Source organism: Pelodiscus sinensis, chromosome 3 (assembly GCF_052426305.1).
Source record: "Pelodiscus sinensis isolate ZL-2025 chromosome 3, ASM5242630v1, whole genome shotgun sequence".
In the NCBI taxonomy this organism is placed as follows: Eukaryota; Metazoa; Chordata; order Testudines; family Trionychidae; genus Pelodiscus; species Pelodiscus sinensis.
Genome location: NC_143054.1, coordinates 62,642,521 through 62,774,857, shown reverse-complemented (window position 1 = coordinate 62,774,857; position 132,337 = coordinate 62,642,521). Strand labels below are relative to the sequence as shown.

Here is a 132,337-nt window from a genome sequence, read left to right as displayed (position 1 = left end):
CATGACAACCAGAATTGAAGCGCTGTAGTCCAAGAAATCAGAGTGGCATAGCTCAGATAGGGTGTGTCTAGACAGCGGCGCTATTTTGGATACTTCTGGTATCCTGAAATAGCATTTTCCACATCTTGACAGCACTCCTGTTATTTCGAAATAGCTTTTGAAATAACAGGTGCACTATTCCAATGTCCCTGTAAACCTCATTCCAAATGGATTAAGGGACATTTCAGAATAGAGTTCTATTTTGAAATTAACTTGAAATAAGCTACACTATTTGCATAACTCAAATTGCGTAGCTTATTTTGAGCTAAGAGTACAATGTAGATGTACCCTTGGGCTAGGTCTACACTGGAGGCTTCTTGCGCAAGAACATCTTGCGGATACTCTGCAGAACGTCCGTTCTTGTGCAATAACCCACCAGTGTAGACATAGCCATAGTGTCCTTCATGCTAGAGAGGAGGCAGGATTCCAGTGTAGTAAACACAAAGAGACAGCTCAAAAAGGTACCTAGGCACCTAACTGCCTCCAAGTTTACCGTTTTGCTGTCTCTAGTATTCTTAAAACCATCTCTCTTCTGTTAACTAGTTCAAGGAGTGCCTAAGGGCAGGTCAACAGTACAGCCTAGGTTTATGTAACGTATGTTGCTCAAGGGTGTGAAAAAGCACCCCCCATGATGCAAGTTTAACACTATCCCACCAGCACTGTTAGTAGGTGACGTTCTCCCATCAATATAGCTTCCACTTCTCGCTAAGTAATTATTCCAATGGGAAAGCCCCCACCCATCTGCATAGTGCAGCTACATCAGGGCAACTGCACTGTAGCTGTAGCACTGCCAGAGTAGACCTGCTCTTAGTTTCCACCAGCAGACATTCGCAAAGCCACCACAGAACTGTAATAGAATATTAAGCTGTATTATATGTACTCCTCAGTGTAACTCTGTGTGCAACATACTTTATGTCCACCTACACCAGATATACTTGGGGTGCAAGAAATGATCTGATACTGAAAACACTGGTGTCTCTGTCAACGAAGGCAGCTCTGGAGCAAGTCAATTTCTGTTCCAAGAATCTGAGCTACAAGTTGCAGCCCTACAACTTATCCTGCACAAGAAATACATGACCAAGAGCTCATACCTTCCCACAGCTCACATGCTTCTCCACACCCTTGCTGAAGCTAAAGCCCTGGTGGCCCCTAAACAGGACCTCCAAGCAGGAGGAACACCTCTCTCTCCAACCATACTTGACCCTGTAGGCATTTTCTGAACACACCCACTGCATTGGGCCGACCCAGTTTTGTCTCTCCCCAACACCTATGGTAATATCTGAATAATTATGGCTCCAGAGGGGAGAGCTAGTAGAACGTGAATCTGCTTTCACACCCCACATCTTTATTATCACTTTAGATCATTTTAGTGACTGTTTTATCTATGACTCATACAGTGAAACTGTTCAGAAAGGCTTATTTTCTAAAGTAAATGTACCATACCAGTGAACACAGAGAGAAAAAAGAACGGTTACTTACCTGTAACTGTTGTTCTTCGAGATGTGTTGCTCATGTCCATTCAAAGTAGGTGTGCGCACTGCGTGCACCGCGTCTTCCGGAGCGTTTTCCCTAGCGGTACCCATAGCGCCGGCAGGGCACCCTCTGGAGTGGCGCCGCAATAACGGGGCATAAGTACCCCTGCCGGCGCTGCCCCACCTCAGTTCCTTCTTGCCGGACACTCCGACGAAGGGGAGGTAGAGTGGGAGTCGAATGGACATGTGCAACACATCTCGAAGAACAACAGTTACAGGTAAGTAACCGTTCTTTTCTTCTTCGAGTGGTTGCTCATGTCCATTCGAAGTAGGTGACTACCAAGCTAAACCCACGGAGGAGGGGTCGGAGCAGCCATGCCACCAGAGTCATGAAGTGAGGTGAACAATAAACTGATTTATTTGAACAATTCAACACTGATAAGGTACCATTTAAGAACAAGACAACCAGAAACATATTTACATATTTACATCTCAGACTCGAGGACTACAGAGCCCACCCTTGCATCCTCTCTGGCCTGCTGAGGTAGCGCATAGTGTGTTGCAATTGTGTGAAGGGAAGACCAGGTGGCTGCCCTGCAAATTTCTGTGATCAGTACCTGGGCACCAAAGGCCACCGAGGACGCCTGCGCCCTGGTGGAGTGTGCCTTCACCCTGGGTGGGGTTTTACCAGCCAGGTGATAGCATTCTGTGATGCATTGCACCACCCATCTTGATAGCCTTTGCGTGGAAATAGGCGACCCCTTGACCCTGTCCCCGAATGCAATAAACAACTGTTGTGATTTACGGAACGGCCTGGTCCTATCAACGTAGAATGCCAGTGGCCGCTTGGTGTCCAGGGAGTGCAGAGCCCGCTCCTTAGAGGAGGCGTGGGGCTTTGGGAAAAACACCGGGAGATAAATCTCCTGGGACAGGTGGAATGGTGATACCACCTTTGGAAGGAATGCTGGATGAGGCCATAGCCTTACATTGTTATTGGAAAAGACAAGGTAGGGCGGGTCTATAATTAGCGCCCTTAGTTCGACACCCTTTGAGCCAATGTAATGGCCACGATAAAGGCAACCTTCAGTGAAAGGTGCAGCAGGGAACACGTGGCAGGCGGTTCAAAGGGAGGTAACATAAGCCTGTGGAGGACCACATTAAGGTCTCAGGCGGGAAGTGGGGCCCTCACCGAGGGGTACAGCTTTTCCAGGCCAGTAAGAAACCGTTTAACCACTGGGTTAGAAAAAAGGGAGACTCCTGCCATACCAACATGGAAGGTGGAGAGAGATGCCACATGGACTTTTATAGAGGAGAAAGTTAGGCCACTAGACCGAAGCTGGAAAAGGTAGTCAAGAATAGTTGGGATAGGAGCCGAGGATGGGTGTACTCCTCTCCGGGATGCCCAAGACAAGAAGCGCCGCCACTTGGCAGCATATGACCGTCTAGTAGAGGGTTTCCTGCTACTGAGGAGAACCATCTGAACCTCTTGGGAACATTCCCTTTCAGGTTGGTTCAACCACGGATAAACCATGCCGTTAGATGGAGAGACCGGAGATCTGGGTGAACCATGATCCCCTCACCCCAGGGTTGAGTTAGCAGATCCCGGACTGGAGGGAGTGCTATTGGGTCCTGGACAAGCATGTCCACCAGGATGGGGAACCAGAACCGTCTGGGCCACCTGGGGGCTATGAGAATGATCGAGGACCGAAATGTCCTCACCCTAGTCAATACCCTGGAAATTAGGGGAAATGGGGGAAAGGCATAGAGGATGCCCTCTGGCCACTCGGTCGTCAGGGCATCCCCAGGGAGTATTTCCCCAGTCCCAGCAGGGAACAGTAGTTCCTGCACTTGGCATTGCTTGCCAAGGTGAACAGGTCTAGGCGGGGATAACCCACCTGTGGAAAACCTGGCGGAGAGCAGAGTCCTTGAGGGTCCACTCGTGGGCTCCAAAGGATCTGCTCAGCGTGTCCGCTAGCAGGTTTTTGCACCCCAGGAGGTATTCCGCTTGAGGTGTGATGCCATGTGTGACACAGAAATGCCAAATTTGCAGGGCCTCTTTGCAAAGGGGAGGTGAACGCGTCCCACCCTGCTTGTTGAGGTAAAAGACCGCCGCTGTGTTGTCCATACGAACCAGGATCGAGAAGTGGGCGAGCCTTGGCAGGAAGGCTTCGCAGGCTCGCCTCACTGCCCGCAATTCCCGGACGTTTATGTGTAGGGCTCGCTCGGAGGGGGACCAAAGGCCCTGAGTTCTGTGTCACCCCAGGTGCGCTCCCCAGCCCAGGTCGGACGCATCGGTGACCAGCGTCAGGGAGGGGGGAGGGTACTGAACGGGACCCCACTGCGTACCACAGGTTCCTGGGTCCACCATAGGAGGGAGTCCAGAATTACTTTGGGCACCGTAATTATCGAGTCCCAAAGACCTCTGGACTGGCTGAAGGCCTTCACCAACCACGCCTGCATGGGTCTCATCCGCAACCTGGCATGGCGGACCGTGTACGCACACACCGCCATATGGCCTAGGAGCCCGGAGCAGACCCGAGGGGTCATTATAGGGGACCGAGTTAGCCCCGAGATCAGCTCCACTATGGAGAGGAACCTGCTCTTGGGCAGGAACGCCCTTGCCACCCTCGAATCAAGGAGGCTCCCACAAATTCTATCTGTTGCGAGGGAGTCAGGGATGACTTCTCGATATTTATCAGGAGTCCTAACCTTAGGAAAAAGGCTCTTGTGAGTGCCATGTGAGTTTCTACCTGCCCGTACGAGCGACCTCGGATCAGCCAGTCGTCGAGGTACGGAAACACGTGCACCCCTTGTTTGCGGAGATATGCAGCAACCACTGCCGTGCATTTCATTAATACCCTCGGTGCCGTACATAAACCAAAAGGGAGCACCGTAAACTGAAAATGGTATTGGCCCACCATAAACCTGAGGAACCGCCTGTGGCTGGGTCTGATTGCCACGTGGAAGTACGCGTCCTTGAGGTCGAGAGTCGCGTACCAGTCTCCTAATTGTAGCACTGGGATGATTGATGCCAGGGTCACCATTCTGAACTTGTGTTTTACTACCGCCTTGTTTAGATCTCGGAGGTCCAAGATGGGACGGACCCCTCCCTTCGGTTTCGAGACAACAAAATAACGGGATTAAAAACCCCTTCCTCGCAGCTGCGGAGGAACCTCCTCTATCGCTCCTTTTTCGAGGAGCGCAGACACCTCCTGACAGAGGATGTGTTCATGAGGAATGTCCCTTACTAGAAACGGCAAAGGGGGATTTGAGGGTGGCGGGCCTAGGAAAGGTATAGAGTATCCTGCACTTACAATGTTCAGAACCCAGGCATCTGAAGTTATTAAGGCCCAAGCATGGGCAAAAAGGGATAGCCTGGCCCCAAACAGGAGGCCAGGGCAGGAGATTGGTACGGGACTCTCGACCGAGGCGTCAAAACTGAGGCTTGCCCTGATGGGAAGGACTGTGAGGACCACCATGCTGGGTATCGGTCCTGGGGCGACGACGTCGACCCCTAGCCCCCCGAGGGTGCGCGGCCACCCCGGAACCTCCACCGGAGGCCCGGGGACGGCGCCTCCAGTAATCCCCATGGGGGACCTGGGGCTGTGCCCTTCCCTGCTGCCTATAGGGCAGCTGTCACTGCTGCGGAGCCGGCGTGTGGATGCCCAAGGACTTCAGGGTGGACCTAGTGTCCTTCAGGGTATGGAGCCTAGAGTCGGTGTGCTCCGAGAACAGAGCTTTGCCCTCAAAGGGCAAGTCCGGAATTGTATGCTGCACGTCCGGGGGAATTCCCGAGACGTGGAGCCATGCCCCCCGACGCATAACGACACCAGTCGCCATCGTGTGGGCCGCTGAATCCACAGTGTCCAGAGCCGCCTGGAGAGTGGTTCGCGAGATGACTTTGCCCTCTGAGGCAACAGCCGCGAACTCCTGATGGTCCTCCACAGGGAGTCTGTCTCAGAAGTTTTCGACGGCCTGCCAGGTGTTAAAGGCATATCTACTCAGCATCGCCTGCTGGTTTGCGATGCGGAGTTGTAACGTTCCCGTGGCATAAACCTTACAGCCCAATAGGTCCAGCCTCTTAGGCTCCCTAGCCTTTGGAGAAGGGCCCGGCTGAGGGAGTCTTTCCTTTTGGGCCGCGGCCTGCACAACCAAGGACCCGGGGGTGGGTTGTGAGTACAGGTAATCATGCCCCGAGTTTGGGACATAGTAACGCCTCTCGACCCCTTTTAAGGTAGGGGTCAAGGTTGCCGGCATCTGCCACAGGGCGTTGGTAATCTTTGATACCGTTTTGTTAAGCGGTAAGGCTAATCACGCAGGCGCGTCTTCCGTGAAGATGTCCACCAGTGGATCCGTGTCCTCGATGACAGGTTCCACTGGAACGGCCAAGTTGGAAGCCATGCGGCAGAGGAGGTCTTGGTGCGTGCAGGCATCCATTGACGGCAGACTCAGTGCAGGGTCTGCTAGTGCCTCATCCGGGGACGACAACGACGACAACTCCTGAAGTGGCATAGGAACAGTTGTCGCCAGCTGCGGAGCCGTCTGAGTAGCTTGAGCTCCCGATGGGTCCACCTCCGGTGCCGGCAGTTGCAGTGCTGCTGGATCGGGTTGAGGTGCCCAGAGAGAGGAGGGAGGGGCTCGGGACAGGCACGCCGACGGTCAGGAACGGTGCCCTGACGTCCCCGACCCCAGAGAAGGAGGCAGCTGACTTTGCCACTGATGGTAGGCCCAGAGGGTCCAGAAAGGCCACTGTGGGTGAGGAGGCCACGTTTGTTGAGTGTGGTCCCTCCTATGTCTGGACCTGGATCTATGGGTCGAGGATGCCCTTGAGGAGCCCGAACGGATGGAGGAAGCATCCAAGTCCAAGGAATAATCGGACTCCGGCCAGGGTGGGGCCAATGAAGAAAGCGGGGCAAACCTTGCCATTGACTCGGGCTTACCCGCATGAGTACGTCGTGGCCGCACTATCTGTGGGGCCGGGGGACGCATGCCCTGTGTCGGAAGGCCCGCTGACGGTTGCAACACCGGGGGACCCAGACCCGGTGCCGAGAGTTCAACGGCATCCAGTTGCGGCACCGGGGTGCCCAGGCCCGGTGCCGGTTGAGTCACCAGCAGCTGCGGCACTGGGGTGCCCAGGCCCGGTGCCGGTTGAGTCGCCAGCAGCTGTGGCACCGGGGTGCCCAGGCCCGGTGCCGGTTGAGATGCCAGCAGCTGTGGCACCGAGGTGCTCAGGCTCGGTGCCGGTTGAGACGTTGCCCAAGGCTGCGGCACCGGGGTGCTCAGGCCCGGTGCCGGTTGAGTTGTGGCCGGCGGTTGCGGCACCGGGGTACCCAGGCCCGGTGCCTGGTGAGACCACTGCGTCGATGCCGGTGCAGATGAAGGCATGGAGACGGACGCCGGCTCCTGGGTGACCTCCATGGAGGAGAGAAAAGTCTGAGTGGACGCCACATGGCTACTCAGATATGGTACCAGCACTGCCAGGCGGGGAGCTGGCAAGGGGCTCAACTGTATCTCAGGTCGCGCATGGCTGGAAACTCCCTGAGAGTGACGGCTCGGCAATGAGAGGGGTGCCGAAGTAGCGATTGGTACTGACCCCACATGGGGTGGTCCCGATGCATAACCCACTTTAGCATGCCGACCTGGGCCATGCTTGGGCGAATCCATAGCCAGCCGAGCCTCCGACGATGGTGACCTCGACCCTTCCGAGTCAACCGAGGATGGAGGGGAGGTCGTGAGGCTAATAAGATCCTGCGCTGCCTCGAACGTATCCGGCGTGGACGGGTGGTGTGGAGGTAGGTGACCAGGACTACCTAGGCCTCCTCGGCACCGACGGTGCGGAGGAGACGATACGCGCACTGGAGAGCCCACAGTGCGGTGCCCCACCGACGTTGTCTTCTTTGAAAGGGACCTTCCCCGGGATTTCTTCACTCTCTTAGTCGGAGGAGAGTGTGATCGGTGCCGAGAAGTCGACGCCGACGCGCGGTGCTGGTGAGGGGCGTCCCGCGTGGAAGCCGGTGCGCTGCGCACCGCAGGCTGTTCCGGCGGCACCGGCTGAAGCGCTGTCTCCATGAGGAGAAGTTTCAGGCGGGAAACCCTTTCTTTTCTGGTGCGGGGCTTAAAGGACTTGTAGATGAGCCTCACCCAAGCGCTTAAGACAGCTGTCGTGTGGGTCGCCCCTGGGCATAAACTTCCCGCAGTCAGCGCACATCTTGAAGCCTGGCGGCCCTGGCATTCCTTACCCCCAAGGGGGAAGGAACAAAGCAAAGAACCTAACTATCTAACGGTGAGAACTATTTACAAACGAATGTGAGAACGGGAACCATTAGCTAACTAAGTAGGCTGGGAGATATGGAGACGCTCCAATGACCGTCACTGCGGTAAGAAGGAACTGAGGTGGGGCAGCGCTGGCAGGGGTACTTATGCCCCACTATGGCGGCGCCACTCCAGAGGGCGCCCTGCCGGCGCTACGGGTACCGCTAGGGAAAACGCTCCAGAAGATGCGGTGCACGCGGTGCGCACACCTACTTCGAATGGACATGAGCAACCACTCGAAGAAGAACTATTTTTTTAATAGCAACAGCAAAAGACTCTAAGGCTAGAGCCAAAATCTGCTACAAAGCCTAACTCCTAGCACACTGGCACTCAGTGGGATTCTTAGCCCTGAGATAAATGTCCAGGCTCACCCAGCATTGCCTGGGGAAAGTTAGGCACTTAGGAATGAGATTCATACAGGAAAGTTCAGTGCAGCACCACTTGAGCCAGTAAGAAATGCTTGGGAGAAAGGGGGGGGGGGGGGGGGGAACGGGGTTAGGCCTTGCTTCTCAAGGCTAGTTAATTCCTTATCTCCATTTAGGATTCAGAGAGGTAAATGCTGGAGTTAGGCATCTAACACAGGTCAGCTCTGTCATGGAAACCAGCCAGAGAGACCCAACACCCCACTACAGCCTGGCCGTTAGCGTTCTCTGCTGCGATGTGAGAAACCTGTTTACATATCCCTCCCCTTCCTGATTCGGAGCACGGTCTTGAACACAGTACTCCTGTGTCCTTTATTTATCGTGTGAAAAATTGTCTAGCCATGCAACAGCATCTTCAGTGGCATGATGCAGTTCTTCCAGACCACCACTGAGTCTAGTCTGTGGGTGTTCATTGACAAAGTGTGTCATCATCTGTGTTGTGCTGCAGCTGTACAAAGGCTGTCAGGAAGACCCCAACAGAGACCGGAACTCAAAACCAGGTGGGAAGATTGCGGGGTCTGGTTGTGGATTATAACAGATGTCCATAGCACTCTCCAGAGTGTTTCCATCCTGGCATTGGCAGAGCAGGCCATAATGGGCAATGTGACAGCAAGTGTGCAGCTGTTGGTTTAAAAAGGTCATTGTGGAGCGGCAGGCTTGGGTTGGCATGCATTTTCTCCAGTATTTGCTAGTGGCAATCTCTTGTCTGATATGAGGAGGAGCTATATTGTTCAGAACTGGACACCGTGGGGCTGGTATCGGATACAGGGTGCTGGAGATTATGTGCATAGCAGCATGTAACTATGTATCCACCCGTTTGGGATGAGGACTCCTATGAGAGTGCTGGGGCTACAGAGTCCGTCTCTCACTCATTCTATCTCTTTCTCTGTAGTCTAATGCACAGAAAATTATGTAACTAATTATATATTCACTGCACAGAGAGAAACTTTAGAACCCAGCACTTGGGGTGTTATTACACTGAAGGTGGCAGAGTTAGTGTCAAGCCCTGCTCCAAGTGATAGTAAATGTAGTCAAGAGGAACATCTTCAGCAGGAGAGATGGCATGAGACTTGCCCCCCCCCCCCATATGGCTTGTGGTTAGGGCACTCATGTATGAGACCCCAGGGTTCAAGTCCCTGTTCTGAATCACACAAAGTTGGGAATCAAGCCTGGGATCTCCTACATCCCAGGCAAGTGTGCTAACCTTTGGGCTAGTGCAACAAATGTACCTATAATCTCCCATTGTCTCATCCCCACTGTCTTTGTGCAATTTAGGTGTGCTCTGAGCATGCAAACAAGGCTGGGCCTGCAGACCAGCTACACTGGGATGCAAGCACCTCATATGAGAATTCCACTGTGATTTGGGTATGAACTAGGGCACTGAGCATCTCAGTGGCACTAGAACTTGCTCTGCACATGCCCATCAGCAGGCACTCGGCGTATGTCTATATAGCAAACATTTAGAACAAAAACATACATGCAGCGGCAAGTTACAGAGCCCAGACTGACAGACATAGACTAGTCTCATGCAATGGTGCTAAAAACAGCTGTGTCACCTCCCCCCCTAGGGTTGCCATGTGTCCGGTATTGACCCGGACAGTCCGGTATTTTCATCTCCTGTACGGTATAAAAATTCAGAAAATACTGGACACCTAAAATGTCCAGTATTTTTTGTTTTTTCCCTGCTGGGAGGCGAAAATACCAGACACCTGGCAACCCTACGACACACTCAGCAACTGGGTCCAGCCCCTGGCTTCCTCTCCCTCCTCCCAGCTCCCAGATCCTCTGCTTACTTGGTTCCGCATGGAAGCTGCGTTCTGGCTTGATCAAGAAAAAAAATGGTCACCAGCAAAAAGCATAAAGACTAAGGGGAAGCAATGTCTTCTCTGGGTCTTAGTGCTCAACCTCTCCCCTGTTCCTATCCCTATTCTGACTCTGCACCCACTGAAAGGGCCATGCTGTTTTAGTGCTTTTCTTTCCCCCTCAACAACTTTGGTCTCCCTGTTTTTTTCTCTCCCTCAACAGAATTTATTCCCCCCAGTGGTTTTTTTTGGGGGGGGAGGGGTGTTCAGTATTTTTGGTTAAACCATCTGGAAACCCTCTCTCTCCCCTCTCCCCCAATCCCTTGGCTTTGGAGCTGGAGCCTGAATGGTTATTTTAGCACCATAGTGCAAGCCCAAGTCTGTAGACCCAGGCTCTGAGATTCACTGCTGCAGATTTTTTTGCAGAGTAGACAGAGATTTAAGTGCTGGGGGGGGGGGGGGGGGGAGGGGGGGGAAGGGGGAGAATGGAGGAGTTCAGACACCTGCTTGGTTAGGCACCAGCAGAGCAAGAAATTCATGAATGTCAGTGGCACCTGAATTAAGACTTAGGCATTAACAAAGCATTTAAGCCCTTAAGTCTCTTTGTGCATCTAGCCCCCACTGACTTGCATGTTAACAAAACAGAGCTGCACACAGTCATTGCGTCCCATGTTCGCTGTGGGAAGGGATGAGAACCCTGAAGGTTCTGTCATTTTGACCAGGAGGCATGCTGACAATGCAAAGCAGTGCTTCTCTGCCTTTTTTGGACCAAGACCCACTGGTTTGGTCAGCCCCAAACCGGTAAATAGCTTAACACACAACTATTTTGGCCCCAAAATACTGACAACCCATTACATAGCACAACCATCCACTCCTGCCTGCTGCTTTGCACTCACTGCCTTAGCCCTGTCACAACCCCTGCAATCGCTGTAACCTCCTCACCCCTCACTTGGTGTTCCATGCAGCCTGCCCAGGAGCACAGTACTAGCCTGCAATGAAGTGCAGTTCCAGCACCTCTACATCTGCCCCTTTAGTGCTCCTTGCACTCAGGGAGGTGCTGTGCCTGGCTGCTCTGCGCTGCCCAATCCTGCCAGCCTCTTGAGAAGGGGATTAGGCATGCCACGTTTGGCCTGAGTCCTGCCTGGTGCCCAAGTGAGCCCTACAGTGCTACCACTGAGTCCAGTGGTCCACAGTGTGCACAACCAACCCTGACTCCACTGTGAGGGCCTTGTGTATGAGGCCACGTTGGCACTGCAGGGTACCCATGGGGCTCACCCACTTGCAAAGCACCAGGTGTATGGGCTGCAAACACACCCTACAAGGACCGTTTGCTTCCCAGTTAGCCCAGGACTCCAATATCTGGCACTGCTTCTTCTCCTCCCAGCACTAACTAGCTGCCTCAGGTCAGAATGGAGCTGCTTGGGGGCATCCTCCCCTCTCAGCACTGCTGAACCCAAGGGGATGGAAGTTGCCCAATGGCTTGGAGTGTAACAATATGGCTTTTCTGTAGCCATGTTGGAAGGCCTGTGCTAGGCCTGAACCAAAGCCACCGTCAGTAGCCAGACTGAAGAGCAGAAGCCATTAACTGTAAGACCTGGAGTCACATACTCACATTCCATCTAAATTGTATTAAAAAGTGTCACACCAGGATGTGAGGAGGGGACTTTGTCCTGATAGCTCCCCCACTGTCACCAGCTAAAGAAACAGATCTCAAGATGGGTAAAGAAAACTTAAGTCATACCATTCTGTCTGGCAAGACTGCTTATCAATAGAGAATGTTGTGGAAACTTCATTCTATGATCATTGTCATTACACTTTCCTATTGTTTGACTGTGTGATCTCTGTCTGGTTTGTAACTGTTTCTGTCTGCTGTATAATTAATTTTGCTAGGTGTAAATCAATTAAGGTGGTTGGGTAATTGTGTTATGATTGGTTAGTAAAATTATACTAAAATAATTGGTTAGAGTGTAGCTAAGCAAGACTCAGGTTTAATTATATATACTGGGGTCCAAGAAGGAAGACAAAAAGTAATAGGAAAAAGAAGATCGGAAGTAACAGAAGCAGAAGGAAAGAAGCAAAAGGCTGGAAGAAGACCAAAGGGAAACAAGGAACACCAAGAAGAAGAACTCACCTCCAAGACCCAGCCTAAGATAAGAGCTGCCAGGACTCTCCTGCACAACTGTGATGTGCAACAGCTAAGATCCAGAGAGACTGACCTTGCCTGACCAACAGGGGAAGTCTACCTGCCTTTATCAGGATTGGTGAGCATGACACTGTGTGTTAGCACGTGTATTCTGCTTGTTTGGGAATTGTCAATAAATAGAGGATACGGATATTACTGTGTGAGGCTCTTTCAGTGACTAAAGATCCTGCCAACCCGCAGGAAAAGGCACCCTGAGCCCTAGGAATTGCGTAAGGGTGGGTGTGTAAATTAACAGGGTTACACCTTGAGCCCTAGGAATTGTTAAAGGTGTGTGTCTCTACAGTGTGGAAGGGATAGAGAAATTTGTGTGGGTAACAGGAGATGGTGCTGGTGCTGGGCAGGAGATCCAAGCAGATCCCTCCTTCTGGACTGCACTTGCTTTCCTCAACTGTAGAGCTCCATCTCCTGCTCTCTCACCTGCCTCCCCCACCTTCACTCCTTCGGAGCTATACATGTCCTCTGAGCAGTGCGGTGGGGCTGCTTGTGAAGCAGCTGGGAACCAGCACAGGCCTCCACTTGCATAGCAGCAATACACAAGTGGACCGTTAGTCACTCTTGCATCCCTTCCCAAGGCAGTCAGTTCAGTGAGACCCCACACTTCACAGCACAGTCTTTCCCTTACATTTGATTGGCTAATTGGTGGCACCTGCATGTTCAAATAGCTTTGTTGGCATGTACAGTGTTAACATGCAGTGAAGCACAAGTGGCACCTATTTAAAATAACTATGCAAAATATCTACTTTTAAAGAGTGTTCACAACTCTTCCATACATTCTTGCAACTCACTTCTGGTTCATGACCCCTGAGTTGAGAAATGCTGGTATAGAGAGAACAGCCTGTCTCTGTTCATGTCCAGAGAAAATAAAATTGCACTTAAGGCTAATTTGGGGCCAGACATAATACACGAGCTTCTAACAGCAGAAGGGACAAAAGTGTGATCTAACAGTAATGATGATGTGAGTGGAGATATTTTGTGGTGTGTGGGGGGTCTTTGAATAAGGAAGGCAGTATGAGGATGACATCTGTAAAAATCTATATGTATAAAGACAACATTAAACATGACAGAATGAAAGCTTACCCATCTTTTTCTTTTTCAACTAAAAAAGGAAATAATTTTATCCACATTTAGCCAGGAAAAATATTATGAATTGGGTACACACATCCATAATAAGCTGCTTTCCTTTCAACTGCAGCTGCTTGTCAAAACTGATATCCTGAAATAGCTTAAATTGTTTAATGATTCTCTTTCAGTTCATCCCAGGGGATATGCACAGATGCCAAACTTCTAAATTGTGTGCGACACTCATATGGGGAAAAATTATCAATATGCCAGAGTAAATGGTTTTACAAGTCATTTCATATTGTTTTAAGAGTCAAATTACAGATACTGAAGGGCATAGGGTGGAATTTTGTAACAACTTTCCAACTGTACTTTTTTCTGGCTTTATACATTGAGTCGTTTCAAAGGTAAGAGTCCTCTTTCTACTGTGATGAAGTCTTGTCTTATTAAAAAGGTCTGTAAAGGGCATCCTGCTTAACAGTAAAGATAAAATATTGACTGCTGGCTTTCAATGGCAAATCTCCCATGGACTTCAATGGCAACTAATATTGTATATACCTCTATTATCTAATGTTAAATTTTTACAACAGCAAATACTCTTAATTCTCTACTCTGTTATCCTAGTTTAATGCCAGTGTACAATGCAGCTTACAGCAACGTAAATCTGGTGCTACATAGCAGAGAATCAGACCTTTGGGCCTAGTTCCCATTTGATGGCCCCTTTGATGCTGGTCTGGCAGTATAAAGTAAACATAATTGTAACTGAAATGTGATTAGTAAATTAATTGAAATGTAATTTATATCCACTTTAAGACCTCTTTATATTGCCAGAGTGGCAAAAATGAGCTTAGTGTAAATGAGATTTCAGCCCTTGGTTTCTTAGATCCCCCATAATTTGGAAACCCCCTCATGCCTTTCATATGTTTTGTTGTTTTTTTCTGACTGTTATTTCATTTCAGCTATATATCTTGAAATGAGGAGACTGAAACTGACAGAAACATTTGTTGTATTGGAATTGAAAGTTATTTTTTTTATATTGGTATTTTAGGTTTAGTAATATAGTAATGTAAGGTATAAAATCATATTTAAGATTGTAGTAAATCAAATACTTTAGTAAAGTATATAGCTCCTATATTTCCTTGTTCTAAAGTTTAGGCCTAAGTAAAAAGACTGAGTTTTGACTATTGTGGCTGGGTTAATGTGATTAGAGGAATTCTTCTAATGTTGAAAGCTAAGACCTTAATTGCTTGATTTACAATGCCTCTCTTTGCTGTGCCAAGGCAGATGTTGATGTTGTGCCGCATAACCTTGAAAGCCCTTGTAACATTGTTTATGAATGTGAAAAGGAGGGCATGAATGTGTCGAGATAACTTTGCAAAAAGTTATTGCTCAGGAACAGATGGCCAAAAAGGAAGTTGAGCATGGGCGAAGACTAGACGGCCTGGTGTCAAAAATGCGTACCCCTACACACAAGTTGATTGGATATTGGCAGATTGACGGCTTTAAAGCGAAGTGAGGTCCCTGGAAAGATGATTGATTACAGGATGAGCCTTGGAAAATGTTTTGGGAACACTGACATAAAAAAGATAACGTTCCAGTCACAGAGTGACACAGTGGAATACACTGATTTCAACAGAGAAAAGGATTATAAAAGCAGAGTGCTTTGCTATGGAACTTTGGGTTCATCTTGCCAGCCACCAATTCCAAAGGAGCATCGGATCGATGGACCGACAAAGGCCCTGCTCCCCCCTGTGTTCAATCTAGCTGGCCACTAGATTGATATAGAATCTGGACTGGTAACTATGACATCGTCTGGAGGGACTGTGTATGCATGATGTTTTGTGTATGTGTGATTGAAAAGCATATGCAACTGTTGTATTCTCAATAAACGTGGTCTACTGACTTTTCCCCTATAAAAGATCTCATGTGCTTCGTTTTAAGCATAACACATTCAAATGGAGGAAGTACTGTACCATCAGTTTATATAATGGTATTATAATATGTTACATATTATTCTAAAGAATATTTTGTCCTTTTAATCAAGCTTAATGTATTAGTAGGTTTTGAGGGAGCCTGCATTCATCAGCCAGCATCATTGACCAGTCCATAATGATAATTAAATAATTTTTCTGAGTTTTCACAACTAAGAGTACATCATTATGCCTTGCAATAATTTAAATTGTTTCCTTTTGGCATGCCATGCAACTTTTTTTAATGACCTATGCTGAACGTGAATAGAACACAACAATAGTTAGGAATTAAAAACTTGATCAATAGTCCATGAATCAGTAGCCCATCTTTGACAGTGCCCTGTACTAAACCTTTCAGAGGGAAAGCAGACAATTATGTAATAAAGATACCCATAGAATTTTGTCCTAAGTACATCCTTTAATGTCTTATGCTTTGAAGCATTAGCATTTATATCCTTTTATATATTTTCCCTAAATTCTGGGTGTTCTCATCAATATAAAGATATATTTTTTTATCGTACTAAATTCTTATATTCAATAGAATTGTATGAAATAAATTCCAAAGATTAATTATGCACGGTGCAAAGTTTCCTTTTATCGGTTTTAAATTTGTCGCCTTTCAATTTCATTGCCTGGTGTCATGACTTCGTACTATAAGAAAGCAAATAGAAAAACACCCCATTTGCCTTCTCTCTCCCACTCATTTTGTATATCACTGTTATAGAGTTTTAAGATTGGAAAGACTTCTGTACGTGATCTAGTCCAACCCCCTTCTTAAAGCAGGATCAACCCCAACTAAATAGTTCCGTCAGGACGTTGTCAAATTTGGTCATGTTTCCTGTTACTCATTTCCTCATTAAACTACCCAGGCCACATGTATAGGATAATCATCTGAAGAAAGCTCATGATACCATCTACATTTTTGTTAGTCTCTAAGGTGCTGCAGGACTATTCGTTGTTTTTTAAGTAATTGTTACTGTAATTTGAGTAAATGGTTAGTTCCATAGCCTTTATCTTCCTAAAGAAAAATACTGAAAGTATATTAGCTTTACCCCCTAATTCAGGGGAATCTGTATATCTGAGCTTTTATTTTTATGTACATTTAAAAACTCATGACAAAAACATTTCATTGTGCAGAAAATCTCATTTTAAAAATAGACTATTTATCACTTGTGGCAGTATTCTCACCAGCCAGGATGCTTGAGGAATGAAAACTTTTTAAGCTGTGTATGTTTTATTGTTTTAAGATGATTGAAATGTTAGATTCTTCTGAATATTTTTACTATTCGAATATTTATTATTAGGTACCAAAATCTCTCTCTTGGTGGCAAATCTAAAGGACAGCCACACTAACAAGATTAACTATTTACCCAAATCATTATAAATTCACAAATGTAGCACTCAGAGAATCTGTATTTGGCAGAGATATCTGTCTTGCCTCATATTGAGTTTCAGTATCAATCATATTCTGAATTCAATTGTTTTATGATGCAAGAAGCCACATTTTAATTAATACATCAAGCTTTTCTATCTACATTATAAACTAAAACTTCCTAGAATGCTCAACTACTTTCAACCACACTAAAACTTCAGTAGATCTTTGACCTCACTTACATTTAAGTCAAAGGAGTTACACTAATGAAATCAATGTAAACAAGATGAGAATCAGGTCCATAACATCTTCTAAGCATCTGCAATTTTGCTCATATTAAATCTCTATTCAATCCTCATTGTGACTTAAGCTATATTTTCACTTAGCTTTGAGAGGTAAAAGGCCTACCAAGATACATGTTCGACTTTTGGAGCATTTGTGATGGTATTTTTTATTTTGAACAAAACTGTAGTCAGATTTTCAGGGGTGCAGAGCACCCACAAATAATCCAGTCACTTACCTTAATCACCATCATAAGCTTTCTTTCTCTGTTGCTGAAAGAAAGAAAAATATTTGTATCTGGTTTCTTTGATCCAATAATAAGTTTTCCACAACTTTCACTTTAAAATTCATGTCATTCATTCAAAAATCTTTTCTGTGCTTTTATTTAATTTTCAGTCTCTTTCCCTGTAGCCTCCTGCACTTTTGTCCATCTTCTCTCAGTATGCATCATGTCCTTTGCCATTTATTTTGTTTAACCTTATAGGGACATCACCCACCTCTTTCTTTTTGTATTCATTTATTTGTTGACTCACTTGCTCATCCTTCTCCTCTGACATTTAAGTCCTAGCACACATTGTCTCGGCACTGTTAGGCTCCTGTCAGTCTTCCCCGCCCCCTCTTTTTTGGCTAGCATCAAAAGCTATGTTAGTTAGCATAATGATTTTTATAGCTGTATGAATTTTTCCCACTGTCGTAAACAATCTTGGCTTCAGTTAATCATAGACTCATAGAACTGGAAGGAACCTTAAGAGGTCATCAAGTTCAGTCCCCTTCACTCATGGCAGGACCAAGTGCCATTTAGACCATCCCTGACAGGTGTTTATCTAATCTTCTTTTAAAAATCTCCAGTGATGGAGATTCCACAACCTTGTAGGCAATTTATTCCAGTGTTTACCCACCCTGACATTTAGGAAGTTTCTCCTAATGTCCAACCTAAACCTCCCTTAATGTTCTTGTTCTGGCTGGCATCCTCAAAAGGGTTATAAATACAATGTATTCATGAAGTAAAATAAAAATATAGCCCAATCATGTTTTTCAATTGACCAAGAGGCTTTGAGTGTTAGAATTGTACATCTGTTTCAACATCTATTTCTCACATGGCCATGAAGGTCGTTTAATATTCTCTATGGCCCATGAATATCTGGTAAGTTTTTCTTGCAAATTACATATTCTCTAGAGGCTCATTGGCTCTCTAGCTATTCTTGCTTGCTTTCTTCTAATTTGAGCATTCAAGAGGGTTATGTTTCTATCTACACAAAACTAAATGTGTACTCTGTGTAAACCAACTTTAGATTAAGGAAAATCAGCAAGAATGAACAAAAATAAAGTCGCAATGAAGAACACAAAGTACATGTGTGTCATCCGCAACATTAGCCACAGCCATAGAGTATCCAAAATGGCTATTGAGAATTTAGTCATTTCTTTGATTATAGATAAAGCTATCACCCTGCACATCATTTGTAAACTTTTTATTTAGGATATGTCTACACTTTGAATGGGTGGTCCAATTTCTAGTACAAGACAACATACCCACAGTAGCTGTCATGGAGCTAGTAGGCTAAAAATTAAGTGTTGCTACAGTGGTACAATTGGTGGGAGGAGTTAGCTAACCTGAGTACAAGCCTACTATCTTGGACAGCAATTGAGGTGCTATTACTAAATGCATTATATCACACTATTGTAATATTCTTTGTATATAACATGCCTTATGAGGTATTGTTTAAAAACTAATAACTCACTGGTCAATAATATTATGGTGAAATGTGTGTAAACAAAGGTGAAATTATGGCTGAAATGTTGTTACCAGTCAAGTCTGTGGAGTGGATAAACCTGTTTCACAATGACAAGTTGATGCTGTTACATCCAGCTGTCATCAAAGTGGATGGGAAATCATCTACCCAATGACTGTTCTTTGGCAAAAAAGAGGGACAGGAATAGATCTTTTACTGTTAAATTCATTCCCATTGGGAGATTGGAATAATTGAATCTAACTAGGCATAATCCTCAGAAGAACACATTTAAAAATGACTATAAAAGTGAGGAGCAAAAAATACTCCCAAAGGTCTCTCTCCCTATCTAGTTCTCTGTCACCTAAGATGACAAAGGAACCAATCATTTGAGTTTGTAAGAGATCCTGAACAGAAGTTTGGTCAGCCCTGTGGCTGGTAGTATGTGGTATGGATTTTATCTTGAAACAAGTCAAGTATATGTAATTTTAGCACTAGGAAGTGTTTTATCTTTATTTCTCTTGTAACCATTTCTGACCTTAATGCCTTGTACTCATTTAAGCTCTCTTTGTATTTAAATAAACTTGTTTGGTTTTTTTAACCACACTTCAATTTAAGTAGCAAACTTGTGCAGAACACACGTTCTGGGAAAAATTGAAAATTGGGAATGTGTTCGGGTCACCCTACAGGTAACAGCCAAGGTTGCTGTGGTCTCTGCTGCTGGCAGGCTGTAGCCGTACACAGACTCTCCAAGGCATGACTTGCATTCTGTTTGTGAGGGGTCCAAGTTGGGAGCTACAATAGCTAGGCATTGTGAGGCACACCAGCTTGCAGGGCAACTGGTAACACAACCTCTTGGTGGACTGGATTACACCACAGAATTTGACCAGTGCCTAGCCTCTTCCATTGCAACAGCCATGTTATTTTTAGTGCGCTTGCTCAATCAGTGCTAGTGTAAATACGTCTCCTAGGGTACGTCTACACAGCATGGCTCTTTCGGGATACAAGCCGCCCGTTATTTCAAAATATTTTTCAAAATAACAGCCACACTATTTCAGCATCCCTGTAATCCTCATTCCATGAGGGTTAAAGGATGGCTCGAAATAGTGTGTTATTTTGAAATTTGCATAGTGCAAATTGCATATCTTATTTCAAGTTTAGGGTGCTGTGTAGACGCACCTTTTGAGTTAAGAATTACACTTCCAGGTCAAAGTGTAGACAAACTTTAGTTGGCCTAATTCTGCTCCCCTTGAACTCAATGAGATATTAATATTAATTTCAATAGGCACAGAGTTAGACTAAAGGTGAACACTTTTGCAAATCTACGCTGAGGACCCAGTTCAAAATGCCCTGAACTGAATAGGCATCTTTCCATTGACTTCAGTGGTCTTTGGCTTTTAGACACTTATGCTATTTTTCTGCGGGGGAGCGGGGGAGGTGAGGGGGGGAGGTTCTGCCTGGCATGCAAGGAGGAACCTAAATCACAGGGTCATGTTGTTTGGTTTCTCACTGTACATTGAAATGTATTTACTGATATATTGAAGTCTTTACCAACTTACTATTTAGCATTCAGATCATATAAATCTTTCACCATTTACTTACCACCAAGATCCTTTGTATTTCACAGGATACTGCCACTCAGCTGAAAGGATGACACCTGGCTTATAGCTTCTTTGTTCTTATTTTTTTATTGAGAAAACATATTGGCATTGTTACAGAAATCACCACTGCTTTGAATACAATTATTTCACTGCCAAACGTCTCATTATTATTCAGAAAATTTTTGTTATCACATGCAGTGCTTTTGTCATTGTCATTATTTGGTACTGCTGTTGCATGAAGGGAGAAGGTACAGCATGTGAAATAAAGGTAAAGCTGTATTTACCAGAATTAGCAGAAATGTTCCAACAAAGGCAGTGTTGTTCTAGCTCATTATGAACAAGTTATTTCAAGTCAAAATCTGAATGAGTCATCCGACAACTTGAAAGCTTACACCGAAGGTAATAAAATCATAGAAACATAGAACACAAGAACTGAAAGGGACCTCGAAAGGTCATTGAGTCCAGTCCTCTGCCCTCACGGCAGGACCAAGCACTATCAAAATGGTTTGTTTAACTTTCCCTACTCTGTCCCCCATAACATGAACAGAGGAGGACAGTAAAATAAAATGTACCAAGAGACTACATAGTGGGTTCAAGGGTGTATATATTTCTGCTGCATTTGCACATGCATAAGACTTATTCACATTAATTTCTCGTCACTTCAATAGATTGATTGACTTCCCCATGTTCAGAAAAGAGGTATTTGGGATGTGGGGCATCACTTTCTAAAGCTCGTATTACCTTTTACATAGGCAATAAACACATAGTTGTATATTTAGTGACCACAAATAAGTGGCAACTAGCTCTTCTCCCTCAGAATCTCTTACCTGATGGGACAGTTAGCAAGTGGTAGCAGAGACACAGTGTTAATCTATTAGGAAAATAGCGACAATGAAAGATTAGTCTTGTAATAGCCTTAGTGGTGGCTAAACCTGATTTTTTTCAGGAATGGATTCAGGAGCCATAGAACCATGAGTAAAGGATAGTTAATAAAGCAGAAAATACCATAATGCACTGCAGAAATCTATTGGACAACCACACATTGCATATTGCATGTAGTTCTGGTTGTTCTGTCTCAGAAAAGACATAGTACAATTGGAAAAGGTAGAGAAGAGACACAAAATGAGCAAGCATATAAAACAGTCTCCATATAAGGAGAGCTCAAAAAGACTGAGACTTAAAAAGAGACAATTAAGGAGAGATATGATAGTGGTCTATAAAATCATGATTGATGTGGAGAAAGTGAACAGAGAAAGGTTATTTATCCCCTTCAACAATACAATAATTAGGAGTCAACTGCTAAAATTAACAGGCAGCAGATTTAAAATAAACAAACAAACAAAAGGAAGCACTTCTTCACATAGTCAACTGCCATGGGCTGTTGTGGAGGCTAAAAGCTAAGGAGGTTCAAAGAGAATTAGGTAAGTTCATGGAGGATAGGTCCACGAATGGTTATTAGTTGAAATGGTCAGGGATGCAACCCCAAGCTGCAGGTGTCCCCAAAACCTCTAACTGGGTCTGAAAGATGGGCTGGATCATTCAAAATTGCCCTGTTGTATTCATTTCCTCTGAAGCATTTGGCACTAGTCACTGTTGGAAGTCGGATATTCGGCAAGATGGCCCATTGGTCTGAGTCAGTAGGGCTATTCATATGTTCCAAAGACCTCTTCCAAACTTTTTCCAAAAACATTTTGTTCACACCCCACACAGATGTACATTAAACTTCATCAAATGGCTGGGGCCTGTAGTTTTTAGGTCCAGTATCAAGTTCTATCCTTGCTAGCAGCTGAACATCTGAGTAACTCTGCTATAGCTGATGATTTAAGCAGTAAGTGGCCCAGGAAACACTAATCCTAGGAACCTTATTAAGGAAGTATTCTGCTCTTATCTTCCTCAAGAACAAGAGGCTGAATGAGCGACCTTAAATGTAATATACATGCCATGGCAGGGTGAATGGCAATGCATTCCATCTATCATGCTGTATTTAAATGTAATCTTTTTCCTTCACAGGAAGCTAATGATTGCATTTTCATTGCTGCTGTTAGAATGTCATAACATTTACAAATAGCTGCACTTTTAGCTAGAACATACTCTAAAGCTTATGGTAATGAACAGCAGATTTCTTCAATTACAGTTTGAGACAAGAATGGCCACAATTTCCCTTTGTTTATTATTGAAAATGTGTTACTAAAGTAAGAGGAATTGTGTGTATCACAACAGAGTTCTGAGTCTAATGAATCTGCAAAACATTTAATTTAGAAGTTGTCTACCATTTCAGAGAGCCCCATGATTCAAATTAAGTTTGAACTAATTCAGCATTAATCAATGTGTTGCTATCCACCAGACTTTCTGCTGAATATGATTCACATTACTCAAGACAGCCATTTCTGGGTATTGCCTAAATGTGAGAAAATGCAGGCTTACATCCATTACTTGCTAGAATTTAGTCTAACCTAATTAACGAAACAGTAGGAGACTTGTTACTTCCCAAGTTTATATTTCCTCTGTCCAGGTTCCAGATCTCAGTGTCCATACTCAGCTGGTCTGTACTGTCTCCTTTCTCTCTGGAGAAGACTGCCGACATGATAGCTGAAAGCATGCTGATAAGAAGCAACAAAAAGAATAATTGCCAAAACCGTCTGATTTTCAGAAAATAAATAGGGACATTTGGCTCTGTACCCAAACCAAGCATCATGCTCTACATGAGGCACTGAAGGGGGTCTCTAAAGCAATGGTTTTCAAAACAGCTCATATCTGCAGACAGATTTTCAAAAGTGCCCTGGAAACTTCTGGATATTTAGCGCGTTTGAAAATCTGTATCATCCTGTCCAAAAATGTAGGAGTAATTATCTAATTTAACCTTTCCATAACTTAAATATGTGGCTCTAGCCAAGAATCAGAATAAAAAAGAGAAATGATGCTAAATACAGTAGAAACACGCAGAACTACAAATCAGACATTATGGCACTAGGCACATTGTAATACCTAGGTATCAAGCTGATGTATATTGATTACTACCAAGGTCACTACAAAATTGCATGGTTCAGCACAGTGTTGTTATTGCCAGCTGCTACAGAAAACAACATTTTTCTGTACAGAATATAAACCACTGCTGAAAATGAAAATATTTATATTGTGTCAGTGATATAGCTGTAACTGGGGAATAGAAGTGAAGGGCAATGTAAATGATCTCTCAGAAGGTTTGATCTAGTATGTTAAAGATCTTAACAGAGGCATATTCAAAAGAGCATGGAATAATCGAAACAGATGAGTCAACTTTCCTGAAAGTGTGATTGCATAACAGAATAATCTACACATTTGAGTTTAAGAACTTAGCCACTTCAGAAGAATAACTACAGTCAGACAGAGCACATACTAGATACTCACCTTCTATTGCCAGATCCATTTAACGGAACAGAGTGTTTTTTGATGGGGTGTAATTCAACAATACATCAGGAATTAGCTGTGAGAGAGCTAGAACATGTCCCAGAAATTAAATGACAAGGCAACTACAATGACTAAATATAGATCAATTGCTCCCACCTAAACAAATTTAGTTTGCATTATGACATCAGATCATTTTTGCTTATTATTGTCTTCAAACAACACCTTAAAAATAGCACTCCTTTTGCTCTTCATGGTCAATAAAAGTCCTGCACCTCTTCTAAATAAATGGTCTTGACATAGCCTTGTTGCCCTATTGTGCCTTCGTCTTCCCCAGCTGAGAGTGCTACACTTAACGTGCACCATTATCCTTTCACATACCACTCCTGAAATGGCTACATTTTGGTGGTGAGTACATATGCAGAGCACAGTCCTGAAAGCTGACCCTTGGAGTCAGGTCCTTGAACTAGCACATAACCGAGTTGGAGTCAGAAAAGCCACACAGAGGGATCCATTCTTATGGATCAGGATCAGGTCCATAAGGGATGAGAGTGATTACACATTGCAAATATAAACTAAACTAACAGGTAAAAAGTTGTATTTTTTAAAATGTGAGAAATCTATATAATCAGCAGGCTCCTTTCTTCCATGAAAATGAGGAATCTGAGGGTACACGTTTACACAGCTTATTATTTCGGGATAACTGATGGCATTCCGAAATAACTAATAGTGTGTCTACACAGCGAGCCTATTATTTCAAAATAACTTCAAAATAATGGGCTTCTTATTCCAACTCCTGTAACCCTCATTTCACGAGGAGCAAGGGAAGTTAAAGGAAGATTGTTCTTCCTTCGACTTCCTGCTTTGTAGACAGCACCAAAAGCCAAATTAAGCTATTTTGATTTAAGATATACAATTGACGTAGCTCAAGTTGCGTAGCTTAATTCAGCTTTTGCCCTGCTGTGTAGATGTGCCCTGAGTTGTGAAACTTTGACATCTTTCATTTCCTATAAATATAGCTCTTTTCATTACAGAATCAAATTACTGCGAGAGGCAAGGTAAAATTTGTAATAAGATGATATAATCAAGGCGTTACATTTTTTTTTTACAAACGTGACAAGAATAAGCATAAGAGGTTTCATGGCAAGGATAATTTGGCTCAGTTCCATTCAGCAATTGTTTTACCCAAAGAAAAATTTCTGCTTCTTTCCCATGCTCAATTAAGACTTTTTTTTAGCATTCAGTTTACTCAAATTATGGAAAAACCCACTGACACAATGGGTTGTGGATTAGGCCTCTAATCCATAATGAGGAAAGGTATCTGATATGTGCATGCACAATATACTATTTTATACCGTGTACTTTATTTTTTATAGTTCTTGGGAGGTGCAGAACATGTGTGAACATGTTAAGTACAGAGATCAACACATGGCCAGTTATTTCAATGATGTCTCTTTTTTTAGGCTTGATACCACACCAAAAATGTTTGAAAACACACACACCCTGAATTTATTAATCTTTTATCCCACCTTCAGAAAAGAACAATCTCTTCTCTCTATCCCCAGTGAGAAATTGACTCTTTTTGTAGGTGCAATATCATTTACAAAGGTATGTATGTATATATTAAAAAAAAATGTCATGAATCAAAGCTACCCACAACTGAACTGTACAAAGATATCACTTAGCTCTAGATATCTTGCAAGTTCTTTGCCAGCAAGACCCAAAAGCTGAATTAAGCTAAAGACAACTCACTCTCTAACTTCTGAGTCACAACATTAACACTGAATCTGATATTTTGGGGTCAGCTGGGGAGAATGCTGCAGAGTTCAGCTGTGTTGCCAACTTCTTTTGCCTTCTCTACTTTACTTTGAAAAGCCTGTGGATATTTGGCTATAGAGATTCAAACAGAGTGCTAGCTGTGAAGCATGCATGCTCTCATTTTAGACCTATCTTGGGTCAGGAGCCAGATTCTAATAGTTTTGGCTCCTCCTTTTCTCAAAAGTAGAAGAGAAAATACAGCCTAGCATGAGGTACATAACAGGTAAGACAGAAAAGCATAGCCTGGACTATATAGTTGACAAAGTAAGATCAATATTAGAGCTTCTACCAACCAAATCATTTACAATACTCGAGGACAATGTTAGCATTAGACAGCTTGTCATAGCTGAATGTGCACATCATATCGGGATACTTTTTAATAGAAAATCCATGAATATAACTGAGTCAGTACATGACCTGCAAGTAGCTAATAGATGTTAGAACAACACTAGATTTTCATTGTCCGCTGGGCAATTTCCTACATATTACAATTTCAGTAGAAATATAAAAATCTGCAATCTTTCAAACACAAGGTATGTAATATATGATCAATAATTAGTGTATTTTATATTACAGTTGTCACTGGGATAAAAAATAAAACATTTATTTTCAACAAAATACCATGCATTACTCACGTTCATATTAAGCTGCCAGTGAAAACTGAATCTCTAATATTTGTCAACAGTAACATAAAATGTGCTGTTTCACGAGGAGTAACAGTAGTTCGGACTAGGAAACCTAGTCCGAACTACCTAGTCCGTGCCGCGTGTAGCCGTGTGGCACGGAGTCCGCACTAGCGGACATTTAAAAATGGCGGCGCCCAGCTTTATGCAAATGAAGCCTGGGAAATTCAAATCCCGGGCTTCATTTGCAATTCCGGTTGCCTACATTACCACCCTAGTTCGAACTAGGGTGGTAGTGTAGACATACCCTTTCTGATTTCATGGTGTACAGCTGTGATGGGGTGTCTATCCCCACACCAGCCCAGAAAGGGTTAAAACCATCAGGGAGGTGGAAACTAGTCCTCTGAGTGGCCTAGAACGGCTATGCAGGCCACAACATGAGAGCCATTGCAGGGAGCAACCAATTTGGTCTCAGCAGGGTTCATGTAAAAAGAGCTGCAGGGTGGGATTTCTAGCAGGTAAAAGACACTAGCACCATGGACAGAGCAGTTGCTGACAGGGACAAAGGGAACAAGCGAAAGCAATTTACTGGTTATAGAGGCTGAGTACCACAGGCCCTGAAGTCAGAGTGACAGGGTGCAATCAGTGTATGGGAGGGCATCTGAGGGAAGTGGCTAGATCAGGGGTGTCCAAACTTTTTTCAAAGAGGGCCAGATTTGATGAAGTGAACATGCGTGAGGGCCGACCATTTTGCCTGACATTTTGAACCATTAAAATTAAATGCAAATTAACTATTTTATGCAAAGTTTATTGCAAACGGCATACTTTTCATTTCGTCACATGGATGACAAATCTAAACAGGTGTTAAATCACTCTGCCTTTCATATCTGAAGGCCAGATGAAAAAAAAATCCAGGAAGCTGAAATATGTCAGGAACATTGTAAAGTACATTACATATTATTGGTAATAAAGGTTGTCTGTCAACTTTTAAGTTCAAAAGATATGAACAGGAACATAACACCAAGTATACATGTTGTGTCCAAATATATTTATAACTGATTTAGACCAACTGACATTAACTGAGATTTTACAATGTATTCATTTCAATACATATGGATTCATTGGGGGCCATAAAAGATAGATATTGCCAAATTACCTGTGGGGCCGTATTAAACCGGAACACGGGCCGCAATTGGCCCACGGGCTGGACTTTAGACATGCCAGGGCTAGATAAATGGACTGTGGGATATTGAGCCCCAGAAAGAGAAGAAAAGAGATGGTGATATAGCCAGAAAGATGAGTCATGAAGAAGATGCAACAGTTCCTGGAGAGCCTGCCAGCAAAAGCAGAGAGACAGTGATAGGGTGCAAACTAGAGACAGGAGAGTGTCATCCTTTAGTTAATCCCCAGAGAGACTAGGAGGAGGAGCCAGTGATCATTATGCCAAAACCACTTAGGGTAGGTCTACACTTCTACACTTTAAAAGCTGCAGCAGTGCAGCTGAGCCACTGGAGTGCTTTACTGAAGATGCTACTACATCAATGGGAGATCCCACATTAGTGTTGTTAATCCACCTACACAAGAGGCCAAGGCTACGCCAACAGGAGAAGCTCTCCCATCAGCATAGTAGAGAGAGAGAGAGAGAGAGAGAGAGAGAGAGAGTAAGTAAGTAAGTGTGTGTGTGTGTGTGTGTTCAGTATAACTGCATTTCTCAGGACTCTGAATTTTTCAGACCACTGAGAGATAGTGTAAGTGTATAGTTTAGATCTGGTTTTATTGCTGTAATTATAACGGTTCTTTCTACTTTCTTTCAGACAAACTGGCAGTATAGAGCCTTGGGTGACTGCTGAAATAGCAACTACTTCTTTTGTACTCTGAAGGGCGTGCAGGAAGTTGTTAACCCTCAATAGTTATTTTGAAGATGGTGCAGAAGGCTTCGTTAAGGACAGACATTCCTGCCTATGCGCACATCTCCTTATTTAGTAGCTGTCAGCTTCCAGCAGAAAGTTCTGTTAGAGGTATGAAACTGGCAGCTGTTGAGCACCGCTCAGGTCTAGTGCTGCCCTGTAGGGAGAAGGTAAAGCTGCAGTGGTAACCCAGAGTGACCTGTGGGTTCAATCTCTATTCAGTTTCCTATAATTTTATTGGAGTCAATGGGATTCAGATTCATAAAAAAACCATAAAGGAACAATTTCAAATGGAAGGTATAATATCTTCAGGAGGCATACTATGTCATTGAAACAGAGCGTGTGTGTGAGCTTAACAGCTACAGTATTAAGTGTTTTTATCTTTCTTAATTCACATTTTGACTTTGATAAATAATGTGGATGCTGAAACAACTGGTTATGTAGTACAACTCAATGTTTTACTTAATGTCAATATAATAAGGGTGAGGCTACATGAAAGCAAACAATTTTGAGTCAAGAGTCTCAAATTAATTCCTGTATTATTTTGTGGGTTTAGGTCTGGTGTTAGATTCTATATTTTAAAAAATAACAAAAGTCTAGTTAGCAATGGTAGTCCGGTCAGGGTGCACTGTAATTCCAGTGCTAGAATGGTTTACCTCTGCAGGTTATTAATAAAAAGGAATTTGAAATTATTAATTGTATGTGAGCATAATTGTCTTATGGCAAAGACTGGTACTAGATTCCTAAGAGGAGGAGGAAAGTGAATCCTATTATAATTTTCACTCTTAGTATTTGGAAAGGTTCCTACAGAACATCTGTAGACTTTTACAAGGACAGAAATTCATGGTCTCTGTAAATGGTTTAAGTCACAGAGAGGAACTCTGTTGCAAAGAATCAATAAGCAGATTGATTTACCGCCCCACTGCATAGGTTACAGAATGCAGTCAACAAAAGACTCATGCCAATGTGCTTTCTGTAGCTTTTTATGAAACAAGTAGCCCGAGCGAAGATAAAGGATAAAATGAATTAGCCCAGCTCATTGGCTGGTGCAAATTGGCATAACTCCCTCCTCTGAATTCAATAGCGCTACATGAATGTATACAAGTTAAGGATCTAACCTTTTAAGTTAACACTCCCAGGAAGAGAGATGACAGTTAAAATCCCTCAGAACCATGCAAGTACATTAGCAAATACAACATTTTATTTTTTTTAAATGAGAAGTCCCATGGCACCTTAAAGACTAAGGCTACGTCTACACTGGCCCCTTTTCCGGAAGGGGCATGTAAATTTCATGAGTCGTAGTAGGGAAATGCGCGGGGGATTTAAATATCCCCCGCGGCATTTAAATAAAAATGTCCGCCGCTTTTTTCCAGCTTTTAAAAAAGCCGGAAAAGAGCGTCTACACTGGCCCCGATCCTCTGGAAAAAGCGCCCTTTTCCGGAGGCTCTTATTCCTACTTCAAAGTATTTGAAGGGCGCTTTTTCCGGAGGATCGGGGCCAGTGTAGACGCTCTTTTCCGGCTTTTTTAAAAGCCGGAAAAAAGCGGCGGACATTTTTATTTAAATGCCGCGGGGGATATTTAAATCCCCCGCGCATTTCCCTACTACGACTCATGAAATTTACATGCCCCTTCCGGAAAAGGGGCCAGTGTAGACGAGCCCTAACAGATTTATTTGGGCATAAGATTTCGTGGACAAACACCCACTTTGTCAGAATAATCCAAAGGGTAGGTTTCTTCCCTTACTTCAACAAAATTACCAGTCCTGTGTAGATCCATTGCCACTTCAGAGTCCACTTGTTCAACTTTTGCAGTCGTCATTGCAACCCTGCAACTCAGCAAGTGATCAGATCATTGAGATGTTTCCTCACCCACACTTTTTGATGAATGTCCTCTATTCAGTATTTCAAGACTTAAGATGACAAACTGTCTTTTTTCTTAGCTTTGTTTTGCCTCACCTTCATTTTTTTTTTGTATTTTGACTGCCAGATTCATAGTATCACTTCATTATTGCTAAAAAAGTGACCTAGATTTTTAGGCAGATTAAAAATGTCTAAAAGAGCAGGGGTGTAACTACGGATGGGTCTGGGTAGGCCGTAGCCTAGACCACCCATTTCCTCAATTAGGTTTAACATAAGGGCTGTGTCTAGACTGGCCAGTTTTTCCGGAAAATCAGCCGCTTTTCCAGAAAAACTCGCCAGCTGTCTACACAGGCCTCTTGAATTTCCGCAAAAGCACTGACTATCTCATGTAAGATTGTCAGTGTTCTTGCGGAAATACTATGCTGCTCCCGTTCAGGCAAAAGTCCCTTTTGCGCAAAACTTTTGTGCAAAAGGGCCAGTGTAGACAGCTGAGATTTGTTTTGCGCAAAAAAGCCCTGATCGCGAAAATGGTGATCAGGGCTTTTTTGCGGAAAAGTGTGTCTAGATTGGCCACGGACGCTTTTCTGCAAAAAGTGCTTTTGCGGAAAAGCATCCGTGCCAATCTAGACGCTCTTTTCTGAAAATGCTTTTAACGGAAAACTTTTCCGTTAAAAGCATTTCCGGAAAATCATTCCAGTCTAGACGTAGCCCAGAGGCACAGAAACAAAAAGTGGGCTGCTGAAAGCCAGCCCGTCTCTCCTAAGCACAGGTCTAGACCTGGATGCAGGCCACAGACACAGGAACTAAGGGTTCAGGAAGGTCTGCTGGCGGAATAGCTCAGCCTCCGGGTAAGGTTGGGGGGGGCAGGTCTGGGCCCCCAGAAAGGAGGGGACTTGGATGGAAGGGGCACAGCTGGGGGCCTAGTGCAGGAGCAGACCTGCCATGGTAGGGCTGGAGGCGAAGACTGACAGAGGAGATATGAAGATCTCCATGGCTGTGGAGGACAGCTTCAGCCACCCCAGTGACCCTGCACTGGCTGGCCCACAGAAGTGGGCAGAGATCCACATGCTCCACCTGAAGGCGGGGAGAGGCACAGTTCCATCGGCCACCTGAGCACCGCTCCCACCCCAGACTCCCCATCTCCCAGCTACTCTCCTCCTCACCCGTAGGTGCAGCTGGTCACTAGGTGCAGTGCAACATTACAGAGGCTGGAGGACTCAGGAGGAGGGGCTAGCACAGCCACGTAGCCAACTGCCAGAGAGAAGTGGCCCTTTTCCGCTTCAAAATGCGGCTCGTTCCTGCTGGCTGTGCAGCTTGTGGGCTCACCATCCCCTGGCCGCCCTCCTCCCCTGCAGTGGGCAGCAATGGCCAGCCGCTTTCCCTGCCCCATGCTCCTCTGAAGTTTTCCAGCCCATGTTTGTGCTACGTGCCACCTCCTCCCAGCTCTCCTGAGGCTGCAGCCTGCAGATTACCAGTAACCTCCCTGCTCTCCTGGCCTCTTTGAAGAGGGACTGGCATCCTGTGCAGAGAGTGGGGGTGCTGGACCTAGTGCTTGGCTGCCCAGCCTTGGGGTACCCATGTTATTGGGGGAGCCCTGTGCCAGGGCACTGTATGTTTCATTGTAAAACCACCTCTGAGTATAGACTACCCCTCAGAGTTAGTAGAAGGAATCTTGCAAATGCAGGGGCCCGACTTTCAGAGTTCTCTGAGGAGTGAGGAAGGAAGGTTATTCTGGTCTATAAGCTATATAGCTTCCCCTGCTTGGACTGGTTTGAACTGCCCTCTTCCCCACCCGTTCAAAAAACAGAACTAAATAGGAATCATTAGGTGCTCTTTTATTATAAGTGTTGTGTTTCTTCTACCCTGCTTGGTGAGAGTTGAAATCACTGGGAGCTTAAATCATTTGCAACTGAAGGGGAGATGTCACAGCCAAGAAGTGGATGGCAGCAGTCTCTACACTCAGTCTCTGTGCTTGTGAATGGGGAAGCATTGCTTCTGAGCACCCACGGTGATGTGTGAATTTCCCAGATTACCGGGTGGGGGCTCAAGCCAGTTCTGCGTTGGATAGATGGCGAGGTACCACTAGATATTGAATCTGGCCCTGACTGCTACTGGCTCCAGCCGGCAGAAGGATTACACTTTCCAATATCTTCCAATCTTGCCTAAACTCAGACTTCCCTATCATGCCTTCCTTTTCACTCAACTCTACTTCTAAAATAGCCAGACCCACGCCTTTTAGGTCTTTAGAGGTCCAAATGAATACCTTAAAATTCACTAAGGCTACGTCTAGACTGGCCCCTTCTTCGGAAGAGGCATGCTAATTCCGAACTTTGGAATAGGGAAATCCGCGGGGGATTTAAATATCCCCCGCGGGATTTAAATAAACATGGCCGCCACTTTTTTTCCAGCTTGGGGAAAAGCCGGAAAAGAGCGTCCAGACTGGCGCGATCCTCCGGAATAAAGCCCTATTCCGGAGGATCTCTTATTCCTACTTTGAAGTTTTTTCTGCTTCCACATGGAAACTGTTTCTATAATTCCCTTGTTCTAACTGTACCTTTCCTTTTGTTTCCAGTTCCTAAAAGATTATTATTGGAGAGCCTCCCTTTCAAGTTTAGCAGCCTATGAAATTTATGAGGGTGAGGCTGCTTCCTCTTAGATGTAATCAATGGAATATATTAATCCTTTCTCATCCCAGATCAGTGTGGTGTGTCCCACATCAAGGAACTTAATTTTTTTTATTTTAATTCAATGTGACTGAACTCATCTCTGGACTTCCCGTACATTTTAAAGTTTAGTTAGGCAGTAAATGCACCAGAGGCGGGACCATGCCTTCTGTCTCTAGTATAGCACTTGGTAGACTGTCAGCACTCACTGTAAGCAGAAGACGACCTCACATAGGGACCTACAACAAAAGAAAACTCAATATAGATGAAAGAGAAAGTTTCACAGACATTCCTTCTGCTTTAATATTTAAAATAAAATTGTCTGCAATTTTAACATACCACAGTTCCTTGCACTGTACAAATATACCTTCCTCTGAAGCAGCCACCATTGGTCTCTTCGTAGAGGCAAGATACAGGACAAGATGAGCCATTGTTCAGCATTTATTTGACAATTCTAATGACCCTAAATGAAGTTCTAATCTATGTTGCCACAGCAACTCAGCTTCCAGTTTGTGTGGGATGACAGTAAACTATCTCTATGGGAACCAAACACCTAAGCTTGAGCTTGTTAAAAACTGAATGGTGCAAATAAGAATGGGCAGGGGAGGAGAAATTATATTAAATGTATACAGTGCTCTGGAGGAAAGGACTAGGAGTAGAAGCTCTGGTTAAAGGATGGAGCAGATTTGGACTTCAGCTAGGATACAAAAACATTGATGGCATATAGAGGGGGGCTCTACTAAAATGCTAGTACTCTAGTTTCCAATTATCAACAAGATAGACATGTGTGACGTAGTGGGGGTAACTTGCTAGGGCTGTGGGAGACCTCTGCTGTCTGTAGCACGACCAAGCAGGGCAGGGGTGAGTCATTATGCAAAGGGGGCTCCAAACCTGTCTGACCAGCTACCCCCCAAGGAGAGAATCAAAGGAAGGTGGAATGCCGCCCTGGCTGAGGGGCAGGGCTGGAAGAGAGTTAGTTTCTGTCTGGGAGCATGGAGGAGACAGCCTAGGGAAGGAGCTGGGGAGTGGGTTAGGATTGTAGGGCCCAGCCACCCCCCCATCTCAAAGGGGGTCACTGAGGCCTCTTAGCCGCAGTTCCTGTAACCAGATGACAGATGCTGGGCTGTATCCTGGAGAAACAATAAACTCCCTGGCTGGGTCTAGATTGGCACCCTTTTCCGGAAAAGGGATGCTAATGAGACAAGTCGGAATTGCAATTGCCACGGGGGATTTAAATATCCCCCACGGCATTTGCATGAACATGGCTGCCGCTTTTTTCCAGCTCGGGGCTTTGCCGGAGAAAAGCGCCAGTCTAGATGGGATCTTTCAGAAAATAAAGCCTTTTCCGGAAGATCCCTTATTCCTCTTAAATTCAGGAATAAGGGATCTTCCGGAAAAGGCTTTATTTTCCAAAAGATCCCGTCTAGACTGGCGCTTTTCTCCGGCAAAGCCCCGAGCTGGAAAAAAGCGGCAGCCATGTTCATGCAAATGCCGCGGGGGATATTTAAATCCCCCACGGCATTTGCAATTCCGACTTGTCTCATTAGCATCCCTTTTCCGGAAAAGGGTGCCAATATAGACACAGCCCCTCTATTCTACTGGCTGGTGGAGTCTGTTCGTGCCACTACAGGGGTGCAGGAGACGGGGAAACCCCAACGCGCCGTCACAACATGGAAACTAAACACTGAGGCAGTTTGGTCAAGAATTTAAAGGACAGGTATGGATGGGGGGAGAGGGTAAAACATTTTGTTTTCTATTCTTGGCTCTCCACAGATGTATTGTGTAATCTTAGGCTAATCAAGTGAATTTCTCCATATGTAAAATGGATCTAAATTATTGTTGCCTACTTCACAGAAGTGGTATGAGGCTAAGATTAATTCTGTGTAAAACACTTGGAGATTCTAAGATGGAGAGAAGTATAGAAGTGTCAATTTTATTATTGTTACAGCTAGAATAAACAGCATATGCTTCCAGAAAGCAGCCACAAAGATATGCAAACGAATCCCTTTTTTTCCTGACAATTCTAGATATGCCATTTGTAGAAAATTTGCAGAGAGTATTATCTGCACAAAATCTGTACAAAATATTTTGAGAGATGATGAATATTCATAACATCCACTGATTTCAATGGAAATAAAGGTGTGCATACACACTAAGGGCACTTACGAGATCTGTGTAAAATTTACACATGGAAAGAAGCAAGGCACATGCAAGACTAGTCAGACGTCAACTTACTATGAGGGCTGCAGACTCCCACTACACTTAGAAACACCCCTAAGCCTGCCTCAGCTCATATGTTACTAGTTATCAGTACCTTTTATTCTTAGGGCTCACAAACCTAAGCAGAGATATAGTGGAAGATTTGGAGGTGCACACAGAATTTCGGAAATACATGCTGGCTTCACTCAAGGTAGGAGTGACCACATACCCACTGCCCAAAAATTCATCTGGTGTACAGGCATTTGAGGAGAACTCCCTTCCATGCCAAAGGCGGCAAAATGTGGTAACTAATTCCATAGGCAGGCTCCACCTAATAGTCTGATCTCTCCTTTTCACCCTATGGTGCAATGTGCTAGGCATTCCTGTGAACTGAGCACTATTACTTTCGACCAACTTCAACAGCAGTTGAGGGTGCCCTCCAATTCACAAGGGTGCCCAGCTCTGTCCATGATCAAGTCCCAGGGTTGTGACCCTTGAGATCAGTAATTATACATGACTACTCTTCCTCCTCTCTCTCTCCCTCTGAAAACCACCTACAAACCTCAGTGTATATTGGTGAGAAGCAATTTATAAGAATTTGCAAATTCAAAAAAATATATTTGAGACAGCCAGAAAAAACTCAAGTACTTGAATTCAATCACATCTGGTCCCCAGAGTACATAGGCAGGTGGATAGCCCAAGCAAAGACAAATGCTGTTGAGGTGTGTCTGCTATTTTTTAACCTGCTAGCTCAAGCAGAGCTGGCATGTGTCTACGTGCATTGGGAAGCACATTCCCTCCCAGCTGCAGAGGACATGTCCCAAAGACATTTATGAATGCAATTTCTGAATAACATGGGATAAGGTAAGACAAAAATAATCAGACTATTCACTGTAAATGGACCCCCAAATTAGGTTAGCTACACTAAATTAGTGAACATAGCAACCATATTGAGTCAGACCATCCATCTAGCTCAGAATCCTGTCTTCTGTCAGCATCCAGTTCCATTTGTTTCAGAGGGAATGAAAGAACAAGAGAATTATCAAGTGATCCATCCCTAATTCTCTAGTTCCAGCTTCTGTCAATCAGAGGTTTAGGGACACCTACAATGGGGTTACATTCTTGACCATCCTGACTAGTGGCCATTGATGGACTATCCTTCACGACCTTACTTAATTTTATTTGAACCCACTTATACTTTTGGCCTTCACAGCGTCCCCTGGCAATGAAGTCCACATGTAGCGATGCACTTCCTCGGATTAGTTTTAAACCTGGTGCCTACTCGTTTTACTGGGGGAACCCCCTTATTCTATGAAGGGGTGAATAACACTTTCTTATTCACTTCCTTGACATGATTTATGATTTTTACATGTCTATAATATTCACTCCTCCCATTATCTCTAAGGGTGTCTCTAGACTACAGGATTTTTTCAAAAAAAGTAGCCTTTTTTCGAAAAAACTTCCCCTGCATCTAGACTGCTGCCACGTTCTGTTGACAGTAAATCGAAAGAATGTGGCAGGTTTTTTGACTGTGGAAAACCTCGTTTTATGAGGAATAACGCCTTTTTTCAAAAGTGTTCTTTTGAAAAAAGGCACTATGTAATGCAAACTGTGCTTTTTCAAAAGAGAGCATCCAGACTTCCTGGATGCTCTCTTTCGAAAAAGTGGCTTGCTTTTTTGAAAGTACTGGTTGTAGTCTAGCCACTCTTTTTCAAAAGAGGCTTGCAGTCTAGATAGCCTAAGTGACCAGTCCTAATAATTTCTTTTAATTTCTCCTCATATGGAAGATGTTCCATACACCTATTCCTTTTTGCTATGCTTTTCTGTGCCTTTTCCAATTCTAAGATATCTTTTTTAAGATTGGGGTAACCAGAACTGCACATGGTATTCAAAGATTGGATTTACCATGAATTTTATTGATTTTACTATTTTATTGATGTGCAGAATTAAATCTTATTTCCCCTCAAAATATTTGTTAAACATAGAAAAAAGCAAGCATGCAACATAGATAGATAATAATACATGCCCATCACTCTGTCCCAAAAGGTATTTGCTTCTAACAAGTAAGCACCTGATGCAACCCAGAGGTACTGCTGCTTACGTGCTGCTGCTCATCTAATTTCAGGTCATGCCCAATGAAAAAAAATCAAATCAGCAACAATGATTCATTAGAGCATAATTAAGACGCAAAATGTGGATTTGCTGTCCAAGTGTTATTTGTTCTTTTAACTTTACATTTAAACTCACTGGATTTGTGATGAACCATAAAGATTAGATCTCTGTATCACAAAATCTGAGAATAAAAAAGACTTATTAGTTCAGCTTGTCCTATTATCTGCATTGCAAAGACAAGTATAGTTTTTAAAAAATATTCAAGCAATAGATCTTTCATACTTATCCAGAATCAACACTTCATAGGCGAACAGAGATCAATCATGGTTAGAGAATATTTCTACATATTCAGTCACACTATCCAGTTGTCTGATTTCACCCATTTATTCCTAGTAGTAATTCAATAGACTATCATAAGCATGCTCCCTCCCTCTTTTTTTTGTTTTTGTTTTGTTATTAGTTTACATACAATGTAAAGGTTTATAGTATATTATACAGGAAAATCCCTACTTTTTCAGAAAGACTGATATGGAGAAAACCATTCAGTTCAGCTTAATATCTGTGTGACTTTATAGTTGCCAGCACCCATCTCTAATCTCTCAGACTAGTCTGTCACCATTCAAATACTTTTAGATAAGGAAAACCCTTTCACCCAGACACATTAAAATGTTGGTTTCATATAAACTTTGCCTTTTTATCAACTGTTTGTAGTTTCTTATTTATTTTAATAATGTAATATGTAGGTCTGATTATTTATTCCATACAGAGCAGTGCATGTGTCAATTAGCAATTTTAATTTCTAGAAATTCTCTAAAGCATCTCCATCTTCTATTAATCCTTATTTGCACACACCAATGACACAAATAGGCAAGCAGATGTATAGCTCCATTATAAGAAATAAATATGATAGCTCAAATTTTTCTTCCATACATCATCTCAACAATGCAATAAATTACCCTCTATCTTAATCAAGTATTTCTCCTGGAAACCCTGAAGAAAATTAATCAAAGTCTCATATTCTTATCCAATTCATAATTATTGCATACATCATTGTATCATATGTAAAGGAAATAAAGGGGAAAATACACCATGACTCTATTAGACATAAATACACTCATTTACAATACATTTTGAAGAACTGAACAGTGCAGAGACAAATTCCTTGTCATGTGTGCTTATTATGCTAACAGAAGAGTCATAAGAGATAGCTGTAACAACAGCTCTTTGCTTCTGCAAAAAGACTGACTTAGTAGCTTAATATAGCCCTAATGATATGCAAATGGATAATTAAATGTCTACAGATGAGGATCACTAAGGAAATGGTACAGGTGCGTGATCTCTATAACTTGTGGATGGGCAGCAGTCATTAACTAATGGAATATGTGCAACACTTAACTATAAGGTGCCACAGGACTCCTCGTCACTTAACTATAGATTCCCATCAGCACACACTCCTGAGAAAGGAGATGAAATTTGCTGATTCTATCTATTCAAGAATAGAATGTTAAGTCTTGAGAGACTTACCTAACAATTTGAAAAAATAAGCCAAATTCCCTGGAACATTTAGTAAACCAACAGCAGCCATTTTTCAGTTATGGTGCCCTCTGACTTAAATCAAAGCAGCAAATGCTGACAAATCAAAGGGTCTACAGCGAAGTCTCTTTAAAATGGATAAAGTGGTAATAATCATTATGATTACAAAGAACTAGATAGGCAACACTTAATTTCAGGAGTTGAGTAAGGGTGAGGTGTAATGTTAAGAAAAGATAACTAGAATGACCTCGTTGGTCTTGCAAAAATTTCTTTGTAGAAATATTTTATTGGGAACATCATACTATTTTGTACATGCAATGGACGCTAGCTGCAGTTTGGGGAGTCACGTTTAATTTATAAGTGTGACTCTATACCGTATATTCTTCATAGAGATATGCTTTTATGAATATGGCATAACTAATAAATTTTATATAAGACGGGTCATGTAAGGTATCACTTAGGATAATCATATTAATCAAATCATAACCTATTTGTATACATGTAACATTTCTGTATCTAAAATTATAAATACTATGTACCAATCAAAACTGTGGATTTACACATGGGGAATGTCCACCAGAGAGTAGACAATAAGCCTGGATGGGTTACTGGGAAGTACAATAGGTCTTGAAAGATTCTAATCTCCTTCCTTCTTGAGAAGTTTCCTGCTGCTTTGACACTGCAGTGTCAGAGATCATGGCACTGGATATTGGACACCATCTAAGACTTCTAGTGTATTTTTCATTAAGTGTGTGTGCGGCTGTGTCACACTGGGAAATAAAGGATTCCTGTAATATGCAAATATTATTTAAGGCTGGGGAGTGAATTAATCTTGATTTTTATCCACCCCCTCCCCATCCAAGAAGGAAGAATCCTGGAAAAGGAAGCCTAAAGAAACAAAGGAACTAAGGTGGGGTATTATCTTTGTGGCTGATACATTTGTTTTTTGTTTATTTTAAAATCCAGTTTGTGCAATTCATACCTGGAGCAAGGGGAAGCTGTGCATTTGGGGAGTACAAAAAAAAAAAAAAAAGAGAGCCAGAGAGGAAGGGGACACATTTCATGAGCTTACACAGTAAAGATATATATTTATACATTGCAAGACAATATAACTTACACTGCAAAGGCTGTGACACCAGAGTGCCAGGCAATTCCTCAAGCTGAATCTTCCCACACAGAGCTGAGTGCCTATGTAAGGACAGAGTGAGAAGTCCAGTGTTCTCTAAGATTTTCCAACCATGGAAAGTGAGAGTTTTGGCTTGTGCACTAATATCACGGTCATGTGCGCTGGTTTGGATGTGTGCCACCAGGGCACCCAATTTATTAACACACACAAGTTCCTGGCGGCTGGAGCAGAACCACCCCCACCATGCAGCATGTCCTGTTCCCAGCCGCCAGACCAGACACCACCCCCCGTCACGTGGCAGGTCCCATTCCCAGCCACTGGAGCAGATCCCGCCCCCCACCCTGGCATGTCCTATTCCTGGCCATGGAGCAGACGCTCCCCACCCCCACGGGACAAGTATCACTCCTGCCCCCCTCCCACCACGGGGCACCCCCAGCCACTGGAGCAGGCCTCCCCCACCACCACGCAGCCATGGCAGGTCCCTGCCTCCTGCCCCAGTGGCTCCCTCACCACACTCTCTCAGCCGGTCCTGCCTGTCAGAGCAGCTTCCTGCCACGTGACTGCTGCTGCATGGCTCTCCAGAGGTGGTGGGTGGGGGAAGAATTTTTTGTTCGTGGCCATGCAGGCATACGTTAGCAGCAAGGCTGGCCCACAACATTTTGGCACCTGACGCGGGGAGTTCAAATGATGCCCCCATGCCCTCTCGCTTGGGCCAAAACTTTGAAAGGTCTCAATTCTTTCTTCTTCCCGTTCTACTCCTCTCATGGTACTGCTCTTCCTCCCCCTCCTCCTCTCTCGTTGCAGCTCCTGCTGCTTTCTGTTATTCCTTTTCACCTTTTCTCCTGCCTGCCTGTTCTGTCTCTTGTGCCCTCCTTCCTCCAGCACAGCACTCCACCATCTCTGTGCATCTAGAACAGAGAGAATACATATGCACCAGCAGCAGACACAATTTTCTACACTCTGGTTCCTAATGGCACCCCTCCCACTCTGGCACCTGAGGTGGCTGACTCAGTTCGCCTCATGGTAAGACCAGCCCTGCTTAGCGGAAACTACAGTGAGAAGCCCCATCTGGTGGAATACATGGGCCCAGTGGGCCCCCAGTACATCAAGATGGCACACCAGAAGTGTCCAATGCATCACAATAATAATTTTAGCCACTCTCTATTTTGAGTTCTCTATAAAGTACTGTTATATAGATCAAACAACTGTTGCAAAGTTAATAGCTATTTTTTGCTAACTTATGCCACATTGCTTCTGAATTTTATTACATTTATTTAGCACTGTGTAGAACACCAAAAAACTACCCTGTAAAAATGACAATAAATCTTAACTAGTTCTGCTAAGGTTTGAGGATATCATGGAATATTAATTATTGTATAGGACGAGAGCTCTGTGCCGTCTTGGATGTTAAGATAAAAAAAAGCAACTCTATCAAATAATGGTATGACAAAATGACAAATTCTTGTTGCACATTGTTATAGCTCTTGGGAAACATGCGTGGAGATCAGAATTGTAGAATGCAGAAAACCATGTCACCTGTGTGACAAGTAGGATGACTACCTTTTCAAAAGGCAAAAGTGGGAGATACACAGAAGCCCTGCTCTTCTTTCCTCAAGGCTCCTCCCCCTAGCCAGGATGGTATCTGAAGCCAAGCTGTGGTAAGAACCTTTCAGGGAGCCCAGGTATGCTGTAGGAAACCTGACTAGGGATGTTTAATCAACTAGTTGTTGGAATTTCCATCGACTAGTCAATAAAAGGCAGAGCCCCAGCGAGGTTAGTGCCCAAGGTTGCTTAAATCTTAACACATTTAAAAGGCTTAAGCGCAGTGTGGGGGATGCAGCATAAGTGGGGAATCAGCTGTCTTGGGAGTCCCCCATAGCTCAATGGGTTGAGCACTGACCTGCTAAACCTAGAGTTCTGAGTTCAGCCCTTGAGGGGGGCCATTTAGGGATCTGGGACAAATCTGTCAGGGATGGCAGTTGATCTTGCTGTGAGTGCACGGGACTGGACTCGTTAACCTTTCAAGGTCCCTTCCAGCTCTATGAGACAGGATAGATATAAAAGTTTACTTTCTTTCTTCTGTCTAAAGATAGCAAGATGCTACAGGGAACCTCTGGGAAATATCAGCAAAGGCCAACTCTTTCAAAACTAAGCAATTATACTCATCATTTCACCTCCAGATATTCTTGGCTACCTCTTACTTTGACTTCCAACCCCCACTACGGCTCTGAGTACCAGTTCCCAGTACTTCATCTAGTCATAAGACTTTGCGCCAAAGGTATCTTTGGACAAGTAGAAACAGATCCAAAGATTATCCTTCCAGTTAGAAAGCAGGAGAGGGCAGTTGAGAAATTCAGTCTTTTAGCACATAAGCAAGGACTGCATGCTGATGTAGGCCAGAACCAGCTTTAGAACTTTTAAGTAGGCCTGTGAAATATTTCTTAACTATGCCTCATACACCAACATTTAATGAAACCTTGCCTACTGTTATCCTATCATTGTTCAATAGGCTGGACTAATGTTCTTAGGACATGCTAATGAGAGAATTCAGCATATAAATACCAATAAGAAATGTATTTTAACTTTACCCACAGTATTTCTTTGTTTAGTATATTCTGAAACTTAGATTCCTTCCACCAACAACCTATTTTATGAAATACTGTAATTTTTGAAAAGGAAAAAAAATCTGGCTATATTAAACTCTATAAAGAAAAATACATTATATTTAAAAGAAATATAAGGGGGACTGTGAAGTAATTGACAGCCTTGAAGTGGTCATAGTGGGTCTGAGGGAGGAGCAAACAAGAGAAATTGGCAAGCTTCCAAGAAGAACCATTTGGTGGGTAGCCCGATGTTCTAGCAACTGCTGATTTTTATTTGTTTTTGTAGTTTATGGTGGAGTTATGTAGAGTCCTGGATAGATGCTCTTTTTATTTAAGTAATTCCAAAAACTTTCATACATATGAAACAGCTCGAGACATGAAATTCTGGTGAATACATTTGGAATATCTAAATTGATGAACATTTGAAAAAGCAGATGGTATAGGATTCAAAGGATTATAAAGGAGGCACTGCTGCACATATAAGTAATTCTATCAAGCAATGACCCATTTTTAAAAAGCAACTATATATAAAGAAACAGCAAGATTTAAAATACATGAGCCAAAGAATAAAAAATATATAGATATAGATATATATAAAAACTTCTGATTATGCATTTTTCCATCAGTATAGGAACACCATACCCTCCCCCAAAAAAGCTAGCTACATTGACCTAAGCACTCTTCTGTCAACATAGCAGTGTCTACACTGGGAGAGTGCCAGCATAGCTACATCATGTGACTAGCTTTATCACATCCTCTGGCCAATTGCAGCTATGCTGATAAAACTTTTGCATGTTGAATAGACCTAAATCAAAATTGAAGATCTTTCTAAAAGTTATACTGTAGTTCAAACACTAGCTGTCAAGCTAGATGGAGGAGCTGTTAAGATAGTCAAAGGACCACTGATTATAATTAGAAAACATCAGAAGCATTCTGCTAGTGGCATTGGTCAGAAATGTACAAATTTCCAGTGACAAGATACCAAGATGTTCCAGAAATCCATCTTCTGCTAGGGAACACAGTCATTTCCACTTATAGCCTTTTTGTATCAAGAAAGAGTACTACACAGGGTATGTCTTTTGAAAGAAAGCGTCCACACTGAATGGACGCTATTTCACATTTGTGCTGTGATTACTGTGGATGGAGTGGCCCCCAGGGCACCTGTGCTTTTTCCTGGAGGCCTCTTCTTTCAAAAACTTCCTCTTCATCCACATGTGCCTATTTCTGAAAGAGCTCTTTCGGAAAAGGCATTCTTCCTTGTAGGATGAGGTTTACCTATGTCGGAAAAAAACTAGCATTCTTTCAATTTTCTTTGAAATAACGCAATAGCAGTGTGGATGCAAGTGATTTTTTTTTTTTTTTGGAAAAAAGGCCGTTTAAAAAAAAAAAAAACCTGCAGTCTAGATGCACCCAAACTGACAGCTTATTTTTGTGTGTCTCATACGGTTCAATCTGGGATAGTCAGTTACTGACACATACCAGTTTAGCTTTTGACAAAAGTGGGTACCATCACTCCAACTCTTTTTACATGTGCTGAACCAAGCTTCCACTGCAAGCTAGGTGTTACGGTTTTTGAAGGAGGTAGCCAATCGGATTTGTAAAAGTAGCATGTCAACAATACTAAAGGCCACAACACAAGCTTGTGTATGGGCAACATTACTTGCAATAGCTGGAGCCCCACATAATCTTAAAACCAGGTACAAGTTAACAGTTTTGCTGGTTGTCTGTACTGTCTCTCCCAAATATTATTCTGTAGTAAATTATGGATATATTATCCAATACTTAACCATTGATTAAATGCAATGTGTGTCATAATGTAAGGTACTTCTAGATCGCCCATCACTGTAGTATTTGAGCACCTTACAATCTATTATTTATCCTCATACTATTAATGAGATAAGGAAATGCTATCATTCTCATTTTACAGACGAGGAATTGTAGCTAAGGCTATGTCTACACAACAGTGTTTATCGGAATAACTGATGTTATTACAAAATAACATTGTGTGCACCTACATCACAAGACTTTATTTTGAAATAATGTCGAGCTGAAGGACTTTTACTCCAATCAATGGTAACTCATTTCACAACGAGTAAGGAAAGTCAAAGGAAGAGTGCTTTTCCTTTGACTTCCTGCAGCGTAGACAGTGCCAAAGCCAAATTAAACTAGTTCGACTTCAGCTACGCAATTGATGTAGCTGAAGTTGGGTAGCTTAATTCAACTTTAGCTCTGCTGTGTAGACGTATCCCAAGTGAATTGCCTAAGATCACACAGAAAGCTTGAGAATGAACTTAAATCCAGATCTTTCAAGATCTAGGCTAGTACCCTGCCCACTGGACCATCCTCCCCATCTGACTTTCACTACCATATATGACAGTGATACTCCACTCACCATAAACATTTTAGCAAATATCCAATATTTACCTTTTATTACTTAGTGCATCTTTACTGAGTTTGACACACACATAAACACTTTTCAATGTTATGTACAAGGATAAAAACATGTTTTGATCACTTAAAAGTCAAACATGGTTTTATGATATCTATAAGAACATAGTGTAAGTAATCATTTACCTGAGTTAATAGTGCAATATATAAATTCAGACAATTTTGCTAATAAGATACTTTACAGTAAAGATGAGTGTTTCAAGTAAAAATCTCTATAACCAGTGCTTAGAATGGTAATAAATCATAGCTATGAGGAAAGAGTTCTAGGACAAAAAAATTAAATATCTAAAATGTCATTAATATGTATTGTACACATATACCTACTTCTGTAATAAATTACTATCCTAGCTAAATTGTAAGTATTAGCAAAAATACAAAAACAAGAAAAAACAGTATAAATTTTTTTTACCCCAAATGCATTTAGTATTCAAGAAATATTTTGATATCAACAATCAAATTTTAATGCATACAAAATATTTTTCTTTTAAAGAAATTAAACTTATTTAACGATGTAAATAAATAAAATTGATGAATCATACAGCCATAACCTCTCTTGTTTTATGCAGTAAAACTATGGATCTCTTCTTTGGAATATCCAAGATCCTGCAGAAACCTGAAAATCAATACAGTAATCAAATATGTTACTTTACATATAAGGTGACATGAATTGCAGAACAGTAAAGCTAAATAGTCTGCAGTTCAGCAACAGCATCTCTCATTTTCCATAAGATGAACTACTAAAAATCAGTCTTGCTATGCAAATACATTAAAAACAAACTCTCAATTCAAACGTAATGCATAAAAATACTTAATATGATGCTATATGTTCTTTAAAAGAAACACAACAAGAAAGAGTAACATCTTGAAGTATTTAAGATTTAGTTACCAACGAAATCTTCAAGAAAAAAAAATATATTGGTCAGTCTGAATTTTATTAGATCTATGAAACTGCTCTGACCTCAACAGATGTAACCAGCATTGCTATTTGGCCCACCATTTTAGCAAGGCTATAAAATTACTACGAAGCACTTCAATGTCTCTACAAGATTTTAATAGAACAGCATCTTCATATTCAATTCTGATTCAGCTGACACGATCAGAAATTGGCATTACTTAAAAGCTCTTTTCATGAATTCATGTAATCACAGACATAATCCCATTTGGAGAAAGTGATAAGCTTCACAATTCTTACTTATCTATCAAAAAGTGTGACATAGCTACAAAAAATAAGAAAGCAATACTTTGATAAGATGGAAAGCGTTAACTTGGTGAAACTTGGGCTGTAGTTAATATTTGGATGAACGATTTCTGTAAGTTTTAAGCAAATATGGCCATAAAAATTTGTAACCTGTATTACATAAAAAGAATGGAACCTAGTAGTAGGAAACCGTTTTTAAAAGCAAATTTTTCTGGTATGATTGTATTATATCCTTTTGTAATTATCCAGTTTAAAAAATGCAAACTAGCAAAAATGGTTTTGCTTGCATACAAGGAAAATTCTATGTTCATTTTAGATATTCTAATACACAAAGGATGATAAAGTTATATACAGTTAACTTCAGAAACAAGATTTTTTTTTTATTTTTTTTTTACACTCACTGTATTCCTTGTTCGGTGAAAGGTGTTGGGCCGCAGACACAAATAAGCAATTTGGAGTCTTTTTTGCTTCTTTTCACAAATTCAGAAAGGAGAGATGAAGAAATTTTTCCTTGTTTGCCTGTCCATTCCTTTCTTGGCTCTGAGAGAATAAATTGTACCTCAAACCTGCGAAATTAGAGGACATGTAAAAATATTGTTTCCATACAGATATTTGCAACACTATCCATGTATGTCAGGGCAGATAAAAATCATAGATTTTTTTGCTGGCAATTTGCAAAGAAATTTAAAACTAGCGAAATGGTGGCAGTTAGTGGCGTAGTATCTGGAACCAGAATTTGTTGAAGTTCTAAACCATCTTTTGATGGCACTAATCTCCTGTAGACATAGTAAGAATATTTTTGTTCATTTCACTTCAACTAGTCCAGTAGAATGACTTATTCAAAGTTGAGAAATCAACTGGGAGTTGAAAAATTTTTCTTCTACTTCCTCTTAAACAGTTTTAATTCAGAGATGAACCCTACTAGTTCTAAAATCTTGAAGGGACACAGTGACCAGAAATAAATCAGTACAATACTTCTCTTCTAGACCATATTTGACAAATGTTTGTCTAAACTGCTCTTCAAAATCTCTAATGATGAAGATTCTACAACCTCCCTAGATAACTTATTCCAGCACTTAATCATCCTTAGGGTAGGTCTAGACTTATTTTCACTTTCGAAAGAAGATATGCAAATTTGGTGGTAATTTGCACATCTTCTTCCAGTCGCTTTTTCGAAAGAGTTCTTTTCAAAAAAGCAAACAGTTTAGACATGTTTCTTTCAAAAAACAAACAAACAAACAAAAAAACTCAAAAAGGTTTACAGGTTCTTTTGAAAAAAGGGTTGCTTTTTTTTCCCCAAAAGAAGCACATCTAAACTGCTTGCTTAAAAAAAAAAAAAAAAAAAAAAAAAAAAACCTTTTGAAAAAGAGATCAGATGAAGATATGCAAATTACTGCCAAACTTGCATATCTTCTTTCAAAAGTGAAAGTAAGTCTAGACATATCCTTACAGTTAGGAAGCTTTTCCTAATGTCCAACAAATTTAATTCCTTGCCACAATTTAAGCCTATTTGTGCTTGTCTTAGTCTCAAAGGTTAAAGAGAACAATTTTTCTCCTTCCTCCTTTTAACAACCTTTGAGTATTTATCAATATTCCACCTCAGTCTTCTCCAAACTAAAATCTCATTTTTTTTCAATCTTCCCTCATAACCCACGTTTTCTATAGCTTTAATAATGTTTGTTGCTTTTCTCTGGACTTACTCCAATCTGTCCACATCTTTCTTGAAATGTGACGTCCAGAACTAACACAATATTCCAGAGGAGGCTTAATCAGTACAGAGTAGAATAGATCGCATCTTGTGTTTTGCTTACAACACTCTTCTAACAGATGCCAGAGTGACATTTGCTTTTTCTACAGTAGTCGACTTTTTCTGCACTGTAGATTCTCATTCATCTTATCCATTATAACCCGAGATCCCTTTCCACAGTACATGTTGCTAGGCAGTCATTTCCCATTTATATATGTCATTCAACTGTTCCTTCTTAAGAGGAGGACTTTGCATTTGTATTTTATTTTTATTTCAGACCATTTTTCCAGTATCTCCAGATAATTTTGGGGAAAAAACCCTTAAAAACAATGAGTGGTCCTGTAGCACCTTAAAGACTAGCAACAAAATGTAGACAGTATCATGAGCATTCTTGGGCACAACCCACTTCTTCAGATGAATGGAGCAAGAGGCACAGAAGGACAAATATAAAGCAGAAAAAGAGGAGAGGGGAAGGTTAGGGGGTTGTCTGTAAGTGAGGATTGGCCTGTCTGCCAAGGCCTGTGAGAGTGAAGGATCATTTTCCAGAATAGGTTGTAGATTGTTAATGATGTACTGGAGGGATTTAAATTGGTGGCTACAGGTGATGACTAGCAGTGTTCTGTTATTTTGTTTGTTGGGCCTAGCTTGAAAAAGTTGATGCCTGAGGACTCATCTGGCTCTGTCAATCTGTTTTTTCACTTCCTCAGGGGGGAATTTAAAATCCTGCCTGTGGGGATTTTGTCTCTGTCTGTGGGATTGGAGCAAATCCGGTTGTATCTTAAGGCCTGGCTGTAAACAATTGATCAGGTGATGTGTCCTGGGTGGAAGCTAAAGGCATGTAGATAAGTATAACAGACGGTAGGTTTCCAGTATAAGGTGGTGGAAATGTGGCCGTCTTTTAATTGTACTGTAGAGTCATTGAGTGGACTGGTCCAGACTGATGTTGATGGCAGGGTGGAAGTTGTTGAACTCCTCCTGGAATTCTTCAAGGGTCTTCTTTCTGTGGGTCCATATGATGAAGATGTTGCAATATAGTGTACATATAATACACGTGTTAGGGAACGAGAACTGAGGAAATGTTATTCAAGGTCAGCCATAAAGACATTGGTATTGTGGGTCATGCACAGGTGCTGCTAGCTGTGCTGCTGACTTGGAAGATATAAATTGTCCCTAAACTGGAAATAGTTGTAGGTGAGAATAAAATCACAAAGCTCAGTCACCCAGGTGTGCATTGGCGTCATCAGGGACAGTGTTCCTGACGGCTAGTAGTCCATCATCTTGTGGAATATATGGCGTGAAAATCCAGTAACGGCTTCCTCCATTCATCTGAAGAAGTGGATTGTGCCCACAAAAGCTCACAATACTATCTATATTTTTTGCTAGTCTTTAAGGTGCTACAGGACCACTCATTTTTAAGTGTTTCTTTTTAAAGTTACAGACTAACACAGCTACCCCTCCAAGACTTTCAGATTATTCTGAGTTTTAATCCTACTCATCAAGCATTTGCAACCCCTTCCATCTTGATTTTGTCCACAAATTTTATAAATGTACTCTCAATCCCATTATCTAAATCACTGATGAAGATATTGAACACAACTGGACCCAGAATTCACACTCTTCATAGGCTATTTTTTGGGAACAGTATTTCAACCATTTGTGAATTCACCTTATTGTAGTTCCATTTAGGCTGTATTTCCCTAGTTTGTTTTGTAAGGTGGTCATGTGACAGTATCAAAAGTCTTACTCAAGTCAAAATATACCACTTCTATCACTTCCCCCCTACCCATTCCTCTAAAAGGCTCATTACCCTGTCAAAGAAAGCTATTACGTTGGTTTGAAATGATTTGTTCTTGACAAATCAATGAGGAATGTGACTTTTCCCATTGTCTTCTAGGTGTCTGCAAATTGATTGCTTAATTATTTGCTCCATTATCTTTTCAGGTACTGAAGATAACTGGTCTAATTCCTGGCATCATCTTCATTTCCCTTTTTATAGATGAGCATCCATCTAACCTGACATTTTGAATATTACTGTTAATAGCTCAGATAACTCCTCAATCGGCTTTTTCTGTTTTTAGGATGTATTTCACTAGTAAACATCTTGAAAACAACTAACTTGTCTAAGTAATTTTCAGCATGTTCTTTCTTTATTTTAGCACTGGACCCTTCCTTGTTTTCACAGACATTCATTAAGTTACATGTCCAATTGCTATTAAACTTTTTGGTGAAAAACAAAAAATGTGTATAGATATAATCTAGCCTCCTGGTTAAAACAAGAAGTTCCAAATTTAGTTACAAATAAAGTTTAAATAGTTACCAATCAATGAGAATTAACTTTTTTGGAAAATAAAATAGAACTACAAACCAAGATTAAAACTAATGAATGTAATCAAGGTTTCTTACTTGCTGATTTAAATCATAGTTAAAACTAGTGATTTAAATCCCTGATTTAAAATAAAACGACTCTGATGCATCTTAGGCTATGTCTAGACTGCAAGCCTCTTTCGAAAGAGGCTCTTTCGAAAGATACTTTTGAAAGAGCCTCTTTCAAAAGAGAGCGTCTAGACTGCACGTTGAACTTTCGAAAAAGCGGCTTGCTTTTTCGAAAGAAAGCATCCAGTGAGTCTGGATGCTCTCTTTCGAAGAAGCCCTATTTACATTGAAGAACGCCTTCTTTCGAAAGAGGAACTTTCGAAAGAAGGCGTTCTTCCTCGTGAAATGAGGTTTACCGCCATCGAAAGAAAAGCCGCGTTCTTTCGATTTAATTTCGAAAGAACGCGGCTTGAGTCTGGACGCAGGGGAAGTTTTTTCGGAAAAAGGCTACTTTTCCCGAAAAAACCCCTGAGTCTGGACACAGCCTTAGAGAGCTAATGATTTTCATGACATACATACTTGTTCCACCTCTAAAAACTGACTGCCAAGACAGTCACTACCTGAGAACAACATAGGTTAGGAAGGGACTTCCTACATCACTATTGCAGACAACCGTGTCAAACTTGTCAAGCTGCATCTTAAAACCAGTTAAGTTTCTTGCCCTCATTCTTATTAGAAGGCTGTTCAAGTACCTTAACTCCTCTCTGGTTAGACACATTCTAATCTCCAACCTCAACTTACCATGGCCAGTTTGTACTCACCATTTGTTCTAGTGTGAACACTATTCATAAAGTTAAATAGGTCTTCTCTTTCCCTGGTATTTACTCTGGATTTCCTTCTTTTTCAGACAACTAACAAAACCCTGCATCTCAGCCTTTATTTTGCTATGCTCAACATGTCAAGGCCTGAGTCTACTCTTGTAAAATAGGAGTTCCATTGCCCCATCATCCTATTTAATTCAGTATTAAATTTGCACTAGTATGTAGAGCCATTTAATGCTTGTAATAGGAAAAGAAGAAAATTGGATTTGTGTATTAAGCTAGAAGACGCTATTGACAAGTTATGGAGGAAGGAACAGTGATAATCATAGTGCAGACAACTTCGGGAAAGAACAGGTGTTTGGACAGCAAATAATAAAACAACTGGATTGATTGATTGATTGCATACAATATTATTGTGCAAGAAAAATATGTCGAGTAAGGTCTTATTAAAATATATGTTCTAAACTTAATACAGGCAGTCCCCGGGTTACGTACAAGATAGGGACTGTAGGTTTGTTCTTAAGTTGAATCTGTATGTAAGTCGGAACTGGTGTCCAGATTCAGCCGCTGCTGAAACTGACCAGCAGCTGACTACAGGAAGCCGGAGGCAGAGTTGCTCTGCCCCGGGCTTCCTGGAATCAGCTGCTGATCAGTTTCAACAGGATGAATCTAGACGCCAGTTCCGACTTACATACAGATTCAACTTAAGAACCCCAGGTGTCCCCAAGTCAGCTGCTGCTGAAACTGATCAGCGGCTGATTCCAGGAAGCCCGGGGCAGAGCAACTCTGCCTCGGGCTTCCTGTAGTCAGCGCTGGTCAGTTTCAGCAGCGGCTGACTTGGGGACGCCTGGGGCAGAGCAGCTGGGGTGCTGCTGAGTTGCTCCAGTAGCGCCGCTCCTCAGCGCTACTGGACCAACACCGCAGCACCCAACCTGCTCTGCCCCAGGCGTCCTGATTCAGCCGCTGCTGAAACTGACCAGCAGCAGCTGAATCAGGACACCTGGGGCAGAGCAGCTGGGGTGCTGCCGGGTTGGTCCAGTAGCGCCCAGAGCGGCACTGCAGGACTAACCGGCAGCGCCCCAGCTGCTCTACCACAGGCGTCCGGAGAAAAGCCTGGTCTGCTGTCGAGGGGGAGGGGGGGCCGCACTAGCTGCGCACCCCTTCCTCCCCCCAGCAGACCAGGGAGACGCAGAGCAGCTTTTCTCGCCCCGGAGGACGCAGGCGGCAGGACCGCAGCACATCTGGGCGTCCTGCCGCTCCCGTCCTCCGGGGCGAGAAAACCCCTGTTCGTAACTGCGGATCCGACATAAGTCGGATCCGTGTAACTCGGGGACTGCCTGTAATCACTTTGAGAAATGTATCAAAGATATGATTATGAACATATGTATTTAGAGACTGGTGCTTAAATTTTGGCTCTACCTCACAATAGTACACTGCGTTATCAGACAGGGAGTGGCACCTATCAAGCTAGGAGTTTACCCAAATCTGGACTCAAATAACGATCCATTGTACAACTCATGAAAAGACAAATGATGAGCCATTAGAGTTCATAGAGAGACACAGACAGTAGGGAATTTCCTGCACTATGAATAATGATAAGCCTCTCTGCTAGGAGAAAAGGAACAGAGCTTTTTAAGCAGGAGGCTTGAAACTGGAGTATTCTTACAAAACTTAAAGGACAGTCTCTAAGGTGGCGGTGGCCTGTGAATGCTGGATCCTTCCTTGGCTAAGGTATAAATTAGGAAACAGTTCAAAGGCAATAAGAAATGCCTATTAGAAAAGATTTTATTAAATAAAGTATAAAGCCTAAGTTGTATCTGTTTATTTACTATGTCACTTGTATGTTTGCTCTCCCTTATTTCATCATTAAATCTTTTTTATTAAATAAAACTTTTGCTTATTTTTACCTGAAGAGAGGTTTGTTATGCAACCTACAAGGCGCATGGGACACAAATGAATTGATAACTGGGGTCTGGTTTCAAAGCTTCGGCAGTGTCAAATCAGAGGAGGAAAGTCCAAGTGTCTAGCAGCTGACAACTCAGGAAAGATGGATTTGAGGTGGCTTGGGACTACAAGGGCTGTTGGTGTCACCCAACAGGGAGTAACTCATCTAGTGGAAGTCAGGTGAGACCTGTGCTTATTTTACATGGTTTTACTTTTGAGTGCAGTTCTACCACCACAAAAAAAAAAAAAAACCCCACCCACACACCTATATTTTTAAGTTACACTTCATGATAAAATATAAATATTTGTAATAAAGTACTGTACACTTTGTATTGTGTTGCAATTGAAATCTATATTTGAAAATGTAGAAAAAATTCAAAAATAGTAAATAAATTTCAATTGATAGTCTATTTTTAAACAGTTCAATAAAACTGAATCATAATTTTTACATTGTAATTATTTTTTGAATTAATCACTTGAACTAACTGTGATTAACTGACAGCCCTATTTAATCTTTTTTTCTTATTACCAGCCCTGAAAATTCAGCCTGGCTTCTGACAGACATGTTGGGTTCTTTACATCTCATACAGCATATCATTAATAAAGTTCCTCAGGCCATGACGTGCAATGAACTCCTGTGGAAAGCCACTGCCTTCAAAGGCTTTTCACAAGTGTAACTAATGGAAATATTCTGTTGAAGCATACACATGATGGAACAGAATCTGCAGCCTGCTGGGGTCCATAAAAGTGTTCTCTTTCAGTGCTAATGCAAGTAGAAGGCAGTAAACACAATTTTATCACTAAATACATGTTTTTCTTAATATGCCCAGAGGCAAATGTCACTGTCCAAGTGACACCATCTGTGGCACTTTCAAATTAAGAAAAGCTTTTTGCTTGAATCAAATCTTACTACCAACCCTATCTCTATGAGAATCGACAACAGATTGTCACACACATAATATTCTCTCTACCCTGCAATGTTCTAGTCCCAATTACTCAAGAAAACATTGAAGCAAAGTAACCCCTGAAGTTGTTAGTATTAAAGTCATTTTTCTGCTACATTAAATCCCGTCACCTACTTTAAAAGTTTAAAGAACACATCCTTGATACTGTTTATATCTTATTTTATACACAAACCCTGTTTTATTATAATTATTAATAATAAAAAATCTGCGATAGTCTATTTTTTTTTGTCAAGGTCAAATTTTTTGGTCAAGGAGCCAAGATACAGACTCCAGAGAAATATTTTTCACATTTCAGTAATGAGTAAACAAAAAAAATCACGATCCGTTAAATAGCATCTGTTGGTCCAGATTTGGCCCACAGTGCACCTAGTGACTGCCTCTAAAACAAAATTATTCTCCAGTTCAGTAACTTTTGTAGGAGAAAAAGAGCCTGAAGCATAGGCCTAGTTTAAGTCCTGAGACCTGAACCAAAGTAAACAAGAGTTATATTATGAGTAACAGACAGGCCTTGCAAGTCAGTGTCTGGGACATGAAATCAGCACTATAACTGCTAGCACTGCTAAAAGCACACAAAATATGTAAATACATTCCACCAGGACAGCACAAAGACATCACAACTTAGCACATGATAAAATAGTTTGACAAAAAGTGATAAATAGTAATATTTTGTCTGACACATGAGGAGTGAAAGCATAACAATGGGTAGTGAATAGGAATATCTTGGAAGAAAGTATAAGGGGAGGTACCAAACGTGTCATTAATGCGTAAGATGATATGGAAGGTGTGTAGCACTGATTGTCTCAGTCTATAAATATTGGGGTACCTCGACTTAAATCTTTCTCTGGCCTACGAGGCAATAATGAACCCATACTACTGACTGAGAGTGTTAATTGTCACAGATACAAAGCGTTGAGGCTCAGGGCTGCATGGCTACCAACGACTACCAATATACTCCGTTCAACAATAAATGTGCCTTCGTATCTTATCTGAGTCTGTGGTCTTTGGGGGCTTTCTTGAAGTTTATTATGCTAGCTATCTGTGCAGAGCTGGTGTGATATTCTGAGGAAATGTACAAAAACACACACAGATGAATGTATATCATCACGGACAGAAAAGACGACGTGTCTGAACACCACACCAGTGAATCCTGAATTTTCTACATCGCTGTCCTGAACTACTACAACTTTAATAAATTAATACTATTAATACTGTGAACAAATGAATTTAAAATAATTTGTCCTAAGCCATAGCTGTGCATTTCTTGTAATTGGGGGAAAAAAAATCACATTTATTCTTAATTTTGTATGGCAAGCAAACTGACATTTATTATCGGGGGGGGGGGGGGGCGCAGAAGAAATGATATTACATATCATTACAATATTAACGTTAATTTCCACATACGCATTTTAAACTTTTTCACTTTTTTCACCTAGTAACACTACGATATTGAATGGCACGCAGAATAATGTTGATTATAGGAGCTTTTAAGCCATTCTGTTAACTATTTCTACATTTTATAATCCCATGATTGGAAATCTGGTTGCTGATTTTTTAAATCAGATATTCACTTCTTTTAACTCTGGATTTTAACTCACTATTTGAGATCTTAACTAAAAGGCGTTTTTGTCAGTGTTGAAAAATTTACAAGATTTTTTGGCTGTTTCTGAAATATATTGTAAAATGCCAGAGAACAATTAAGCACTAGCAGACATCATCAGAATCAGAGCAAAACTAGCCGCCAGATCACATCATTCTTTGTAGGCAGTCATCACCAACAAGCAATACACTTTAACAGATTTATGAGCATTAGGATGAGTGCTGATGTTCCAGATTTGATGCATAATTTTACTGGAGGGTTGGGTTTTTTTTTTAAATGTTTCCCAAATTGTGTAACTATCAGATAGTTTTGGCTGGAAAAAAAAATGGTGCCAGATCTTCTCCTATGCCAACTGTAATGATCAATAATGAATGATCAATACAGCACCTAGTATCATGGGGTTCTGGGCTTGTATTATAGCACCTTGGTGCTCTAGTTCCAACAACACATATTTTATAAATGAAATTCTACAAAAATATTGATTACCTTTTATCTTTCAGGGCTAACTGCTCCAGCTGATTTCTCCAAAGTATATCATCTTCTGTTTTGTTGAAGAACATCAACTTCACTATTCTTAAGAAAAAAAAAATCACACAAATACACAACTGCAATATCAATATCTAATTACATAGAAATAATTATAAACAAACAAAGAAAATACTTCACATCTCCAGAACTACTGAATTATGCAACAAGTCATAATCTCTTAAGGACAAAAGTGGAATACATTTTCTAGGAATTCCACAGGCTTTAGTAACAGGATCATATACCTACCTAATAGTTTTTCTTTAGTATTTCAGTGGTATCTAAGCATTACTGTGCTATGCTATTTAAATTGATAAGGAAGTAAAACCCTGCATACCTGTAAGTAATTTTATCATTATACAGTACATGTTAAACTGATCAAGTCTGAGTTTCAAAATAGTGATGATGGATTCTGGTTTTATCATTTGCCATTAGTTTTATAAATTGCAGTACATTATAAGCTAATCTGGTTTTGAAAATATTTAGGTGAAAACGGGTGCTGTAGAGATATTAACACAACAGTCCAACAGTGACTTCTCACTGGAACACAGTACCGATACAATATGCTTCTAATTTTAAATTGAAGTTAATGTAACATCCATCATACCAAATGACCCCAGAACAATTTACAAACTTCAGGTATGTAGAGTGATTAGATATTATTGTTATAGACATTTCAGAAATAGTAGACACAAGAGTCACTTCATCAACCCGCTGAATACAGCTAACCATCTTGGTGACTGGCTGCAGCAAGAGGACAGTAGTGATCAAGGCCCCAGTGCTCCTGCGGTGCATTAGATCTATATAATGCTGCATAGTCTCCTCTCACAGCACTCATTTAGTTTAATCAACACAGGGTTTTTAAGCATTTTTTTTCTACATGAATTTTGACATGGCTCTCAAATGTTCATGTGCTACAATTTTTTGTACTCATAAGTAACTACAACACAAGTCATTTGAGAAAGCTAGAGATGATGGGAGCTGAATGAGAGGCAAGGGGAAGAGACAAAAGATGGTTTTAGTATGGGGTATTATTGGTATTCAGGAAGCAGCTGAAGTTTCTAACGCTGAGAGGGATGCATCCCCTCTTTCCATCCTTTATGGGCAGGGGTCGAATGACTAAAGGCTTGCCTACATGCAGAATTACACCAATTTAAATTAAGATGCAATTTTAAGCCACTTTAGTTAAAATGGTATGAATGGCTCTGCCCACACTTAATCAGTCTACCACAGATTTCTTTCAACTTAGCATAAATTAATTAGGAACAGGTTTATAATTAAAACAATCATTATTCCAGCATGTATGTAATAAATCTATTAAAGATGCTTGCATTCCACATTTCTTGGCAATTGCATTTTACTGAACAGGTTTAACTAAGCTGATACAAATGTACATAGATGTAGTCTGTATCTGATGGAGGGATGCAGATTTCAATTCCTCATATTCAACAATAATATTAGCTTGTGGATAAAGAGTTAACATAGATATTTAAGTTACCATAGGCCAGAGTTAACATACAATTGACATGAGTCAAAGCTATAGCTACAATTCAGCAGAAAGTTGACGCTATGCAACTCTGCTATGTAAATAACATAACTGGAGTCAATGTACCTTAAGAGAAGTTACTGTGGGGTCTATACCATGGGAGAGGATGGATGTGGGGATTGGAGGACAAGATCAATGGCAGACATTCTCCCATTGATTTCCTTTACTCTTCTCATCTAGGGTAGCAATGTTCAAATTAGTTTAATCAACTAATCGACTAGTCGACAGGCAGGGGAGCCACAAGGGAGTTAGTTCCTAGCCTCAGGAGCTAACTCTGCTGCGGCTCTGCCTTTTAAATGTATTAAGAGCTGTCGGGCTCTTAATGCATTTAAAAGTCTGAAGCACAGCAGGGAAGGAGATGACCCAGAGCAAGCCGGGACAGCTGATTCCCAGCTCATGCCTGGTCCCTGCTATTCCCCTGCCTCCTGTGGGCCCCACGGAGATGGTGCTGGGGGGAACCGGCTTTTATGCTTATAACTAAGACACTGATCTTTCAGATTCCACAGGGCAAGAGACAATAATATACCATCTGGTACCAATGAAAAATACCAGCAGCTTCTAGTCACCATCTATGCTTGAGCTTCCAATTCTGCACATGAAGGAAAACGTCCCTGAAATAAACAAGGCTTATAGAATCTAAGGTACAACACTTCCTAATCCATTTCTGTTATTCCTGCAGAACCGATTTCAGACATTTATCTTCCATTTCCTCATTAAAGATTTATCTGGTTTGGTACCAAACCATAAGGAGAATACATACCTCACAGTACAAACATTAGTCAGAACATAGTTCAGTAATTTAATCATTGGTGTAAAGCCTGTGCCTGCTGCCAACAAAAAGAGATCTTCTAAAGTTTGAACTTGCGACTTCTTGAAGCTACCTTCAGAATTGCTCACAGAAATATAGTCTCCTATACAACAAACAGAATACTAAATGTTAATGTAGCGGGACTCAGAATACTGGTGACTTATTCTATTCAAGTTCTTATGCTGCCTTCATCACTGTAGTATGAATATTTTCAAAAACTGTGCCATGTGTACACATTATGTCAGTGCATTCTCTAATTCTGTCACCAGTGGAAAAAATGGATGTGCAATGTATTTTTTTTTGCGGGGGTGGGAATTGGTATAAATACACACACACGGCTATGTTTTAGATTAGTGACGACAGAGTCAAAAGTGTGTCATGCATTTGGAGCAACAAGCATTGAGGATTGTGCTAACATCACTCACACAAAAATGAACTTTGTTTTCTCCCAAATAGCAGAGAAAACGAAAAATAATGTATTTAGGGAAAAAAAACCCTTACATTAAAAATAATTATTTTTTAGAAAAATTCTAGAAGTTTAGACCTCATTATATATATTTTACAGCATACAGTTCCTAGCAAAATTAGACAGGATACAGCTAAAGGAATACAAGTTTCAAATATTAAATTGAACAAGGGCAAAGTAGAAAGCTGGCTCATACATAAGTTGGTCCCAACTTAAAAAGACTTCGGTGGGGGAAACAGCTAAATTATTTAGTGAAAGAAAACACTTACCAATTTGCAGGTGGTCGAGTTCTGGTGTGAACAGTCCATTGGGATAAATTTTCACCATTAAAATTAGGTGTGTACTATCATGGCAAAATGGTTCTTTGAAATCTGATTTCAAGGAGCAAGATACAGGTGTATATGGTTTCACTATCTCAGTACCTATACAAATAGAGGCAAAAAGCAAAATGAAACTTACCACACAAAAGAAATCAGACCAAGAAATTTAAATGTGATCATATTCATTAAACCATCTGTCTTCTCCTATAATCTCTCAGCAGCTTTTTTAAAAATATATAAAACAGGTTTTAATCACAAAGAAAAGTAAACACAGCGAAGCGCTATTTCTACACCAAACTACTATAAGACAAGTCTCAGCTAACTTAACTCCAGTGAGCGAAGAGTAAAATGTGTTGCTGTACACATCCCCATCTAGAGCCTTTCCACCTAATTTCAAACAATTTATGGCAAAAAGAAATTTTCATAACACATCGCACCACACACTTTCAAGATGTATGTCCCTTCATGCGCACATTTATAACTAGCTTTGCCTGTTCAGCCCTTGCACATGCCTTATGCCTCCTTGTATCAGACACTGACATTATACATGGTTATGCGAGCAAGCTTATCTCAGTTGTTCTTTACTAAGATTTTCTAAGGAACAATGAAAGCAGAGGGCAACAACAGAGCCTCCATAGGGGCATACATCTTAAAGAACTACAGTTACTGCACAGGATAATGTTTCCTCCTCCTTTGAGGAGTATTCCTATGAGTGATCTACTCCAAGTGATCTCCGAGCAGTATAACCAGAAGGAGCAGGGAGCTTCAAAACAGGATTTGGAACTGAAGATAGTTTCACCAAGTGCTACTTCGGATCTAATGGCAAGCAGGAGGGCCTAATACTTTGAAAACACAAGAACTGAGATCCAGAGGTAGCAGTTATACATAGCTCAGAAACCGAGATGATCTTCAAAAATGCAGAAGATGTCACTTGCAACCTGACTGAGTACATTCTCATCCCTGGGGCACCTGTAGATTCATAACAAGGAGATACAAAATCTGGACTCCCTTTTGGGGGCCTGTGATTTTCCACACAGTGGTTTAGGAACGGACTTTGGAACAAAAGGGTCCCATTGTAAGTTAAAGCTATTGGTTATTCTTCACACTCCCACAACTCAAGGAGGACATGCTAGTGTTCTGTCTCAGGTCAAGTTGACAGCAGGAACTGAGGGCAGTTGGCCCATGTACCCTTACAGAGATTTAGTATTTGCCCTGAGGTGGCAAAGAAAGCACATGCAGACTGAAAAGCCACTGCTAACTAGAAATCTCTGATAAAAAATATGAGAGATGCATGCACATCTGAAGTAGAACACTTAGAGGGCCACTATTCAAAAAACAACATTTTGTAAACTAAACACTGAGCCACAGCATGTGCAATGTTATATTTAAATATTTATAAAAAACCTTGTGCAATATGAAGAAGAATTATAAACAATGGTTTCATACAATATCACATCCAACCTCTTGTTAAATACTGAACATACTTTAAAAAGATCTATTCATAGTCAATAGCACTTGAGATTAGGTTTGTCTAAATCTTCACCTTCAACAGGAATTGTGAAATGATTATCTTCTCAACTGGAATGATTATGTGCTGTACTGCACATGAGAAATAGTTTTGCTGTTAAAGTACTACTTGTCATTGGCTTCAACTAGATTTAACTCCCTGGTAGTCCACAGATAGTATTAAGTTGCTTAAGAGGCTGATAAAGAATGGTAACACAACCTTTTGAGTTTGTTTTTTAATAGACTTATTTTGGCTTAATCCCCTTTACTGAAGTTCACATGTTTTCATACACTTTTTAATTTGGAGTTCTCATTAATTTGGTTTAAAAGATATCTTCAGAATTGTGAGAAAAAAAGTGGAGAAGTACAATGTTATTAATTTATTGTTCCCACAGAATCATAGAAATGTAGGGCTAGAAGGGATCAAAAGTCACCTAGTCTAGTGCCCTATGCAGACATGTGCTTATTTTAATCTATTCTTAACAATGGCCAACAATAGGGATTCCACAGTCTTCCTTGGAAGTCTATTCCAGTATTTAATGACCCTTGTAGCTAGACATTTTTTTCTTAATAACTAATTTAAATCCCCCTTGATACAGATTAAGCCCATTACTTCTAGTTCAGTCTTCAGAAAGTAAGAAAAAAAATCATCACCTTCTCTTTAGAACCATTTATATACTTGAAGACTGGTATGAGATCCTCACCTCAGTCCCCTCTGCTTCAGACTACATGAACCCAGACTGTCTCCACTATGTCCATATCTCTATGAAAGTACTGTGCCTACAGCTGGTCACAATACTGCAGGTGGGTCCCCACCAGTACTGGAACTACCACCTATGATTTATATATGACACTCCTGTGTTAATATACCTAGAATAATATTAGCCTTCTTTACAACTTGCAACACATTATCAACTCATTTTCAGTTTGTGATATACTATAACCCCCAATCCTTGTCTGTAGTACTACCACATTAGTCAGTTATTTCCCATTTTGTAGCTGTCCATTGGGTTTTTCCCTCCTAATTGTAATGTTCTGCATTTCTCTATTGAATTTAATCTTGTTGATTTCAAACCTATTTTCCAGTTTATCAATTTGAATTTTAATCCTGTCTTCCACAGTGCCTGCAACCCCTCTCACCTTGGTATCATCCAAGTCATTAATCAAAATATTGACTAGATCCATGCCTGGGCAAATCCCTGTGGGACCTAACAGATATATCTTTCCATTTTAACACCAAACCATTTTATAGAGTGCTTTTCAAGAACTGTACTTTTCTCAACTGTCTACATTCTGACGACAGGACTTCTCTATTCTCTCAGCAAATCAGAATGTTGATCTTTAGGGTACGTTTCAATTACATGGCTCCGTCGATGGAGCCATGTAGATTAGTGTACTTGAAAAAGGGAAATGAAGCGGCGATTAATTAAATCGCCACTTCATTTACATCGAAATGGCTGCCATGCTGTGCCAATCAGCTGTTTGGCAGCACAGCGCAGTAGTCTGGACGCTCTGCGGTCGACAACAGAAACCTTTGTCGACCACCCCGGTAAACCTCATTCCATGAGGCATAACGGGGAAGTTGACAAAGGCTTCCGTTGTTGACCCTGGAGCATCCAGACTACTGCGCTGTGCTGCCAAACAGCTGATCATTTGATGTAAATGAAGTGGCAATTATTTAAATCGCCGTTTCATTTCCCTATGTCTAGAAAGCTCATCTACATGGCTCCGTCGATGAAGCCATGTAGTCTAGACATACCCTGAGTGACCAGTTGAATAACTGTCTTCAGTTGTAAATCTACTAAATCAATCACTTAGCATAGCAGAAATAAAGTCACAGGAGTTGAAGACTCATTGTCACTCACAATGAATGTAAAAATCTCAATGCTCCTTGGCATTTAACTTCAGTAAGTATTATAATCTCACTGTTTATCTAGCTACAGATGATCCATTTCTCTGAGACACTGTTTTAATTGTCATAACTTTCTTACTGTTTATATAAAACCTAAGAGGTTGCAAAAACTAGGAAACATTTCTTGATACTTTAAATGACTGCTTCTTGGAGCAGCTGGTTCTCGAACTCACCAAGGGTGAGGCAATTCTTGATTTAGTCCTAAATGGAGCACAGGATCTTGTAAACGGGACCCCTTGGAAATAGTGAACATTATGTAATAAAATTTAACATCCATGTGATGGGAAAGACACCTCAGCAGCCTAACATTGTGGCATTTAATTTCAGAAAGGGGAACTACACAAAAATGAAGAGATTAGTTAAGCAAAAATTAAAAGGTACAGTAACAAAAATAAAATCCCCACAAGCTGCATGGAAAGTTTTTAAAAAACACCATAATAGAAGCCCAAATTAAATGTATACCCCAAATTAAAAACACGGTAAGAGAACCAAAGAAGTGCCAGCATGGCTTAACAACAAAGTAAAAGAAGCAGTGAGAGATAAACAGGCGTTGTTTAAAAAGTGGAAGTTAAACCCTAGTGAAGAAAACAGAAAGGAGCATCAACTGTCAAATTAAGTATAAAAATAATAACAAAAGCCAAAACGGAGTTTTAAGAACAGCTAGCCAAAAAATAAAAAAGTAATAGCAAAATATTTTTCAAATTCATCAGAAGCAGGAAGCCTGCTAAATCACCAGTGGGGCCTCTGGACGATCGAGAGCAATCAAAGACGATAAAGTCACTGCAGAGAAACTAAATGAATTCTTTGCTTCAGCCTTCACAGCTGAGGAGATTAGGAAGATTCCCAAACCTGAGTCATTTTTTGGGGGGTGACAAGTCTGAGGAATTGTCCCAGATTGAGGTGTCATTAGAGGAGGTTTTGGAACCAACTGATTAACTTTATAGTAACAAGTCACTGGGACCCTTGATGGCATTCACCCAAGAGTTCTGAGGAAGAACGGCTTTTCGACAAAGAGGGGGAAGGTTTCGCCCAAAAAGCCGTGTCTTAACTACTTTCACTTTCGAAAGCTCTGCTTTCAAAAGTGAGATTGGAAGAAGATATGCAAACGCCCACGGAATTTGCATATTCTTTCGACACTTTTGCATAGCCTAGATAAGCCCTATCAGAGGCTGGGAATGGGTAAAGGGATAAGGATTGCTTGAAGATTCCCCGTTCTGTTTACTCTCTCTCAGACATCTGGCATTGACCACTGTCAGAAGACAGGATACTGGGCTAGATGGACCTTTGGTCTGACCCAGCATGGCCGTTCTTATGTCCTTATGACATCAATATGGCAACTTAAAGTTTTCTTCCTACTTGAAAATAATATATTTGGAAAATAGCAACATCTCTAAATGCAATATTTGCTATGGGGGAGACAGGAAGGCTTTCTTCATAATGCCAACAAAAATGGATGGGATGGGTGTAGGAGAAAGGAAGGGAAAAAAAATAGTGAATTAGAGTGTTCAAGTTATAGGAAGCTGATAGAGGAGATGCAATACCATCTACATGTTTTGTTAGTCTTTAAGGTGCTGCTAGATTATTCGTTGTTTTTCTAGTTACAGACTAACTTGGCTACCCCTCTGAAGCTTTTCATAACTCCAAGCACTAACAGTGACATAGGTCCCCACTGGGAGACTGATCAATGAATGACAAAAGCTAAACTAAATGTTGTGAAGAGAAAAAAAAGTACGTAAAAAATTCAGTTTAAAATAGACTGGACACATTTTTTAGCAACTTAATATTACACAACATTCCTGAAATAAAGGTTTCAGCAATACTTCTCACGGTCCTTACCTAAAATACTCCTATCACTCTGTCTTTTGTTATGGTTTTGCATAATTAACAAAGCATCAAAATTTTCTCTTTATATAATCTTTTCATCAATGTCTCACCTTTTACAGAACCTTTTTGAAAATATGCAGTGGGGAATTTGAACCAATTTTAGCCATTAATTAACAAGTGAGAAATTATTCTCAATGTGTTTTTTGTATTTATTTTTCCCCACACATTGCACCTCTGTTGCCTGCTATGCAGTACACATTGGACCTCCCTTATCCAGCACCCAGCGGGCATCCTGTCTTGCCTCCCCCTCCGCAACCTAGCTGGGCTGCTTGGCCAGCTACTGCCAGCTCCCTGAATGGCACAGGCTCCAGCTCCTGCTGCAGGGTTCCATCCCAGCCCTCTGCTCCATGGGGCTGCTGCTTTAGCCCCACGTTTCTGGAAGCTGCCAAGGGACTCCAGTCCTGCGCTCCCAAGGGCTACCTGTAGTGTTTCGCCCCATGTGGACATGGGCTGTCTGGGGACTCCAGCCCCAGCCCCATGCTACTGCAGGCTGCAGCAGGTCTCCGGCCTAGCATTCCCAGGGGTTGCCATGGGGTTCTGGTCCCAGCCCTGCGTTCCCAGGGGCTGCTGCAGGACTTTGGTCCTGTGCTGACACAGACTGCCTGGGGATTCCGGTCTCTGTCCCGTGTTACTGCAGCCTGCTATGGGGCTCCCGCTTGGTCTCGCATTCCCGGGCCCTGCTGCAGGTTCCGGAACCAGCTGCACGCTGCAGAAGACTGCTGCGGGAGCTCTGGGCCCATGCTCTTGGGGACTGTCAGAAGAGTCCAGGCCTGCGCTGCCGCAGGCTGCCAAGGGACTCCATCCCAGGTCCTGCACTGCCTGCAGCTAACCCTGTTTTCTCCCAGCCCCAGTTGTCCCTCCTGCCCTTCGGCTCCCGGACTCTCTGGTCCATAGAATGCTGGTTTTTAGAGGTACAACCTGTAACATTGGGACATTGAACTAATCAGCTTTTCACACACTTCAGTTCATTTGCATACTTTGCTAAAATCACTATTTGCCCTGGTTGTCATGGCTACCTTTGATGACTGATTTACCTCAGAAGACTACAACTTTATTACATAGAGAGTCCCAATGAACAGTAATCAAAACATGGCAGGTTCTGATATGCTTTTACTGTATGCCTTTGAATCTGACCTATAAATTAGACTGTTTCTTTTCAAATGGTAATTTTTACTTTTCTCAAAAAGAGTTGTGTGAAAGTAAGCTACTTTCTACAGCTCTTTTTCATTACTATTTATATGCTTCTTTCACATTGGAGATTATGCTTTGAACATTTACCTTTTTAAAGAAGGGAAATTACAGGCATGAGTCCCAACTAAAACTGCTACCCAGTTATTAAGTCTGTCATTTAGATGCTGCAGGAACAAAGAAGTTACATTAAAAGCATGAGTTGTTTGCAAACAGTTTTATTTAATTACTTTCAGTATATTGGTCAACATGGCACTGAGTGGTGAAATATGGAGATTCAAAGATGGCAAATGCAATAAACCGTACATATAAGAAAGGGAGGTGAACGACTAATCGACCATCCTATAAGCAAATGCTTATCGGATAGTCAACACACTAGCCGACTAATTGCTTCCCTCCTCCCCCTTGCTGCCTCTATTAGGAAAAGGCAGCAAGGGAGGGAAGTGGAAGGAATTCTTCAAAGCAGCAGTGCCGCATGGATCCCAGGGCCAGACCCTGGGCTCCATGTGGCGCTGCCACTTCGAAATGCTGCGTGCAGCCCAGGGTCTACTGCTTTGAAATGGAGTCCTCAGCTGGCCTTGGACTGCACTTGGCATTTGAAAATGGCAGCGCTGCATGGAGCTTGTGGTCAGCTAGGGACTTCCCCGCTGACTCTAGGCTCCTTGTGGCGCTGCTGCTTTGAAACACTGCGGGGAGCATGGGACCAGTGGGGGACTGCTTGAGTCCCCTGCAGGCCCTGTGCTCCCCACAGTGCTTTCACCTTTGAAGTGTAGCAACAAACCTGGGTGTGTTGCTACACTTCAAAGACGGAGGTGCCCTTATGGACTAATCGATTATTCGATTAGCTGATTATTCTGAATTTAACATCCCTAATATAAGATAACCACTATGTAGGCCTTCTGATTTTAGGTTTTAATAAATACGAAAGAATACCCACAATTTTAAAAAGCTATTTTTAATCTCAAACATTGGGGGGAAAACTAGGACTGATTACAGGTAACTAAGGTTTTGTCTGCACAAAGCACAGGGTTGTGATTTCTAAAGGGTACTAACATGTTGCACAGTAAGTGGTCCATGTAGCCAGCTGGTTCACACTAAAACTTGCCATGAGCACTTTATTGTAATGCTGTGACTCTTAGAGTACCCATATGCCAAAGGGAAGAGGCACCCCAGCATGTAGTAGTAAGCATCAAATGGTGTGATCATCTCACCATTGTCATAATCTGTATCAAAAAAAATATCGTGGAAGGTAACATGTGTGAACTGGAAACACTCTGGCAATTAATATCATCCTCATGTGAGCACTGCCAAAGAGATCGTATTGCCTGTTGTTGGTATCTTGATATCACACTGCAAGGAACAAGCAGGCTTTTGTTGATAATCTGTGATCTTGAGGAGTTTTTAAACACAAGCCTTTAATGGCAAGGTATTTTAAAGTCTCTTTCAGGCCCTCACCTTCTGCACTCTAAATGCCAGAGTGGGGAACAGCCTTGACAACTGCATTTTTTACATCCTTTTTCTAAATTTGAGAATAAACATCTTAGGCTGGAACGAACTGGCTACAATACAAACTTTCCAATTTTGTGTTTTCTGGCTACTTTTACACATGTTTTGTCTCAGCATTTACAGGTATAGTTTTCTCAAAAGGAGCACAGGGCATCAGGTGTTCCAAGAACAGGCTGGCCCCTTTATATTGGCTGCATAATTGGACACAAAGTACCAACAGGCCACTGAGTTTTTTGCTTTTTTATCTTCCCTTGCCCCTTTTTAGTATGGATAAGGCTGTGACTTCCAGGATCTGTCATTGCAAGCATTGAACGGGGAAAGGAAAAGATGATGCAAGTCCCGAGTCTCCTATTCTTTAATCTGCTATTTCAGCTACCATTCACTGTTCCAGTACCTCTCCTTCAGGTCTGAATTCTTGAAGTAGCTGCCCACAGGTGGAATGAAATACAGGCAGTCCCCGACTTACGCGGATCCGACTTACGTCGGATCCGCAGTTACGAACGGGGCTGCCCCAGAGTACACGGACTGCGGGACCTCGCGGTCCTGCCGCCCGTGTACTCTGGGGCTCTCTCTGCATCTCCCTGGTCTGCAGACCAGGAAGACGCAGAGCAAAGCCGTGGAGGGGCTCGGGCAGCCCAGGGGCTCTGGGAACCTACTGGGCAGCGCCCCAGCTGTTCTGTCCCAGGCTCCAGATTCAGCAGCTGTTGAAACTGATCAGGCTGATTCCAGGAAGCTGGGGGCAGAGCAACTCTGCCTCCAGCTTCCTGTAGTCAGCCCGATCAGTTTCAGTGGCAGCAGCTGAATCTGGAGCCAGTTCCGACTTACATACAAATTCAACTTAAGAACAAACCTACAGTCCCTATCTTGTACGTAACCCGGGGACTGCCTGTAACCCCCAGCTGCTGCTAGTGGCAGAGGAGGCACTTGAAGACAGAAGCTGTCTATCCCCCATCAATATGCATCTTTCATTAGTAATAAATACATACATGCCTTTGTGGTAAGAAAGATGGCTGCTACTACAGAGACCATAAGGCCACCAATGACTGCTGTTCCATGCTCCCTACATCTTACTCTTCCAATTAATGAAAATAAATGATTCCTTTCACTAACTAAAAACTATATATCTTAGCTCAAAGGATTTACACGAGCACTCAATGAATTGGAAAAAGTTCAGAAAAGGGCAACAAAAACGATTAGGGGTTTGGAAGGGCTGCCATATGAGAGATTAATAAGACTGGAACATTTCAGCTTAGAAAAGAAGAGACTAATTGGGGATATGATAGAGATCCACAAATCATGACTGCTGCAGAGAAAGTAAATATGGCAACAAGTAAATAACTTTTCCTTAACACAAGACCCAGGAGTCACCAAATAAAATTAATAGAAGGTACCCTGTGTTTAAAACAAACAAAATGAAGCATTTCTTCACACAACACACAGCCTATCTGTGGAACTCGTTGCTAGAGGACACTGTAAAGGCCAAGAATATAATAGGGTTCAAAAAAGAGCTAGACAAATTCATGGAGGATAGGTTTATCAAAGGCTATTAGCCAGGGTCAGCAGGAATAGTGTCCCTAGCCTGTGTCAGACAGGAGATGGATCATTTGCTGATTAACAGTTCTGTTTGTTCCTTCTGGGGCCCCAGGCATTGGCCACTGGGCTAAATGGCCATTCTTATGTTATTTAATTCCAAACTCACTCTCTAGAATGGAGATACTTTTAGATTACTTATCTGGAAAACTAGAAAAGGGAACAGACAAAAATAACAGTTAAGGAAAGAGTTCATACCAAAAAAAAGTGTAACTGACTCCCTTGACTTTTGCAGGTATTAATGAGGAGATCTTGCATGATCTAAAAATCAAAAAGGAATCATACAGAAAGTGGAAACTAAGTCCAATTACAAAGGATAAAGATAAGCAAACACCACACGTATGCAGGGGCAAGATTAGAAAAGCAAAGGCACAAAATGAGCTCAACCTAGCTTGAGACATACAGGGTAACACCACAACATTCTATAAATATATTAGAAGCAAGAGGAAGACCAACAACAGGGTAGGCCCACTGATCAGTGAGGAGGGAGAAACGATAATAGGAAACTTTGCCATTTCCAAGGTGCTTAATGACTTCCTTGTTTCGGTGTTCACCAAAAATTTTGATGATGAAGGGATACCTAACATAGTGAACACTAGTGGAAATGGGGTAGGTTTAGAAGTTAAAATTAAAAAAGATCAAATTAAAAATTACTTAGACAAGTTAGATGTCTTCAAGTCACCAGGGGCCTGAAGAAATGCATCCTAGATTACTCAAAGAACTGATAGAGGAGGAATCTGAAACTTTAGCTATCATCTTTGAAAAATCATGGGAGACAGGAGAGATTGTTAGCCCCTTACTAACTCAGTGGGAGTTTTTGGTTGGCCAGCTCCCAGAACCAAAAGGGGAAGGGTCTATGAGAAATCAGGGCCCTGAGACTGAGAGACCCCGGGGACAATGGGAAGAGACCAACACTCCAGCTCAACCAGATTGAAAGGTTGGACAGATCAATGAGAGAATTAGGCCAGGTCCCGTCCTCTGTGTGAGCCGGGATTCTCTGGGTCTTTGTGAGAAAAGGAAAGAGAGCTGAGAAGAGCAGCAGGAAGAGCAAGCTGTGTGGAGAGACAGATCTGCAGTGTCAGAGCCAGACACACACAGCCCAAGGAGCGCAGACCCTGCGCTGAGCAGCAGACCTGCAGTGACCAGAGAGCCAAAGGGGTCAGAGAAGCAACACAAGGAGCTGGAGTCTGGCAAAGCAGCACAGTCTGCAGCTGGGTGTGGTGAGCAGCTGGGACCAGCAAAGGGGGAAAAAGAGGCTCTGGGCAGGGACATGCCATCAGCCAAGAGGCCCTGCAGGCCAAAATGGGAGAGGGGTCCTGCAACTTATAGCCTGAGGCTGTGTGGTCACTGCCAGAACAAGTGTGTCCAATCTGCAGCCTCCCTGCAGCACAGCCAGGGCCTAAGAGAGCCCTGGGACCAATAAGGAACAGACTGAAGTGTCCTTACTCTCTGCAGACTGCTCTTTGTGATGTCCCCATGCTACAGAGCAGGACTATGTGTTCTCATTTAACCATTCTTTTCTTTTTAATCAGTTGTTGTTTAATAAATTGTATTTGCTTTGAACTGTATGAAATGATCACTAGGTCAAGAAAGCATCCTGTGTGAAGAGAGCACCCCGGAGGGGAGACACCCTAGCCCCTACCCCAACTGATTACACGGTCAGGGATTAAGCCCCAGAAAACCTGGGCCCAGCCTTGTTTCGAGGACTCTGCTACTCAGGAGAGTGGAAGGGGAGCCCTCAGTATCAGGGAGGCCTTTGGAAGTGAGAGCGGGGACTCAGATCCTTTCACTGGTCAATTTCACTAGGAACAGAAGCCAGGAAAGTTCCCCACAATAGCGGCACCATTCCCCCGCTTACATAGGCAAATACAACACTGGAATAAATTCCCTAAGGAGGTTGTGGAATCCCCATATCTGGAGATATTTAAGAGCAGGTTAGCCAGACATCTATCAGGGACGATATAGACCATGGTTGGTCCTGCCAAGAGGGCAGGGGACTGGACTTGATCTCTCGAGGTAATTTCCAGTTCAAGTAATCTATGATTAAACAAGCTGGTTTATTTATTTTATTAATACAACTGGATTTGAGTTCTGTTGATCACAAGTTCAGAACACCTGACAAATGTGTGTTTTCCCTCAATCATCTAGCAAGGGCACCTCTCCCTCAGGCTTTCAGGTCCCCACTCAGTTCTTTCCTTTGGTGACCTTTCTGAGTGGATATTTCCAGGCTGCGCAGTTCCCTGCTTCCTTATGTTATTCCTAGCAGAGAAAGGCAGCTTGCTTTCTTTGTCAACAATTGTAAGTTACTTCACAGTTTTTTCCACACATACCTATTTTATTCTAAAACACTACAAAGAAAACATATTAAAAACAATCAAAGAACCTATATAAACACTAAAATTCATTAAAGACCACTCCTACCTTAACATGGACTTTAGCTAAAGCAATTCTTTAAAGTGCCACTCAACAGGCTATTTTTTGTGGTGCATTAAAGCATCCGCTCAGAAAAAACACACCAGGGCCGGCCCACAACATTTTGGCACCTGAGGTGGGGAGCTCAAATGACGGCCCCAGGCCCCCTCACTTGGTCCCAAACTTTGAAAGGTCTCAATTCGGCCTTCTTCCTGTTCTACTCCTCTCATGGTACTGCTCTGCTACCCACATATGCACCAGCAGCAGACAATTTACTACACTCTGGATCCTAGTGGCGCCCCCCCACCACAGTCTGGCACCTGAGGCGGCTGCCTCAGTTCACCTTATGATAGGGCCAGCCTTGAAGCACACACAGATCAAGTTTTGTCCCTCCTTTATACCAGGTGATCTCAAACTGGAGATCTTGCCCCTCAGGGAATCAAGACATTGAGCTGTAAGCCTCCAGCACCATTTTGCCTCTAGCATTTATAATAGTGTTCAACATAAATTGAAAATCCCCACTTTCTCATACAAAAGGAGAAGGCACATTCACATCTGCTGTGTTAAAGGGATCACCAATACAAAAAATTTATAACTGTACAGTTTTCTGAACTGTACTGATCTCGAGTTTCCAGGGCAGATAATTAGTGTTCCTCCTGAGATAGTAATTTCAAAAGGTTGGGTCATTTTTATTCCTTTTATCCCTAGGTTCCTCTTAGGAAATCCACTTCCTACATGTTGATCTAAAAACTCCTTTGAAGTTTCTATTACTTTACAAACACTGCATTAGTCAGTCTTCTAAATTACATACATATAATTCCACAGTAACACAACTGCATTTTGAATACAATGTACATCAATAATATTTAACTTAATTAATAAAGTTCATTCAGGATATTGCAAGAAACTGTCAGTGTGTCACACTGCTAATGATCAAGAAAAAGCACTTTTATTAAGTAATGTTAGTGAATAAATTCAGCTATTCTTACCTGCAATAATTTTTCTGAGGTAAATGTGCTGTCCAACAGGAACCTGGAGGTGAGTACTCTGTGGCAACATTAAGCAGAAAAGTTTGGTATCATGGGTGACTTCTGTCTTAGAAACCAGTTTGCATTTTCTGTAGTACAACCCTAAAAAAGAAGGATTGATTTTTTTTTCCATTTTCATTTTTTAAAATATACCTGTAAATCAGTAAAGGTAGGCTCTGAAGTGCAAAAATATTCAGAAAACTTAATTATATTTGCATAGGGTCTCTATACTGTGATTAATTTCGGCTTTCTAGTCTTCTGTACCTATCAGTGGTAGTATAAAAGATTTTAAAAATATGTACATTTCACCATACAACACACTAAAAATGCAGAAGAATGTAATGAATTTTTATGACATTGTTTTAGAGATTTTATAAACATGATTTTGGTCTGAGGATTGAATATTTGTTCCATTGATATACTCTGAAAAACAGATAAAGGACTGGCATAAAAATGGGGAAGTGCAGATAGAGGACTGAAGTCAGGGGGCAGTAAAACAAAGGTAAAGAGAGTAATTAATGTATATGAAATTTTCCATTAGACTGATCATACTAGCAAAAGAGGTTGCTTTTTTCTTTTTCTAAACTACATTCCATATATTTAGAACACATATAGATCTGCTTACATGAGCATTTAGAGAGAATCTTGCATCGTTGGGGATACAGATTGGACCTCGCTAGTCCAAACGAGAATGATGGGATTTGCCGGACCAGGGAAGGTTCATTCTCTTGTGGCCCATGCTGCCACCGGACTTTGGCTTCAAGCCTGCCCCCGCTGCTGTTCGAGTCCCCTCTGCCGGCCGCAACCCTGCCAGAGCTCTGCAGCTGCGGCTGGAACTCCCTGGCCACTGGAGACAATGGGGCTGGAGCTCTGTCGATGGAGACAGGGCCAGAGCCCTCTGGCTGCCACTGGGTTTGGAGCTGCACAGACGCTGCCAGGCTAGAGCACCATGACCAGTGGGGCCAGAACTCCCCATCATGCCACCCATCCACACCTCCATACACAAACTGAGATGCCAATGCCTCCTACGGCGCTCCTGTCCCGCTGCCAGACTTCCTTGTTTCTGGGCTCTGTGGTCCAGAAACTTCCATGGTTCATGCCGGACCACGGAGTCCCGGTGGTACTACAACCTGTATTAACTATGTTACTGCTAGTGTATAAAGAGCACTGTTGCTTTATCAACCTGTATGTTACTAAAATTGTCTATGCTCCATATACACTAGTGCTTCCATTGTTGCTACCACCAATGGAGCTGTAGCAGTGATGCATTTCCCAAAAAATGTTTACATACATAGCATTTGCTGTTCATGTTCCATTAGGATTGTATTTGGAAATCTTGATTTCTTTTTTAGAACTGTACTGGGAACTTACATGAAGGTAGTGAGAGATGCTCTTAGACCATATGGATTTGCTGCAAACAGAAATTTTTCACATTTTCCTGAAAGATTCAGATTTTTAAAGACCAGAAGGGACTATTGTAAACAATTATGGCCTGCAACTATTCAATTTCAATTGCTGTGATTAACTAGAGTATATCTTCAAAATAACATCCCAACTTTATGAATGGCCAGTAATGGAGAAGCCAAAAAATATCTGCTAAATTGCACCAATATGTAATAATCCCTTCTGTTTAAGTCTGCGCTTTATTTTTAGCTGACATTGGTTTACTTATGAAATAATTATCAAGTATCACAGGGAAACAACTTTCTTTATGTACAAACAACATAAGCGTATCAGATTAAGACAAAGTCCTTAACAGATGATTAAAACTAGAAAAAGGGGGTACTATTCTCATTTTCCATATAAATGGAAAACAATATTGTAATTCTTCACCATGCTTTTTTCATTTCTTTCTTTGTTTACAATTCAAGTGTTCAAAATCAGGCAGCTTTAAAACAGTGACAAATTTTAATTACAGGAACAAGAAGATTCTTTATTCTAATCTATTCAATGTTCATAAAATATTAATGTGTATTAAGATATTAGAGAGTCACAGTTCATGATATTTTCTCAGTACTAATTAAGATCTCATCTATTTTCTACCCAAATTTCATACCAACTATATACAATTATTTATTTTAGAATTGCGTTGTTTTGGGAGTAGGTGTGAACTTACATTTATAAATGTGGAAGTCTAAAAATTTCAAAATATTTTATCAAATTCAAATCCAAAATAGCTCAGTTCTTCAGAAGATGTAGATATTTAAGCTATGTTATTAAACAGGCAACACAAAAGTACTTTCATTATTTCTTTATACAAGCAAATTATATAGTGCTCATTTTGGAGCATTTTTAGTAGCAATCTAAAAGCATTAATGGATTAAAGCTGACCTTAACTTTTAAGAGAGACTTACTAGTATTGAAGCTTCTTTTTTGTGGGTCATATTGTTGCTTTGTTCATCCCTGCACTGAGTATTTTGCTGTTAGATTAATCATTACCAAGAAAGGAAACAAAAAAAACCACCTCATGTAAGTGCTAAAGGATACTGGAGAATAGTAAGTATTTTTCATTGACTACAGTTGGTCCTGAGACTGTATATCACACAAGTGCAACCCTTTAAGGGCTAGAAGAGCACCCCTCTCAGTTCTTCAGCTGAAATGCTTTATTGCTTCTCAGCTCAAATAAGAAGTTGCTACTAGTTTATCAAGGAAAATACAGATTAAAAAGTTATTTTTAAATGAAAACTGGACATAAGTAATCATAGGGCTGGAAGAGACCTCAGGAGGTCATCAAGTCCAGCCTCCTGCCAAATGCAGGACCAATCCCAACAAAATCAATCCAGCCAGAGTTTTGTCAAGCCGAGACTTAAAAACCTCTAGGGATGGAGATTCTACCACCTCCCTAGGGTTATAACCCATTCCAGTATTTCACCACCCTCCTAGTGAAATAGTTTTTCCTAATATCCAATCTAGACCTCCCCCACAGTAACGTGAGAACATTGCTCCTTGTTCTGCCAACCGTCACTACTGCGAACAGCCTCTCTCCATCCTCTTTGGAACCTCCCTTCAGGAAGTTGAAGGCTGCTATCAAATCCCCCCTCACTCTTCTCTTCTGCAGACTAACCAAACCCAAATCCCTCAACCTCTCCTCATAGGTATGTGCTCCAGCCCCCTAATCATTTTGGTTGCCCTCCACTGGACCCTCTCCAATGCGTCCACATCCTTTCTATAGTAGGGGGCCCAGAACTGGACACAGTATTCTACATGTGGCCTCACCAGAGACAAATAAAGTGAAATAATCACTTCTCTAGATTTGCTGGCAATACTCCTCCTAATGCAACCTAATATTCCATTCGCCTTGTTGGCTACAAGGGCACACTAATGACTCATATCCAGCTTCTCATCCACTGTAATCCCCAGGCCTTTTCTGCAGAATTGCTACTCAGTAGCAGTAAATATATGTGCAAATTAAATGTAACCTTTAAGCATAAAAAAACCTCCTCACACAGCTCTTGGTGCCACAAAGTCTAAGCACCTTGGTATTACAATATATAGCTCTCTTCCTTCTTTACAGGTCATCCTGTTTATTATGGTGCAGTCAGTGCCTCCATATTTTCCTGGGGACATAATAATCCACTATGTTCACTGAAAAATGTCAATATATGCCAAAATTTTTTATCTTCTGCATATCTTCAGAAGAACTATTTAGAAAGCTCTCCATTAATAACAAATTCCCAAAATGTAAGTTTTTTGTGAGACATTATAAAGGCCTAATATTTACTTCTACTAGCAATTTTCATGAAATTTACTGCGAAAAACTTGGATGTGCTTGTTTACATGTTATCGGATTAATGAACTTTACCTCAAATATTAATAACCTGAACAAACTTACATTCATCAGATGGTTTAAGACAAGTTTTTATTAAGCAGAAAGTAATTTTCCAAATCAAGATTTTACCCACAGTGAACTAATCTCTTAAACATTGTTCCATAGGACTCCTAATTACCTGAATGGGGCATGACCTGCTTGCTATGCAAGCTCATACCACTGCTTCCATTTCAAATTTTAAAGAAATTTCCCCTATGTATTCGAATAACTAAATAACTTTTTTTGCCACAAAAACTTAGCTCCTCACAAACAATTATATCGTTCTCAAAACAGACTTGTGAGGTAAAGCACAGAATCACAGAACCGGAAGGGACCTCAAGAGTTCATCAAGTCCAGTCACCTGCCCTCAAGGCAGGACCGACGACTGTCTAGATCATCCCTGACTGGCGTCTGTCTAAGCTGCTCTTAAATATCTCCAGTGACGCAGATTCCACAACCCCCTACGCAATTGATTCCAGTGTTTAACCACCCTGGCAGTTAGGAAGCTTTTCCTAATGTCCAACCTAAACGTTCCTTGCTGCAATATAAGCCCGTTGCTTCTTGTCTATCCTCAGGTTACGTCTACACTGCAGGCTTCTTAAGCAAGAACTTTTTGTGGAAGAGAACTTCTGCAAAAAATGCTTGTGCAAGAGCGCGTCCACACTGCCATTTGCTTTTGCGCAAGAGATGTGTGTCCACACTGAGAGACAGCGTCCACACTGCCATGGACGCTCTTGCACAAGAAAGCTCTGATGGCCAGTCTGCAAATGGCCATCAGAGCACCTGTGCTTTATCTGATAGGGGTTTCTTGCACAAGAATGTCTGCACATGCCTTTTTTCCGCAAGAGCTCTTGCTCAAAAAGGCTTATTCCTCGTACAAAGAGGAATAACTCTTGTGCAAAAAGCCCTGTCTTCTGATAATCTACTGTACTCTTTCTTGCGCAAAAACACACTTGTAGTGTGGATGCTCTGCGAGTTTTTGTGCAAAAACAGTTGTTTATGCTCAAAAACTCTGCAGTGTAGATGTAACTTCAGAGGCCAAGGAGAACAATTTTTTCCTTTTCTCCTTGTAATACCCTTTTAGGGTATGTCTACACTAGCTCGTTAGTTTGAGCTAGGTAGGCAAATGATAGCAACCGGAGTTGCAAATGAAGCCTGGGATGCAAGAGAGTGAGAAAAGCCCTTCTACACAGCTTTCATCAATCTCACAAAGATTTTGGACTTTTTTAGTAGAAATTCATGCTTTTAGAAAAGACTAATTTCCACACACCCCCTTTAAGCGTGATTTGATTGTTCCATGAAAACATGTATGGCACAGTTCAATACAATGGCTGTTTCTGAGGCTTTCCTGATACATAGTGGAATTAAGCAAATTTGTGTACTCACCCCTAGCTCTGTTTGGGATGTTCTCTTCCCTGCTACTGAAACAAGCTTTTGGATCCTCAGCTGATGGAACCTACTTGCACACAAGATCTAATGGGAAGATGATCAATCCTGTAAGACTCAGATCTAAAACCAATAGTTGGGAGACCTTTATCGAACACAGCATATTTGCTGATGACAGAACAGTCTCTAATTTCCTGGGACCCACATCACTACAACTACCCTGTATATACAGTGTGTCACTTTAATTGTTGTGATCAATAAGAATAAAAAGAATGCCCTAGCTAGGAATACATGCAATATTGTCTCAGCCCATTCCAAGAAATGAGTCTTCTTAACAGGGACCCTAGATCAGCGGTGGCCAACCTGCGGCCCGTGGAACCACTGGGTGCCCTCCTACCCCATATGCCTCTCGCGCACTGGGCCATCAGAGCTCTTCACTACCTATGTCTTCCCCCTCCTCCTCCCAGCACTTTTGGAAGAGCCACAAATCACTTGAATTGAATTTCACCCCTGCTCTTCCGCCTCCCTCCCAAAGCTGTGGGGGGGAGGAGAAGGTAAGTGGGGGGCTCTGGTGCTCCCATGCATGAAAGGCACATGGGGGACGAAGGACACACGGGGGGCCACAGGTGGAACTTCAGAGGGCCATGTGCTTCTGCAGCCCTCTGAGGAGAAGGAAGGCCCTGCGTTCACTCCCTCTGGGGCCTCTAGCATTGGCCACTGTCGGCAGACAGGATACTGGGCTATATGGACCTTTGGTCTGACCCAGTATGGCTGTTCTTAGGCCACTCATGTGGCCTACCCGCTATTTGTGGTTGCCTATCCCTGCCCTAGATGAATTTATACTCAGTTTTGAAATGATCAGCCATGTCTCATGCTTAAAAAAAAAACCTGAAATGCTTTTTGCAACTTTTGTGGAAAATACTGCATCACTGTGCTAGCAGATGAGAACCAGGAAGAAGCTAGAAAATCTAATTTCACTACCTAAACTAAATGAAGTACAACTAGTAAACAACAAGCATTTAAGATTAAAAGTAACTTACATGATTTAATATGAAATAAGTAATAGGTGACAAATATTTTATTAAGTATGACTTTTGCCTAATATTGTTCCTTTAAAGAATCTCCTATATAAAGCAAACGTCAGAGCATAATATTCAAGTGCTTGCCTGTTTGATTCCAGCCTCGCACAGCAGTATGAATAGGTTTTGATGATCTCAACTTATCTCCTGATAGGTAGATTTCCATACTACACACTTTCCAAAAAAAAAAAAAACCACACCACACACCTACAAGAAAAATCATGCTCCAATGGCTGGAAGAATATAACAGCTGTTATGTTCTACCACTTCACTAAATATATTTTAATGGGTACATTCTGCCTTTTTTCTACAATATATGTTCTAACAGTATGCTAGTACAAAGGCCTTCAGCTTTTTGTTTGTACATTAAATGGAGAGATACGCCTAGCCACAGTTAAGATTAAAATCAATAAATTATTAAATTGATTTTCTATAAAGTATCATGTAATTGCTGAAACATACCTTCCATACAACTTTGACTTCAAATATTACTTACATTGCAACAAAGGAAAAAATTAACAAGAGAGGGGATACTATCGACGCTTATAAAAAACAATTCCTCAAGAAAAATCTCTAAATTGGGTCTTGTAAAAACTGAGGAACAAGACTGATGGAATAGCTTGAAATGCTCAAAAGATTTCTTTTGAAGCGTTTCTCCATATTGATTACTCCTGAAGTATAACTTTGTTTTTTCTTGGAAATATTCAAATGATTTTCTTGTAAATCAGTTCCCTTTAGAAGTTTGTCACATTTCCTAAACTATTATAATAATTTAATTTGATGCTGTCTTACCAACATAAGAAGAAAAAAAATATCATCAAGTTTGAAAAGAGTTCATTACAGGTTTTAGATGTCCATGTGTGTCTGGATTTCCAATACAGAAAGCCATAACAACTGCAACAAAATAAATACCATACTGCTTCAGTCAGAAAGTCAGCTGACATGATGGTTTTCGGAAAGGGTTTAGTTCTATCCAAATAGAAAGCGAACGCTCATATGTCATCGAGGATGTTCAAAGCTGCATCTTGCTGGTTGCACTGAGGCTTCAGGAAGAAGCAAAAGAGGTGGATAGTTTGACTGATATGGAAAGAGGATGGTACCTTGGGTAAGAATTTGTGATATGGATCAGTGCTCCCTCTAAGATTTTCCATCCGTGAGCAGAGTGAATTTTGTCTTGTGCACCAATATCAACGTCATGTACGCTTGATCAAATGCGTGCCTCTGTGGCATCCACCAGTTACTAACAAAATAGTGTGTGTGTGTGTGTGTGTGTGTGTGTGTGTGTAATATAATTTGTTATGTAAGAAAAAATCCTAAAACAAGGGATAATTAACAAGGTGCATGACTCTGCACCCACCTACCCTGAATACCACCAAGCTTGGAACCCCAGTTTCACTCCCACCCAGCCTCCATATGTTCCCCAACCCCTACATCTCCATCCTGTGCACCCTTTACCACTAACCCTGCATTGTGCCCCCTATTCTCCTAACTTCTGCACAGTGACCCCTTCATCCCAACCACTACACTTTCCTCCCACCTGTGCCCTCAACGCCCTAATGCATATTTTCTGGCTTCTAAATACTTAATGCAACTGATGCACGTAAAGTTTTCAAAATCTGAATTAAAAAAAGGAGGGGAAATTGAAAACCCATAAAATCTTAGCTTTTTAGATAAAATGATATACAATTTTAATATTCTCTTAAACTAGTTCTTGGCAAATGGACGACTGGTAAGGTGGGCATCAATATGTTGATCAAAAGTACACAGACCAAGTAAAAGTGTGAGCACCTGAAACAAATCTTTACTTTCACCAAAAATAAGATATAGCTAACCTCTGAAGTTGCGAGTAGCACTTAAACCTCTAAGTGTATTTCCCTTTCAGAACGTGAAAGGAAAATATTTAACACAGATCATCAGGGAGAGATTTCAGATCCATTTTAGCAAGCATGTAATGATACTTGTATTCGTTTTATATTTCCTGCCTACAAGTCCCAAGCTCTAACCAAGAGATGAAACCACCTAAAAAATAATTTACCTTTCTGCAACTCACCACCAGTTAGCCATACACATACTGTCCTCTTTTCCACATGCTCTGAATGACACAACTCCTGACCTCTTATTTCACCACTGTGTGGGAAACTTAAGTTCATCACTTAACTATTTACAGCAAATCATTGGTAAGGATTTTTCTATACTCAATACACACAATACTGCCCTCTCACTGGAGTCTTGGGCAATGCAGTGTGGTCTAGGCTTGAAGGAAAGTCACTTTATAGGTGTCTGATATGTGAGGGAGCCTGGCTGTGCCTTGCAACTAAACTTTAAAGCGGGGCAGTCGCCCGCCGCCACATGGCCCAGCCAGCCAGCTACAGCATTCCGCATGCAGGAGCTGGAACCAGGGCCAGCAGGGATAGCCCCACCACACCCCGGCTCCAGTCAGAGCAAAGGGGGGCAGCCGCCCACCACCATGTGGCCCACCACAACCTCCACCACTCACCTTCCATTCCAGCAGGAAAGTGAGTGGTGGTGAATACTGCAGTACAGCTCTGCATATGAGATGGGTGGGCCTAACATTTTCTGTGCGCAGCCACGCAGGCGCACAGCTTAGAGGGTACCCTGACATGGATGTAACAACTTTGCCTTTATGAAAAGTATGTCCAGGGGATATGTCATAAGGGCACCAATTTCATCAACTTGTCTGGTAAAGATGAAAACAACAAGAAAGGCCAGTTCTCTCTATAAATGAATGTAGGAGCACATTGCCATTAGTTCGAACACAGATCTAGTAAGAGAGCACAGGATGTGGCCAAGGGTACACTGCTTCTGAACAGGTTACTTCCAAATCCTAGAACCATGGAGGAGCCATATTTCAGGTGGAGAAGCTGTGGATTTGGGTGGGAGATGCAACCCACATCCTGTTAAATGATTCATAGAGTTGGATAGAGAGAGATCGATTGGCATATCATACAAAGGAGGTAAATGTCAGATTTGCAATGGCCACGTTGGAGTTTTAACTAGGGACCTCCAAATTCACAGCCATGAAAACACATCACAGATCATGAAATCTGGTCTTTTGTGTCTCATAAGAGTGAACAGAATTCCTTAGAATTTCCCATTTTATTAACAACATCATAGTTTGCTCATTTAAAAGGTACAGGCTGAACCTCCCAAATCCGGGACTTCCTGGTCTGGAAACATCTGTGGTCCGGCACAGATATTGCTAGACCAAAGAGCTCTAGGAGCAGGAGCCAGCCAAGAGCCAAAACTCCAGTTTGTGGAGTCCCAGCTGGGCCAGCAGTGACTGGGCAGAGGAACCTCATTATCAGTGGGGCCAGGAGGCATTGGGGAGTCTCCTCCATCCCCCATTGGGGAACCCAGTGTCAGTCAGGTCAGGTGGCTGGAGAGCCCCTGGCAAGCAGGGCCAGTGACAGTTGGGGACCCCTGGGACTCCCGCGACTGGACTGGGATGTCCAGGCAGCCCTGACTGGGAAACCCCCAGCAGCAGCAGGGCCAGGCATCTGATTGGGAGCTCCAGCTAGAGAACCTTGCCAGCAGGTTAAGACAGCAGCTGGGGAGCCCCAGCTGGGGTACTCAGCATCAGTGGGACCAGGTGGTATCAGGGAGCCTCTACCCTGGCCAGAGAACCATAGGTGTCAGTGGGATCAAAAGGCCGGAGAGCCCCTGCCAGTAGGGCCTGTGGTGGGAAACCCTGAGGAACCGCCGAAAATAGCGGGGCTGGTGGTGGTCAGGCAGTCCTTGCTGGGGAATCCCTGAGAACCCATGGTGCAGGCAGATGGCAGCAGGACCTGGCTAGCTTTAGTGGGGCAGCAGCAAGGCAGGGAGCCCCAGAGAGAGGAGCCATCAGCAGGGAAGCCAGCAAGGGAGCCTTGACCTCCCCAGTCCAGCAAATTCCCTGGTCTGACACAGCTCAGGTCCTGAGGATGCTGGACCAGGGTGGCCCAACCTGTAATAAAAAATGCAGAGCATTTCAGAGTAAGGGACATTTCTTCCTACCACTATGTGTGCAGACTGAAAGGGCAATTTAGGATTAAGTTAAGAGAAAAACTCAAGATTTTCTTTTAATACTCAAGGGGTTGTTCTTGAAGGTTTTTCTGCAGACTGTATAAGAAGTATTTAGAAGCTTTTATTCTGAGACTTCTCAAGTTGTTTTCAAGATTCTCTTTGCTTTCTTCCAATTCTAGAAACCGGTGCAAAATCAGTGCAATTTAAAGCCACAGAATAACCATGAAGCTTCTCATAGCAACTCCTCACCCCCATTTTAAAAGTGGAGACTTCTCTGTTTAACTACCTTGAACACTGGTGCCTCGTGTTACAATCGTTTTGACTCCATATATGTAATGTGTCTCAATATATCTGTGGAATGTGTCTTTAAAAATTGTTGCAATTGTTCTGACCTCTATAACTAAACTATATAGTTATCCCTTCCTGTAGTTTCATTTAGTCATAAAAATTTTAATAATGTATATTTCAGAAATATAAAAAAATGTTACATTCCAGGTAATGGATAAGTTAGGCAATCAGAGCTATCGCCACTTGAAAAATTATAATAAGTTTCCTTGCCTCATGCACCATCCCATATATTTATAAAAATCTCATCTCAGGGAGGAAGAGTCAACACATTCTGAAGCTGAACTCAGACCCGCCAGGAAAATGAGCTTTCACATAAGAAACAAGCTCAGAGGTCTGGGTGACTCAAAAGAAACTTTCCACTGGCTTGTCAGACTATGTTAATATCCATGACACCAGGGCTCCTAATTTTGGGATGAGAAGAATCATAGTCTAAAGCACTACATGTAATAGGCAAAGAGGTTACAAAGAGAGTAATCTCCCTTTGCTTAATTTGTAACAAAGCATTTTCTGCCAAATGAAAACAAGTTTATCTCAAACAAGCAAATTTAGAACAGGGGTACGCAGAGGGCCAATATGGGCCAATCAGCACACCACAAAACAGTTTAATAGTTGGCAAGACAGACTTCAAGAAAACAGGGCAATTCAAGGCATCCTCAAAACACCAATTCTCTTAGTTACAGAGTCTATCTGCATGATCGCTCTCTCTCACAAGGGGTGAATCAGTGATAACCACAGTTTGAATTGGAGCCATTTAATAAGTCCATTCCTTAGCTGACAGTTATCATCAGACTACCACTATAACCAAGACACCTCCAGAAGACATCGATCACCCAAATGCAGTGTCCCCTACACTGCTTATTATATTGGGAGATAAGTGTCCACTTAGATCTTCTGAAGTGGATATGAAGCGGAAGTATTATGATGAGATCCAACACTAGCAGAATGGCGCGAGCTGCCACCTGCTGGATCTCTCATGTCCTTTCTGCAAATCAGATAGGTTTTGGATTCTGCCTCGGGACAGGAAGCATTTGAGTTGAACTCTAACAGCAAAGGGAAACTGTACATTGGGGAAGAGAGGGAACAGCCATGTAGTAAGTTGAGGGTCAGTAACATGGAGTCAGCAGGCCTAAATAGAGACCTGAAACATGAAAACAGCAACAGGCCTGCAATCTAGTGAGCAAGACTTTGGTTCAATAACAGTAGCCAAGAAAGAGGCCCTACAAATAACTAGGTAATTGTGTAAGTTAGGTAGAGCATGGAAGGACACAGGGAGGCACTGGGTACAGACTATAAGCCAAAAGGGAGTAACGGAACATCTTTAGGAATGTCCTGGTACAAAGACTCTCTAAAAACTAATGCACATACCGACCTAGGTTCAGGACCAGGTCGGAATTGACAGCATGAAGGATATTAAGTAAGCCCCCCTTCCATAAGGTGAGGGTTGGTATCTAGGCAACAGAAGGTGGCAACCCGGAACGTAAAGAAATGATGTAAGTTGTTTGTACCTGTCTATAAAAAGGACATTGCAGAGCGTGCTCTCCAGCTGACCTTGGGAGGGGGAGGTGGGGGGGCTCACTAGGTGCCTGAATGGCAGGTGTCATTGCCTGAACTTAGAGAATGCACAGTAGCTTAACTCTGGCTAACTGTTGTTAATATCTGTTATACGGCAATAGGCCTGCCCGGTGTTGGTACCTTGTCAACGCGGGCCATAGTGCCCAGTGGTGTAACATTGTACTGATCTCTGTTACCAACTGGTAGAGCTTCGCATTTGACAATAAACTTGCTCAATTGATTTCAAACCTTGCCTGCATCTGTCGTTTCCGGGGCCTCTCAGAGATCTCCTGTGTTGACCCAAATGCACGGGGTCTAATACTCTAGATAAAGGGAGTACCGATTGTTACGCACGCAGCCGAAAGTTTATCATCACTGACAGAGCAGAGGTCCTGTCCGGACCACGCCAGGACGACCCTGACCAGACGATGCTGACACTGACAGTTCAGACCACCAAAGGTACCGAGGTATGACAAACCATTGATAAAGTTTTTTAGGGGATTTCTCCCTCTCCCCCAAAAGAGACAAGACACACAGGGTTACATACCACTGCCTTCCCCCCTGCACCCTCCTTTTGCTGCAAGTGCAGAGCTGTCCAGCTGAAGGAGCTTGCCTCTTGGCTTCAGCTGACTCTAAAACTGAATGTTGCCTCCTGGGTCCTAATGCCAGTCACATTCCCCTTCTGTGTACTGCAGGAGTGGGCAATAATTTCTGATGGGGGGGGCACTCCAAGAATTTGGTAAGAATCAAGGGCTGCACTCTCATTATATTAATGAAGGAGGTGCAGGGATCTGGGATAGATGTTAGGTGCAAAAGGGAGCATGGAATAAGGGACTGGGGTGTGGGATCTGGGAGGCAGTTTGGGTGAAGGACAGAATTGTAACCTAGGGCAGTGAACTGGGGTACAAGAGGGGGTGTAGAGTCTGGGAGGGGAGTGTGACCTGGCGTAGGAGCACAGAGGTTTGGGTAGGGGATTGGGGTACAGGGTCTAGGAGGGAGCAGGAGAGGATTCTGGCCTGGGAGAGGAGTGTAGGGAGGGATTCTGGCCTGGGGGTCATAACCTTGGGCAGGAATACAGGTGGTGGTGGAGGAATCTGGGCTGTGACCAGGGAGAGAAGATTGGGGTGCAGGGTCTGGGAAGGGGTTGTAACTTGAGGCAGGAGTGCAGGAGGGGGTGCTGGGATTTGGGCTGTGACCAGGAACAGTGGATAGGGCTGCAATGCCTGGGAGGGGGTTATGACCTGACGAGGGTTGCAGGAGGGGAAACAGTATATGGAAAGATGTACGGGGGCTGAAGCAGAGGTGCAGAAGGTTTGGGTTACATGGGGTAAGGATACAGGAGGGGATCAGAGGGTTGGAGAAGGAAGGAGCTGGGATGCCAGAGGCAGGCTCTAGCTAGGATACCTTACCTGGGGGACTCCCAGTCAGCAGCACAGCAGGTTCCTTAACCAGGTCTCTACCTTCCATGCCCCTGTACTGCTCTCAGCAGCTGAAGGAGCCATGTTTGCTGCTGTGAATACTGTGAACCTGGGAGACAAGGAGCAGGGAAGGGTACTTCACATGCTGCCTGTCCTGCAAACAGGCAGATGCTATTGGAAGGAAACCAGCCAATGGGAGCTATTGGAGGTGGAAGCAGTGAGAGAAGCCTCTCACCCTTCCTCCCTGGGGCTCTCAGCATTCAGAGATGCACATGGTCCTGCAGCAGCTGGCTTTTGCCCAGCCCTGGTCTACTGGGAGCCTTTCTATTCTCTGTGCAACAGTAAGTGGCTGCGGGGGGCTAGGTAAGGTGGAACTGGGGAAGTGAGGGAAGGCAGGGTGAGGAGGCAGAAAGGAGGAAGGAAGTGCAATAGTGCGGTGGGAGGTGAATGAGAGAGTAAGGAGGGGAAAATCATGGGGGAAGAAGGAACCCAATATACAGCATCCCCTCAGCAGTAGCTGAGGTTCCCCAATTAAGCAGGCTCATCGAACCAACACCTTGACAAACTCTTCCCCCGACCGACCACCACCCCTCAACAAGTCCCCCCAGCCCCCAGATCCCCAACCACCTACACCTATACCCCCACCCCATCAAGCCCCATTCTTCTAGCACCAAGTCCCCCTGTCCACTGAGCCCTCCACACCCAACCTCTCATCCCCAGCCAAGCCCCATTTCCTCAGTCCTAGACTCCTCTTGCTAAGCTCCAATCTCCTAAGCTGGATCCACTGTAGTCCCTTTGTCCCTGCTCCCGGAACCTGCCAATAAGACCCTGTGCATCCAGATCTCCCACTGAGCTGCCCACACCCAGACTGCCCCACACAGAAACCTCTCAGCCCACCTCCAGATGGTCCTACACTAAGCCCCTCCACACTTGGATCTTGCTGGTCTGAGCCTGGCCACTCACACTAGGTACAGAGAGGTAGGTCTTCTGGGGCAGGCCTGGCCCTTGCACTGTGTCAGAGTTGGGTGTCACATCACGGCTGAGTCCCTGTACTGGGGGACATGAGGCCTTCAGGGTGAACTCCTTCCTCAATACAGCCAGTTGCCTGTGCTCCCCAATTATATGCTGAAGCCATATTTATTTATTGACAAATAAAATTTGAAGTATTTAAAAATATTAGGCAAACCATTTTTATTTTTGACACACAAATTTTTAATATTTTGGCCTCAGGAGTAATACTCTCAATCAGAAAACCTCTTTAGACTAGGGGGAAGGCTTGACTATAAAAGGCAAAGGGACATGTCGATCTGTCCCCAATTCCTTAGGAATCTTATATTGGACCAGTTAGTAAAATAGGAGTGGAAGATCTTTGACCACATTGGAGATAAGAGAAACAACTGTCTTGTATAACAAATTAAAGGCTATTTACCTCTGTCTGTGCACTTGATAAATGAATTATGACACTCCAGTGGCTGTCCCAGTTTACTCCAAGGAAGATTATTTTTTTTCTTCAAGACAATCTCTACCTTTCCCACTTTTTCAGCGATGCGCACTTAAAAAATAAAAATTTTGGTGAAATTTTGAATCAAGTTTTACTATTTAGTTTCACTGTACGTAAGTTCAGCAAGGACTAGCAGCTAGCCTCTTAAAATATACAAACCTACTGTGCTACCTTAAAACATCAAATCAAATGTACTTGCAGATCTGACACACTTCAGTGTTTTAAAAATAGCTTAGTATGCATGGCTAATAAAGCATCTACAGTATATTTAGTAAGTACGTTTTGCTCATCTAGTCAAAGAAATTAATGCTCATGATTTCAGAATTACCAATTATTGATCAATAGTATTACTTTTGCTGTAACACGTAAGCAACAAGCCCCTCTATTGTACAATACGCAGATTAATTATAAAAATGATTAATCCAATGTTCTGTATGCAAATATACACCATAGAGCATACTTCTAATCACTATAACACATTTTAAAGATGCCTGTGGGAGCCCAGCGTATTGCTGACATTCTAGCTTAAATACTTCTAAGGAATCTACATGTATTCACCTTAAACCTTTATCATCCATTATGATAACTCGAGAAAGCTGACAGTTTAGAAAGGCAGTTGGCCTTAGATAGCAGACTTTTAAAAAAATTCACACACACTTTGTTCACTCACCAGTTACTTTTCTTAATACTGGTCTGACTTCACAGTGAGACCTTTATTATAAATTATATAAGAACTTCAAGAAAATATGGAGGCTCACTTCTAGCACAGCAACATTTTCCTTGACAGAATTATATTGTCTTTTGAATACTGTTCCTTAGGCCTATATTCTTAATAGCAGCTTGACATTAGTGCAATGCAGCATCCCTTGAAAGGGAATGAATGAACCCAATGTTCAAAATAGCATGTTGCGCCAAATCATTATTCATAGGCAAAGGTATCATACATCTGTTGAATAAGTGCTAGCCAGATGGAGAAGGGCAAAGCATAGTAGATACACCTAAGTTTTCATGGTTTGACATTAATGGTGTAGGGTAAAAAGTTCTGAGGCAGACTACTCTGTTAAGAACCTCTATTCTAAATTTGGAGTCTGGAACTGGCACACTAACATAGTACATGATGGTTACCCCCGTCTCCTCACCTAGCCCATTGAAGAAAGGTCATCACAGAACTAATTACCCAGGATGGGAGACAGGACATGACACATTCAATGGTGCTAGGAACAAATGTGCCATTGTCAAGTACTCCTAATGTCTCTGCTTTAATCCCCAGATGGACCACATCTGCAAAGAGACACCTTCTTGAAGCTGACGGACATATCGCCACTAACACAGAAGTGATAACTGATGTTTGCTTTGTTTAAATACTTGTTTCACTAGATGTAAGGTATTATGTAAGTTATGGTGGAAAACACTATGTAACTTTATATTATTGCTCTTACTTTGCCTCACTGTTAGTATCTATCCAGGAGGTCCGGGATCTTTCCCTTCCCCCATCACTTGATCTGCCCACTGAGCATCCTATATAATTAGTTGTAACCTATCGTTTGGCAGTGTTCACCGAGCATAACAAGCGACATGACACTCCGCCAGCGCTGTGTGTTAATAAATCCTTCTGCTTGCTTCATATACTGTGTCCAAATTCTGTTCCAACAATGGGGTAGAGAACAGAGGGGAAAAGTGGAACACCTTACCAGTAATGTCCTCTTGAACTTCATAGCTCAGCTCTAAAAATGAAGACAATGAACATCCTCTTAAGATATAATTAGAAATCGAATTGCCTTCTGCTTCTATAGTTGTCAGCATCTGACACACTAAGGGATACTACACAGCAGAGCTAAAGTCCAAATAAGCTATGCAACTTCAACTACGTCAATTGAGCAGTTTAAGTCAAAATAGATTATTTTAGCTTTTGGCGCTATCTACACAGTATGAAGTTGAAGGAAGAACACTCTTCCTTCGACTTCCCTTACTCCTTGTAAAATTAGGGTTACCATGAGTTGGAGTAAGAAGTCCTCCAGCTCGACATTATGTTGAAACAAAGGCTTGTAGCATAGATGCACTTTGTTATTTCAGAATAAGGTCAGTTATTCTGAAATAACTATGTTGCTGTGTAGACACCTAGTTTTTTGAGATCCCTTTGTAACTCTTTGCAGTCAGATTTACACTTAGCTATTTTGAGTAATTTTCTATCATATGCAAATTTTTGCACTAACCGTTTTTTCAAGATAATTTATGAATCAATTGAACAGCACTAGTCCCAATACAGATCCCTAGAACATAATACTAATTATTTCTACCTTTTTAACTGGTGGGGCAATGTTTTCATGATCATTTAACAATTCTTCAGTTACAGGTTGGGCCTCTCTCATCTGGCACCCTTGGGACCTCAGCAGTCCCGAATGAGGGAATTTTTTGGACTGGAGTGGTCCCAAAATTTCCCAAGTGAAATTTTTGCACTTAAATCTTATATGTTTTTTGGATAAGATCTGAGATAAGTGATCTGACATTTGGATTGGTAGAACTTCTTACAGTCCTGAGTGCAGCCTTCCCAGTGTGACCCATCGAGGTACTCGATCACAGCATTATTTATTTACAGTGAAATGATTGCAAATTAAGTATTGTTATTACAGCTCATTCCATACACCTTAGAACAATATAAAGAACTTTAGGTGGCAAAAAAGCAAGCATTCACTGTAAATTATTTGTAAGGTGTCAAATATGGCACAATTTACTTAACTCCAGAGTATCATTATATAAATAACATATTTTATGGGAAATATAGAAGCATAAGATATAAAAACACATATATGCAAATTCACTAACTACTAAGGATGTTAAGAGGTGGGTAATCCTGTAATCAATAAAATTTGTACCAACTACATGATTAGTCAATAAGGGAAGGCATTCAGGAGTTACCCTGCTGTAGCTCTGCAGGAGTCCGGCTCCTACTGCATTTAAACTGCAGAGCCACAGCAGGAGTAGCTCCTGGACCGGGCACGAGCCTAGACTGAATCGAGCTTGCTCAGTCCCGGCCCACATCAGGTCCAGCACCGCTGTCCGCGGGGGTCCCAATGGGGAAGCTGGGACTCTTTGCAGACAGGGGCTGCTGCGGAGCAGTCTGTTTATGGCCAGCTCAGGCAGCAGCAGTCAGTTCACAGCAGCAGCCCCTGCCCACAGGGGATCCCAGCAGGGTGTTGGGACCTCCCACAGAGAGGGGCTGCTGCTGGAGCAGCCTCCTGTGTCTCCCTCCCCCCTGCACTGCTGCCTCTAATAGAAGCAGCAGCACAGGGTAAGGGGGAGCAAGCAACACCACGGAGATTAATCCCCCCAGCACCGTCTCCTGCTCCCCCGCTCTTGCTGCCTCCAATATAGGGCGGGGGGGGAAGGGGGGGAATGCGAGTAGTTGACTAATCGACTATTCTTTTACATCCCTACTAACTACTATATTGGGAGGGGAGAAGGAGTAGAATTAAACTCTTGATAGAATGCAATTTTAATGGTTTTCCAATGCAAAACTAAAGTACTTACCAATATGCAAGAGATATGAATAGTCCCTCAGAATGCTGTCTACTCTCAGTCTACCATCTTGATGGTCAACTATTACCATTTCTGAATTCATGCCCTTATATAGAAAAGGAAATTATTATTTCAATTTAATTTAAAATACATTTTATACAAATGAACAAGGCTGAAGAACTCATAAGACATATTCACCAGATTTCAAGGTTCTTGTCTTTTCAATAAAATGCATTTACCTTTTGTTTAGTATATATGACAACAGTGACCAAGCAATCGGTTTGGAACCAGTCATAGCTGCAAAATATTAAGAAATAAAAGAATTAGTCTTGTGGGAAATAAAAAATACATTTCAACACCAAAATTTCCAAGCAGACCTTTCAATGAAATCATGTACCAATTATATTTTTATATCCTTAAAGAAATCTAAACCTGATTATTTAAGGAAGGATATTCAACATTAAAACAGGAACTCTAGTTACTAGTTAACAAAATTAATTATATTAGAAAGTATGATTCAGGCAAGAATGTGCATAAGCTTTGTACTAACTGTATGAAGGTGTAAACAATTGCACATGATTGGTTTAAAGAAACTGATTATTGATGACAGGCATTTGAGTAAGGTGAGCTGTTCTTTGTTTGGATGAACAGACATCTTTTAAGCGTACTCTTCTGGCCACGTGGAGTAAATATTACTATTCTCACTCCTACCTTCATTTCCCATTGATCCTGTCCCCTTTCTAGGATGGGGGTCTCAGTATTATATACACAATATGGCTAAGTATCAAATATACAAAGTAATAGTTTAATCTTACATTATCGTACCCACCTTTCAGTCTAAGACAAGAAAGCAAAACCCTGAAACCTACTTCAAATGAGACTGTGTGCAAGTAGATTATGTAGTTCTCTATAGTTTGTGAGAGTTGTCTTCTCTTCCCGATTTACCGTCCCTATATCAATGACAGTCCCTATATCAATGACAGGATTCACAAGGTATTGCATAAACACTGAGATAGACTAGGAAAAGGGAAAAAACTGAAGTAGTTGTAGGAATGGAGTCAGTCCCAGCCTGTGAACAGTGCACTCTATCCAAACAGCCTCCTGCAGCCACTGTTCCTTGCACTTTTAACCATTAAGAGCTAAGTAATTAAGAGTCCCATTGGCCACTTCATTTATGTTTCATGGTTTGTTCCCATTCTACATTAGTCAATATTGAGCCATTCTTCCATTCTGCTGCAGAACTGCATCAGTACTGCTACATAGGTAACCTCCACAACATCATATATACCGGTGGGTATAATTTAGAAGATATATTGCACTTACCCATCAGCCTTTTAAAAATTAAATATCAGAAAATAATTACATATTTTAACAAAATATTGTATACTATACAAACGTAGAAAAATTCAAGCCAGTACCACTAATTGCACTATGCGGGGGGGTGGGGGGGAACGACACAAATGGGGAGGAATCCAGTAGCAATAACTGTATATTCATCTGAGAGGCAGCATAGGGCAGAGGCTAGTGTCACTATTCTCTATTCTTCCAAATTTCTACAGACTCACGGTGGGCACAACATTTTTAAGTTAGGGAAATGTATGTTCAGTTATCTGTAAAAAAGGATAATGATACATATCCATCTACATAGAGCACTTTGAGATTTATGGATTAGAGAGTACTTTGCATTTGCTAACAGTATACACTATGTAACAAAATGTGTAGGAAAAAGTGTACTGTAAAATATAGATAAATACCTTGGTGTTAAATCTTTGAAAGTATCATCCAATACTTTATTTTTAGGAAGCATGCCTGCAAAACAACCCAACAAAAGCAATTAATTGACACATTTGCATAGATATTTACTTATCCAAGAATGTTAACAGCTATTCTTACAAGGAATGAAATCCAGAAAGTTTTAAAATTAAGTGCATGCAATAACTTCAGCTCCCTGATACCTGGTGTTTGCATTTTCATTGCTAATCAGTCATAAGTTTTTTAGCAAATGCCTACCTGATAAATGAAGTCTAAGCTTCCAAAACAGTAACTTCCACTTCACATACTTGATTTCCATAGAACTGGCACACATCAAGAAAACATTGATATACAAGCTTTTCAGCTTACACTGGAAATGGCATGTGTTTTTGAAATAATCTATGGGAAACTAGTAGTATGTAATTATAGTTGTATGTACAAGCATATTCTGCATAACCTAATGTAGTCCCCTTACTAAAGGTGCCTCTGCGTATTTTCTGGGAAGATCCTGCGTACTGTAATCTAGCCCCAGAGACTACAATTCCCATGAGCCCTTGAGGAAACCAAGAAGGAAGTGATTTCTGTTTTGGGGTCTGGGTCTCTCCATGTGTGTGGAGAGAGAGACTCTCAACAGTCTGTGGGCTCTTCTCTTTGTTTTTGGAAAAAAGAAGCCAGGCTGCTGTGGAAGAGTTTTAGCCAGTCCAGGAGCTGTTAGGTTGCAGCTACGGACTTGGATTCAGAGCCTTTGGGACTGGAATCTTGCAGGCTGCTTCTGATTGCCCTTTGGCTGTTCCTGCAGCTAGAAGTACTACTCTGCACCCAGCACACTGAAAGAGACTAGAATCATCTACTCCAGCTGCAAAATCTTCAAGCACATCCACGCAAGCGTTTGGTACTGAGAGTCCTGAGGAGTGCATACTCTGGGGTGTGATAAACGGTGGCAGTGCAAATGTCAGATAGATATGTTCCTACTATTTCTATGTACTTTGTTAGTGTTATTCTGTTAAAACTCAGTTTCTTTAAATTGTTAAGTAAAGGTTGTTCTTTCTACTGTAATCTATCAGATGCATACTATGATTTGTAATCGTTGTTCTGGAGCTAGATCCAGATCATTGCTGGAATAATTTTATTCTGGAGGCTCCCAAGGCACACCATTAAGTGTGTACAGGGCCAGCCAGGTGGAGGCACCACCATTATATGTTCTTTATGAGCAAGGGACATCAGTAAGGGGATGGATAGGGTTTCCCCAACTAAACATCACCACCACTGCGGTACACAGGATCTCCTTTTATGTTAAAACCATCAGGCGCCCAGGCACACCTGTGAGTGTGACCTGTTCCCGAGTAACCGGAGGAGGAAAAAGTGGGTTACATATATTTTACTTTAACTTTCCAAGCATTATAATGCTCTCCCTAACTAACACACCCAAACAAGATTTAGGCATACTTGTTTACAGAGATCTAAAATTAAAATAAATAAAATGAGTGACTTAAATATGTAACTTCGCGTCTTATACAAATTCAGCTTTAATATCAGGAACCTAAGCAGAGACTTCCAGACATTTTAAATGTTGCTTCACACTAAGCATCTTTCTAAAGATCTTTGTAGTATTCAGCTAGCTGCTTTTATAAACAGTTTTCATTTTCGTGTTGTACTTTTTAATCACAGTAACCTTAACCAAAGACTGAGAGATTAACAATGAGAACAATGACTATTCAGTTTGCTGGGATAACAAAACATTCTGACCTCTGAGAGAGACTATAGCATTCAGGCAACAATCTGAAATAAGAACTTAGGTTAAAGTGATTTCAATTCTCCTTCCTAAATACTGATGCTAAACTGAAGATTAAATGGATCTTTGTGGATAAGGGGTGGGGCGGGGGGGGAGGGGAAAGAACAGCCTGAAATGTTATGTGGTTCATGACAAGTGGAGTGCAAGATTTCTAGTGGAACAGACTAGGAAGAAGGGTAAGAATAGAATTGGAAAGTGCTATGGACAGTTGGTTATTATCCAACAAAAACAGGGATTTTATTATGCCAGGCAAGACCACTCTCCTGAATCACCAATGTGATGTATTCCTGAAATTAGCTTGATATACAGCCTGTTCCTTCTTATCCATATTCATGATAAGAACACAGATTACCTTGAACAGAAAGTACTCTGATCTATCATGCTTCCCCTTCTTTATAGGGCTGCCTATTTTTTAATTTCTAAATCAGTTTCCTTGTCATTAAAAAACAAAACCATGTGAATCAGAGATGGTTATGCATACAGAACAGGGATAAGTAACTAGGGAACGTATTCCTTTTCCCATTTAAAACTAAAATTGACTAACAGATTCTCTAGTTCAACCAGGTGTTTTGGGCTTGATCCAAAAGTTGATGGGTGAGATTAGGTTGTCTGGATCATGCAGCAAATCAAACTACTAGATCGTAACAGCTTCTTCTGGCCTCCCAGACGTATGAATAACCTAAGAGGGAACACCATGTGTGAAGTAAGTGCAAATCCTTATACCTTGCTCTTAAACTCACTCTGTGTCTGTCACAGATGATATAGCAAATAGCACAGAAGACTAGGGCAGGGGTGGGCAATAATTTTTAACAGGGTGGGCTACGCCAGGATTTTGGAAGTGGAGAAGGTCTGTACTTCTGTGGAGGGAGAAAGCGGGTGGGTGTAAAGGGGAGCTTGGGATAAAGGACGGGGGTGCAGGAGAGAGTGTGGGGTCTGAGAGGGAGTTTGGGTGAAGGAGGAGATTATGATCTGAGGCAGGAGCTTGGGGTGCAAGGTTCAGAAGGGGGTGCAAGAGAGAATTCTGGCCTAGGGGAGGGTGTAGATGCAAGTTCTGTAAGGGAGTTCTGATATTGGAGAAGGAGGGAAAGGGAGTGAAGAGGGTTTGGAGGGTGACATGGGGCAGGGAAATGGGTGTAGGGTCAGGGAGGAGTATGTGTCCAGGAAAGGATTCTGGACTGGGGGAGTGTGTAGAAGGCGGTGCAGGGTCGGGGAGGGAGCTGTGACCTTAAGGAGGTGGGGAGAGGGGATACAGAAGACTTGGATGGTCACCTGGGGCAGATAATTGGGGGGAAAGAGGAGGTGGGGTGCCAGAAACAGTCTCTGGCTGGGAGGCGCTTACCTAGGCTCATCCAGCCAGCAGCTCAACAGGAACCTGAGCCTCCTTGCCTATGTGCTGGGTGGGCTGCTCTACATGGTTCTGTTCAAGCACAGGAATGGAGGGAGGGAGTGAGAGGGGAGTGAGGAAGCTTCATTCACTGTTCCTGCCTTCAGAAAATATTTTAAGTTCCTAATAAGAGCTAAGGGATTTTTCAGGTGCACAAAGCTTTCTCCTCCCTGCCCAGACTACATAGCAATTAGCAATCTGCTGTTTAAAGCGCTGCAGCTGCTCTGTAGTAAGGGTGCCGTTAAGACAGCTGTGGGCTCACTAGCCGCCTCTTGTCCACCTCTGGACTAGGGGCTAAAAAGCATATTCCTCAAGAAGAGCCACCACTGCCCAAGGCTTGCTCCCCAGTTTAGGCCCTCATGAAAACACTGATCCCATATGGTTAAAAATTCAGTATCTAACAACCTATAAAATGCACTGAATAATCAAACTCCAGTTATTAAAGTTATAAACATTTTATATCTAGCTTAGAAATTATAGAACCATGAGGATTATTGTAGCCCGTTGCGGTACCCTGCGGAGAATGAAGGGGCTCCCCTCAGGGTCAGAGGGTGGCCACTCCCACCCACTACAAGCCCCTAAGCAGTCAGTAGCCTGGCTTTAATCCCAGGCAGGGGCTGCAACAGTCAAGCAATCCAAGCAAACAATCCCTAGCCCTGCTCTAACACCAGGCAGGGGCTGCAATAAGCAAATAGTTTCTTTACAGGGAGTGGGTAGCCCAACCTTAGCACAAGACAGGGGCTGCAACAATTAGCAGTCATGAGCCCCGCCCTAACCCAAGGCTGGGGCTGCAACAATTAGCAGTTTATACACAGACAAGGAGTAGCACAGCCTTAGAATCACAGAACCATAGAGCTGGAAGAGACCTCAGAAGGTCATCAAGTCCAGCCCCCTGTTCTAGGCAGGACCAATCCCAACAAAATCAACCCGGCCAGGGCTTTGTCAAGCCGAGACTTGAACACCTCTAGGGATGGAGATTCCACTACTTCCCTAGGTAACCCATTCCAGTGCTTCACCACCCTCCTAGTGAAAAAGCTTTTCCTAATATCCAACCTGGACCTCTCCCACCACAACTTGAGACCATTGCTCCTTGTTCTACCATCTGTCACTACTGAGAACAGCCTTTCCTCATCCTCTTTGGAACCTCCCTTCAGGAAGTTGAAGGCTGCTATCAAATCCCCCCTCACTCTTCGCTTCTACAGACTAAACAGACCCAACTCCCTCAGCCTCTCCTCATAGGTCATATGCTCCAGCCCCTTAATCATTTTGGTTGCCCTCTGCTGGACACTCTCCAATGCGTCCACATCCTTCTTGTAGTGGAGGGTCCAGAACAGGACACAATACTCCAGATGTGGCCTCACCAGAGCCGAATAAAGGGGAATAATGACATCTCTGGATCTGCTGGCAATGCTCCTCTTAATGCAACCTAATATTCATTAGCCTTCTTGGCTACAAGGGCACACTGTTGACTCTCATCCAGCTTCTCATCCACTGTAACCCCCAGGTCCCTTTCTGCAGAACTACTACTCAGCTGGTAGGTGCCCAGCTTGTAACAATGCTTGGGATTCTTCCGTTCCAAGTGCAAGACTCTGCACTTGTCCTTGTTGAACCTCCTCAGATTTCTTGTGGCCCAATCCTCCAATTTGTCTAAGTCACTCTGGACCCTATCTCTGCCCTCAAGTGTACCACCTCTCCCCCTAGCTTAGTGTCATCCGCAAACTTGCGGAGGGTGCAATCCATCCCCTCATCCAGGTCATTAATAAAGATATTGAACAAAACCGGTCCTAGAACCGAACCTTGGGGCACTCCGCTAGAAACTGATCGCCACCCTGACATCGAGCCGTTGATCACTACCCGCTGGGCCTGGCCTTCTAACCATCTTTCTATCCACCTTACTGTCCATTTATCCAATCCACATTCCCTTAACTTGCTTGCAAGAATATTGTGGGAGACCCTATCAAAAGCCTTGCTAAAGTCAAGGTATATCACGTCCACTGACTTTCCCACGTCCACAGAGGCAGTTACCTCATCATAGAAACTAATCAGATTGGTCAGGCATGACTTTCCCCATTGTGAATCCATGCTGACTATTCCTAATCACTTTCCTCTCTTCCAAGTGCCTCAAAATGGATTCCTTAAGGATCCCTTCCATGATTTTTCCAGGAACAGAGGTAAGACTTACCGGCCTATAGTTCCCTGGATCGTCCTTTTTCCCTTTTTTGAAGATGGGCACTACATTTGCCTTTTTCCAATCATCAGGCATTTGTCCCAATCTCCACAACTTTTCAAAGGTAACGGCCAAAGGCTCCTCAATGACATTTGCCAACTCCCTCAGTACCCTCGGATGCATTAAGTCAAGACCCATGGATTTGCCTTAACACAAGGCAGGGGCTGCAACAGTTAGCAGTCAGGAGCCCAGCCCTAGGGCAGGGGAAAGGCTTCTCCCAGGACACCAGCCAGGTCATAGTCAATACACCCAGGTATGTAGTCTGTCTTCTTACTGAGGAACAGTTCAAGCCCTTTGCCTGTGGCTGCATGCCACCGGAGGGGAGACTGCCACCCAATCAAGAGGTGGCAGGGGGGCACGGGCCCTTCCTTCACCACCACGCCCTGGCCCAGGGCCCTAAGAGCAGCTGGGGATCAGCTGCCAGGTCAGCTGGGATCCAGGCCAAAACTCACTGATCTGTTGCACCAGGGTCAGTGGGGGATCCACTCCACAACCCACTGGCCCCTGGCCAGACCAAGGTCTGCTACCCCTGGGCCTGTTCCAATTCTCCTCTCCGTCCTGGGTACCTGGTTCCTTGGGAAGTCTTACAGGTGGCCAGGAGCAAGATCCTCTGGCCACAACAGCACGCCTGCGTGGTAATCCTCCTGAAGAGGGCCGAGAGGCCCAGGCCAGTTGTCCAACTCTACAGGCTCTGGCTCTGACTCCTCTGTTGGCCAGGGTGGGGAGGTTTTTTGCTTCTCAGTGGTCAGGGAGGTGAAGGCCTTTGGTTCCCTTGCTGGCTGGGGAGAGAGTGTCTCTGGCAGGGCCTCCACTAGCCTTGCAGAAAGTCCTTTTATATCCCTAAGCTCACCCCCCAAGTTCCTCCCAGGTGAGTTCTCCAGGTGAGTCCAGTCTGGCTCAGGGAGAGGCACTTCCTCCTCAGGGTCAATGGGTGGCCACTCCCCCCACCACTACAATTATATATATTGTAACAAATAAGGTAGCAATTGCGGTGCGATAGCTGTGGATTCTTGAAAATATCCACTTTGTAGTAAATAAAGAGGGCACTGAAATGCTTGTCTCATTAGCAAAAAAGCTGAAGTTTCTGTAGCTTCACACGTTACAGCCGATCCCCAAGTTATGAACACATTACAGACCAAACACTTGGCCGTAACTCAGAATGGTTGTAACTCGGAACCCATTGAGTTGCATTGAGACCGTGCTGTTCGCAAGCGTGGATCACGTTTGTAACTCGGAGCCCCCATTTACGACTGCTTTGGTCCTAAGTGTGGATGGTCATAAATCGAGGTGGCTGTAAATTGGGGACCAGCTGTAATTTGTCCAGATTACAAATGAAACTACAGCAAGAACAGTACTTTTAATATCACCTAAAATTAAAGCATTACCATGTTAATCTTGGAAGGGTAGCTGTGTTAGTCTGTAACTTGAAAAATGAATAGTCTTGTGACACTTGAGACTAACACAAATATTTATTATCATTAGCGTTTGGGAGCAAAACCTACTCTAGCTCATCATTCAATGAAGTGGGTTTTGCCAACAAAAACTCATGATGGTATATACAGGCAGTCCCCAGGTTACGTACACGATAGGGACTGTAGGTTTGTTCTTAAGTTGAATCTGTATGTAAGTCGGAACTGGCGTCCAGATTTAGCCGGTGCTGAAACTGATCAGTTTCAACAGCGGCTGAATCTGGACGCCAGTTCTGACTTACATACAGATTCAACTTAAGAACCCCAGGCTCCGCGGCTTTGCTCTGCTTTGCTCCCCGTCCCCCTGGTCTGCAGACCAGGGGGACGGGGAGCAAAGCGGCGGAACACGCGGGCAGCAGACAGCCCAGACGCGTCTGGGCTGTCCGCTGCCCGCGTGCTCCGCAGCTTTGCTCTGCTTTGCTCTGTCCGCTGCCTGCGTGTTCCACCGCTTTGCTCCCCGTCCCCCTGGTCTGCTGGAGACCAGGGAGAGGGAGGGCCCCGTTCGTAACTGCGGATCCGACATAAGTCGGATCCGCGTAACTCGGGGACTGCCTGTATATACTTACTTTTGTTAGTCTGCAAGGTGCCACATGACTACTAATTGTTTTCATAAGGGAAGAGGGGGAGGGGAAAGGAAGGGGGCAAAAAAAGACAGTGAATAGATTGTGTCTTTTTTTCACCTCCTTCCCTCCCCCATTCCTTTATTTATTCTTGTATCTGGAGTTTTAATACTTCAGTCATCTGAAGAAGTGGGTTTTGCCCACAGAAGCTTATACCACCATCTACATGTTTGATAGTCGTTTTTTAAGTTCTTCCAGTTACAGACTAACTCGGCTACTCCTCTGAAACATTGGTTTTCATGTTTATCTTGACATTTCAAATTAATTTATGAATCACAGTTTTTATTGACAAGACAATCTTATGACTGAGAATTATTTGTAAAAATAGAATTTTCCTTGGGAACTCTGAACTTCACATGCACTAAATTACCTATCCATTTCTATCAAACCCCACTGCATCAGACTGCAATATCCTTGGTCACACTGACTTAAGTACTGCAATGTCATTGTTTTCAATGGGCCGGCATAAGAGTACTGAAATACACATAGCATAAGTGAAGTCAAATGCCTTAGTGAAGTCAACGGAGAGGTCTGATAGGACTGTAACAATAATTCACAGTTGGCAACAGGCACTGGCAGAAAAGAATATGGATGAATACAACTGCACCCAAACCTGATATGCCCATGAACAAAATGGGACAAGAAGGCTGATAAACTATTAAACAGAACACTAACATGATCACTAAAACTAGGATTACTCTCTTTTCCCACTTCCTACTTAAAGTCCCACAGCACCTTCTAATAGAGTTGTTGATAAATCTTATATTCCAGCCAATGTTCTGCATCACAATAAAACAGGCTGCAAATAAATTAATTAGGGATGTAAAATCCCATTTTAATTGGTTAATTAGTTAAATGTTAAATTTAGCCAGTTAACCAATTAAGAGGGGCACCCCAACTATAGCCAGGCTGGAGCAGCCACCAACCCTTCTCACCCCCAATTCTGATTCTTACACCCCCTCACATCTCCACCCCCTGAGCTGCAATCCTGACTCCTGCACCCCCATACCTCCCAGCCTCATGCCCAGAGCCCCCCCACATCCCCAAACTCCTGTCCTTAATTCTGCATCCCCCACACCCTCAACCTCCTGCCCTGAAGGACCTGAGCAGCACTGGATAAGTATTCTAGCTCATTGATAAAGAGGGCTTACCTTATGAGATTTCTCTGTGTAAAACTTTTACACACAGTAATATGAATTTATTTGGGGGGTTGATCGCTTTTGGGGGTTGAATTCCTGGGTGCTATCAATGGTCCAATTGCAGAGTTCCCCTATGAATCAGCTGGTTCAGTGTCTCTGTTGGACTGCTGAGGGGCAATTACCCCAACTCTATGCCTTGGGTGGTGGAGACCAGTTTCTGGCCCAACAGGACAGGGTAGTGGGGAGCCCCAGAGGGTAGGAAGGAGGGCTTAGTGGCTTGATCAGTACAGCAGGTGAGACCTCTCAGACTCAACTTGTCACAACCATAATGTATATTGTACTATTAAAAACAAGGCATAAAACAATTTAATTATCTCATCTTTAATGGTCATTAATTTATAATATGGTGGACTAGAAAAGAACAAACACTCCTCACTTGTTTTAACAGCATCTAATTCAAACCTATTCTGAACACAGAATCCCAAGTCTTAAGAATGTCTACACTAAGGATGTTAAGAGTATACGATTAACTGTTTACCCAATAAATGAAATGATGTTTCATTTTTTTGCAGGTGTTACACTGTAGACTCATATATAGCTTTAGGTCCACTATGACCTCCAGATCTCTTTCGGCAGTACTCCTTCCTAGGCAGTCATTTCCCATTTTGTGTGCGCGCGCGCAACTGATTGTTCCTTCCTAAATGGAGAACTTTGCATTTGTCATCATGGAATTTCATCCTATTTACTTCCAAACATTTCCCCAGTTTGTCCAGATCATTTTGAAATTTAATCCCACCCACCAAAGCACTTGCAACACCTCCTTGTTTAATATCATCCACAAATTTTATGTGTGCTTTCTATGCCATTATCTCAATCATTTATGAAGACATTAAACAGACCCGGATTTGATCTCTGTGGGATTCCACTCATTATGCTCTTCTAGCATGACAGTGAACCATGGATAACTCTCTTGGAATGGTTTTCCAACAGGTTTTGCACCCATCTTACAGTAGCTCCATCCAGGCTATTTTTCCCATATTTGTTTATGATGGTCCTGTAAGTGCTGTATGACAGTTTCTAAGACTAAGGCCTAATTGTGCCTATCTATGTTTTAAAAACTTTTAAAGGAGACTACAATATGAATGTAGCATATTATTAAACACGGACAAAACCATTACAAGAAAATTTAAGTCTAGTACATTTTTGCCAATATGGGTGGTAAAAATCACTACAACAAACTACCAAGGGAAAAGGTGGGTTCTCCAACTCCTGATGTCTTCAAATCAAGACTAGATGCCTTTCTAAATAGTCGTCTTTAGTCAAGCACGAGTTATTGGGCACACTAAAAGCATAACTGAGTAGAATTCTATGCCTCTGTTAAAAAGGCATAGATGCGCTAAAATTCCCTTCTGGTCTTAAACATCTAAGAATGTATGACCACTTTTCCAGTACTAAACCACAGGGCTTAGAAGAAAAGAAGAAATAGCACGAACTAAAAGCACTTAAGAGTAAAAGAGAAAATAAGGTAAAGGGAATGTTAATGTTATAAAAGTGAAACCCGAAATGATTCTGGGGAGATAAATGACCGATAACATTTGGCAAAACCGATGAAAGAAAATGGGAAAAACATACCTTTGAAGGTAATTCTGCAAGAAGGGAGTAGAAAAATAAATCACCACAAGTTAGCTATTGATACTGACGGTTTATTTCAAAACTCACAATTCTTACTTCTCCTGCTTTGTGAATAAGAATTGTGGGTTTCCAAATAAACTTCAGGAAATGTGGTCTAGATGAAATTACTATAATGAAAGTGTACAATTGGTTGAAAAACCAAACTCAAAAATTAGTATACCAATGGATTGGTTTCAAAATGGGAAGTGCATCTAGTGGGTCGCAAAAGATTCCATTCCTATTCAATATTTTCATTAATGACTTGGATAATGGAGAAGAGAAAATGCTTATAAAATGTGCAAATGATTCAAAGTTGATATGGATTGCAAGCAGTTTGGAGACCAGGATTAGAATTCAAAACAACCTTCACCAATTAGAGAAATTACTCTGAAATCCACAAGATTAAATTTAGTAAAGATGAGTGCAAAGTACTTCACATAATATAATCAAATTCACAAGTACAAATGGAGAATAAACGGCTAGGTGCTACAATTGCTGAAGACAATCTGAGGTTTAGAGCTCATTACAAACTGAATAAGAGTCAATGTGGTCCAGCTGCAAAGGATCATTAATGGAAGAGTTACAAGAAGTAACTGCCCCTCTCTATTTGGCTGTGGTGAACCTCATCTGAAGTACTGCGTCCAATTTTCGATAGCATACTTTAGGGAAAAAAGTGGACAAACTAGAGAGTCCAGAGGACAGCAACAAAAATGATAGAAGATTTTTAAAATGTGGCCTATGAAGAAAGATTAAACAACTGGGCATATGGTTTTGAGAAAAGAAGAACAAGGGGGGAGACCTGATAACAATTTTCAAATATATTAAGAGTTATTGAACATGAATTGTATTGCATGTTTACTGAATGTAGGAGAAGTAGAAATGGATTTATCTGCTAGAGGGATAGAGTTAAGTAAAGTACTAGAAAAAGGCTTCCAAGTAAGGTTGAAGAATCCCTATCTTTGGAAGTTTTTACCAACAGGTTAAATTGATCAGGAATGGTCTACTCTAAATTTACTTCATCCTGCTCCAGCACAGGAATTTGTGATCTCCTCACGATCCCTTCCAGCCTACATTTCTATGATCAGCACTAATACTACAAAAATTGCAAGTTAAAATTTATTCCAGAGGTTTTAGGGCTCAGAACCATCATTTTCTAGTGTTCCTGGACTATGTTCTGCTTCCAAGTCAGAAAGGTAATTGAACGAACAAAACACTATGCTTATGATTTCTTGCTAATGTATTGGTGATCTCATTAAGAAGTTGAGCTGCAGAGAAGCATGTTTTTTTCTGAATATCTGGGTAAGAGAAGGGGGATTTGGGGATATCAAACTCACTTGTTCTTTGGTCCAAGACTCCACTTCTATTTCCAGTCATAGTGAGACTGAACAAATTTCACAGCTCAGAGGAAGCTCTAAGCAAATTGTGGATCAACGTGATAAAGAAGTAGAAAAAGAAAGAGAAGGTAGACCCAGGAGCAGATTACAATTAACCTTCTATTTAGATTACAATGTATAGCAATTACAATTTTGTGGATAGCAATCATGGGACATTTAAGAACTGTGATGTCAGACTGCACTGTATAATAAAATGTGTCATCTAATCCCTTCTGCCACTGAAGTATGATTTATTAGGTTTTGAAAAGGTACTTGGCATTGTAAAGAGGCTCCCCGCCAAACAGAATGTATAATCTAAAATGTATAAGTGATAATGGCATTCTGGGCAAATCCATGAAGAGAGTAGCTAGGTTTAAGGTTATAAGATGTATGTTTATATACATATCTTTAATAAATACAGAAGTTCTATTTTTTATGACTTCTTACAGATACTAATCAAAGCAAAAAAGAAAGTGTCTTTTAGATGGCCTTGGAGAACCAAGATAGAAAGAACATTCAGCACAAAGGAACAGCATGAAAGAAAACATGTAAATAGGAGAGGAAGAATGAGAGGAGAAAGCATCATTCAAGTAGCAAAGTAGGCAGGAGCAAATACTTTGAAATGATATAAAAGAAGAGTTCCAGACTGTATTTTTATAGCGGCACTCAGAATTTTAAAACCAAGTACCAACTGAAAAGTAAACTTCTCTAGGGTAAAATATCTTTTAGTGCTGAAATCAAAAATCCTACTTAGGATTTTGTCAACTGTAATTCTTACAGTTGTCCAACAGTCCCTACAGCAGAAACACCATACTTCAAAATGTATAATGCAAAGTTGACCAGATAAATGGTTGCTTCTCCTATTAAGTTCCTTGAATATTCATTAGTTTAAGTTTCAAATTCTTACCATTTGAAAACTTACCATTTAAGGCTTTCTTCTCTTCAGGTAGAGTGCAACAAGTCTCTGCAAGGATGCAAGAAAGCCAATAATGACCAAAATACTAGGCCGATATTATGATTAACACACAGTACTCAAATATATCTGACAAAGAAAAACGCTTTGGGGCCATGAAAAAGTAAGAGACAAAAATCAAGTTACAAAGGATTCAAACAGATTAACCAGAATAACATTTCTCAAAGCTCATAAAATAGAACAGACAAAAGGAAATGATGTTCAGCCGTTTAGCTATTTTATATATTGCATGCAATACTATGTTTAGAAGAAAACTAAACGTTTCAGTCAATCCCTCAAAAGTTAGAAAATGTTAGAATTAAGGTATAATGTACCTAATACACAGTATACTGAATGAAACAAGGACCCCATGGGAAAAAATGTTATGTGATTAAGTATTTAAAGACTATCATAATGTCTATACACAGTGGGGCTGAATTATGGTTGTACAGACAACTGCAGCAGGGTGTCCTGGAATGTAGCATATTTAGTACAGATGGAATCTTCAGAGACTGTAACAAACTAACAAAGCTCTACTGCACTTGCGTGTAATCCATTTTTGGGGGCTAACTTGGCCAAACATGCAGTTTTCCCTACTACAAGAGTGACTCCCCCGCCAAATTTCAAGCCCTTGATCAAAGCACGGAAACACTAGAGCTTCTCAACAAAGCAGTTATAAGAATTCATTTCTATCATTTGAAAACAATGCAATTTCCTCTAATTCTCAGAAACAACTGTGTGGGGTTTTTTTTGGTTTTTTTTGGCTGAAATTTTCAAAAATCTGAGAGAAGTAAACACCTAACATTGACATTTTTACCCCAAATTGTTAAAGTTTGACAAAGATATAGATAACTCCAAACACCATCTTATCATGGAAAGCAACAGGAAAAGTTAACTATAAGATGATAGTGCTACCTATGATAAAGATACATATTTGGTTTAAATATTCAAATTTAATGTTTGTTCTAAATCTTCTAGGGTTGGACTCATTTATTTCACTTCAAAACTTACAAGAAACAATTCACTGTTGTGCAGAAGTAGAAAAATGCTCTTCTCACCTAAAAATTTTAGTTGAACTAATCTTAAACTATTTTTACTGTTTTCCCTATTAATTTACACTTTTACTAGATGACATCTACAGAAGCATATTAAAAATGCAATGGCTTTACAAGTGAAATCTACAAAACAAAATGGTCAAGGTAGGTTCTAATCAAATATTTGCTGAATCATGACACAAACCGTCAAACATGAACAGAGTATTTCTAGTCATCTGAGGAAAGTTTACATTTGAAAAATAAATTAGATCCTAGAGTGCTGTGACATCCCTTCAGAACTGTGTAATATATACAATAGCTGTCTTTTATCATTCTCTAGAAAACTCTAATAAAACCTGTCTTAGTTTTATTACAATCTCTGCCTTTTGCCACCAAAGCAGCAGAACTTTCATTACAGGCAGTCCCCGAGTTACGCAGATCCGACTTATGTCGGATCCACAGTTACGAACAGGGCTTTTCTCGCCCCGGAGGACGGGAGCGGCGGGACGCCCAGATGCGCCGCGGTCCCGCCGCCCGCGTCCTCCGGGGCGAGAAAAGCTGCTCCGCGTCTCCCTGGTCTGCTGGGGGGGAGACCCCCCAGCAGACCAGGAAGACACGGAGCAAAGTCATGGAGCACACGGGCAGCGGGACAGCCCAGACGCGCCGCGGCTGTCCCGCTGCCGGCGTCCTCCAAGGCTTTGCTCCCCATCTCCCTGGTCTGCTGGGGGGGAGCTCCCCCCCAGCAGACCAGGGAGACGCGGAGCAGCTTTTCTCGCCCCGGAATTGCTCTGCCCAGGGCTTCCTGGAATCAGCCGCTGATCAGTTTCAGCAGTGGCTGACTTGGGGACACCTGGGGTAGAGCAGCTGGGGTGCTGCTGGGTTGGTCCCCGCAGCACTGAGGTGCGGCGCTGCGGGGACCTACCCAGCAGCGCCCCAGCTGCTCTGTCCCAGGCGTCCAAATTCAGCCGCTGTTGAAACTGATCAGCAGCTGATTCCAGGAAGCCCAGGGCACAGCAACTCTGCCTCGGGCTTCCTGTAGTCAGCCGCTGGTCGGTTTCAGCAGCGGCTGAATCTGGACGCCAGTTCCGACTTACATACAGATTCAACTTAAGACCAAACCTACAGTCCCTATCTTGTACGTAACCCGGGGACTGCCTGTACTTCAATCGCAGCTGAACTCTGAACAGATTAGAAAAATATCACCAACTTCACAATGAAATGGCTTTCAGCAGGATAATTTTCTCAACTAAATATTAACTTTCAGACACATTAAGGCCTAAGATAGTCTTGCTAAATTACAAATTGAAGAGAACAGCAAAATAATCTTTTGTGATAAAAGTTTATATTGGGAAATTATTTCTCTCCCCAGAAAGAAATAATTTGAAAAGCTTTTATTTTATATTCCATTTTTTTAAAGAAAATATTATCCTATTTTAACTGTCAAAAGTGGCCTTGACTGAAGGATATTTATCGGAGACCCTAACATTAAATGATTATAAACACAGCAGCAAATTGGGGAATGTAAATCATTTAATGCTATTTACTTGTAATAATAAACATGCAGCAAAATATACCTTGATACACTTTCAAGTAAAATATTTAACATTTTGTTCTTTCAAAAAAATAAACAAATCAGACAGTCACTCTCACACCACTAGTCCACTGCAAAGCAAAGTCCTATGTTGCAGATATGGCTAAGGAGGACAAGATTTCAGCATATCATGGTGGAGTAAGCAAAGAGAAGTCAAAAGAAAGAAAAAAAATGCACAGGAAAGAAATAGCACTGAAGCAAACAAATGATTGACCACAACTGGAGATTGGTGGCTGCTGACCAAGAGCCCAGACCTGAAAGCAGAGCAACCAGCAGTAGCAGCAGTGCAGAATGACATGATACAGTATTGCCACCTTTACATCTGCGCTGCTGACTGTAGCTCTCAGCACCTGTAATACCATTAACTCACAAACATCCCACTCTCCCTACCTTTAATATCAGCAATTCACAGACACTTACCTTCCTTCCTCCCCCTTCCCACCCCCCACCCCCCGCATCCCCCTTCTGTTCTGCAATGTGATTTGTCCTTTTCATATTTGTTCATTTTTTTAATTGTATCCTTTGGTATATATGGTTGTGACTATTTTCTTCCACTATTTGATCTGAGGAAGTGGGTCTGGCCCACGAAAGCTCATCATCTAATAAACCATCTTGTTAGTCTTTAAAGTGCTACATTGTCCTGCATTTTATTTCCCTTAATTAGCAGCCTCCATTCTCTAAGTGTCCAGTTCTAAAGGTCATTGAAAAATGACAGTGGCAATACTACAACTCTCCTAAAAAAAACCTCTGCAATACTACCCTACAACTCCCTTTTGGGTCAGGACCCCAATTTGAGAAACCATCTCCCCACTAAATCTTTAGGGTAAAAGCACACAAAAGACCGTATTTCATGATCTGAGACTTTTTTTCATGGCTGTGAATTTGGTATGGTCCTAAATATGGCCTTAAAATATAACTTTAGTAAGGACTTATTGCATCCTCGTTAAAATGCCTGCTAGCATTGTTTACTAGGAGCTGGATATGGGAGACTTATTGCTTAAAAAGTAAATTACATGCCACTTAAAAGTGTGCATGTTAACTCTCTATATTAACATTGTTTCCACACTACTTTTTTCATATTTACTATTAGAAAATAGTACTTGCTTTTCAGCTATTTTCTTATCTATATAGGCTGTTACTAGCTATTTGATCATCACTAGAAGGTAGAAGGAATACAACAGACACTGAAGCCTCTTTTTAAGACAACTTACACATTTCATCCAGTGATCCAAAGCAACAATGTATTATCTTCAATATGTATTTCCATATAAAAACTTCAGACTCAAAGGTTCAATTAACTCCAAGAAGCACAGATAGGGAAACATTTTCTTGTGCACCACCACCTGCGCTTATTCAAACTGCCTAATAAAACAGATCACATGCTATGAAGTGTGACTCAATGAGTGTCTTGGGCTTTCAACAAACATCTATTGGAAATAACACATGAAAATGAGTGGAGGCTTTCCACATTGTTTTACATCATCAAAGGGAGTAAACCAGTGCAGCTGTCAGAATACGTGGGGAAAATCAAAAATAGCATCTTGTGATAAAAGGAGAAGATGATCTGTCTGAACTTGCTGCTTCTGAGTGACTGACAAACTGGTACTAAACAGTGGGATGTATAGAAGTCTATGGCTAAGGATGGAGCTGTATTTAAACAGATGGCTTGGGGAAAATCAGACATAGGTAACTAATAGCTTGTGCCCCCTTGTATCGGACATTCAGCGCAGGTACTCCATAAAAGAAGGCATACAGTAATCAATAAATGGTTGGGGGAAGACTTAATAGAGAGGTGCACGATATATAAGCAAGCTGGCGTGTTTAGGGATTTCTATGATTGGTACACTGAGGAAAGAACAAGCTGGTTTTCACAAAGGAAGGGGGTGAGTAGATCAAATTTTCGTACTACATAACTTCATTGAGCAATGCACTGAATAGCAGAGGCAGTTCATCAACTTTATGGATTTTGAAAAAGCCTTTGACAGCATTCATAGGGATAGTTTTTGGCATATTCTGCAAGCATATAAAATATCACAACAAGTAGTACAGTTCATTAAGAGCTTTTATAACAATTTCACATGCAGTGTGGGAAACAATGATCTACACTTCTAAGTTAAGCATGGAGTAAGGCAGGGATGCGTCATGTCTCCAATGCCTTTTAACTTAGTCATAGACTGGGTTATGCGGCATACAACAGAAGACAAGCCAAGAGGCATTAGATGGACTGTCTTCTCCATATTAGAGGATCTTGACTTTGCTGATGACCTTGTGCTGCTCTCTCATATGCATCGTCATATGCAAGAGAAGACAAATCAACTCTGCACCGTCAGTAAACAGGTCGGACTAAGAGTTAGCCAGAAGAAGACAGAAGTCATGACCATAAATATTTAGGCACCAGCACCAGCGAAGATCGATGGCCACAACCTATCTATCACAGAGTTTTACATACTTAGGCAAGGCGGAGGCGATATCCAGCGCAGACTCAGACAAGCCAGAAATGTTTTCATGAGTCTGAATTCTGCATGGAAGTCATCACAGTACATTATCCATACTAAACTGAAGTTTTATCAGAGCTGTGTTTTATTAACATTATTATATGGACCAGAATGCTGGCGGATGATAAATTGTCAACTTTTCACACCAGAAGTCTTCGGAGGATCCTCCGTATTTTCTGGCCAAGAATAATTTCAAATCAGGACCTGCTTGTGTGGTGCAAACAAAATGACATGGCCACCATCATTATGAAAAGATGCTGGAAATGGATTGGGCACATGCTCAGAAAAGATGGAAGCTCCATCACAAAGACTGCCGTGCACTGGACCCCTGAAGGGAAGCGGAAATGAGGACAACTCACGACAACATGGCGCCAGACCGTTGAAGTAGAAATGAAGAGTATGAATCACACTTGGGACACTATTGAGAGGCTGGCCAGTGAGACAGAAGTGGAGGACCTTTGTTGCTTCCCTATACATCAGTGGGCACAAAAGGCGATGATGATGATGATGGGTACACCACAGAAATACTCCCCCATCATTATAGTCCACCTTACCCCCCCTACGGGGGGGAGAGGGAAGAAGAGGGGTGATTGGCAAGGTCCCAGCAATGACGGTGTTGGAGGGATCTGGATGGAAAGTGGGGGGAAGAGTTAGTTGAAGCTCCCCAACCCCAGGAATTGGAAGATCCTGGTAACTGGCCAACTGGAGGGACCTGAGTGGAAAAGGGGGTGGGGGAGCTAGTAAAGGCATGCTCCCTCCCCCCATCAATTATGGTAGAAAACAAGGGAGAATTTAGTTCCATCTTTAATCAGATGGCTTCAAGAAAGTCAGATATAGGTAACTAAATCTTCTCCCTCACTTCACAGGCCCCTCCACCCGCAAAAACTGAGTGTTTCTGGTATCCCAAAACTTTTAAATAATACAATTTCTAATGTATTTTATTTTAAAATATTCCATTTTATAAAACGTACCTGAAGTAGCAGCAACAGGTTTCAGTGCCATTCTTCCAACAAGGCATTCCTTCAACATAGATTCATAATTAACCCAACGATGAACCTGGAAGAAAGAAAAGTGTAGTTTTCATATATTTTAGAAATATTAATGATTCTGATCATATTTCTGTGACTATAAAGGTAAGAAAAAGAAGATCAGATTTTATTTTGGTGACTCAAACTTTAAAAGATCTCCAAGTGGCTGTCTTGTTACAGACCAATTCGAGAAGCCAAATGCACAGAAAAGGGTTGGAATTACAATTCATCTACAAATTTAATTCTCACACCTATGGCCTCAATCGAAATAATGGACGGCTGGGACGTTATCAACCAAACAAACCATGAAGGTGCCAACAGCTCTTTGTCTGTGTAGATTCTTGTGTTAGTACTCTTCTTCTCTAATAGCTATCCTATGATTCTTATCGGCTTCTTTTAACCATCACATTTTAAGGTGCTTATAGATTACCAGTTTTGCCTGTTTGGTTTTCCATTTGATATTTACATACCCTCTGCTTCTTGTTTCCCGCCTCCTTCCATTTTTTTCCTTCCCTGCCTCTCTGTTCTCCCCTATTTATTTTGGGTCTGGACATCCTAAACTCAAAACTCCAGTCATCTGAAAAAGTGAGCTGTGCCCATGAAAGCTCATCATACCATCTACATGTTTTGTTAGTCTATAAAGTGCTACCAGACTATTTGTTGTTTTTTAAGTTTATCGAATACACTTGTTAGACGTTGGCATGCTATATTAATTAATACAGGTGGAAGCATTAGGGTCACTGAGATTTTAGCTCATACCTAAAGACCTGATTTTAATCAGTTTGATTTTAAATGTTCATTTTGTTTCATTGTCTTGAGTATTGGAAGACAACTGATCATCTTTCTTTCCTGGGCCCTCAAAAAATGGGAGATATTGTAATTTGTAAAGAATAATTCATGCTTTGCAAGTATTTCGATTCAGCAGTTTTTCAAGTTACTCCTGAATTTTTTTGAATAATGATTTACTATGAATGCTTATGTGTCCAGACTCCACTCGTTCAGAGTCCTCCGACCTGTGCTCGTGCCATTTGTCGCCTCTTTGTGAGTGGGGAGAAAGGGGGATGGGGCAGGCCACAGGAACCAGTGCAGAACCCACCATGAGGTGGAAGGGGGAGGAAGAGATGCCCACAAGTTCCCTTCATAATCTCCATTTATATATTCATCCTCTTCTAATTAAACCTGCCTTTCCTCGACCACCAGCATTCAAATTAAATAAATTATGGTTACTATTTTTATTGCAGATATACAGTATTTCAGCAACATTATGGATTAAATAGGCTTTGGCTGGCTAAGCTGGGAACCTAACTACCATTTATAACATTGTTTCCATGAGAAATTGCATTCCGTGTTCCAAACAACTGACTTACAAACTTTTGGAACACAACTCATTCATAAGTTGGGTACTTCCAGTATAGCTATATATTGTGGAATGTATCAAGATAAATTTTCTTTTCAGCATAAAATAACTGGATTATACGAGGGATGCTGCCACATACGCTTCACCCTGGTTAAATTTAGTCCTTCAGTAAGCAGATGTCAATTAAGTTACCTTATAATCAAGTCATATAAAGCTGAACTAGCATGTGACTGTGTGTATATTCCTTTGTGTTTAAAACCCTTTATACAAAACACTTAAACTGCAACAGCTTTTGAGAGATTAAAAATGATATGCAGCATGGAACACTGGGTCAAAGAAGTTATTTCCAAAAGCAAGTAGTTTCTACCACTCCTAATCTTATATAAACTTTGACAGACCCAAACCAACGGGCAACAGTAGTTTGACATAAGGTAAATATATTGACCACTAGGGATGTTAAATTTTGATTAACCAACTAATCGAGTAGTTGATGGAATTTTCATCCACTACTCAATTAGTCGATGGAAGGCAGAGCCGACACGCTCACTATCATGCTGCACTTCTCCCTTAGAAGTGTAAAAGAGCAGTCCACTGCTTCAGTCCCTGCTCCCGCGCCTCTCCCTTTGAAATATACAAGGCCTGCCTGTGGCTCTTGTGTATTTCAAAGAGAAAGGTGCAGCAGTAGAGACCCCTCTGCCTCCCCTGTTCCCCACGGAGACTGTGCTGAGGAGAACTGTCTTTTACTCCCCCTCTCCCCTGCTTCCTTCCTCTCTCTAATAGACTAGTCGAGTGACTACTCATTTATCCAATAAGCTTCTGCTTATCAGATAGCTGACTACTCAACTAGTCGCTTACATCCTGACTAGCCACTGGATGAAGAGTTTTCTGCAGTGCTTTTTTTGCTTAACAACTTTGAACCTGGAGTACCGTCACCTTTTTTCTTAAAAAACCCCACTGGTTTTCTGTTCTCAGAGTGACCAGGGGAGGGGCTGCTGCAGTGCCATCAGGAAGATCCTGGAGACAATTAAGAGCGTGCCAGAAACAAGAGAGAAACAGGCTAATCAGAACAGCCACAGTCCACTAAAGATCTGCTGAGGCTAGTTTAAAACCCAATGATATAGGAGTAATTGCAAATACACAAATTTCTCTTCATCATCATCATCAACCATGGGCTTGACGCTCATTGGTGTACGATGCCTCCCTTGCTATTTCCTTCCATCTTTCCCTGTCCAGTGAGGAGTGGCTCTTGGTGAAATTGAACTGTGTTCACTAGCAGAACACGTAAGTTCATGGACAAAAGAGCATATAAGTACTTAGCTTTCTGATAACAAACCTTCACTAAGAAAGGTCTGCCATTTTAAGCTGATATGGCAGTTGCTATTAAAAAGTAATATGAGACACAGTTTGAAGTGCCCATACATCACTAGGCAAACAATTAAAATCAAATCAGCATGGACTAATAGTCAACAATCTTGGAGCACAACACATCTTGTTGGCTAACAGCTAATACCTTGAGATAGCGAACAACTTAATAAAAAAAAACTTCACCATATGTGTAATACTGTGCATATGCTTAAACAATTTTGTGTATTGGAACCCAAATCTTGAATGTGTTTTTGTAACTGTTTCCCATCCTCCCTCCATACACTATAATTTTCAGAACACTTTTAACAAGGTATCATTCACTTCCAGTATTCTTACCTGATCAAAGAGATCTGTACCATCTGTTCCCGCTGCTTTCATTAGCTCATCCTCACCACCTGGGTGATACTCCATGTATGGAGTGACATTATACACCAGCCCTGGATCAAAAAATGGATGTATAAATTACAGCAAATAATTCTCCAATTAAAAGCGTGCTTTATAAAACTGCTTTCTCCAAATACGTTCAAGTATTTCAATGTTCTTTAGTCATGGGGAAACAGCAGCAATATTGGCTAAAAAATATTAAATATGACTGCACTATACTTTAATGCTCCAGTAAGACAAAAATAAACAAGAACGTTACAAGAAGCAGATTAGAAAAATCTATATCCCTATACGTCACACAACAGCTATTTTATTTTATTTAAAGGAGCAATAATATTAGCCTAAAAATCCAGTCCTGTTTAAGGTTAGTCAACCTTGTAAACAACCCTGGTAAAAACCCTAAGAACCCTGCTACCCCGCTGCCTTCCACGGAGACAGTGCTAGGGGGAAATGGGCTTTTAAACCAGCTCTCCCCAGGACCAGTTCCTGTTCTCCCCGGGGAGGGGAGAGTGACTAGTTGAGGGACTAGTCAACTATCTGATAAGCTTTTGCTTATCGAATAGTCGACTAGTCGCTTACATCCCTAATTAGGTCCTATCAACATTCTAGTCACTCCCTGCTAAGACACCAGAGCTGTTAAAATACAGATCCTCCCAACAAGCATTTTTTCTACTCCTTGTCCTCAAAAACTGAACCACTTTAGCCCAAGTTTAGTTCCAACATTTACACCTGAAGATTACAGCTTGAGAAAGTTTAACTGATCTGAAAATGACCCTTTAGTACAGAAGTGAATTCTTTATTCTGCTACCTCTCCATCAGAAGGGGGACAGGGTGAGGCAGGGAGGAGCCAATATGCCTTGGGAGCCAGTTTTTAAGCTGGCTCTTCATTTGTGCTGGCTCTGCAGAACTGCCTGCCCCCTCCTTTGCTGCCTTCCACAGAGGCAGCAAGGAGAAATGGCCTGGGCTCACTGCTGACAGAGGCTGCACTGTGGGATGCAAACTGCCTCCCCTCGCAGACCAACTCCTGCTTGCCACCCTGCGATGCTGCCTCTGATATAGAGGCAGCTGTACAGGGTGGCAGGAGGTTCCCCAGGAGCACACTTGCTGCAAGCCCTGCGCCCGGGGCCCATTAAATAATCGTGTAACAGCTAAGATTTAGTATTGTTACATGATTATTAAATTAAATTATATCCAATGTCCTTAGTTTTTACTACTAATTTTGGTGGCAATAGGTCAGACGTCTACATACTGTAGATGCTTCTTGCATAAAATAAAGAAAAACAGAATGCTGCCTATGCATAGTCTGATAAAGTTATAAATTCAATAAAAAAGCTTAAGACAACTGATACGTATGGATGAAAAAGGAAAATGCTGCAAATACACCTTGACATTTCCTAGTTTGTAAGATTATTCTTCTGCTGAATTTGCTAACTACACCATCTTGTGTGCAGAAGTGATTACTGCATACGAGGAGACTATTTTGTTAGTGAAAACCCAGATTATTAGGGCACCATTATTATGAGCTAAATGCTACTGCTACATGCATTATGACAACCTCCAGTTTGACTACCCTCATTCAATCTCTTATCTGTCTTCTACCAGACTCTGCAAATGCATGTCCAACTTGCATCTCAATCTATATCAGTCATAATGATAGAAATGTAGCCGTGTTAGTCTAGGGTAGTTGAAGCAAAATGCAGGACAATGTAGCACTTTAAAGACTAACAAGATGGTTTATTAGATGATGAGCTTTCGTGGGCCAGACCCACTTCCTCAGATCAAATAGTGGAAGAAAGTAGTCACAACCATATATACCAAAGGATACAATTAAAAAAATGAACAAATATGAAAAGGACAAATCGCATTGCAGAACAGAAGAGGGATGCGGGGGGGTGGGAAGGGGGAGGAAGGAAGGTAAGTGTCTGTGAATTGCTGATATTAAAGGTAGGGAGAGTGGGATGTTTGTGAGTTAATGGTATTACAGGTGATAATTGGGGAAACTGTCTTGGTAATGGGTGAGAAAGTTCAAAGTCTTGTTAAGTCCTTGTTGGCAAGTGTTCTGTGGTCATTATGAATAAGGCCGACTATAACCAGGAGGCAACCAGACAACTCTCGAACACCACATTTTACAAACCTCTCCCCTCTGACCCCACCTTGGACTACCAAAAGAAACTACACTGTCTCCTTAAAAGCCTCCCCACAGCTACTCGGGAACAAATCCTCACAGAATCACCTTCTGACCCCCGACCAGGATTGTTCTATCTACTTCCCAAGATCCATAAACCTGGGCACCCCGGACGTCCCATCATCTCTGGTATTGGCACGCTCACTACTGGTCTATCCAGCTATGTAGACACTCTTCTCAAACCCTTCGTAACCAATACCCCCAGCTATATCCGAGACACTACTGACTTCCTAAGGAAACTACAAAACATCGATAACCTCCCCAATAATACCATCCTTGCCACCATGGATGTAGAAGCTCTATATACCAACATCCCACATGAAGACGGATTACAAGCAATTAGAAACACTATCCCAGAGGACACTACTGCCAACCTGATAGCAGACCTATGTAACTCTGTTCTCACCCACAATTATTTCCAGTTTGAGAACAACTTATACCTCCAGATCAGCGGCACAGCCATGGGTACACGCATGGCCCCACAGTATGCTAACATCTTTATGGCTGACCTAGAACAACGTTTCCTCAACTCCCGTCCCCTTTCACCCCTCCTCTACCTACGGTACATCGATGACATCTTTATGATCTGGACACATGGCCAAGAAACACTGGAGATATTCCACAGAGATTTCAACAACCTACACCCCACCATCAACCTCAGCCTGGACCATTCTAAACGAGAGATCCACTTCCTGGACACCACCGTACAAATCAACAATGGAAAATTAGACACCACTCTCTACAGAAAACCCACCGACTCATACAGTTACCTACATGCATCCAGCTCCCATCCAGAACACACCACACGATCCATCGTCTATAGCCAAGCCCTTCGATACAACCGCATCTGCTCTAACCCCACTGACAGAGACCAGAAGCTTCAGGATCTCTACCAAGCATTTATAAATCTCAACTACCCACCCAGAGAAATAAAAAAGCAAATTGAAAGAGCCAGACGAATACCTAGAAACCATCTACTTCAAGACAGACCCAAGAAAACCAACAATAGAACACCACTTGTCATCACCTACAACCCCCAACTTAAACCTGTCCAACACATTATCAATAAACTACAGCCTATATTGGAACAGGATACCATACTCAAAGAGGCTCTGGGAGACAGACCCATAGTCTCCTATAGACAACCACCTAACCTCAAGATGATTCTTACCAACCACCACAGGACATACCACACTAATACCAACCCTGGTACCTTCCCTTGCAACAAACCCCGTTGCCAGCTTTGTCCACATATTCATTCTGCTGATACCATTATTGGACCTAACCAAGTGAGTTATAAGATCAAGAACACATATTCCTGCGCATCCAGAAATATAATCTATGCTATCATGTGCCGAAAGTGTCCGTCTGCTATGTACATTGGACAAACATCTCAGACACTTCGCCAAAGGATTAATGCCCACAAAACAGATATCAGACAAGATCACAAAGAGAAAACAGTTTCTTGCCACTTTAACCAGAAAGGACACTCTCTAAATGACTTAGCCACCTGCATTCTGCTACAAAGACCTTTTACATCTGCACTTGAAAGGGAATCCTCTGAACTGTCATTCATGTTAAAATTCGACACTTGCCAACAAGGACTTAACAAGACTTTGAACTTTCTCACCCATTACCAAGACAGTTTCCCCAATTATCACCTGTAATACCATTAACTCACAAACATCCCACTCTCCCTACCTTTAATATCAGCAATTCACAGACACTTACCTTCCTTCCTCCCCCTTCCCACCTCCCCGCATCCCCCTTCTGTTCTGCAATGCGATTTGTCCTTTTCATATTTGTTCATTTTTTTAATTGTATCCTTTGGTATATATGGTTGTGACTACTTTCTTCCACTATTTGATCTGAGGAAGTGGGTCTGGCCCACGAAAGCTCATCATCTAATAAACCATCTTGTTAGTCTTTAAAGTGCTACATTGTCCTGCATTTTATATCAGTCATGTCTGCCTTTCTTCACAATCCATCTGCTCTGACTATTCCAGTACTGTCATAACCAAGTTTCTCAACTTCCCTCCCCCACTGATACCTTGCCCTGATCCCCAACACACACTCCTTCCCCAAATCTATTTAGCATTCTTCTTCTTCAGTATCAAGTCTGTGCTTTTTCTGCCCTCTCAAAGCCCTTCACATTTTGCCATAGCCTCCATCTGTAATCATATCTTCATCCCACTCCCTCTGCTCTTTCCAGGCCTCCATTTTGGTGTCCTATCAAAATATTCTTCATTCTATTTTCTGCCATCACTTATGTTTGGTATGGTCCCTTCTTATGCACATAAGTCTAATCCAAGGCCTACAGAATGAAAGCAAAAGATTCCCATTGACTTCAATGGGCTTTGATTAGGCCCCAAATGACCAAGCATGAAAAACTCAAAATAACTGTAGGAGACATACAGTGTTAGTACAGGTTGCACCTCCCTAATCCGGGATTCTACCGGACCACGGGTGTTGCTGGATGGGGAGAGGGAAGGGCTTCTGACTCTTGGAAGGCCAAGGGCTCCCAGCTTCAGCCCTACAGCTCCATTCCCAGGTTCAGCACCAATGCTCAGGGTTTGAGTTATGGAAGATGGGATGCTGATTTCAGTCCCAGCACTCACACTTTCCTCCCACCTCCCACCGTGGCTAATGCACTGAGCCTTAGTTTATCTCCCCAGCTGAAACCAGGAGCGGCAACAAAGAAGTCTGAAAAATTAAGAGAAATGCTTTATTTTTTTTAAAAAAACCTTTTGAGCATAAAGAATAGGTGGAATTGAAGGAGGCAATTATGGTTAAGGCGAATAAAGAAGCAGTGTAATCGAGTTCTGTAAAAATGAGAACTCGAAAGGATATTTTGGAGAGGCAAAGCCAGAATGTAGAGAAACGCTCAGAGTAGCTGGAAAGAAAGATTTTGCAGTTGTGCTTTGGACTGACTACAGGAAGATGAAGCAAAATGCAGGACAATGTAGCACTTTAAAGACTAACAAGATGGTTTATTAGATGATGAGCTTTCGTGGGCCAGACCCACTTCCTCAGATCAAATAGTGGAAGAAAGTAGTCACAACCATATATACCAAAGGATACAATTAAAAAAATGAACACATATGAAAAGGACAAATCACATTTCAGAACAGGAGGGGGATGCTTCCAGCTCCCATCCAGAATACACCACACGATCCATCGTCTATAGCCAAGCCCTTCGATACAACCGCATCTGCTCTAATCCCACTGACAGAGACCAGAAGCTTCAGGATCTCTACCAAGCATTTATAAATCTCAACTGCCCACCCAGAGAAATAAAAAAGCAAATTGAAAGAGCCAGACGAATACCTAGAAACCATCTACTTCAAGACAGACCCAAGAAAACCAACAATAGAACACCACTTGTCATCACCTACCACCCCCAACTTAAACCTGTCCAACACATTATCAATAAACTACAGCCTATACTGGAACAGGATACCATACTCCAAGAGGCTCTGGGAGACAGACCCATAGTCTCCTATAGACAACCACCTAACCTCAAGATGATTCTTACCAACAACCACAGGACATACCACACTAATACCAACCCTGGTACCTTCCCTTGCAACAAACCCCGTTGCCAGCTTTGCCCACATATTCATTCTGCTGATACCATTATTGGACCTAACCAAGTGAGTTATAAGATCAAGAACACATATTCCTGCGCATCCAGAAATATAATTTATGCTATTATGTGCCGAAAGTGTCCGTCTGCTATGTACATTGGACAAACATCTCAGACACTTCGCCAAAGGATTAATGCCCACAAAACAGATATCAGACAAGATCACAAAGGAAAAACAATTTCTTGCCATTTTAACCAGAAAGGGCACTCTCTCAATGACTTAACCACCTGCATTCTGCTACAAAGACCTTTTACATCTGCACTTGAAAGGGAATCCTCTGAACTGTCATTCATATTAAAATTCGACACTCTCCGGGAAGGAATGAATAAATACTCAAACTATCTTACCCATTACCAAGATAGCTTCCCCAATTATCACTTCTAATACCATTAGCTCACAGACATCCCACTCTCCCTACCTCTAATATCATCAATTCACAGACACTTACCTTCCTTCCTCCCCCCTCCCCCGCATCCCCCTCCTGTTCTGAAATGTGATTTGTCCTTTTCATATGTGTTCATTTTTTTTAATTGTATCCTTTGGTATATATGGTTGTGACTATTTTCTTCCACTATTTGATCTGAGGAAGTGGGTCTAACCCACGAAAGCTCATCATCTAATAAACCATCTTGTTAGTCTTTAAAGTGCTACATTGTCCTGCATTTTGCTTCAGCTACCCCAGACTAACACGGCTACATTTCTATCACTATTCTACAGGAAGATGATACTCTTTCTGGAAGAAGAATGAGATGCAAGAGATACCATAGTAATCAAGTTTCCTTTTAACTAGTCTACCACTGTGCTTTTGCAAGTACGTCCTAGATCAAGTTGTGAGGTTATTGAATTCTCACATGAACATACAAAACATTGTTGCAACCACTGTTACATGTTTGCACCAAATCTTGTACAAAATGGGCTAAGTGGGGTGTCTATTGAAAGATGCTGTAGAAGTGATGAGCGAGAATAAAAATATGGAGGAACCTCTAGGGCCCTTTTTATAACCTTTCCCATGTTGGCGGAATTCTATTGTTCTCACTGTGTGAAAGTAACTCCCAAAATGGAGTTTGTCACATGAGCAAGCCACCTGTTCATACATGACTCAGTCCTTTTTTTGGCAGCAGCCATTGCTTACATGCTCGTCTGTAGTAGGGATGTATGCGAGTAGTCAACTAAGCGATAAGCCTGGGATTATTGATTAAGTCAACTACTCGCATTTCCCTGCCCCTCGGTTGCTGCCTTTGTATCAATCTCCATGGTGCCACCTACCTCCCACCCCCGCGCTGCTGTCTCTACCAGAAGCAGCAGCATGGGAGTAGAGGAAGCAGCGCGGGAAGGTGCCAGGGGAAGCTGCCACAAAGTAGCCTCTACCTGCGGCAGGTCTGGGCCAACCACAGACAGAGGCTGCTCCAGCAGAATCCCTGTGCCATGGCGTCCCGGACCAGCCACAGACAGAGGCTGCTCCAGCAGCAGCCCCCTACCCTTCATGGCTGGGGTGGTTGCAGGCAGAGGCTATTCTGGCCCCGGCAGGCAACCCTGCTCATTTCCAGCTTGCGCCGTGTCCAGGACGTATCCCTGGTGCAGCTCTGCAGTTTAAATGTACCAAAAGAGGTTTGGCCTGGTTCTTAGTACACTTAAACTGCAGAGCCACACTGTGGCCAGAACTGAGCCAGGCTGCTTTCCCCTGTCGACTAATCAAGTAGTCAATAAAAATTTTATCAACTACTTGATTAGTAAATTAACCGTATTTTTACACCCTTCAAAACAAAGTTTGTCAAATGTGGATTGGAACCACTTGAGGTGCATTGTCAGGAAAGTGCTGATAATGACTTGACTAGCAACCTTTTACAATATGTGGGCAAAGCCTGTTGATAATATACCAGAAGCAAACATCTGAAATACAAGTATAGAGCCAATTCTCATAACTTCAAATGCAAAAATGACACACGCATAAAAATAGCATAAAGAGAATCAGCAAATCCTAAGCTTTCGATAGACACCTCACTTGGCCCACTTTGTACAATATTTGGTGCAAACATATAACAGTGATTGCAACATTTTGCATGCTCACATTAGAATTCAATAACATCACACAAGTGCGTGGCAGTAAATGTTGTATTTTGTTCCAAACCAACTTCTGAATGGCATGTTCTCCATTCAGTGTACATCAAAACCACTATTTAAAAGAGTCAACTAATTTGCTATTGTGACATGGCACTTTCCCCCCCTTTTCTCAAGGAATTAGTACTTTACCTCAGGACAATTCCAATCTCTTCTAGTCCAGAAAGTAAGGGGCCATTATTATAAAGACACTGCTGTCCCACCTTAAACAGACAAGTTTATGAAGACTGAGGTCTATAAAGTATTACTTACCTGGTCTGCAAAATTATCCAATGCCACTGCGGGAGGGAGTGTTAAGAAGAGAAATACAAACTTACATGCTCAATATGCTATTCTCAACTAATTTCTCAACTAATATAAACTTAAAAAACAACAAATAGTCTGGTAGCACTTTAAAGACTAACAAAACACTTCTGAAGATGAAAGCTCATGATACCATCTACATGTTTTGTTAGTCTGTACAGGATAAACTTAAAAAAAAAATAGTCTGATAGCACTTTGAAGACTAACAAAACATGTAGATGGTATCATGAGCTTTTGTCTTCAGAAGTGTTTTGTTAGCCTTTAAAGTGCTACCAGACTATTTGTTGTTTACGTTTATCCTGTACAGACTAACTCGGCTACCCCCTGAAGCTTTTCAACTAATATAAATATGACAGGACTAAAATACTCAGGTGTGAGTGTTCTAGACTAGGGAAGTGAGTGTAAAATACAAAACACCCATCAAGTGAGGTATGTCAAAACAGTTCCAAACACTCCAACATGCAAGGGATCAGCTGACCTCAGAAGGAACATGGTTCCACTTCTCCCTGCAACCATATGCTAAATCTCACTAAAAAATTATAGCAAGGAAATATCTGACCATATTCCGTCAAGAGCGTGAAAGGCTTTATATTAGGGATAATGGCTATCCGGTTAACTGATAAACTCCTGACAGGCTGGCTCAGTCCCAGCCAGCCCGTCTGACTTTTAAATGAAGAGCACTAAGAGGAGCCGCCAGCCACCTCGCGCTGTGGCTTCTGCTAGAGAGGCAGCAGTGAGAGGCAGCAGGCGGAAGCCAATCCATGAGGGGAGCCAGTGTAAAAACAGGCTTCCACCTGCTGCCCCACGGTGGTGCTCTGGCCCAAGCTCCCTGAAGAGATAGGCTGTGCCATCATCCCAGGGAGCAAATTCTGTCTGCGGCAAGCCCAGCATCCCATGAAGCAGTCTCTGTCTGCAGGGAGTTCAGGACCCTCGCAGATGGGGGATGCTGCCGCCCAGCACTGCTTCCTCTGCTACAGCCTGTTTCTAAACCAGCTCCCCCTACCACCCATGATATTGCCTCTGCTACAGAGGCAGCAGTGTGAGGTGGCAGGGGGCTTCCTGGGAATGGGAGCACATTGGCTGCCAGCCCTGCCCCCTGAGGGAGCACTAAGTAACCACGATTATTAATATAACTGATTTCCAACACCCCTACTTTATATTTTCACTAGAAGATTTATCCAGCATTGCCTGGGTCCTTAACACAATTTTTGTTTTTTGCAAAATAAAATGGATCATTGCTCTGGAGTGGGGATGGGGATGAAGAGCTCAGTATGCAGGCTACACCGGGGGAGAGAGAGGACTATCCTAGTCATCTCCCACCACAGTAGCTTGGGGCCAGGTGAGAAGCACCTTGCTATAGTTACTGCTGCTCCAGCAGGCTCACCTGAGGAGGAGGGGGGGGGGGAGAGATATCCCCCAGCTGGGATAAGTCTAGGTTAGGCTGAATGGGGCCACATAAGGACAACCTGTCCCAGAGTAGCAGCAGTTGTGAGGCAGCTCTGGTTTTGGGTGCCACGGATGGGGGAGGAGGCGGAAGGCAACCCTTCCTCTGGCCCCAGCATGGAGCAGCAGGGTACCATAGGGGGACAGGTGAGGCGCTCCCTCTTCAAACCCCAGCACAGAGCTGCCATGGCCAGGAGGGTGAGGCACTCCGTCCTACGGCCCCTGCACAGAGCTGCCACAGCTGGAGGGTAGGCACAGCCCCCGCTGGCCCAGCACAGAGCTGCTGTGGTAGCTCTATGCTGGGGCCAGCAGGCAGAGATGGCTCTCTGCATACCTGCCCTAAGCCCATGCACTCCCATAACCTGCACTAAGCCCTTTGTCAACATTTGCTCAGTTATGTGAGTTTTGAAGACTACTTGATTGTCTCTTTTCTTTTTGGTTTTATGAGAAGTAAACCACTACCCTTCAAATGGGCACAGCGGGGGGGGGGGGGGGGGGGGGAAAGAAGTGTATATTTCCTGCCTGGGGCAGATTCAGGTTCTTCTGTGCTCCACAGCGAGAGTGAGGAATACAGCAAACTGTGCACTTTCCCCTCTCTCCCTAATGAAGCGAAACAGCCAGCAATGTCCCCGTATGAATCAGAGGAGGGGAGTCACTTCAGCTCCCCCTCCCTAAAGGATGCCTGGGGGGGATGGGAGTCTCAGAGTTGGAGCTGTCCCAGGTGGTGGGGGTGCACCCCCAGCCAGTTTAGACAACAGAATTTTATCATGCAATAATGTCTTGTGTAATGTAGCTTAATGACAGAATAAACAGAGGTAGCGTAATAGTTAATGTGAAAATAAATGCTAAGCAAACTAACTTTGTAAGCTCCCCCCCTTGGTTAGCGGAGAGGAACAGACTTTTAGATACAGATACATCAGGCAGACTGCTCATGTCTGTATCTGATGTCAAGGCAGAAAGAGATCAGAAGGATCCTTGTGATTCAGCATGATCACACTGTGGCTCTTAGGAATAATTAAAATACAGGTTGTGTTACAAAGAAAATATGATAAAATATTAAAAGTTTGTACTAACAGAAGTAGAATTAGGTTGTATGCCTTAGGCAATTATACCTCTTGCCTATGTGAAATAATTATGTATTTCTGTAGGGGAGTGAATGAATGAGGACTATGAGACGACGTCTACATTGCGCTCTCTTGTGCGAGAAAATATGCAAATGAGGTGCCGCTTTTGCACAAGAGCTGTTCTGTCGCTTATATTCATCACCGTGCCTAATTTGCATATCTTCTTGCACAAGAAAGTGCAATGTAGACATAGCATGAGTGTTTAAAGAGAGATAAAGACTTGAACGCTACCTCAGCATCCAGATGGCCAAAGGAAGGGCTGGACTCAGAGGTTCCAAGACACTATCAAACAGGCCATTGGTAAAAGGAGACTGGTGCAGGACTGACAGATAGTTCTTGAAGTTAAGAGCAAGAACTCCTTAACCAAGACAGATAAAGCAGCCTTAAATCAATACCAGGAAAGATGCAGCAACATCCTGATATCAGATGGCAATGAAAAACAACTTCCAGATAAACAGATGTTACATGAACTGATGGTGACTGATTAAGAACTGACAGAGCAAAATGTATAGACGTGAATGAACAAGAGTCCGATAAAGGATGGGGTGTCTTGCATGAAACTTGGGTCTTGTCAAGCTTGGAGCATCAGCCTGGACCGAAAGAAGACCTACTCCTCTTCCCCTTGCAATTAACACTCCCGGTCAGTGAGTTAATGTGACCAAAAGACTGGTAACTATAAACAACCAGACAGGATGCGTGTGTGAGTATGTTTAAATACGTGGGTATAATAGACTATGTGCATATCCCAGAATGATGTTACATTACCAATGAATGTGGTGTTTTACCTTATCACCCTGAAAAAGATCCAGGGTAATTCTTTCAAGTGTAACACCAGTCCCTTTCACCTGCCTGGTGATTCTGTCTCTCTTCTGTATGTTTCTTAAAAAAAACACCAAAACAATCCCATTCCAGGCACATCCCATTTTCCTGGCACAACCAAATCCTGACCTTGCTTTAGGTTATGATAAGAGGAAGCTGTATACCAAATTTACCATTTAGAAGGAGTTCTTGAATAGACAGAAACACTCTCAAATATATAAGTAGTTGTGCACAAAGCATTCTAATACTACTGTTCAAGGTAGTACTACTGTATTCGAGTACATGGATAACCGATGAGCTTGGGCTCATCAGTTAACCCTCTCCATTACACACAGTCCTACCCCCGCTGCCTCTGTATCAGTGGGAGCCGGTGCACATGGGGAGCCAGCTCTCACATAAACGCTTCCCCCACAGCTGCCACCCACAGAGGAGGCTCCCAGTGCATACTGGCTTCCACGGAGTCACCAGCTTCCCCCACATACACCCACTGCTGCATTCCAGAGGCAGCAGCATGGGCTGACAGGTGGGAAAAGGGAGCCAGTATTGCACAGGGAGCTCAAGCCACTTTCTCCCCCCACCCCTACTGCTGCCTCCCACAGAGGCAGCAGCAAAATGGGTGGGGAGAAGCTTAAAACACTGGCTTGTGTGGAGCTGCCTCTTTGCTTTCCTCCCTGCAGCCTCTTAAAAGCCACCCACTCCTCCCTGCATGTAAACATGTATCCACTAAAAGTTTTTAGAGGGTACACGTTTACAAAAATAAACACATTTTAACATCCCTAGTTCAAGCTTCACATCTCTTCTGACCTTAGCTGTGCAACAGCCATCAGCTCTGTAAGAAGCAATTTACATGGTTCAAAATTTCAAAGTCACAATTGAGAACACGGGAATTTACCAACAGTGCAGTTCTCATTTTGGAGGCCCCTTTTTAATGTCATCTGTTGCAGAAAAATCTAATGGAATTGGGAGTTGGTGGGCAAAGAGAGAATGAAGTAAATGGGTATCCTTGTAATTTGTGCACGAACAAGCACAAATTATGCATGTGCATTTTTGTGTGAATAACCCACCTCTTATACATATCCAGCAATCATCTTTTTTATTGTGTTTTGCAAGCTCCTCTTCACTCACTTCAATTAATCTTCCTTTCAATCCCGTTAAATCTTTTCCACTTTTAGTTAGTCGAATCCAGTCCATAAGACTTCTGCCTGGTTTTAAAGGAACCTAAAAAGTAAAATGTATGCTAACATTTTCAAATGTTAAAGGAAAAGTGAGACAACGTGGGTAAGGTAATACCTTTTATTGGAAAAGTGCACATCCAAAGGACTACCGTGTTTGTTTTTGCAAGAAGTATGTGCAGTGGCACAAGAACACTTAATAGTGGGGATGCTGAAAGCCAGCCTCTTACCCCAGTCTGCTCTCCCATTCCAAGCTGTGGGGACAGGCCCAGAGCCAGAAACAGAGGCCCAAAATCAGCAGCCAAGAGGGCAGCAGCATAGGGATCTTGGGCACCGGGCTGGTGACGCAGGAATGCAGTCCCAGCTAAAGCCTATTGGTACTGGAGCAGCCCTCACACCAAGTTCTCACACCTACGAGGATATGGATAAAGCAAACGTAATCCTGTTTGTTTTCTCTGCTGCCATAAGAAACCCATGGATCAAAGCAAGAATACTTGGGACAGCTACCTGCTCACTCTAGGCAAGTGGCATTCTCCACTCTCCATGCCCTTTCAATCTTTACCCATCTAATAACATAAGTATCTACTGGTGGATATTTCTCCAACATTTTATAGCAAGTACATGGAGAAACACAACATGCAAATTTGGATTTAATAAAGAAAACTAACAAATATGGGTTATGGTTAACACCAGAATTGCCAGATTTACAATCTTTATAGTCCTCTATTGGATCTCTGACAGTTTCCAACCCGAGATGGTTCAAAGGATTGCATAAGTACCTTGAAATGGGCAATTATAAAATAGTAATCACACATGCCCTCCTTACCTTAGGCCGTGACATATAAAGAGCTAGGGATGTAATAGTGTATAAGCAAAAGGTAATAGTCTATCGCATTAACCTATAGGGATGTAAGCAATTAGTCAACTACACGATAAACAGAAGCTTATCGACAGTCAAGTAATCACTCAATTAGTTTTATTTATTTATTTGTTTAAAATATTTTAGCCTGCCTCTCTATTTGAAATATTCAAGGTGGTTTACAACAAATTTTAAAACACAATATAAATATATATACAAATTTAAAATACAAGACCCCAGAAGGACATAAAACCTCTAAAAGCATCTCAAGAGAAGGAACACACACATACTCAAACACCAATAAAAGCACAAGTAAACAGGGTGGCTTTAGCCTGATGCCAAAACAAAGCTGATGTTGGCGCCACGCAAATATCCTGAGGAAGAGAAATCCACAGCCTGGGAGCAAAAGCAGAGAAGGCCATGCTCCGCGTAGATGTTAATCTTATCTCCATAAGTGGGGGAACATTGTGCAGAACCTCCCTAGCTGACCTCAATCCCCGGGAAAGTTCATATGGGAGAAGACTGTCCTTCAGATACCCCAGACTCAACCCGTTTAGGGCTTTATAGGTCATAACCAAGACCTTAAATTGTGCCCGGAAACATACTGGAAGCTAGTGCAGCTGCCGGAGCACTGTCATAACATGACCCGTATAACAAGTATTAGATAAAATTCACGCAGCCACATTCTGGGCCAGCTGAAGTTTCCAAAGGCTTTTTAGAGGCAGTCCCATATTAAGCACATTACAGTAATCCAGTCAGGATGTTGCTTCCTCCACACCTTGATGCCTATCAGAGAAAGGGAGCAAAGGGGGGAGGAGGGAAGAGCATGAGCCGGTGCTGGGGGGAGCTGTCTTAAAAGCCAGTCCCCCCTCAACACTGTCTCCGCAGGGGAGACAGAGGCATCCCTACTGCTACGCCTCTCTTTGAAATGTACAAGATCCCTGCAGGCCTCTCCCTCTGAAATGTACAAGTGCTGCTGCAGCTCTTGTACATTTCAAAGAGAGAGGCACACTGTGGCCCCAATGCTGCATGTTTCCCTCTGAAATGTACAAGAGTCACCAGCGGTTTGTGTACATTTCAAAGGGAGAGGTGCAGGAGCAGGGACCTAAGCAGTCCCCCTGCTCCTCTTCCTTTGAAATGTACAAGAGGCGCAGGCCACTCTTGTCTATTTCAAAGGGAGTGGCACAGCAGGATAGCGAGCGCCCCCTTATCAACTCATCAAGTAGTCAATGGAAACTGCATCAAGTACTCAATTAGTTGATTAATTGAAATTTAATGTCCCTAATAGACTCACAATCCTCCTCCCCCACCAATTTTTTTAGCAGGCTGGCCAATAGAGCAGTGCAGTTCTAGCTCGCACCGGATCCAAGAGCTCAGCCCCTTTCCCCAGACATGGGCTGCTGCCACCCTACAATGCCACCTCTGTATCAGAGGCATCAGCATGGGGCAGCAAGCAGCCAGTCTGTGGCGGAGAAGTGGGGGTGGAAGAGAGCTGGGTTTTAGACTGGCTCCCCTCATGAACCAGCTCCCACCTGGCACCCCACACTGCCCCTGATAGAGGCAGCAGCACGGAATGGCAGGGGGCTCATTGGGAGTGATGCTGGAGCCCCCAGAGACTATAAGGGATTATGGAGGGGGTCACGGTATCACAAAGCTTGAGAACCCCTCAAGTAACCAATAAGAATTGATGCGGGGTACAGATCACAGCTGGAGGATTCTCTGCATCTTGGTCTTCAAAGTATTTGAAGGCTTCAATATCTGAGATATAGGTGAGAGGATTATTCTAGGAGGGGTGGGTGAGATTCTGTGGCCTGCACTGTGCAGGGGGTCAGACTAGATGATCATAATGGTCCCTTCTGACCTTAAAGTCTATAAGTCTATGAGTCTATGAGGTTAATCAACTATTGAATGATCCCCTCTTTAACCCTCCTATAAAGAGGAACACACTTTAACCTTATACCATTATTAAAAATGCAACAATGTACTTGTGGACTGTCTTTATTATATATAAAACGCCAACCCTGCTCTACTCATGCAGCTGGTGCCTGGTGGCAATGAGTCCGATAGACCAACTGTCCAGCCTTTCATGAAGCAGAGGTTTTCACTGATCATGCGCCCATCACTCCCGCTTTCCTTCGGGCACTTCTGGAGCTCTTCTCGCCCGCCCCGGCCAGTAACGTTGCGCTACAGCACGGAAAGGACCCCGCGGGCTTTCCTCACCACACGCCAGTGAGCCGTGTGGCCAGGCGAGACGGGCCCGAGCCCCCGAGCGAGGCTGCGGGTGAAAATGCAGCCGGTTCCAACGCGAGACAGGGCGGCAGCCCGGGTTAGCAGCGCCGCCTGCCCACAGCTCCGGCGCCGCGTGGCTACTCCCTGCGGCCCCCCCGCCCGCAGACATGGCCTGAGCGGGCACTGCCCCGGCTCCGCACAACGCACCCGACCGCGCAAGCTCGGCGGACGGCAGCTCCTAGGCACAAGCGCCGCCCCCCGGCCCCCCGGCCCCCCGGCCCGTACCTTGCTGCGCCCTCCCGCGCCTGCCCGCTGCTGGGAGCCGGGCGCGGGGAAGGCCTGCGCAGGGACGTTCAGCATCCTGCCCGGCTCCGCGGCAGCCAGGCGCTCTCACCCCTGTGCCGCTTCCGGGCTCAGCCTGCCCGCGAGGGGATTGCGCAGGCGCAGGGGGCGGGGCCTGGGAAACGCCAATGCAGCGCGCCGCCCTCAGGTAGGGCTGGAATCGCGCGACACAAACCCCGCCGGCCACACGGAGGGGGCGGGACTGAGCCGCCCCGCGAGATTCCCCCCCCCCCCCTGTGCTGCGTCCCCTGAGCGCTGCGTCACGCGCCCCCCTCCGACGTTCGCCCTCCCCGGCCGCCTGGGGCGCAACTCGCAGGTTCTAGTGGCCGTTGCTGATGCGCTGGGGCTGGACCCACCCAACCGCCCCTTATGCCTGGGCTGGACGCGCCGTGTCCCCCACGCCGGGAGCGGCAGCAGGGTTGCTGTGTGGCTAATCACACAAACCCAGCTCCCCCCCCCCCCCGCGGGATTGGGCGGGGGGTTGTGGTGCGGGCGCTGGGCTACAGCCGGGTGGGGGGGGGGGGAGCCGTGCGCGAGGCACGGGCGGCAGCTGAGGGTGCTTCCTCCAGCAGTCACAGGTGGCACCGCACGCGCTTTGGCTGTGCTGCCTGCCTCGCCCTGGCTGAGCGGCTGTGGCGGGGAGGAGCCAGGGAGGTCCAGCTCTGCCCTTCCTGAGCCTAGGGTGCTGCACTGCAGCTCCTGTTGGCTGCAGTTCCCAGCCAATGGTAGCTGCCAAATCAGTGCTTGGCACAGAGGCAGCAGACACAGACCCTTTGCTGATGCCAGGGGCTGTAAGGAAATGCCGGCCCCTTTCAGGAGTAGTGCAGGGCCCAAGAGAGAAAGCCTGCCTCACCCGGACACTTCTAGTGGCCTAAAATCTTCCAGCTTGACTTCAGTAACTTCTTGGAGAGAGCCCCTGATTGCAGAAGACTCGCAGCGAAACAGAGGGTTAACAACCCAAATACTTGGACTTGCTGCACCTTCCTTCACGTTACCTTTTTCGGTTACCTGTTTTGCCAGGATATCACGGACTCAGCCACAATTCTTAAAAAATAGACCTCAGAATCATTGCAGGCTAAATGTGGCCAATACTTCAGTTGGACATCATAGTGCTTCTCACCTGTCAGTGGAATGGACTATGGACATGGTCTCCAAAGTGTATTTTGGGGTTTCATGTATTACTGTTACCTGCACAAAATTCTCTGTCATTTACACACTTAAGGGACATGCACTCTCACCTATTCTTAGAACTTATGGGGAACGTATGGGACTTTTACAGGCGGGAGGTAGGGAGAACTCAGTGGTTTGAGCATTGTTCTAAACCTGTGGTTGTGAGGTCAGTCCTTGAAAGGGCCATTTAGGGATCAGGGGCAAATCTGTCAGGATGGTACTTGGTCCTTCCACGAGGACAGGACTGGACTTGATGAAGGTCCCTTCCAGTTCTATGAGATATGTATATCTCCATGTAGCCTTCTTAATATAGGCACCCAGCTTCACCCATTCCTAGAGCTCAAGCAAAACTTTTTCAATAGGCATCTACCCTCATCCTTATGCAGGCTCAGGTGTAGCCTTACACTCTACGGCTGTGTCTACATTGGTGCGATCTTGCGCAAAAGCAGCCACTTTTGTGCCAAAACTTGCGGTCTGTCTACACTGGCCACGAGTTCTTGCGCAAGAACACTGATGTTCTAATGTATGAAATTGGTGCTTCTTGAGCAAGAACTATGAAGCTCCCACCCAGGAATAAGCCCTCTTGTGCACCTATTCTTGCGCAAGAGGCCAGTGTAGACAGGCAACACGAATTTCTGGGGCAAGAAAGCCCTATGGTTAAAATGGCCATTAGAGCTTTCTTGCGCAAGAGAGCATCTACACTGGCACAGATGCTCTTGTGCAAAAGCACATCTCTTGCACAAAGGCATATGCCAGTGTACACGCTCTCTTCTGGAAGAGTTTTTGCACAAGAACTCTTCCGCAAAAGAGTTCTTGTGCAAGATCATGCCAGTGTAGACGTAGACGTAGA

General features: G+C 42.7%; 1 protein-coding gene and 1 long non-coding RNA gene across 3 annotated transcripts; both read right to left on the bottom strand.

The window, feature by feature from the left end:
• Positions 1–32,553: 32,553 nt before the first annotated feature.
• LOC142827600 (uncharacterized) lies at positions 32,554–33,690 on the bottom strand. The gene is made up of 2 exons (XR_012902288.1): positions 32,856–33,690; positions 32,554–32,755 (listed from the first exon to the last, which is right to left on the bottom strand). It is a non-coding gene; the product is annotated as an uncharacterized LOC142827600 (long non-coding RNA).
• A 10,799-nt stretch (positions 33,691–44,489) lies between these two features.
• CYB5R4 (cytochrome b5 reductase 4) lies at positions 44,490–130,397 on the bottom strand. 2 transcript variants are annotated; one of them, XM_075923822.2, is made up of 16 exons: positions 130,261–130,397; positions 126,780–126,933; positions 114,029–114,129; positions 110,914–110,998; positions 104,793–104,834; positions 92,198–92,252; positions 90,683–90,740; positions 90,456–90,549; positions 88,619–88,651; positions 86,856–86,978; positions 71,775–71,915; positions 58,737–58,889; positions 57,954–58,104; positions 55,609–55,695; positions 46,137–46,301; positions 44,490–45,150 (listed from the first exon to the last, which is right to left on the bottom strand). In XM_075923822.2, exons 1-16 carry the CDS (start codon positions 130,333–130,335, stop codon positions 45,096–45,098), a joined length of 1,572 nt encoding a protein of 523 aa, XP_075779937.1. In that variant the 5' UTR covers positions 130,336–130,397; the 3' UTR covers positions 44,490–45,095. The 2 variants fall into 2 exon arrangements, with proteins under 2 accessions (XP_075779937.1, XP_075779938.1); XM_075923823.2 differs by lacking the exon at positions 104,793–104,834.
• Positions 130,398–132,337: the final 1,940 nt, after the last annotated feature.

Excerpts from the sequence above, each read along its gene's own strand:
- CYB5R4 (XM_075923822.2), bottom strand. The coding sequence starts at position 130,335 with ATGCTGAACGTCCCTGCGCAGGCCTTCCCCGCGCCCGGCTCCCAGCAG. Across the intron at positions 110,999-114,028 it reads GTACAGATCTCTTTGATCAG|GTTCATCGTTGGGTTAATTA; the intron begins GTAAGAATACTG and ends TCTTTCTTCCAG. Across the intron at positions 90,741-92,197 it reads TTCAAAGATTTAACACCAAG|CTATGACTGGTTCCAAACCG; the intron begins GTATTTATCTAT and ends AATATTTTGCAG.